This window comes from Camellia sinensis, chromosome 10, assembly GCF_055761805.1.
Source record: "Camellia sinensis isolate YWXY chromosome 10, ASM5576180v1, whole genome shotgun sequence".
NCBI classification, from domain to species: Eukaryota; Viridiplantae; Streptophyta; class Magnoliopsida; order Ericales; family Theaceae; genus Camellia; species Camellia sinensis.
The window spans coordinates 7,945,664-8,089,842 of NC_138970.1; the positions used below are offsets into that span (position 1 = coordinate 7,945,664).

The 144,179-nt window shown below is 35.0% G+C and overlaps 6 protein-coding genes and 2 long non-coding RNA genes across 28 annotated transcripts; 6 read left to right on the forward strand and 2 right to left on the reverse strand.

The window, feature by feature from the left end:
- Nucleotides 1–20,481: 20,481 nt before the first annotated feature.
- On the forward strand, nt 20,482–26,061 carry LOC114320500 (polygalacturonase-like). The gene is made up of 9 exons (XM_028267565.2): nt 20,482–20,820; nt 21,893–22,018; nt 22,119–22,286; nt 22,428–22,448; nt 23,530–23,737; nt 24,369–24,450; nt 24,541–24,649; nt 25,440–25,556; nt 25,713–26,061. The coding sequence occupies exons 1-9, from the start codon at nt 20,521–20,523 to the stop codon at nt 25,914–25,916; spliced, it is 1,335 nt and encodes a 444-aa protein (XP_028123366.2). The 5' UTR covers nt 20,482–20,520; the 3' UTR covers nt 25,917–26,061.
- Nucleotides 26,062–28,492: 2,431 nt separating this feature from the next.
- On the forward strand, nt 28,493–48,672 carry LOC114320499 (uncharacterized). 20 transcript variants are annotated; one of them, XR_014341596.1, is made up of 6 exons: nt 28,493–28,983; nt 29,088–29,120; nt 37,826–37,882; nt 38,266–38,687; nt 39,220–39,316; nt 47,918–48,672. It is a non-coding gene; the product is annotated as an uncharacterized LOC114320499 (long non-coding RNA). The 20 variants fall into 20 exon arrangements; XR_014341603.1 differs by having other exon boundaries at nt 28,693–28,983; nt 38,545–38,687; XR_014341604.1 differs by having other exon boundaries at nt 28,693–28,983; nt 38,550–38,687.
- Nucleotides 48,673–52,939: 4,267 nt separating this feature from the next.
- Nucleotides 52,940–55,362, forward strand: LOC114320497 (uncharacterized). The gene is made up of 2 exons (XM_028267563.2): nt 52,940–53,726; nt 55,024–55,362. Exons 1-2 carry the CDS (start codon nt 53,064–53,066, stop codon nt 55,186–55,188), a joined length of 828 nt encoding a protein of 275 aa, XP_028123364.1. The 5' UTR covers nt 52,940–53,063; the 3' UTR covers nt 55,189–55,362.
- A 39-nt stretch (nt 55,363–55,401) lies between these two features.
- LOC114320496 (zinc finger AN1 and C2H2 domain-containing stress-associated protein 13) lies at nt 55,402–62,179 on the forward strand. The gene is made up of 3 exons (XM_028267562.2): nt 55,402–55,536; nt 55,626–57,037; nt 61,111–62,179. The coding sequence occupies exons 2-3, from the start codon at nt 56,579–56,581 to the stop codon at nt 61,879–61,881; spliced, it is 1,230 nt and encodes a 409-aa protein (XP_028123363.2). The 5' UTR covers nt 55,402–55,536; nt 55,626–56,578; the 3' UTR covers nt 61,882–62,179.
- A 1,050-nt stretch (nt 62,180–63,229) lies between these two features.
- On the forward strand, nt 63,230–77,620 carry LOC114320495 (protein SEMI-ROLLED LEAF 2). 2 transcript variants are annotated; one of them, XM_028267558.2, is made up of 20 exons: nt 63,230–63,464; nt 63,659–64,004; nt 64,339–64,413; nt 65,490–65,605; nt 65,915–66,029; nt 66,146–66,274; nt 67,230–67,277; nt 68,450–68,643; nt 68,735–68,931; nt 69,350–69,642; nt 69,861–70,010; nt 70,108–70,536; nt 70,769–70,918; nt 73,186–73,261; nt 73,532–73,659; nt 73,840–74,043; nt 74,519–74,650; nt 74,722–74,847; nt 75,872–76,105; nt 77,039–77,620. In XM_028267558.2, exons 2-20 carry the CDS (start codon nt 63,858–63,860, stop codon nt 77,201–77,203), a joined length of 3,108 nt encoding a protein of 1,035 aa, XP_028123359.1. In that variant the 5' UTR covers nt 63,230–63,464; nt 63,659–63,857; the 3' UTR covers nt 77,204–77,620. The 2 variants fall into 2 exon arrangements, with proteins under 2 accessions (XP_028123359.1, XP_028123361.1); XM_028267560.2 differs by lacking the exon at nt 63,659–64,004 and having other exon boundaries at nt 63,244–63,464.
- Nucleotides 77,621–79,611: 1,991 nt separating this feature from the next.
- On the forward strand, nt 79,612–79,908 carry LOC114320494 (uncharacterized). The gene is made up of 2 exons (XR_003649914.2): nt 79,612–79,779; nt 79,865–79,908. It is a non-coding gene; the product is annotated as an uncharacterized LOC114320494 (long non-coding RNA).
- Nucleotides 79,909–88,543: 8,635 nt separating this feature from the next.
- LOC114320493 (leucine-rich repeat receptor-like tyrosine-protein kinase PXC3) lies at nt 88,544–92,453 on the reverse strand. Its single transcript, XM_028267557.2, has 2 exons — nt 89,378–92,453; nt 88,544–89,250 (listed from the first exon to the last, which is right to left on the reverse strand). The coding sequence occupies exons 1-2, from the start codon at nt 91,716–91,718 to the stop codon at nt 88,925–88,927; spliced, it is 2,667 nt and encodes an 888-aa protein (XP_028123358.2). The 5' UTR covers nt 91,719–92,453; the 3' UTR covers nt 88,544–88,924.
- Nucleotides 92,454–131,480: 39,027 nt separating this feature from the next.
- On the reverse strand, nt 131,481–132,326 carry LOC145800115 (L10-interacting MYB domain-containing protein-like). The gene is made up of 3 exons (XM_082889758.1): nt 132,159–132,326; nt 131,772–132,054; nt 131,481–131,671 (listed from the first exon to the last, which is right to left on the reverse strand). The coding sequence occupies exons 1-3, from the start codon at nt 132,324–132,326 to the stop codon at nt 131,481–131,483; spliced, it is 642 nt and encodes a 213-aa protein (XP_082745884.1).
- Between the last annotated feature and the right edge of the window lie 11,853 nt (nt 132,327–144,179).

The window sequence follows — 144,179 nt, forward strand, 5'->3', positions numbered from 1 at the left end:
AAATGCAAGGAATAAAAAAAAGAAGAAAAAGAAATGAAATGAAAAAATGAAGAAAAGATAAAGAATAGAAACGAAAAGAAACAAAAAGAATCGAAAAGAAAAGAAAAGGAAAACATAGCTTGCAAGGTTGAAAACTCGAAAGGGCGGCCTTGGCAAAAGTTAGAGCGCAAAAGGAGAGGTTAAATACACGAGTGTACCTTATACCCCGAACTACGTAAGGCTTGATTCCCATCTTTGGGATACGTAGGCAACTTCACTCTGAAGTCCAGCCGTAAAACACTTCAAATCTGACTGTGTCCATGTGATGGTTCTGGTCATCTTTGTCTTCTCTGTATCTGAGAATTTGATTGTAATTGTCACTGCGAGGACTGGTTGCCATGTGCTGCGGCGCTATTCAGACTAGGGGCAACTTTCCGTTGCCATACAATGTGCCGCGGTGCTATTCAAACAAGGGGCAACTTTCCGTTGCCATGCAGTGTCCTTCAAGCAAGGGGCAATTTTCCTTCGGATCTGAGGTTGTGCATCTCAAGGGTAGGTTCCGTGCTCATTGAGCAGTGGTCGTTTGCAAAAACAGTTTTTGAGAATTTTTACTGAGGTTGACTATTCTCTTGAAAATTATTCCACTTTTCCAAAACTGGACCATTTCTTGGGCCCAAAAAGGAAAATTTTCAGTGCTCATAACCTAACTTGCATGATTTTAAATCAGAAAATCGAACAAACATGTTAATCTAACTCTCATGTTGGTCAAAATTGTTTTAGCAGAACGTAAAAAACAAAAAATGGTCAAAATAATGAACTAGGGGCACAGTTGAGTCAGGCTTCCTGCCTTTCCCCCGTTGTCAGTGCATTTGCCAAAAAGGGCACCATACTTGCCAAGAAGGGCACTCTCCCTACCAGAAAAGGGCACAACTGAAACTGTCAACAAAAGGGCAGAAAGCTCTCACATCCTCCAAGCAACGAGGTATCAAGCCAAGTGCGAAGCATGAACCGGAATGGGACAAGATATTTCACTCCCTTATCTGGACAGATCTGATCACGTCCAAACTCCCCCGCGGAGCATCGTCAACCGATGTCAACTGCAGATGTGCTACACACCCAGTTGTGGCGCGACCCCTCTGTGGGAAAGTTCACTGTTATAAGTAGAAGGAAAAATCTAGCAGAATGCTAGGGGCATGAGCCCGCAATTTCTCGTTTATCCATCAAACACCCAGGGGAGGGATAAAAAAATGAGAGATTAAAGAATAGAGAGATGTGCGCTGAGAGAAAAAGTGAAGAAAAGGGTTTTGTGAGAAAAATAGAGCCTGAGGGCCGAGTGATGTGAGAATCACAAATGAGAAAGGGTGGGAAACAATACCCGAAGAAACTGGCTCCTCGCGAATTGAGAGGTCTCTCGTCTTTGTAACACGTCTGTGTGTCGTGTCTCGATTCTTGCTTTGAGTCGTTCCGAGTGTGTCTCAATGTGTTTAGGTTGTTTACCTTTTGTTTCCCGTTGTTCAGTGTTTTTCGCTGTGTTCAGTCGTAGGCTCAATACCCGGTTAAGAATTCGTTTATTAATTTCAAAATGATTCGTTTTGTGCTCAGGAGTGCCGTGCCATTCTCTACATTTGTGCAAAATAAGATTTGTTCTTTCACAAAACCGCAGGGTTCAACCCAGATCGTATGAAAATAGTAAAACCAGGACCTATTTGAAGCTATGAAAGTTCCGGGCTGCAAAGCAAAAGAAAAGAGGGAAAATGTCAGGCATCTGAGTTTGTTTCAGCTTCTGCAAGTTCTGTCATTGCACCCCGTGTATTCAGAATAAGCAGTGTCTTGTATAAGCCGTGTGTTCAGAATAAACAGAATATTGTGTTATGAGCTGCGTGTTCAGAATGAGCAGTATGCTGATACGAGCTGTGTGTTCAAAGTGAACAGAGTACTATGTTGACTGTTTCAATGTTGCAAGCCAGAATGGCGATCAGAAGTGCTCTCCCTGAGTACCATTTCCCGTCAGAGTAAAGCAGTTTACTGCCACTCACTCCATGAGGTGCTTTCTGCCACTTTGTTTGTTTATCGCATTCCCTAAACGTCATGCTCTACATCGCTTGTAACATATACTGTATCATCGTACTTATTGCATTCATTTGCATCTTGTATTATCTCTTATTATTTATCCTTTTACGCCGGGCAGCGCTTAGGATCGTGGTCCCCCGGGACTTAACTTAGGATGCGTGGAACGTGCTCCTCAGTTACCTGACCTCTTTTCACGATTTTAGCGTGGTTAGAGTGTTCCTTTTCTTACGCGATTTCAGCGTGTTTAGAATTTATCTCAGGTTGCGTTGTGTACACACCTGGGCGGTTGTTTACCTGACCTCTTCTCATGATTTCAGCATGGTTAGAGTTTGTTCCTTCCTTACACGATTTCAGCGTGTTTGGAATTTGTTTGCCTCTTTTCACGATTTCAGCGTGGTTAAAGTGTCCCGTTCCTTACGCGATTCCAGCGTGTTTGAAATTTATCTCAGGTTGCGTTGTAGACGCGCTGGGCGGGTTGTTTTTGGACCTCTTCTCATGATTTCAGCGTGGTTAGAGTTTGTTCCTTCCTCACACGATTTTAGCGTGTTTGGAATTTTTTTACCTCTTCTCACGATTTCAGCATGGTTTGAGTGTCCCGTTCCTTACGCGATTCAAGCGTGTTTGGAATTTATCTCGGGACGCGTGAAGCACGAGCCCGAGCGGTTGTTTTCGCACCTCTTCTCACGATTTCAGCGTGGTTTAAGTGTCCCGTTTCCTCACACGATTTCAGGGTGTTTGGAATTTATCTCAGGTTGCGTTGTGTACGCACCTGGGCGGTTGTTTTCGGACCTCCTCTCACAATTTCAGCGTGGTTTGAGTGTCCTGTTTCCTCACACGATTTCAGCGTGTTTGGAATTTATCTCAGGTTGCGTTGTGTACGCATCTGGGCTGTTGTTTTCGGACCTCCTCTCACGATTTCAGCGTGGTTTGAGTGTCCCGTTTCCTCACACGATTTCAGCGTGTTTGGAATTTATTGCAGGTTGCATTTTGTACGCACCTGGGCGGTTGTTTTCGGACCTCCTCTCACGATTTCAATGTGGTTTGAGTGTCCCGTTTCCTTACACGATTTCAGCGTGTTTGGAATTTATCTCAAGTTGCGTTGTGTATGCACCTGGGCGATTGTTTTCGGACCTCTTCTCACGATTTCAGTGTGATTTGAATGTCCCGTTTCCTCACACGATTTCAGCGTGTTTGGAATTTATCTCAGGTTGCGTTGTGTACGCACCTGGGCGGTTGTTTTCAGGCCTCCTCTCACGATTTCAGCGTGGTTTGAGTGTCCCGTTCCTCACACAATTTCAGCGTGTTTGGATTTTATCTCAGGTTGCATTGTGCGCGCACTTGAGCGGTTGTTTTCGAACCTCTTCTCACGATTTCAACGTGGTTAGAGTGTTCTTTTCCTCACACGATTTCAACGTGTTTGGAATTTATCCCAGGTTGCGTTGTAGACGCGCTGAGCGGGTTGTTTTTGGACCTCCTCTCTCAATTTCATTGTGATTGGAGCCTCCCATTCCTCACACAATTTCAACGTGTTTGGAATTTATCTTAGGTTGCGTGGAACGCGCTCCTGATTTGTTTTCTTTCTTCTTCCTCCACTCACGAGTCCAGCGTGGTTGGCGTATGTCATCATTTTGCATCTATTGTACTCTCTGTTGCATCGCATCTATTATCTATTACATCACATTTGTTACATCCATTGCATCGTATCTGTTTTATTGTCTGGTCTAGGAGACCTTAAATCCTCTGGTCTAAGGAGACCTTAAATCCTGCATCATCATTCGCGCTATTTTGCGCATCATACTTGCGTTTTACTTGCATTTCATCGCACTATCTTGTGCACTCTCCGGTCTAGGAGACCTTAAATCCTCTAAAGGTGCAATTCCTTTGGTGTTTGTCGTGCCCAAACGACTTCTGATGGTCTGGTATAGCCACCTGCCTGTGTTTGCGGTGAGTTCTTAGGAGACCAACTGAGATGGTGGAAACTAGAGTTCAAATGGCTCATGCCTAGAACACAAAGGTTCGGGATTTCCGAGACTAAAGTCTGGTTTAAATACCCAGGGGTCTATCCTCGGCTTGAAATCCGTATGGCAGCCCCATAGATTGAGATAGCATGTGTATGCGCCTCAATTCTAGATACTGAATCAACCTAGTCTGTCACCCTGTTGGAGAATAGGGAAAGCTGCAACCATAGTCAGGCAGAAAAGTAGTACCTGCGGTTCAACTGAGAAGAAGGAGGAGATTCCCACATCAGCATGAGGTAGGACATTGCTGAGGTAGGTCATTGCCACATGCCCCTGTAAGGTACCTTCGCTTTCTAACTACTACATCGTCTAGTATGTCCATTATATTGCATATAGAATACATTGTATTATAGTTTGCATGCATTTACTACATTATCCATCTATGGCTTGCGCCTTTCCATGTTGAGCTTGGTCTGGTATGTGCCCATACTTTTCACGTCGAAGCATGGTTATGAGATTTTGTGTACGCACCTATCCTACTAATGGGATTGTCGTTTGAGGGTGACGGCACCATTTCTGTGTTAGATATGGTTTGTTTGTGTCCATGCCTTTCCTAGGCAAGATACGATTTGGCCGCGCGCCTTATCCATTGCATTGTAGTGTAGTGTGTTGCATTCAGCATTTAAGATCATGATCTTTCCTCAGCAGATCATTCCTCACTTATATCATGCCACCCAATTACTTGTATCTTGTGTTCCGTCTACACACACATGGTTTTGCATATGTACGAGCCTATTCCACTGATGGGATTGTGGTTTGAGGGTGTCGGCACCTTTTCTATGGTAGACGGATTTTGCATCTCCATCATCTTTATGATATTTGTGTGGCTTTATACTGCTTGTGGTTTGATCATCTCAAATGCATTGCATATCATTGGCATTGTTTCATTACATTGCATTGCATAAATTCTGAATTTTCAAACCGGCTTCGCGTAGTGTATAAGTCCAATTTTCAAATCGGCTTCGCATAGCGTATAAGTCCAATTGTCGAAATCTTCTTGCATATCATTTTGCATTTTGCCCCCGCCTGCGGGCATGCCTGCAGGCACATCTTTGTTTATCTCACTTGTTTGTCTGAGTCTTCGGCCTTGTCGAAAATGGGTCGTCTCTGGGCTTTGACATTCACTCCCGTCAATTACGACTTTTGAGTTCTGTCAAAGAGGGACAACTGTAGACACCCCACTTTTGACCGACCTTAAGACTCAGACGTCACCAGTTGAGTGCTCAGTGATGTTGCATATTGTGCTCGTTCTGAGGTTGCGGAGTCTCGGCTGTGAGCTTTGCCTCTAGACTTCGGAGCTCTTTTGTGCTTTGTCTCAGTTTGCGAACCAGGTCCTGTTTTCTCTGTTTTCTCTTCCCGAAGGGAGGAAAAGGTCTCGTAGACCATCTCTCAGTGGCCGTAGGCTACGTTTCGTAGTCGTAAGCCATTTTTCCTGTTTGGAGCCCAGTTTCCAGTTTTCAGGGCCGTCGGCCGTCTGCCTCGGTTCGGGACCGCGTGCCTTGGTTTGGGACCACTTAACTACCTCCGTTTGCTCTGATTTTTGGCACACACCTTATTTCCTCCCTTTAGAGGGACACTGTGGCCTGGGAGACCACCTTCGTGGTCATACGCCACTTCCGGTGCCTAACAGCCTATTTTCGGGGCCTCGGACTGCGCGTTTTGGCCCTCGAACCTTCGTTTTGCATCCGTTTTGGTCCATTTTTGGTAGGGACCCTATTTTCATTGCTAAGGAGATGGGAGGATGGTGGGAGGCCACCTTTTCTCCTGAAAAACCAGTTTTCTCATTTTCTCTCTCCAAAAGCCGATTTTTCTAACAGAAAGCTGGTTTTTCTCACTTTTGAGCCACAATTTTTGGCTTTTCATACCACCATTGTGTTGTGCTCATCTAGGAGGCCACCAATATGGATAGGCCGACCAGTATTTCCTCTTGACCCTTTTGAACCCCTCTAAAAAGCTGGTTTTTCTCTCTCTTGGGTCACATTTTCTAGTTTTTAACCATACAGCTGTATTCTACTCATCTGGGAGGCCACCTTTCTGGGGAGGCCGACCAGCTTTTTTGCTTGACCCTTGTGACCCCTGGTCGGCCAACCAAGGGGAGTGGCCGGCCGGCCACCTTAGCTGGTCGGCCAGCTTTCTGCTTTTTACTCTTCTCAAGTGCAACACAGCTGTGTCAACTGTGAAGCATTTGACCCACTGTCCGAGGGTTTTGTCCTTGTTTTGGTCCTTAAAAGGGGGTTTTGACCCCTTTGCTTGGTTGGTAGGAGGAGTTTGATCCTTTTGGTCAAGTTTCTTGAGGAAACTTGACCCTTTTGGTCTAGCTTCCTCAAGAAACTTGACCCCTTTGGTCAAGCTTCTTTTAGAAGCTTTGAACCTCTCTCTTGGCTTTTCCAAGAAGCCTTACTTCTCTCCCTCTATATAACCAACCCTCCATCTCATTTTGCAAGGGTTAGACATTTGGTTAAGGCATACACACTCCATCCTCCATAACCTTCTTCTCCAAGCTTCAAACCCTAATATTCTTGGCCATTTTACACTACACCTCTAAGCCTAACACCTTCACCATCCATTCCAGCACCTTGGAACTCATTTTCAGAGGTTCAAAGCTCACTTTCTTGGTCCAGGGTTGGTTGTATTGCTGTGCTACAAGGGTAAGTCCTCATTTTCCCCATTTTTGCATTATTTTGCTCTATACCTTAGCTCCATTTGCAAGCATTTTCGAGCCTTGGTGTAAACTGAAAATAGTCTTATTTCGAGCTCTTCTTCATGTTTGTTTAAGAATACTTTTCTGTTTGAGGTCTCCTACCCACTTGTATGCTTTTATCTATCTTTTAGGGCTTATTTTGCATGATATATTAGCCTTATTTGTGAGCATTTTTGGACCTCGACCTAAACTGGAGAAAGCCTTGTTTTGACCTCCTCTTTAAGTTTGATTGAGGTCTCTTTTCTTTTTGGAGTCATCTTCTTCCTTGGAATTCGTGCATGTGTGCATGCATTTCGATTCTCTCATTTTCATCACATGGCCACTGATGTGAGTGTGGCTAAGGTCCACTCATGTTGGTGTAAGTCCATCATGCATTGTGTATGCCATTTCGGTCCATAGCATTGTGTATGCTGGGTTGTATGTTAGAGCATTGTGTATGCCATGTTACGTCGCGCATTATGTATGCCATTTCATAGCATTGCGTATGCTAGGTTGTATGTTAGAGCATTGTGTATGCCATGTTACGTCGCGCATTGTGTATGTCATTTCATAGCATTGTGTATGCTGAGTTGCATGTTAGAGCATTGTGTATGCCATGTTACATCGAGCATTGTGTATGCCATTTCATAGCATTGCGTATGCTAGGTTGTATGTTAGTCGCATTGTGTATGCCATCTCATTTGCATCGTGTTTGGGATAGGAGTTAGCCCAAGCATGGGAAACGAGGGACGTTTCGTACTCCGAGTGACGGAACGTGTCTCAATTCCCGGTCGCCAACACTCCGGATTACCCATGATGGAGTTTAGGTCTTGTTGTGTTTTCATGTGCATTCATTTCACATCAAGTCGTGTAATTCGACTACTCGGCCATCATGCATCGAGATACATGATTGGTGGCACGAAGATCGAGGACTACACTCCCTGAAGAGTAGTCATGTATACATATGTGAAAATACTTTGCCATGCCTCTTTGTTGCTCTCTGTTATAGTAAATCAGAAATTAGCGGCCTTCTGGAGCGTTGCACAATATTCCAAGAATAATTGCAAACAGAGACAAACTGGGGCATCGTAATGGATTTTTGCGCAAGGCAACTCAAGCATGCATCATTCATCATTTGGAACAGAACTGAGGCGGTTCATGGATTTGCGTGCTAATTTACCTGTTTTCCTAGATTAATTTGTTAATTAATTAGGATTTTGTATTTATTCGGACTGTACTATTTATTCGGATTGTATATTATTTATTTGGACCCTCTGAGCGAGAGCGTAATTGTAATAAGTGTGCGTGCGTGTGATGTATGTCTTCCAACCCCACGTCTTTCTCCCTTTTATTTACCAGCTTATGATGGTTAGATTAGGGCATGTTTCAATTAGCATACAGTGTGATAGCATGTTTGCATTCATTCATCTGTTAGCATGCACCGGGCTCGGCGCATCATACTAATTGCATTTGTATTTCAATTCCGAGTTGAATACTTGTTAGTTGTAGCATTTCACATGTCATCTTTAGAATAGCCGAGCTTATCTTAGTTGTATTTTGCATATGTTGCATTAGGCATTTCTGTATAGTTAGGATCATGCATGGATTTCTAACATAGCTTTTGTTTTGGCTTAGAGTACTCAGTAAGTGTTTATGCTTTAGCATCCTTGCATGTGTGTGAGTGACTGGCATGATAGCATGCTTACCAAGAGGCTATGTCCTTATATGATATAACTACCTGAATGCCTGTGGGTGAAGGTTGAGTTATTTGAATTGGAACAATTCATCAATTGTGAATTTTAAGCCCACTCGAGAGTGGCAAATCATCATGTTTTCTAAGCCCACCTGAGGGTGGCAAATCCACATTTTAGCCTACTTGCGAGTAGCAAACCGTTTTCAAAACAAACATGAGATGTTTTGTTCCAATTCAGGCGATCCAGTCTATACTTGTATGCTGTGCGTATCACATAGTAAATCTAGGCTAATAACCGGAATAAGAACGCATAATGTTTTCAAAACTAGATATCATGGTTAGTAGAGGCCGATCTTTGATCGGGCGAGCGGGGGTGCTCACGAAGTGACCTTCCCCAATCGTACCCAAGTTCCCGAGCCGAGGCAACTTTGGTGATGATGGACACGTGGCCTTAGGCAACGAGTCAGGGTTTCCTAAATTTTTCCAAAATAAAATATTTAAGTGGCGACTCTGTATCTGGCAAAGCAGTCCACGTTTGGCACTTCTTTCAAAAAAATCTGTTTTCAAAAACGATTTGCCGGATTTGGACTCTTTGATGATTCATCAGTCTTGCATTGCACTCCGCAAGATTAGATACAGGACCGTGACACAAATTGAGTCTGAACTGTAGTGAGGCCCAAGGGCGCGTCTACAGCCTGGAAGAATAAAATCAAGTCAGTAGAATTTATGCGCAGGATTGGTATTTTAGAACCTTCTATCTCCATTATTTGCACCTTCTGTAGCTTTGAATCTGAATCTACTTCCCATCTTTTGCTCCATTGTCCTTTTTCATGGCAGATTTGGTCCTCTATAATTCATGATTGGGGGCTCTCTTGGTGCATTCAAGATTTAATAGATGGCCTTCTCCAATGGTGGATGAGTGTCAAATTTAAGCATTTTGATAGGTTAATTTGGAGAGCTATCCCACACATTGTTCTTTGGTTGCTTTGGAAACATAGGAACGAATGTATTTTTGCAGAGACTCTACCCAACTTTTCTGAAACAAGTGATTCTATCAAAATCAGTTCAGCTCTCTGGCTAAAAACATCTTTTAAGGACCTTCCCTACTTAGTTGTTGACTTAATCTACAATTAGAGACAAATCAGAGATGGGTTTCCAAATCAATAATTGGGCTGCTATCTCTGATTTTGCTGATTTACTCTGTTATGTTCTGGTTCTGGGTCTGATTGTGATCAGTGGAAGTGTATGTTGTGCTAAAGTGAGTTGTGCTGATTTACTCTTGTTTTGCTGTGCCTATGGCTCTGCCCTGGCTATTGCTGCTATGCATCTTTGGATTGTCATCAGTGGAAGTGTATGTTTTTGCTGGTCTGCTTCTGAGCTCTAGTATAGGTTGGGTGGTAGTCTCAGTGACTGCTGTTTTGGATTGGCTTTGTTTATCTCAGTGAAGATCTGTGGTGCTAAGGGTTGGTGATGTAGGGTTGATGCTCTCAGTATTGATGTTCATAGTTTGAGTTTTGTCTGAGTTCATAGTCTGAGTTCTTGTTCTGTGGTGCTGAGTTTTGGCTGAGTTCATAGTCTAAGTTTTGGCTGATTCATAGTCTGTTTTGTGGTGCTAAGTTGCTGAAGTGAATTTCTGCAGTTTTGCTATCAACTTTGGTGCTATTTGGTTTGGTTTTGTTCAATTTTGCTCAGTTTTGGTGCTGAATGGTGTGCATCCTGCAGGAAATGTGTGCTAACCAAGGTGAAGTCTGGGTTTCCAGTCATAGTCTGAATTCTCACCAACTGGGTTTCCAGCCATGGTCTGAATTCTGCGGCTGCCCATGGTCTGAATTCTCACCAACTTGTTCGCATGGTTGCTGATCTGTTACGCTTTTCTTGTTCTTATTTTTGTTTGTTGGTTTCTCACCAACTGGAGCTTGGAGCTTCAATTAGCTCCAAGATCCTCTTTATTGATGTTCTGTATCTTATTTGCATGTTTTCATCAATAGAGATTCTTTTTTGCCGATCAAAAAAAAAAAAAAAAAGATACAGAACATAAATAAAGAGGAGCTTGGAGCTAAATGAAGCTCCAAGCTCCAGTTGGTGAGAAACCAACAAACAAAAAAAGAAGAAGAGAGCAACTCAGACTACACCCTAGTTCCAGCACAACTCAGCACCAAAACTGAACAAAACCAATCCAAACCATCACAAACTTGAGAGCAACACACACAGAAGCATCCAAATAAAGCATTCAGAGCCATGAATCAGCCAATGAAGCAGCCAAAAATTGAAAATGAGCTTAACCAGAAAGAACCCCAGAAACAGATAAGAAGCAGCATCACCGTACTGAGAGCATCAACCCTTCATCACCAACCTTAGCACCACTGAACTTCACTGAGAAGCACCCAAACAGCAGAGGTATAGTTCTACAGATCTATATGTAACAATTGGTTACTATAGCTGAAATCAACCTTTAAAGTGCCTTTAGACTATTTGGATCTCAGAGCAACAAACTTCCACCCAATCTATACCAGAGTTGAGAACTAAACTACAGAATAGATAACAAAACGTAGTAACAGCAGAACAGATGACTATCTTCAGCACTAGTAGCAGAGCAATTCAGTTGCAGACCAGTAAGAACATACACTTCCACTGATGGCAATCCAATGTTACATAGCAGCAAAAGCCAGGGCAAAACCAAAGGCATAGCAGAACCAGTGCCAACCACAAGCAGACCCATAACATAATAGCGTAAACCAAAACTAGTCCAATTACTGATTAGGAAACCCATCTTTGATTTGTCTCCAATTGAATATTAAGTCAGCAACTAAGTAGGGAAGGTCCTTAATAGATGCTTTTAGCTAGAGAGCTGATCTAATTTTGATAGAATCACTTGTTTCAGAAAAGTTAGGTAGAGCCTGCAAAAATACATTCGTTCCTATGTTTCCAAAGCGACCAAAGGACAATGTGTGGGATAGCTCTCCAAATTAACCTATCAAAATGCTTAAATTTGACACTCATCCACCATTGGAGAAGGCCATCTACTGAATCCTGAATGCACCAAGAGAGCCCCCAATCATGAATTATAGAAGACCAAATTTGCCAAGAAAAAGGGCAATGGAGCAATAGATGGGTAGCAGATTCAGATTCAAAGCTACAGAAGGTGCAACTGATGGAGATAGAAGGTTCTAAAATACCAATCCTGCGCATAAATTCTACTGACTTGATTTTATTCTTCTAGACAATCTTACTGGTGAATTTCAACAAGCCTCTCCTCCAAAGTGAATTAATTTGAGTTCCAAATTTCCACCACCATTTGAACAATAGACAAGCATTTATATCTTTGATTCTTCTAATGCCTAGACCCCCTTGTTCAATGCTTTTTGTCGCCTCCCCCCATTTTACTAAATGAACTTTCCTTTTTAGGCCATTCCCACCCCATAAAAAGGCTGCTTCAATTCTCTCAAATTCTCTAGCCACACCTTCTGGCATCTTAAATAAAGAGAGAAAATATACTGGTAGACTAGATAAGGTAGACTTGATTAGAGTTAGTCTAACAGCAAAGGACATCAATTTTCTTTTCCACCCTGAAAGTCTGAATCTGATCTTGTCAAGCACAGGTTTCCATATAGATTTTTTCCCAGGGTTGGCTCAAGAGGCAGACCCAGAAATCTTAGAGGTAAGCTATGAACTTGACAGTTGAGAATAGCAAAAGAGAGCAAAAGAGCATCTTCCACACCAACACCACACACCATACTTTTATGGTAATTTATTCTAAGACCAGATAATACTTCGAAGCATCTTAGAATTCTTTTAATAAGCACCAACTGATCCCAATCTGCTTCAGAGAAGAGAATTGAATCATCTGCAAATTGCAGATGAGACAAAAGAACATCCTTAGACCCAACATGCACTCCTTTAAGTAAGCCAAGATTAATTGTTTTGCCCAAAAGTATGTTTAAACCTTCAGAAACTATATTGAATAGAAAAGGTGAGAGCGGGTCACCCTGCCTAAGACCTCTTTGTGGAGAGAATTCGCTAGTTGGTGAACCATTCACAAGAATGGAGATTCTGACTGTAGAAACACAAGTTTTCATCCAAGAAATCCATTTAATCCCAAACCCAAAGTTGGACATCAGAGAGAATAGGAATTCCCAGTTAACTGAATCAAAGGCTTTCTCGAAGTCTAGCTTTAAAATCAGACCATGCTTCTTGAATTTCTTCCATCCATCCACCACTTCATTGGCAATGAACACCCCATCTAAGATGTTCCTCCCTCCTATGAAAGTAGTTTGAGTTTCACCAATGATTGAGGGTAAAGCTGGCTTCAGCCTATGTGTTAATACCTTGGCCAGAATTTTGTAGAGAGAACTTACAAGGCTGATAGGCCTGAATTCAGATAGGCCAGTGGGATTTTCCACTTTGGGAATTAAACTAATAAAAGTGCTATTGATGCCATAGGTCAGTTTGCTGTTCTTGTGGAAGTCTGCAAAAAATTGCATGATCTCAGGTTTCATGACCTTCCAAAATTTCTGATAGCACAACAAGTTAAACCCATCAGGGCCAGGAGCTTTGTTGCTATTACAATCTTTAATTGTAGCCAATATCTCAGCTTCACTGAATTCTGAGACCAAGTGGTAAGAAACATAATCTGCCTCTATGGTCTTGAATACCCCTCCTAAGACAGGTCTGTTTCTTGAAGTGTTCATTGACCTCAAATTTAACCCTGCTAGGATCCTCATAAGACACCCCATTAACTTCAATAGAGTTTATCATATTCTTGCTCTGTCTGGCATTGGCAAAAACATAAAAAAATCTAATATTTATATCCCCATTTATAGTCCAATTCAGTCTGGATTTTTATAGTCCATTTATAAAAATCAAAGGCTACATAGATCTTTTTTTGAGTAAACTACCAATAGGTCCTAATAGTTGGACTTAATTCCCATTAAGTTCTATTGAAAATAAATTTTAGTAAAATCGTCGTCAAAAATAATATTTTGTGACGATTTTTTTGCATATGTCGTTAAAAATTAACAATTAATGATTTTTTTTTACAATTTTTATAAATTGTAGCTAAAACTTACAATTAGTAGCATTTTTCATGACAAATTTTTCAAACTGTTGTTGAAAGTTGAAAACTAGTGACTTTTTTATGATATCTTTTTTAAAATTATCACTAAAACTTATAATTAGTGACATTTTTTGGACAAAATTTTCAAACTGTCGCTGAAAATTAACAATTAGTGATATTTTTTAATAGTATTTGGTGAAAAATGTTATTAATTATCATATGACCTATTGGATAATAAGTTCACCAATTAAGACTTGCATGTAAGTCTCCCTTTTTTTTTTTTTTTTTTTATGAATCAGGGTGTCTGGGTCAGCTTGTGCACACCTCAACTAATCCCTAGGAGACTAATCCCACCATCCACTAGCGTGAGGCTCAATTAAAACCAGAGTAGAACTCTGTATGGATTAGCCTAACACAAGGATTGATAACACTAAGGCCCCATTTGATTGTCTCTATTGGATATAAGAGTTTGAAGAGGATATATAATACCCAAGGATAAGGATAAAATATAATATGTTATAGGATATGAGATGGATTATATATATTGTGAGGTCACTTATACTCTATTTGATTAAGATAGGATATAGGATGGAATACGAGAAGTAATTATTTTTGACTTTTGGATGAAAGATGAGCTATACCTGACGATGAGGGATATACAATACCATGGGGGTGGTATTGTATATCGCTCATTTTTGTGTCATATACTATCCGGAGTTCTCATATTCGGAGCAACCAAACACGAGATATATGGAGACAAAAAAAATGTCAGACCCACCTCATATTATGTCCCGTCACACACCTATATCCAACCTTTATATCCGGTAAACAAACAGGGCTTAAGAGATTTCAAACTTTAGACTTACATAGGAGCAAACTCTTAAGTCCCAAACCTAGATCATTGAACCATTTCGAATTAGATGCCAACCTCGCAATGAATCAATTGGTCAAAATTAACACAAAGTAAAAAATTCAAAGATACAAATGATGTAATTAGAACTATAAGGATTAAATAGCATCTGTGGGCTTCGGTCTCAAGATAATCGGATGCCAGTCAGATTTAATCCAACTCATAGGAAAGGATCCACCCCCAATCTACTAATTTTTGTTTTTCAATGTTCTGATTAAGAAAAGTTAAGGACGAGAATTCAAGTCTAGAATTTTACCTAGAAAGTTGCTATATGGTCCAGATTAAACTCGTAACCGGTATACATCTAAAATAAATTTGAATTGCACATTAAATTTTCTGGACAAACTTCAAATTTTTAGGCTTGTAGTATTGTTGGTTCTAAAACATACTAACATATTTTTTGCTTTTGTTTTTGCTTTAAAAAAAAAGTACAAGAAAAACATGTTTTTTTCTTTTAAAAAAATGTTAATTTTTTTTTTTTATAAAAATAAGAAATTGACAACAAATGTGCATGCCATCTTTGATTTTCCAGATAAGAATCAAGACAAAATCAACAAATGTGTTTATATAGTTCTATACCCATGCTTGTATGTTCATCTATTCTATTTACACTTAAGTTGACGTAATGTCACTTCTTCTCTATTTTATTTTATTTTTTTCTTTTCAATATTGCCTATTGAAAAGAAATTGAATGATTTGTTTTATTATCCCAAAATATCTTGATTACAAGTATTTATGCAAGTGGTTAAGAGTTTGTTATAACAAACTCTTAACTAACTATATCTGACTAACTGAATCTAACCAGCTCCTACATTTCTCTTACTACATGAACCTCTTCTCTCTAATGTATTCCTTATGCCATACACTAGCATACACCTGTGTTGAGAGAGCTGCATCTGTTGCTGCAGCTATGACCTTGGCAGCTGTTCTTCATATTGAGACTGCATGTTGTCATTTGAACTTATACTCTTATCATTTCCCCATAAACAGATGAGGCGTGGAAGGACCAGAAGTTTGTCTTTGAGATAATGAAAGCGAGATGAAGTTAAAGGCTTAGTAACGATATCTGTGAGTTAATCAGTAGTGAGAATGTAAGCAAGTTGAATTTGTTTGGAAACGCTCGTGAATATAATGACAGTTCACTTCAATATACTTCGAGCGAGAGTGAAAAATTGGATTTGAAGCTAAGGCCATGGTAGAGATGTTGTCACACCATAAGACAAGAGGAGAAGGAGAGTGAACATAAAGATCCTTAAGCAATTGCTGCAACCACACAAGTTCAGTAGTGGTGGAAGCCATGGACTTGTACTCTACCTCTGTAGAGGAGCGAGAGACTGTAGATTGCTTTTTAGCAAACCATGAGATTAAATTTGGTCCCAAAAACACACAAAACCCGGAAGTGGACCAGCGATCGAAAGAATCACCAACCCAATTGGCATCAGTAAAGGCATGAAGATGGAAGAGACCTGGACTAAATTGAAGACCATGAGAGAGTATGCCTTTTACATAACAGAGCAGTCTTTTAACTAGAGCAAAATGAGCAACTATAGGTGCTTGCATATGCTGGCAGGTATAGTTAACAGCCAAAACAAGATCTGGTCTAGTGATAGTCAAATATTGAAGGCCACCAACTAAATTTCTGTAGAAAGCAGGCTGAGAACAAGGTAAATCATCCGAAGTTGAAAGGGAAGACTTAATAGTCATAGGTGTAGAGCAAGGTTTACAATCCACCATACCAGCCTTATGAAGTAATTCACTAGCATACTTTTGTTGGGAAAGAAAATAACCCTAAGAGGTGGAGTGAATTCAAATGCCAAGAAAATAGAAAATAGGGCCTAATTCTTTCATAGAAAAAGCAATATGCATGTGAGTGATCAAAGACTCAATGGCAGAAGAGTCACTACCAATAACCAAAATATCATGCACATAGATAAGTAATATGGTGAGATGGGTAGAGGTTTGTCTGCTGAACAAAGAGGAGTCAGAATGACTATGATGAAAACCTTGAATAAGTAAGAATGTAGAAAATGTGGAATACCAAGCTCGAGGACCTTGTTTAAGGCCATACAAGGCTTTGTGGAGTTTGCAAACATGAGTAGGAGAAACAGCATTGATAAACCCTTGAGGCTGAACCATGTAGACTTCTTTTTCTAATTTCCCATGGAAAAGGGCATTAGAGATATCCAATTGCTTAATAACCTAATTCTGTTGCAGCATAAGGCATAACAAGATTCGGATAGTTGGCTTCTTAGCAACTGGACTAAAGGTTTCTTGATAGTCCACTCATTTTTGCTGAAGAAAACCTTTGGTCACCAATTTAGCCTTGTATCGAGCAATAGTACCATCAGAATTCTTCCTAATTCAAAAAACCCACTTGCAGCCTATAGCAGTTTTATGAGGAGGTAAGGAAACTAATGTCCAGGTACCTTGCTGTTGAGGGGCCTAAAATTCTGCATTCATGGAGGAGAAAAGAAAGCCTAAACAGAAGATGTAAGCTCAGTAGTAGAGGGATCAAGATGAGAGGAAGTAGTAAGATGACAGGCTTTGGATCAAGTGATCATAGGATGTGTGTTAAGGGTAGGCACATAAAGGAGCTTAGGAAGATGAATAGCAATTGATTGAATAGGAATAGGAGAACTAGGGATAAGAGAGGCAGGAGGAGGACTGATAGGAGCTGCAGGGACAGAAGGTGGAGATAGACAAATAGATGTAGATGGTGGTGAGGAAACATGAATAACAGTAGGTAAGTCAATAGAAGGCACAAATATAGAGGGAACTGACACTGATGGAATGGGAATAGGAGAAGGAAAAGAAGGAATAAGAGAAGAGCTAGGAAGAATATGAGAAATAGGGTCAGCAGAAGTAGAAGGGATTTGAAAGAAAGATTGAATGGTAGACAAGCTAGAAGAGTAGGACAAATTAGCAGCATAGGGAAAACAAGTTTCATTGAAAGTAACATGTCTAGAGAGGAAAATCTTTCCTGAGATAGGATCCAAACACCTGTAGCCTTTGACAGTAGAGTGGTAGCCTATGAACACACAAGGGACAGACCTTAGAGCCAATTTGTGAACTGCATAAGGCCTAAGCCATGGAAAACATTGACAACCAAAGACTTTAAGAAAGGTATAATCAGGTAAGGTTTTAAAAAGCAACTCAAAAAGAGACTTATGACCAAGAGACAAACTAGGCAATCTATTGATGAGAAAGACTGTAGTAGCCATAGCCTCAAACCAAAACTGAAGAGGAACCGATGATTAATACAACAAAGCAATAGCAGTCTCAGTGATGTGTTGATGTTTTCTCTCAGCCACTCCATTTTGCTCAAGAGTATATGGACAAGTAGGATGATGAAGAATACCATTAGCAACAAGATAATCATGTGTTTGATTGTTAACAAATTTAGTCTCATTATCTGTTCTTAAAACTTGTAATGAAATAGAAAACTGAGTTTCAACATAAGATTTGAAGTGTAAGAAAGTAGAAAACACTGCACTCTTACACATTAAGAGGATAGATCCATGTAAATTTGGTAAAAATCATCAACAAACAACAAGTAGTATTTATAACAAGAAATAGAAGGATTAAAAGGTCCCCACACATCATTGTGAATAAGGGAAAAATGTTGTTTAACAGTAATACTTGACAATTTGAAAGGCAATCAGTGGACCTTAGCAACACTACATGGAGTACAAACAAAGTTCTAGTATTCCTTATTCCTAAAAACAGTAGAGAGATGCTTAGCAACATGATGAAATTTTAAAGGAGATTTATGACCAAGTCGTTGATGCCAAACAGGTAATGAAACTTGTGATTGAGTGAGATGAGCCTGAGGTGAAGATGCAGGTGTGGAGACATCAAAGTGATACAGATCATTCACATTAGATCCTTTATGCAGTATTTGGCTTGTATGTTTGTCCTAAATAAAAAATGAATCAGCATCAAAAGTAACTGAACAATTATTATCTTTGGCTAATTGATGAACAGAAAGTAGATTTGAAGCAATATGTGGAATATGAAGAAGATGATTAAGTTTCAAAGAGTAGTGAGGAGTTGGTAACAAACCCTTACCAATGTGCTGTATAGGAACAATTTGTCTATTACCTACAGTGACCTGATCTTGACCTTGATATGATTGATAGAGTTGAAGATTGGTGAGATCATTGGTAATGTGATTTGTGGTTGTGGAATCAATGTACCAAGGAGTGAGAGAAGCAGATGAAGAAGAGGATTGAGCACTTGTGACTGAATAAGCTCTTGGTTGAGACACAGCATTAGGAGAGGATTGTAAGAAAGGATTTGAATGTAGAGGTTGAAAATTAGGATCCATTCACCACCAACAATCAAAGGCACTATGATTATAACCTCCACAGATCTGACAACCATTACTGTTTGAATGATAGTTATTTCTTCCGTATCTGCCTCTATTAGGCCTATTATTAAACCTTTCACCTCTATTTCGACCTCCTCTATAACCACAAAATTAACTACGACCTCTGTAACCTTGAGGATTTGTGAAATGTGATAATTTTAGCTTTATTCTCAATATGAATTTCTTCAGAACTTAAGAGTGAACACAGATCATCCATTGTAATGGATTCCACTCGAGCACGTACGGTTGTTTTGAGAGCATCATACTCCTTTGGTATGCTATTCAAAGTTAAGAGCACAAGATCTTTATCATCAATCATTGATGAAGCAAGTCGAAGCTGATTTGAGATCTCTTTGATTTGAGTCAGATATTCACTCATGGTGAAACCTTTTTTCGTAACAGACTGCAACTTATTCTTCAATTGATGAATATGCGAACGAGATAGAGAAGTGTATCGCTTTTCCAAAGCAAGCCAAACTTCAAAGCAACATTGATATTGAAGCACTGAAGCATATACAGTAGATGATAGTGTAGCAGTGAGGAAACTGAGTAGATATGCATCCATCATCTTCCATTGAAGAAATTCTAGATTGACTGTAGCTTTTCCAGATGAATCAAGGATTTCAGAGATTGGACAAGAAACCAATCTAAGAACAAACTCAAGAAGATCAGTTGCTCGTAAGATATTTTGAACTTGATTCTTCCAAATCAAAAAAAAATTGTAGAATCTAATTTTACAGTTACCAAGGAATTGAAGTTTGAAAGTAGAAGATTTAGGTGCTGTGCAATGCATGGAGAAACAGAGATAGAAGAACAAGGATTTGCCATTGAAGCACTTTGGTGCCCGTGAGAGTTCAGGGCTCTAATACCATGAAAAGAAACTGAATGATTTATTTTATTATCCCAAAATATCTTGATTACAAGTATTTATACCAGTGGTTAAGAGTTTGTTATAACAAACTCTTAACTAACTATATCTAACTAACTGAATCTAACCAACTCCTACATTTCTCTCACTACATGAACCTCTTCTCTCTAACATATTCCTTATGCCATACACTGGCATACACCTGTCTTGAAGAGCTGCATTTGTTGCTGCAGCTGTGGCCTTAGCAACTGTTCTTCATCTTAAGAATGCATGTTGTCATTTGAACTTATACTCTTATCACCTATCATATTTAGGCCTTGTTTAAGATGATAGGTTTTTAATCAAAAAGTTATCATATATTATATCATCATTCTCTTTATTTTTTCTTATATGTTTTTTTTTTTTTTTTGTAAAAAATTAAAAAATTAAATAAAGTAGTCAATTATCAAGCCAGACCTTAATAATTATCACAACCAATAAATTCGTTATCAATTGTCCATCATTCATCAAATCACATCTCAATCATCAAATTATTTTAAAATATAGTTATGAAATTACAAACGTATCGCATTTATACTCACCGTTATATACATATATACACACATCTATAAGGCAAAAGTCAGCAGCCAACGCATAGAGTTCCTTTCGTCTAAATCTCTCACATCCTATATAGCCGTATATAGCCCCTTAGCCCATACCTCACAGGAGTCATGTAAAACACTACTAAACTGGACCCCTACCAAAGTACAACCCCGTTCACCACCTTTTTTTTTCTTCTTTCTTTCGTCTATAAATATGCAACACACCATGCATGACAAACTCATACCCTTACAACAATTCATCTTCCAAAACAAGCATATATCTTATTCTATACCATACAATGGCACTACAAAGCATATCTCTATCTATTTCTGTATCTATCATCTTTCTCTATTTGGTTTCAGGTCATTTTACCTCTCTTCATGGGGACCCACATCATAATAATCATGTTCAAGCTTATGGTTATGGGTTTCAAGCAGACCCTTCATATATCAGCACCACCATTGAAGACAAAAATGAATTTGAGAGCTCTATCAACCATGAAAATGGTATTGGTAAAGAGGGTAGGGTTTTAGCTTCAGCTAAAACAGTTAGTGTGGATGCTTTTGGAGCTAAAGGTGACGGAAGTGATACCACTGAGGTACCCTCTTAACACCCAATATTAGTTTTAGGGTTTTAGATTTGTTCTTTGCATAATTATTTTCATTTTAAAGGGTTATGCATGCATGGTTGATGGTTTTCTATATGTGGTCATTAAGGTACCAAAATTTTATGTATTCAAAAAAATACTTATTAAAGTGTCAAAAAATTTATATATAATCTTTATGTATTTATGTTCATTATATATAATCTTCTTTTGTTTGCTGATTAAAAAAAAAAAGTGTCAAAAATTTAATGTATATAGTGAAAATTTAAACTTGATATAATATTGGTGATATTGAATAAATTTGATCTAAAAATTTCAATTTTTGATCAATTTTATCAATTTTGTAAATATGAAATAGTGGTCAAATTTTTTTTTATCAATTTTGTAAATATGAAATGGTGGTCAAAATTTTTATCAATTTTGTAAATATAAAGTAGTAGTCAAATGAATTTGAATTGTAGTTGTTTGGCAATAATTTTTTTAATTTTCGATTGTCTAGATACAAGATAACTCATGCCTAATTAGATTGGGTTGGGCACGAGATACTATAGATTATCCACACACAAAAAAAAAAAAAAAAAAAATTAGCCACATTTTCTAACAATTTTTTTTTTCAATTAAATTTTTTAAAAATTGCCTCCTTTTTATTTTTTTTTATATATTTTATACTTATTAGGTTTTTCTATACTTGAAAAGTACAAAAAAGTCAAGAAAATTTACTTTTTTGGTGTTTTTTTGGAATTTTTTTTTTTAACAATGTGGTCCTTTTTTTTTTATTTTTAATCTTTATGGTCTTCTACTCTGTAAGACCTAAAAGGAGGGGGGGGGAAAACTGACAATATTTTAGAAAAAGTTCACTAAAAATATAAAATAAAAACAACAAAAAGTTTCTCAAATTTTAAAATGCATGTTATTGCGTAATGTGAGTTTAACATTTGACTTTGTTTGCTAACATGAAAAATTAGTCAAAATCTCATTTCATTTTTTTTTTTTTTTCATGTATTTTCGTAAAAAATCAATTTCCTAACGAGTCTGTAATTTGGTTATCTCTTTGTGTATTCTTCAGGCATTCAAGAAGGCTTGGAGTGAAGCTTGTTCATCTGCAGGTGCTGTTCTTTTGGTTGCCCAGAAAAGTTATCTTCTTAAGCCAATCACCTTCACAGGCCCTTGTAAATCTGTGCTTACAATGCAGGTAAGTTTTATGAGAGAGAGAGAGAGAGATTTGATTACAAATTTATTGCATATCTAAAAATAATAATAACTGTACAATTTTGTATATATGATTATATCAGATTTCTGGAACAATTGAAGCATCTGGTTCTCGAAGCGACTACAACAGCGATAGGAGACACTGGCTTTTGTTTGATAATGTTCAAAACTTAGTAGTTGAAGGTGGTGGAACCATCAATGGCAATGGCATGATATGGTGGCAAAATTCTTGCAAGATCAATAAAGCTCTTGTAAGCCCTTTTTATTAATTAATTACCATTTTCAATTTCTCTCCTCATATTTATGTTTTCCTTCTAAAATTTTTTATACGGGTTTTTATTGCTACGATCAATGATTCACTAATTATTTTTGTATTTTTCATTGATTTGCAGGCTTGCACCAACGCCCCAACGGTATGTTGAATTCAAATCCTCATTAATTAACATATATGGAATAATGTTTTTAAGTTATATTCTTTCATTGGAAATAAATAAACAAACCATTGTTTTGATTTATATTATAAAAATGTAATCATTTTTGTGTATATAATTCTTTATGAATATTGCATTTTTTGATTTAGAGTGAAACTAAGCATTTGACTTAGACTCAAATAAGATTGAAGTACTTTTTGCTATTCCAGCTGCTACTATCTTATATGTGTTGTTTATATTATTTTTATCAATGAATCTTTGTTTTGCCGATAAAAAAAAAAAAAAAGAGATTAAAGTACTTGTGTCTAAATAGAGTAATTTTCATCATTAAAATTGTGAACCTTTGACTCTGTTTAGTTTGGTTTTTATAATCTATTTTTATAAAAAAAAAAATTCTAAAATTTTAGAAGTTAATTTGGTGAAAAAAGTGAAAAAAAATACTCATCATTTTCATATAGTTTTATCTTTTAGGAGAGTAGAAATAATAGTTATTTTTGTCTAACTAATTTGTGTTTTCCTTCACTATGCCATCAATTTATTTATTTTTTGTTACTTGAAAATTTTGTATATAAACTTCTTTGTCACTGATGAAAAAAAAGTAATGCAAAAAAAAAAAAAGAACAGAAAAAAAGACCAAATAAAATTTACATACAGAATGATGCAATTGCACTGAGATTTATCCTTTTAGAACAATACTTTCTACCTCGTTTGGGAACATGCTAATTTAGTAACTTTTTGGCTATTTGGTTAAAAAAGTAAGTAAAAAAACTTATATGTTTGGGATGACTTTTTGGCTAATTACGAAAAGACGTGTAAAAAGTAGAGAGAAAAGAGAATTTTTGACTTTTTGGTATGAGTTGTTGGCTTTTTTACTAGAAAGGTAACTTTTTAGCTTTTTGGCTAAAAAGATAAGTCCCCAAACGAGGCCTAAATTACAAAAATGCCACCATCACATCATTTTTTATATTTTTTAGCAGCTACAAATTTATCTAGTTTTGAGAAATGTAGGTGAAAACATCTTCAATGAATCTTGAAATATTGTGAAAATTTTTGTTTTTGGCAGGCATTAACTTTCTACAACTCAAAAAATATCAAAGTGAACAACCTGAAGATAAAAAATGCACAGCAAATTCATGTTTCATTCGAGGGGTGCGTGAATGTTCAAGCATCCAATCTTGTGGTGTCTTCACCAGAGAAGAGCCCTAACACTGACGGAATTCATGTCACCAACACCCAAAACATCCAGATTTCAAGTTGCATTATAGGCACGGGTATGCATATTTATATCATAATAAAAAAAAATATAATAGCACAAATTATCAACTAACTGTGTTGAGAATATAAATAAAAAGTTATATTCTCTCTAATAGTTTAAGAGTTTTTTTTTTAATTTATAAATTTGCTTATTTTTATGATTTGTTTTTGTCTTTAGTGAATTTTATTTGTCAACCTATTGTCAAATTTTGAAAAAAAATATAAAAGAAATCAAAAAAGACAAAAACAAAGCTAACTCTTTAAGGGTTTATTATTATTATTATAAAATTCAGCTTATTTTCGTCTTTACTAGACTTTTTCTAAAAATAATTCAATTTTTATTTTTTTAATCTTTTTTAAAGTTTAGGGTCATCTAGTCTAAAAAGTAAGAATTTTGACACAGAATTGGAAAAAGTTTATAAATAAATCAAAAGGATAAGTCTCTTAAAAGTCGAGTAAAATAAAGTCTAAGATTTTATATGAGTTGATTATCACTTATTTAATCTACTTATGAGAGAAAGTTTGTTCTCAAGTAGAGATCGTATAGAGATTATAAATAATAAAATTATTGATCTCTTCAATAATAAATGAATTGATGGTTGGCAATTCAACTTTAACTTATACATTTTTCATTTTACAAAATTGAAGGTGATGATTGTATATCAATAGTAAGTGGGTCACAGAAGGTGCAGGCCACAGACATAACCTGTGGACCAGGGCATGGAATCAGGTCTCCATTTCAACTGTTGCTCTTGTTTGTGTTTTTTGTTTTTTTTTTGTTCTATATAATTGAATGCTTTCGTTTTGGAAATAATATCAGTATTGGAAGCTTAGGATCAGGGAAATCAGAAGAGCATGTATCAGATGTGGTGGTGAATGGAGCTAAGCTTTCTGGTACTACCAATGGAGTCCGGATCAAGACCTGGCAGGTAGGATTCATTTGGAAAATGATTTTTTGCTTTTAGCTAAAATATGGAGTATTTGAAAATAACTTTTTAAATTTTTATAAAAAAAAATAGTGTGAAAAGTAGAGAGAATGAGAAAAAATCTTTCACTTTTCTTTTATACTTTTTTAGCTTTTTTAATTTTTTAATGATTTTTTAAAATTTTTTACTACAATGTTCAATTTCCAAACGGAACAATAATATGCATGGACTCAATCTTTCAATATTTACACGTAAGCATGCATGCATGCATGTACGTAATGTCAAACTCTCATTTTCATTGTCTCATTTATTTCTAGTTCTAATATATGGAATAAATTAATGTACATTTGAGCACTGATTATTTTGATAGAATTATGGCAGGCTCGACTTGGATTTTTGTTTTCATCTTTTTATATCATATTCATTGCCTCCTTCATGCTCAAGATAGGTTCCGTTTTTTTGGAAATATATTTTTAAATTTTTTTTGCCATGTAGCCAGTAATAGAAAATGATTTTAAAAAATAAAAAATACGATCACTTATCCTCAAATCTAGCAAATTGCCTCTATTATGAAAGTCCTCTATTCACAAACTGTTAGATCATGCATACAATTGAATATATATATAAATATATATATATACTGGTGTGACAAAGTTGTGAACCAATTATTTCAAACAAAAAATCATCAAAATATTTCTTAATTTAAAATGTTGCCATTGTCACATTGTTTTTGTGAATAATTCTTAGTAAAAATTTTAGAAAAATAAAATATTTTACATATTTTAATACACAGGGGGGATCTGGAAGTGCAAGCAACATTAAATTTCAAAATGTGGAAATGAATAATGTGGCCAACCCCATTATCATAGACCAAAAGTACTGTGACCAAGATAAACCATGTGCTGGACAGGTAAAAAGATCATACCATATTGGAATTTTAAAATTTCGATATTGTTATATTAGTTGATACTATTATATCAATTGATGATCTACAATAGTATCGTTGATAATACTATTCTATATATACACAAAATCAATTCTTATTTGCTTTCATTTTTTATCACAGAGTTCGGCTGTTCAAGTGAAAAATGTGGTATACCAGAACATCAAAGGAACGAGTGCCTCCAGCATTGCCATAACATTCAATTGCAGTAAGAACTATCCATGTCAGGGGATTGTGTTGCAAGATGTGAACATCACACCAGGAAAAGCTTCATGCAACAATGTCAAACTCAGTAAAAGCGGGGTTGTTTCGCCACAATGCCCTTGATTAGAAGAAGATATATATATATATATATATATATATTATACAACAATGCCATATTCATCAGTCATCTAGCAGCATATAATACAATAAAGATGACAATATTAATTTGTTTATTCTTTATTATTAGTTCAAGTTCTTCAAATTCAAAGTGGAATTTGCAGCAATGGATAATGCAAGAAGTCTCATGAGGTAAGAATGGGTCAGTAATTTGTTCTATATCCTTTGTTATGCCATAGATAGTGCAATGGTGCAACTTTACATCATTATATGATTATGAAAATTTTTATTCTTAGTTTATTATATAAATTTTATTATCAGAATGATGTGATCACATTTATTATCATGATAGTGACATTTAAAAAAAAAATAAAAATTTGCAACATCATTTTGTGTTGATTTTTAATATAATTTTTCTATCATAATATTATTGACCAAAACTAATTGTGCACCTTTGCCATTTAATTGATTTGATTCATATCACAGATATCACAAATAGCAGTTGTTATATTTCACCAGAATATTTTACTTAAACTCTTCACCTTCTACGTGGCTTTTTGTGTGGCATGATTGGTCCTATATTATTTTTTAGAGAAATGCTACATATCATTGATTTTTAATGACCTTGTTGTATCACCTCCTGCATGGATTCATAATTTAGAGATAATAATTAAGCAATTAATAAAAGCAAAAAATATGTTGACATATAATTCAAAGATGTAAAAAAAAAAACAAAAAAATAAAAAAACAAATGATATTGATATAGAAGAAATATGATGGATCGTACACATAAATGAGGTATTTATTGTTTGGAAAAAAGTATAGAAAGTAAAATAAAATGCTGAAAATCAAAATAAATATTCATCCGGTGACAGATATCATTTTCCAAATAAAATATAAACTTGGAGCAATTGTGTATGAAGTTACTACAACTGTATTTTGTTTAACAAAATTATATTTGTTGGTTATTATTATTTCAGGTTTCTATGCAATAATTGCATGGAGGAGCAGCTGGCTTTATTAATTGTTCATCATGGTGGCTAGGAATTGGTGTGCATACTATTGGAATGTAAAAAAAATTGTTATATATATTTGTTTACTAAAAAACAAGATTGATTGTAATTTCAAATATTAAATAAGCATTGTTGTATGATGAATCCACTTCTCACTCTTTCTAATGAATAATTGTTTCATTGATGCAAGTATTTTATGGGACTTCTTTCTTTTAACCCCCAATAAATTTTCAATTATTTTTGGATAAATTATACTCACCTCCATTGAGATTTTGGAAGAATACAATTAGTCTCACAATTCTAAGAGAATTGCATTGACCTCTCTTGTGATATAGTTGAACCGACTGAAACTAATACATATGGTAGGCAGACAAAGAAATAAATAAAAATAAACATACATTTTAATTGAAAATAGATGACAATATTATTTTTTTATTCATACGACTAATAAATTATTGAAGAAAAACTAACTGCTATGTGAATTAAATTTCAATGGAAGCCAGTGTAATTATGTCAAAAATAAAGATAAGTTACCAATAAAAAAAATAATGAAATCACAAGTCTACTAACATGATTCAAAATATGCATATTAAGGCCTCGTTTGGGAACATGCTAATTTAGTAACTTTTTGGCTATTTGGCTAAAAAATTAGGTAAAAAAAACTTATATGTTTGGGATGACTTTTTGGCTAATTACGAAAAGATGTGCAAAAAGTAGAGAGAAAAGAGAATTTTTGACTTTTTGGTATGAGTTATTGGCTTTTTGGCTAAAAAAGTAACTTTTTGACTTTTTGGCTAAAAAGATAAGTCCCCAAACGGGGCCTAAGTACCAAATATTTATTATATTTCCATAATCAAATAAGCTTTGATAAATGTCGACTAGGAAACACCTATTGCCTTGAATAGTTATGAGTGGTGTGTTTTTGGGTCATATAGAGTGATTCACGACAAGATCTAAGAGAGAGAGATTGACGGTTGAAATTAAAGACAGAGATAAAAGTCATTGTTATAAAGGGAGTTGTTGCAACTATATATAAGAGAGACATACATCTAAAATGGAGAAATGATGATTAAAGATTGGTATTCAGGAATATGTGAGTAATGAAGAAAGTTGGAGTAGAGAAGGACAAAGAGTAAATGAGGTTATAGTGGTAAATGGATGTTATTTGTAAGAGATGAGAGGTAGGTATATCTCACGAAAATTTGATAATAAAACAAGGGCATTATAGTAATTGTATCATTGAATTAAACAATATTATGTAAAAGAGGGTGTTAATGTAATTTCAAAGAACAAATGGTTGACAATGTAATTTCAAAATCATTCGAATAGTTTAGTATGATTTATCCAATAAAAAAAGTAATCAACGACAACGACTTAAACTCAAAAAAAAATTATTTTTGAAGGAGATACCACTACTTAAAATTAAAATAAAAAAACTAAAAACAAAGCTAAAGTTAGTAAAAATTTAAAAAATAAATAAATAAGTCGGTCCAAACAAAGACATACTCATATTCAATTTTATAAACAAAATAATTTAAATAAATATCACACAAAGCATATTTACTTTTTGCAATCGAATGAAACAAAACAAAATTTTAAAGCGATCTCTTCCATTTCCTTCTCATACATAGATATGGTGGGCAATTCGTCTTACCAATTGATATTGTTTTTACCTATCATCGGAGGAGAATTACAATTCTGACAAACGCGTTTCAGCGATGGCCCCTCACCTACCAACAAAACCTAAGAACCAAGCACAATCCCTTTTTATGTCTGGGTGATAGACATAAAAGGAAACCCAAAACTATACATTTTTATTTTTTTCTATGCAAATATACAAATCTATATATATAAACCCATGTTTAATTGTTTTCAATTATTTTCTCTCAAACTTTCCATTTCTTCTTCGAAGGGCTGTTTGGATCTCTCGTTTGTCAGGGTTGTGATTCTCCCTCGGTGGCGTGGAAACGATACCAGCCGGTGATTCGATCTTTGTTTGTCTGAAAAACCCTAAATCGATTGAGGTTTTGCTTACGATCAGTCGGTGGATTCTCGAATCGGTGAGTCGAAGCTCTTTTGAAAAACGCTGAATCGATTAGGGTTTTGTTTTTCGTTTCTTTCAATCTATATAAACCCTTACCCTATTTTCTGCTAACGTATCTAGATGCAGGAATCGCTGTTCTTCTACGATCTCAATGTTAGTCTTCATTGTCTTACTTTGATCTATGCAATTTTCGAAAACCTGTGAATTTGTTATTAAGTGTTGGGTTTGTTTCGATTGGTTGTGGTTGGAGTATTATGGTGTTTGTTCTGTCTGGATCTATGAAGAATTTAGGTTTCTTCCTTGTCATCTATGTCTTTCAAACACTCTATGGTGTTGGATTCATTCAATCCAACCACCTATTTTGTATAAGGGCATGATTACATTTGGTGGTTTTGAACTTTTTGCATTATTGTATTGCTTATATGCAAGTTTTTATCTAGTTTTTGTGCATTTTTGTATTGCCTTATTTTGATCTGTGCAATTTATGAAAACCTGTGATCAGATAATATTATCTTACTTTGTTCCTTAGACTATCTGATTATGTTATGAACTTGTGTTAGTTTTGTTTCGCTTGCTTTGTTCTGGCTGGATCTGGATGCACAAATTGTTAACCATCAAGGATTTTAGGTTTCTTCGTTGTTATCTATCGCTTTCAAGCACTATATGGTGTTGGATTGATTCTATTCGAATCACCCAGTGCATAAGGGCACAGTTAAATTTGTTGGTTTTGAGCTTTTTGCATTGTATTGCTTATATGGAAGTTTTTACCTAATTTTTGTTCCTTATATATATATTTTTTTTGTCTTGTATGATACCTACTCTGGAAAAATTGTGAAGTTGGTAATAATATTGTTCAAGCATTATCCAGCCATTTTGGGTTTGACTATAGAAAGCAATAATCTCTGTTCACTAATCCTAAAACCAAATACAAATATATATATATATATATATATAGAATATTTATGCAATTTTTTTATTTTATTTTATTTTTGTGAGTATGGTTGATAGTCTTTTGGCACACACTTAAACACTCTGGCAAATTGTCAATCAAGCAGTTCTACTGAGGGGGTGCACACGAGGGATTGGTTCGGTTTTGTTTTTCGTTTCTTTCAATTTGAAAAACCTAACCCTATTTTCTGCTAATGTATTTAGATGCAGGAATTGTTGTTCCTACAATTTATATGTCAATATGTCGATGTGAGTATTCATTGTCTTATTATCTATTTTGATCTATGCAATTTATGAGAACCCGTGATGAGATAATTTTATGATACTTTGTTCTTTAGTACTATCTGATTATGTTATGAACTTGTGTTAGTTTTGTTTCGCTTGCTTTGTTCTGTCTGGATCTAGATGCACAAATTGTTAGCCATCAATAATATAGGTTTCTTTATTGTTATCTATATCTTTCAAACACTATCTTGTTATTCCATTCGAATCACTCACTATGTACGAGGGCACGATTAAATTTGTTGGTTTTGAGCTTTTTGCATGTTATTGCTTATGTGGAAGTTTTTACCTATTTTTTGTCCCTTCTCTTTTTATTTTTTGTCTTGAATGATACCTAGTGGGGGAAAATTGTGAAGTTGATAATAAAATTGCTCAAGCATAATCCAACCATTTTGGGGTTGACTGTAGAAAGCCATAAGCCCTATTCACTAATCCTAAAACCAAAATACAATTATATATGTAGAATATTTATGCTGTTTTTTATTTTTTTTTATTTTTTATTTTACTATGTGGTTGATAGTCTTCTGGCACACACCTGTGGCATATTGCCAATCAAGTAGGTCTATGTAGGGATGCGCACAATTCAGATAGGTTCAGTCTTGAGGAAATCCAATGAACTATATCTATCGGTTTTAGGATTTTGCCAGAACGAACTGTTGACACTAGCAGACCTAGATGAGAATCAAACTGAAAAACCTGTTCGGTTCACAGCTCCACAGCTTTCCTATTTAAAAGCAATTATTATATTGTTATTCCAATTATAACCAATACAATACTAGAATCATTAATATAATTAGAGACACAAAAGCCCCATAATCAGAAACAAATTATTTCTAATCAATAGAGAACTGGAGTTATGAAGAGGCGCTGACTCTAGGTATTGAGTACCATATATGCTTTTTGTCAGGTTATTTATTTTATACTTTCGTAATGACTTTATTTTAGTGGGTATGAGTATTCTTTAGGTCAAAACACAGTTTCTATAAAAGGAAATAGAAGTGGGAAACCATAGGAAAATGGAAGCGAGAAACGTAGCCAGAAAATAGAGGGGAAAAGCTATGAAGCACGGATATTCCGAAATGGCTCCCGTATACGTGTCGGATACGTATCGGATACGGATACGCATCTGATACGGCGGGATACATATCAGATACAGCAAATAAGTATCCTATTTTTTTTTTTAATTTTTTGAATTTCAGATACGTTTGGGATACGCGAGGATGCTTCAGGGATACGCTCGGGATACGGCGGGGTGAAAAAATAATTTTAAAAACTTATAATGGGGGTCAAACTACAAAATAACAAAAGTTATGTAAAATAAAACAAAAAAAACAATGAACCAAGCCCTAGGTTCATCACGAACAGTAGCAGCAAAGGAGGAGGAGGAGGAGGAGGAGGAGTTTCTATCAACCAACCAAGCCCTAGGTTCGCGAACAGCAGCGTCGTCGATCAGGTTCGTCCCTCTCTCTCTCCCTTTCGCTCCCTCTCCCTCTCCCTCTCCCTCTCCCTCTCGCTCAATCTCTCTGGACAAACTCGATCTCATTCACTCTCTTTCTCTCTTGCTCTCGCTCGATCTCTCCCTCTCCCTCTATCGTCTCGTCTTGCTCTCCCTTTCTTTCGATCTCCTATTTTTATGACACACATTTTTTCTTTTTTCTTTTTAAAATGTACTCTTTATTCTTTAAGATCTATAAAATGAAATCAATATTAAATTTGAGATTGTAGGGGAAATTTTTTCTCAATTTCTCAAGTAAAATTTACAGATTCTGAAAACTATGAAATTTCATGGTTTTCACATTGGCCCCATTTGATATAATTTATATGTTAGCTTTTATACTTATAAAATTTTAGATTATAAGTTTAAAAGAATTAAAATAAGTTGTAAATGTGTTTGGTTATGAAAAAAGTTGAACCTATTTGGCTAAATAAATTGTCACATTTTTTTTTTGTGCAAAAAATTTCAAAAATGTCCTCAAAAGTATGCTACATTACTAAAAATTGTTTAAGTTTTATTTTTATGTACATTATTAAAAATTGTAAAAATAATATTTTTTATGAACATATCCCCGCCGTACCCGTATCTAGAGATGGCAATTTAAAACCGGCCCGACGGGGACCCGATCCCGATTAGAACGGGTTTTCTCCGAAAATTATCCCCATAGGGTCGGGGATGGTATTAAAAATTGAATCCCCGATAATTTTCGGGCCGGGGACGGGGGTAAATTTCCCAGCCCCGGCCCCGCCCCGACCCCGGCCCGATTTATCCCCGACAATTGCCCCGAATATTCCCTGAATATACCTAAGAGATATATATGTTTTGATTTTGACTCTGCTCTCTAGTCATTCACATTTTAATATTATTTCAGCCCCCTCTCTCTCTCTCTCTCTCTCTCTCTCCTTCCCTCCTTCTGCGCGCAGTGCTGCTACTCACGGCGTCGTTTGATCTCCCTCCTCCTCCATTATCTTCGGCCGATCTCCCTCCTCCACTGCTGCTACTCATCACAGCATCCTCCTTCGTCGCCTCTCACGGGCCGGCCTCCTCCTCCGTCGCCTCTCGCCTCCCCCTTTCTCTGCCATGGCAGATCTGAGAAGATCCCTCTGCCACCGTCGATTGCGTCCTTCTCCGCCAGATCTGTTTCTATCTTTTATTTATTTATTTTTAATTTTTTTTTGGTTGATGATGTTGCTGCCAAAACCCCCTTTGACCCAAACATACCGATACTAGACTCGGCTTTCAAATAATTTGTGTTTGATGCAAAATTGTTTGTACATGCCTTGATAAGTTGTTGTTGATGAATTTTTTTTTTTTTTTTATGATGTTGCTGCTGTTAATGTCTTTGTTGATGAAATTTTTTTTTTGGATGATGTTGATGATGAGTACGGGGATTTTCCGGGGTCGAGGAAACCCGATCCCCGTTGGGGGCGGGGGTGGGGGGAGTGGTGTGTTCCCCCTCGGGGATCGGGGTCGGGGATCGGGGCCGGGGACGGGGATTTTGTAGTCTCGGGGATCGGGGACGGGAAGGGTGATCCCCAGCCCCGCCCCGTCCCGTTGCCATTCCTACCCGTATCCTAGTTTTTCAAATTTTGTTGTATCACCGTATCCGTATCGTATCGTATCTGTATCCCGTATCCGTATCCGTATCCGTGCTTCCTAGGGGAAAAGGATGCAGCGAAACGATCAAGAATCGAATGAGAAACCTAATATGAATCTTAGAAGATACTTTTGTGAAACAAGAAAGGAAATCTCTAAAAAATTTAAGGTTAATTAGTGTTAAGTCCTATCGGATGTCCCTTTTTAAGAAGATGTCCCATAAAAGTCTATTAACCTATTTAGTACCACATTAAAGGATGTTGTGAGATGAAGTATTTTTAAATTTTTTTTTTTTATATTTGCATGACTATTTTACCATTGTTCTAAAAGGTAAGAATATCAAATTGTTTATTACATCATATTTGTTTCTTTTTCAATTGGAGATCATGTTCGACTACACTGGATTTTTTTAAAATTCTAAAATTTTATAGTTTTTATTTTGAAATTTTACAAATTTGCAATTTTTTATTTTTTATTTTTTATTTTTTATTTTTTTATCATTTTGATAGTGAAATTTTAAAATTTTGATATAATGTGAAATTTGACAATTTTGCAAAATCTCACTGTTTTGAAAGAGCAAGATTTCACTTTTTGTTATCTTACCATTTGCGAAATTTATCTATTGTTACATTGAGAAAATTGACATGAAAACACGACAATTGGAGAAAATTACAAAATTTCACCATTTTGAAGGTGTGAAGTTTTACGATTTTGATATAATGTGAAATAAGACTAGTTTGCACGTTTTTCTCTCCATTTTATGTATTTGGGGGTTTTTTTGTGTGTTTGTTTTAGTAACGTATTTTTTTTGAGTTTTTAGAAATGGCATAGTTTTTTGTGTTTATTTTTGTCTTTTGAGATTTTATAGTGCAATTTTGATATAATGTCAAATATGACTACTTTGCACGATTTTCTCTCCGTTTTATGTATTTGGAGTTTTTTTTGTTTGTTCGTTTGTTTGTTTTTAGAAATGTCTGTTTTGTTTGAGCTTTTAGAAATGGCATAGTTTTTTGGGTTGATTTATGCTTTATTTTTGTCTTTTGAGATTTTAGAGTTTTTGATATGATGTGAAATTTTAACTATTTTGAGATTTTGAAATGACTGTTTTGCAAGTTTTTCTCTCCATTTTATGCATTTGAAAAAATATTGTTTTAGCAATGAAATGCCTATTTTGTTTGAGTTTTTAGAAATTGCATAGCTTTTTGAATTTTGTAGTTTTGATATGATGTGAAATTTCACTATTTTGATATTTTAAAATATGACTATTTTGCAAGTTTTGTTTTTGTTTTTATGTATTTGGAAAATATATTTTGTTTTAGAAATGCCTATGTTGTTTATGACTATTTTGCAAGTTTTTTCTCCCTTTTTTTTGTATTTGGAAATATTTTGTTTTGGAAGTGAAATGCCTTTTTTGTTTTGAGTTTTTAGAAATTGCATGGATTCTGCCGTTGATTTATGCTTTTTATTTGTCTTTTGAAAATTTATAGTTTCGATAATTCACTATTTTGAGGTTTTGAAATATGAATGTTTTGCAAGTTTTTCTCTCCATTTTATGTGTTTGAAAAAATGTTGTTTTAGAAATGAAATGCCTATTTTGTTTGAGTTTTTAGAAATTGCCTAGTTTTTTGAATTTTATAGTTTTGATATGATGTGAAATTTCACTATTTTGATATTTTGAAATATGACTCTTTTGCCAGTTTTCTCATTGTTTTTATGTATTTGGAAAATATATATTGTTTTAGAAATGCCTATGTTGTTTATGACTGTTTGCAAGGTTTTTCTCCATTTTTTGTATTTGGAAATATTTTGTTTTGGAAGTGAAATGCCTTTTTTGTTTTGAGTTTTTAGAAATTGCATGGTTTCTGGTGTTGATTTATGCTTTTATTTGTCTTTTGAAAATTTATAATTTCGATAATTCACTATTTGAGATTTTAAAATATGACTGTTTTGCAAGTTTTCTCTCCATTTTATATATTTGAAAAAATATTGTTTTAGAAATGAAATGCCTATTTTGTTTTGAGTTTTTAGAAATTGCCTAGTTTTTTGAATTTTATAGTTTTGATATGATGTGAAATTTCACTATTTTGATATTTTGAAACATGACTGTTTTGCAAGTTTTTATGTGTTTGGAAAATATATTTTGTTCTAAAAATACTTATGTTGTTTATGATTATTTTGAAAGCGTATTTTGTATTTGGAAATATTTTGTTTTGGAAGTGAAAGGCTTTTTTTGTTTTGAGTTATTAGAAGTTGCATGGTTTCTAGCATTGATTTATGCTTTTATTTGTCTTTTGAAATTTTATAGTTTCGATAATTCACTATTTTGAGATTTTGAAATATGACTATTTTGCAAGTTTTCTCTCCATTTTATGTATTTGTAAATATATTTTGTTTGAGTTTTTAGAAATAATCAGTGTGTTTGGTTTCAGTTTTTTGAAAATTTAGTTTTTTATTTTTCGTATTTTTTTTATTTTTAGTGAATATTTTTAAAATTTTAAGTAATTTTTTTTTTTACTTTTTTAGATGCATCTTACTTTTAAAGATTAATAAATATACAAAAATACAAAAAATGTATTGAATTTTCATATTTTTTTTGTATTTTTTGCTATTTAGTGTATTTTAAAGATTTTTTTCACAAATATTATACTTTTTAAGTGTATTTATGTTAGATGTGTCTAAAAATTAAAAAAAGAGTTGCTTAAAATATTAAAAGAATTCATTGAAAACATTAAAATACGGAAAATAAATAAAAAAGTAGAATTTTTTGAAAACTAGAACCAAATATGATTGTTTTGCAAGTTTTTCTCTCTGTTTTATGTATTTGGAAATATATTTTCTTACAGAATTGCCTATTTTGTTTGAGTTTTTAGAAATTGCATAGTTTATGGTGTTGATTTATGCGTTTATCTGTCCTTTGAAATCTTATTTTGAGGCTTTGAAATATGATCGTTTTGCAAGTTTTTTTTCTCCGTTTTATGTATTTGGGAAAATATTTTGTTGTATTTTTGGTGTTGGTTTATGATTTTATTTCTTTATTTTGAGATTTTATAGCTTTTGATATGTTGTGAAATTTCACTATTTTGAGATTTTGAAATATGACTATTTTGATTTTAAACCTATAATTAGCACAATCTTTGTTTGCCGTTTTTTGGTCATTTGTTATGGCATAGAATTTTTTGGATTAATAAAAAATGAATGGGACCTACTATTATGTAAGTTATTGGACTTCTGGTTAAAAGCCCCAAAAAATTATTGCGAACATAATTCAATACTTCATGGTTTTTAAATCTTTGAGTTTTTACCATTTATTAAAAAGTTATGATTCAGTTTAAATTATATGTTTTCACAAAGGTTTCTAAATCTGCAAATAGTTTCCAAGAAATTCCTTGGGCTCCCTTTGGATTTATGGATTTGACATCAATAATTTGAGGATTATAGTCTGTAAGTCAACGTACTATTTTGGATTTAGATCTGAAGAATGATTTGAGAAGATTTATAATGATGGATTTCAAATTTGAAATCCTTCAATAAACGATTCTATTTATACAGGATTTCAACACATACATGAAACATGCATCTATTAAATCCTCCACTTTGGAGTTATCATCTTCCCTCAATAACCAATCTTCTTATAATTTTATAAAATTCAACCTCAAAAGCACATATCACATACCCCACCCAAATGTCGAATGTTCAACACAAGTATACATTTAAAAGATTCCATGTAACATAGGTTTGCTGGGGTATACTAAGTTGAAGAAGTTCTTGCAGCAAGGCACATTCTCGAGCACAGTGTTCTATAGTAAACACTAGAGTTGTTTGTCAGGGACTCATAGGTTACACACTACCTTGATGAAGTTAAGAATGGTAATCACCAACAAGGGGTTGGTTCAGTGGATAAGACCTTCGAATCCAACGCTCAAGGCTTGGGTTTGAGTCTCCATAGCCCCTTATTGGGGTTAACCATACTCCTTAGCACCTGGAGCACGCGGGGGGCCTAAGCTTTGGCCCCGACGTAGGTTCGGTGGGGTTCCATGCAGATATGTTGTAGGTGTTAAGGGGCAATACTCCCTGGCGGATATGTTGGAGTATCCTATCTGCATATCCATTTTATGAATCAAAAAAGAAGAAGTTAAGATTGTTAATCAAATACCAATTTTTGGTTTGGATACTAGTGGTTAATTTGATTAGATTCTAATTTATTTAATTAAATGTAGAACCAGGTAGGGTTATAGTTTCCGTGTTGGGGTATTACTTATGCGTTTCATGTCAGTATTATTTAGTTCCTAATCTTTGTAATGGAATTTGTTTGGTGGGTATGGGTATTCTCTAGGTCACAGACTCACAGTAGTTTCCATGTTAGTATTATTTAGTATGGTAGAATATCAGACCAAATCAAACTAAACCTTATATTCCAATCAAGCCAAGTATGGTAGGATATTATAAAATTTTCTGTAATAGAGGATTTAGCAAGTTTTTGGAGAGAAAAAAATTCAAATTAGATGTCTACCCTAATTTCTTCTTCTTTTTTTTTTAGGGTTTCTTTGGAGGCCAAAGCTTGTGGATTTGAGCCATTTCATGCTGTAAATTGCAGGTTTTTTGAAAAAATCGGATTTATCTTTTCAGCTAGAGAATACCAAATGCAAGATCCGCAAAATTCATGAAGTGCTATAGTATACATTTTATACCGTTGTATGATATTCATCCCGTGATAAAATGCATTCAACTTCTAGTGATGCTTGTCATGTACATTCTTCAGCAATTGAATTAGATTTTCTAAACCTGTGAGATTTTTCAAAAATAATTTTGGCATCATCTTTGCATGCTCACAATGTAGTTCCAACACTGATTTCTCATGTAAACCAATAGAATTAGCTTGGAGTTGATATCAATAATTTGTGTGATGTGACAACCTCATGGCTATTGGATCAGTTTCCTTAATGGCTTCCCATGAACCCTGAGAACATATCTGTACAGGCTGGCCTCACCGTACACACAAATCAAGCAAAATGGAACCCTCATAAGCAGGAATCTGACAAGCATGACGACCCTCCTGTGCCAATTTTTGATCTAGAAAATATTGAGGAAGGGATTGAAAGGAATGGTTTTATTGTTGTGGTTTTTGGTTGCACTCAGTCTGATATATTGGTTGCATGTTGCAGTTGAACAGTGTAGTACTGTTTGTTCAGGCAAGATGTATTTCTGGTTCTGTTACAGAAGATATTGTTATGGGATTCAATATTTATTTTATGCAAGGTCAGTAGAAGAATTTTAATATGTGAAGGCAATTCATGGAAGCAGATTATTGAGGCTAGCGGATTCATGTAAAGGAGAGAACATCTTGAAGTAATCTGAAAGTGTCTGGAGTTCTAACTTCGTTGGAATGAGATCAAGAGAAGGTACAGTAGCTAGATTTTTCAATCAAGAATAGTAACTACCTGATATAGAAGGTTCATGCACAAATCATGTTGAGTATGCTAGCTAAATGCATCAAGGACTAGGGTTAAAACACACAACTTGCTTAAAACAATACTGGTCTGAATTTGTATTTTGGGTGATTGACATTTGATTTGGGATTTGAAAGATCTGCTCACAAACAAATGGGGATGGATAGACCGCTGAATATAGTGGGTTTTTTAAATTAAAATAAATAAATAAATAAATAAATTATTATTATAATAGTTGTCAATTGAACGGGGATGAATTACAAATATCTTGATAACTTGGACATTCAACTATGGGAGAAAGTTTATCACATAGTTACAAACCAATGACCACAAGGGAACAACACGTAGATTGTCGAGTTGAATTTCACGTGTATTGGTTTTTGTACTCACCTGTTTCTATAAGATGTTAAAATATTTGGGTGCTGTTTTTCCCATTGTGGCACATCACATATGTAGCATTTCTTACCTTGAATGTTTTGTTCAGTTTTGAGCTTCGACTAGCTGAATGGTGCAGGGATCCAGTTGACAAGAAGAATTGGTGATGTATTATAGCAATGCAGTTCTGGTTGAAAATTCTGAAGGTATCTAATTCGCTTGCTCTAACGTGCCAAATTTACTTGCAATTGTTTTCTTTGTTATAATCGAAAGCAATTTTTTGCCAGTCTCTCCACCAGATGCTCTGGTTGGGTGCATTGGTTTCATTTCTTGTTTTTTGTTCTTGAAAATAGAAATTTGGGAAACTGATTCAAAAAACTTACTTGGCAAATTCTTTTTGAAGACATCCTTTAATAGGAAACATTCTTAGATTTTTGTCTGAATTTTCTAGAACTATTTCTCTCAAAAATGAAAACATTGGTTGTTTGTACTATTCATTGTTTTGTTTTCTGAAAACATGAAAAATAAAATGAAAACGGTACCAAATGGGTTTACTTTAGGCTTTGTTGGTATATAATTTTTTATAGTGCAAAATATTTTTCATGTAAAAACCTTTTACTGTGTAAAACTAAGGGATTGTTTGGGATGTCCTAAATAAGTGCACTTTTTGTCTTTTTGGACTAAAAAGTTAAGGGAAAAAATATAGATGTTTGGGTTAATTTTTTGACTTTTTATGAAAAAATGTGTAATAAAAAATTGTAAAAATTGGTTTGTAGGGGAAAATTAGGATTGGGAGTTGTGCAGCTGTAATTGTTGGCTTTTTTGTGAATAGTGTTTACTTTTTAACTTTTTGAGTAACTTTTTGACTTTTTAACGTTTTTTACACTTCTCAAACTTGGCGTAAATAACATTTTCTGATGTTTGGTTGCACGTAGGAGAACATTATTGGGGGAAAAAAATATTGCTGCACGAAAGCAAATGAATTTATTCAATTCCTTGATAATAAGAAATTACCCAATAACAATAAATAAAGATTGAACCATAGTTTTGTTATCCCAGAGACATTGACCCTAACTAATGCTTGGAACATGTCCCCCCAAAAAATGATGGATGGTTGGCACTTTTTGGACTCAATATAATTAAAGTTACCTTGTTAAATTGTATTATTATTATTATTATTTTATTTATTTATTTTTTCAATAGGCTAGAGCACAAACAGCAGGGGGCAGATGCTAATGCTCTTAGCAGGGTAGTATTTGGTATAATGGATACAGTATGGCCGTGTATTCCTCCCTCAAAAGTAGGGGTGAGAATTTTAGACATGATATGATAACAAAACTAGAATTGTACAGGAAATTAGTAGATTCGGGTTAGTCAAATTTCTGATACGAACACGAATATGACACAACTAGATAGCATGAATAGTAGTGTTGAACTTATATAACAAATGCAGCTTCGTAGTTCGAAAAAAATGGGGCTCGAATGGCCCGACCTCCCTCTCTCTCTCTCTTTCTCTCTCTCTCTTTCTTCTCTATCTCTCCTCCTCTACCTTGGTCTTCTTCTTCTTTCTTCTGAATTGCGACGGTGATGGCAGCGCCAAAGGGGTTTGCGGCGGTGGGCTCTCTCTCTCTCTCTCTCTTTTATATATATATATATATATATATGTGTGTGTGTGTGTGTAGATCTGTGTATATACAGATCTAACCAGCATAGATCTATGTGTCTATACACAGAGATATGTTCTTCTTCCTCCTCTCCTTGTCTCCTTCTCTCTTCTTCTTTGTCTCCTTCTTCCTTAGTTCTCTCTTCTTCTTTATGTTTCTTTCTTCCACCTCTATTATTTTTTCTTGTTTGATTTTTTTTTATTTTTTCTCCTCTCTCTCTATTTCTTTTTTTGATTCCGAGTTATGGAAGAAGCACAGAAAAAAAAAATAGAGGAATAACATATCTGAACACAAAGGAAGAAGAAAAGGAAAAAAACAGAGGAAGAACATATCTGAACACAGAGGAAGAAGAAAAGAAAAGAATAGGAAAAAAAACAAAAAAAAGTGTCAAAACAATGTCGTTTTGGCACCTAAAGCTATTCAAGTCTTAAGGAATTCAAGCTACTTAGAAAGATTGCTTATATAACACAAAGTTGACACTAATAACTCATTGTGTAGAATCTATTTTTATGGGATTATGGTAGGGATTACCAGTGGCGGACCCATGGGGGTCACATGCCCCTCCCGGATTTTGTGATTTTTTTTTTTTTACAAATATAATGAAAATATTTTAAATAAAAAGAATTACAAAAATATTATTAGAGTGAAATGTCAATGACATTTTAAAAATTATGAAAATAATAATAGTTGTTTTGATTGAAAATGAAGAGACTATTATAAATCATATTATCTATGAAAATTTTAAATGTAACGGTGATGTCATTTTTATTGATATGCAAATATAAATAATCTCACTATAAAGATATGAAATTTATTGGATTGTTAGTTACATTTGACATATGAGGTTCACTTTCTATGTATTTATTTACTATTAATTGGTGATATTGCATACTAATGATGACGTGATATTACCATTATATTGAATTTTTAAACAAATTTTGTATAAAAAAATAATTTATCATTATTTAATTTATTTTAAGGCTTATATTCATATTTTTTTATATTGTTCATGATATACTAATTATAAATAAAATTATTTTTTGAATAATCCTTGGTAGTCCGAAATTCGGTGGCTCGAATTGGCTCGAAATCCAAAACGACGTTTTGGGTTTCCATTTTTTTTTTCCCCCTTCTTTTTCTTGCTTTTCGAATACAAAGAGGCAGAAAAGAGAGAGGAAGAGAAAAGAGGAAGAGAGGAGGAGAAGAAAAGAAGAGGAAGAGAGGAGGCAAGAGAGAGGAGAGGAGAGAAGAGGAAGAGAGAAGGGGAAAAGATAGAGACGGTGATGGCGGAGGAGGAAGTTTGGCGGTGACCGCTGGTCGCCGATCAAAACTCTGATCAAAACTCTTTTTTTTTTTTTTTTTTTCCTAGTGAATCTGGATCTGAAAATGATGTTGATGTTGATGTTGATGAAGATGATGGTGTTGATGATGATGATGATGATGATGGTGATGTGTTGATGAAGATGTTGATTTATTTTATTTTATTTTATTTTTTTCTAGTAGATCTAGATTTGAGATGATGGGGGGAATTTGTAGAAAGTAGGGATGGCGATGGATAACCTATCTTATGGGTATTCATGGAGACCCAACCAAAAAACATGGGTTTTTCCCTTTTTTTCTTATCCATTGGGTAGGATAAGTGATATTCTTTAAATATCCACAGGTGATGGGTTGGGGATGGATATCTACTAATTTCCCCATATGTTTTTTTTTTTTTTTTTTTTTTTGAAAGGATTCACAACCAAAACTAAATATACAGTCAATCTTTTTTCTTTTATTTATTTATTTATTTTTTCAAGTTCACAACCAACTTTTTTTTTTTTTAGATCCACAACCAAAGCTAAATATACATTCAATCTTTTTTTTTTTATTATTATATTTTTATTTTTAAGGTTCACAACTATTTTTTTTTTAATTTTTAAGATTCACAACCAAAGCTAAATATACATTCAATATTTTTTCTTTTAGTTTTTTTTTTTTTTTAATTTTTAAGGTTCACAACAAAAGCAAAATATCAGTCAATCTTTTTTCTTTTGTTTTTTTTTTTTAATTTTTAAGATTCAAAACAAAAGCTAAATATACATTCAATCTTTTTTCTTTTTAGAGGTTTTGCCTATTTGACTATTTTAGTAAACTATTTTAGTTTTTACATTTAAGAAGATGGGTTGGATTTTTTGTTAGATTGATGTATTGAAAAATGTGTTTGAAATAATGTAGAGATAATAAATGACCAAAATGTCCCTATGTGTATTATCGTTGTTGTTGTGAGTTTCTCAAAAATTAAAAAGGCAAAAGCGTCATTTTACCCTTTGTCCATTACAACTGTGTATCATGTGGGAAGTCAGCAACAATACATTTTGAATTTTTTTTCTTGAAGAGGCTAAAGTGATCTAAAAATTTCATTTCCAAACACTGCCATAATTAAATGCATAAATCACTTTTATTTTCATCATTTTGTAATTATTTTTTACTTTTGATTTTTTTGATATTCTCCCAAAAAAAAAAAAAAAAAGAAAGAAAAAAGTGAGGTCTTAAAATTGTTTCAGCCAATTTTTTTTCTTTTATCAATAATTTAATTTTTAAATAAAAAATAAAAAATTAGAAAGAGAGAACATGAGTGGAACGAGGCCGGCAGAGGTGGAAGAATAGGAGAGAGAGAGAGAGAGACTACATTAGAAGGCGTCATGCGTATTTTGACCTTTTTTGATATTTGAATTTAAAAAAAATAAACATATTAATAAATTATTTAGCTTTTGTTGTCAACCTTAAAACAAAATAAAAAAAATAAAAAAAATAAGTTGTTAACATTAAATATATTAAAAAAGAAAGGAAAAAGATTGAAGGTATATTTAGCTAAAACCTTAAAAAAAAGAAAAAAAAAAAAAAAGTTGTTAACATTAAATATATTAAAAAAGAAAGAAAAAAGATTGAAGGTATATTTAGTTTTTGTTGTGAATCTTAAAAAAAAAAAAAAAAAAAAAAAAAAAAAAAAAAAAAAAAATTGTTAACATTAAATATATTTAAAAAGAAAGAAAAAAGATTGAAGGTATATTTAGCTTTTGTTGTGAACCTAAAAAAAAATAAATAAATAAATAAAAATAAAATAAAAAAGTGGTTGTTAACATTAAATATAAAAAATAAAAATGGGGATTAAAGTGGGTTGGGAAAAATTCAAACCCATTAAAAAATGGAAAGAGTGGTACCCATAGGGGAATGAGGAATGGGGAAAATTTATTATAGGGGAATGAGGATAGAGAATTAATATCCACCCCATTAACCCCCATTGCCATCCCTAGTAGAAAGAGCATGTTTTGATGAAAATGGTTAGCAATAGATCAATTGGGTCTAGATGTGGGTGATAAATGTGTTGTTGATGGATGATAAAAAATTTATTGTTGATGACACCATTTGCATGAGTGGTTTTGATGAAGAGCATTCCCACTAAAATTTGATGTTGCTGTACTAATGAAGATGATGATGATGTGTTGATCTATCTCTCCCTCTCTGTTCTGCTTCTTCTTGCTGTTGTTGTTGATGATGATGATGATATGCTCTCAGCTCTTCTTCTCTCCTCCTTCCTCCTCCTTCTCTTCTTTTTCTTCTTCTTCTTCTTTATCTGCAAGAGAGTTGAAAAAAAAAAAAAAAAATTGTCCAAAATGACTCGTTTTAGGCAGTTGGGGCACTTGAGCTAAATGAAATTCGAGCTACAAAATGGGCCTGTTATTTTTTTGATATTTCTTGAAATCAATTATAAAAACTTAAGTGAAATATTTTTATAAAAAATTTTAATATTATAATTAATAAATACTTTTCTTAATTTAATTTTCTGAGTCTGTGAGTAGGAATGGCAACAGGGCGGGGCGGGGCCGGGGATCCCACTCCCCGTCCCCGATCCCCGATGGTGGAAATCCCCCCGTCCCCGGCCCCGATCCCCGACGGGGAACCTATATCCACTTCCGCCCCCGCCCCCTAACGGGGATCGGGTTTCCCCGACCCCGAACAACCCCCGAGCTTTTTTTTTTGAAAAACTGCTTTGAAGCTGGAGGATCAAAAAAAATAAGATCAACATACAAACAGAGAGATGAACACCAATAGATCATCATCATCATCATGTATCATCATCAACAACATAAAAAAAAAAAAAAAAGAACAGAACAGAGAAAAAAAAACCAACAGATCTATAATATGTATACATATATATGTGTGTATAACACAGAAAGAGAGGGCGATATAGATCAGCATCTAAGCTTCAATCTATAATATGTATACATATATAATGTGTGTATAACACGGAAAGAGAGGAGGATAGAGATCGGCGACACTGTGAAGAAGAGATCGGCGGAGGAGGGCGGCGGATGAGATCATCGAAGGAGGGCGGAGGAAGAGATCGGCGAAGGAGTAGGTAGATCGGAGATCGGCGCTGTCAAGAGGACGGCTTTCTTCTCTCGTCGGAGGAGATCGGCTCTCTCTCTCTCCCTCCTTCCCTCCCTCTCACTCCATTTTTCTCTCTCAGCTCCCTCTCACTCTATTTTTCTCACTCAGCAACCAAGTGGTTGTGGCTCTCCCAAGATAAAGACACGCATACATATATATACACGGGGTAAAGTAGTAATTTTATTTCGGGGAGAAGCGGGGCGGGGGGTCGGGCCGGGGGTCGGGCCGGGGGACGGGGCTGAAAAACATATTACCGTCCCCGGCCCGAAAGTGATCGGGGATTCATTTTTAAATACCATCCCCGACCCGTCGGAGATATTTTTCGGGAAAAATCGCTCGAATCAAGATCGGGGAGGCGGGTCCCCGTCAGACCGGGTTTAAATTGCCATCCCTATCTGTGAGTGGATGTTTCCCCTCATATACAAGTTTTGGAGGGCCTACTGAGTCTTAAAGTGAGTGTCATTTGTCAACGAGGGACTAAAACTTTTGGAAGAGTGTGCAAAGCATAGAGAGAGAAGGTCGAGAGAGACTGAGTATGGTTTGGATTGATTTTGGTGGTGGTGGTTGTATACACTTTTTTTAAACATTTGTTGGGTAGAATAAACTTTTGTTTGGGGGATCAAAGTCACAAAGTAGTTAGTAGTACTAGTAGTAGTGTGTGTAGCAGCAGATCATAATGCCCTTTCAATTCGATGTTCTTTTTTTTCTTTTTTTTTCAGTACTTCAAAAAGCATTAGCAACGGCTAGTAGTGTTTTGCTTTAATAATAGTGAATCAGCAACATATAAAGAGAATAACACAACAAAGCAAAGGACATGACAAAAAAAAATAAAGGAAAAGCCCTCTCAAAATCTGTTGCAATCATGTCAACATTTAATTTGCTCTGGAGGGAGGGAGGGCCTTCTGTAACCCACTAAAATGCTCCTTTTGATTCTCAGAAAAAACAAAAGAAAAAAAAAATTATTATACACATAATTTTTACCCGGAATTAAAAAAAGATGTCATTTATATTCATTCTAGACATATAGGTCTCTCCGTACAAAAGTTGAATTTGGACCACATATCTTGCCAAAATTTACGGTACAAATTCTGGGCGCTTGTTTTAATTGTTTTCCAAATTTTAGTTGAAAAAATGAGTTCCCTTTTTTGATTAATCAAGATAAAAATTTCTTAATTATTAACCCTTATTATAATCATAACAATTTTTGATTGAGACTCCAAAAAAACTTACCCTAGTTAACCTATAATCACATCACAAGTTACAGGTTAATTTTTTATTTGTTACAAAACTAACTTGATACAGACTAATTTAGTAATTTTTTGACTATTTGACTAAAATATGAGCTAAAAAAAACTAGTGGGTATATTTGGTTTGCATTTGGGAGATGAGTTTTAGAAAAAAATTTCTAAAAAATTATTTGGTTTGAGTTTTTTCTCAAAAAAATTTCAAAATCACTTTCTCTCACTTACACATCAATCAATCACTTTTTCTCTCTCCTCTCTTTTTATCAATCACTTTTCCCTCACACACATCTACTCAAATTCTCCCAAAATATCAAATCATCCAAAACTCCCAAAAAAACAACTCTTCCAAAATATACAACCAAACAAACCAAAAAAATTTCTAAACTCTCTCCGCAAATTTTTTTTCAAAAACAAATCTCCCAAAAACAAACCAAACAAACCCAGTATGTTTGGGATGACTTTTTGGCTTTTTACGAAAAGATGTGCAAAAAATAGAGAGAAAAGAAAATCTTTGACTTTTTTGTATGGGTTGTTGGCTTTTTGACTAATTTAATAACTTTTTAACTTTTTGGCTAAAAGAGAGGGTTCACAAACGAGGCCTTAATCATGTAATGTCTGAATTCTCTTGTGTTGTTATTGTTAATGAATTGTTGTTTTTAATAAATTGTAGGTCTTTTATGTTATATTTAGATAGGGATTTGGAAAGAAAAAAAAAATAGAAAAAAAAAAAATTTTGACTTTAGATTTCAGTCACATTTCATTCACCTTTTGTTTTGTCTTTTTCAAATTTTTACCTAAATTTATGACCCAAACATGCCCTTAATTTTTCTCTTCTTTGAGATAACTATTATTCTTGTAGTATGCAGCCTAACATTTTGTAGAAAAATGAATCTATTATTTGATGAGCCACATCACAAACTCTAAAAACAATTAAAATATATGTAATAAACTTAGGATAATATTTTCTCTTGCATTCTGAAGGAACAAAAAAATGATAAAAAGAGCTTATTAAAACAGGAAACTCAGAGAATGTCGTAAGTTCGAATCTTAAGAGTAAATCAATGGTTAAATATATCATTTATCACTTTACCTAAGTATATATAGAACGGAAAGACTACATATACCCAGAAATTAGTTTGGATGAAACCCTAGATGCCTCATAAAAAATAAAATAAAATAAATAGTAAATGAAGGGCACAAAAAATGATCTCATCTGATTTGGAAAGCATGCAAGCTACAGATTCTACTTAATTAAGTCACTACTAGACTACTCTTCCCCCACTCCACCCCCTTCATTACAATCAAATGGTGGAAATGATGCTTCAAATCTCTTTTAATCTCTCTCTCTCTCTCTCTCTCTCTCAAATGTTCCCCTAACTTACCTGTAATGATCAACTCATGTTAATTATAGTCTCTGTCTCTATCTCTATCTCTTCTCACTTCTTTGCTTCTTCTGTGGCTGCAGCCTTTGTTTCAGCTGGTGCTGGTGGTGGCGGCGGCGGCGGTGGTGGTGGAGCAGCCGGTACTCCGGCATCAATGCAGCTCCGGCACTTTCTCTCCACCCATCCTTCAATGTCATGCTCTCCTGTGCCGCCCAAATGTCTTCCGCCGCATAGCCTGGCAATGATCCCAGCAATAACACCAAGTATGGTTATCACTGCCAGCACAACTACCAGTGTCTCGATTGACCGGTGAGTCGAGTGGCTCTGCTCCACCACCACCACCAGTGGTGGCGCCTCCACTAGTGGTGGTAGCTGGTTGTCCAACTTCTCCACCACACACACAGTACTACTTGTGAACATAACCATGACCAAGAAAAATGAACTTGAGTGAGAGAGAGAGAGAGAGAGAGAGAGGCGTTTTTGGGAAAGTAGAGAGACTATATGGAGAAAAGATTTGCAGGTCAGTGGAGGAGAGAGAGAAGAGGGACTATAGGGTGGGAGAAGGAAAAGAAAGTGGATGAGAAAGTGAAAGAAAATGATGTTGTGGAGAGAAACATGGGGGTATTAGGCAGAAAATGAGATGAAAATGGGAATGAAAGAAAATGAGAGACCCTAATGTGTGTCTGTGAGAGAGAGAGAGAGAGAGAGTGAGAAATGTTTAGTTGATCAACATTTACAAATATTATAATTTTACAGTCTTGTTTTAATAATGTAAATGCTATTTTTTATTTTTATTTTTCAAATTGTCAAATAAAAATGTTCTTTGTTGGCCTTACTACGAGCAAGATAGAGAGAGAGTATTACCAAATCATAACAATTGCCAATTTGATACGAAGTTTAATAATGCTATAATTTGACATGAACTTTATCATATTGTTGGTGTGGAATTCTTGAGAAGTTTTGCTATAATTTAGTTTTATGGTCCCATTTGTTTTTTCACCAGCAGTCCACTTTAGTGATGAATAGTAAAATTAGTGAGTGTTTGTTTTGATTTTTGGACTTCGAATTCGTAGTCCCCTCAGCTTAGGGTAGGCCTCGGCGAGGGTATTAGCAATTCGGAGTGAGAGATGGTATTAACAAGGTAGTCCGTTCAGATTGGGAGTTACCGGACGTCCAGCCAATCAACCGGTCAACTAATTTTTTTATTTTTTTTACTTGATGGGCATTTTTTTTTAAATGTTTTTTGTATTTTCTATTAAGTAAAAATCATAATTTTATTTGTTTTATTATTTTATATAAAAATAATTTAACAATTTTTACATTAACAACTATTATTAAAACAAATACAATTTTACTAATTCTCTCATTATCAATCTTTTCATTAACCTAATAGTTGTTATAATATGTTAGATGAGAAGTAGTAGATACTCAAATTCATTATTACCATATGATCCAAAGGTAGTGTGAAGATTAGAATAATCATTTTGGGATATATGGTGAATTTGTGCCTTACAGAATGTTGAGAATTTTGCAATTAAGTTAAATACAAATGTCTTTTACTTTTATTTAAACTGTGTTTTAGTACGTTATTAGAGTTACCATAAAAATAATTAAAAAAAAGAGCTGAAAAGAAGAAAAAGAATATTTAAAACATTTTTGCCCTGTTACCCTTTGACATTGGATCTTCTTTGCGTTATTATTTCTCTTGTTATCTTTTTCTTTTTACTTTGAATTTTCCATTCGCTATGATGTTATTTTTTTAAACAGTGTTTTATATAAATATAAAATTTATACAGAATCATATGATAAATTTTGATTTTATTACTTTAAAATAAAAATTATAAAAATAACATATAATTTCAATAATATTACTATTATATTATTCTTCTTATAAATTACGTAAAGTATATATATTATTTATCTATCTTTTTGTGTGCAAAAAAAAAAAAGTTTGATTGAAGGTCAAAAAAGTCTTTGAAACCCTTAGTCTTGGTTTGGCAATCATTTTAGGATTAAAAAAGTACGAAATAATAAAATAGATTAAATAAGTTAATAAAATAAAATATCACATCTAATTTATAATCATTATATTGTTTGTTTATAAAAGTAAAAAAAATATCACATTTAATTTATAATTATTATATTTTCTTTTTATAAAAATCAAAAAATTAAAAAATCTAAACTAAACAAAATTAAAAAAATTTCTACACAAAAAATTAATTATATTAACCAATGTGAAACTTTTAATAATGCGATAAACAAAGTTGGAAAGGTACTTCTAGCCATGTCAGTGGTGAGTTTTTTAAAATTGAGACTCCCAAAGTGAAATCTGCTGATTTCTCTCCCCCTCTCTCTCTCTCTCTCTCTCTCTTTTCCCAAATGTGTCCTTAGTGATATCACATTCACATGTTTTTGTTCTACATGTGAACCCCCCCTGTTTGTCACTATTGATTTGCTATTTTACTTGTCTCTTGGGGATGAGTGAGCACCTTTCAGGTCACTGTGTGTGTGTGGGGTGAGGCCAGTTGGCTATTTTGTCAAGATCTAAAGTAACTCTGATGGATTAAGAGAACAAGTGATTGGAGTGAATTTAACATGAGGATTCTCTATAGTGACACTTCCGAGTCCTGAGCAACAGCCTGCCCAAACAACATGCGTGGTATACACATAGGGATGGCACATATATACATTCAAAATTTAATACTTACTTTTAACACTTTGTTTGTTTTAATAAAAAAAAATTTAATAATTTTTTTAAAAAAAATATATATATATATATTTTTATATTTAGCTACGAATCTAGTGGGTGGTTGTATTAGTGGCGGTGGCAATGAAAAAAATGATGCTAATCGCAACAATAGTAGTGGTGATAGTGTTTGATTTAATGAAATATAAACTATTTTTTTTTTTATGTACCTTTCTCTTCCTTTTCCTTCCCGTCCATAATGTTCATTGTGAGAAAACCTAACGCTCACAAATTTTTTTTTTTTGTGACACTACATTTAGATAATAAATTTAAAAAGGAAAAATATAAATAAAATATAAGTTAAATTTTTATTTTATTTTTTAAGTCTATCTAAATTCATGATCTAAATATGCGTAGTAGAGATCACTTCCTAGGGAATTAATTACTTTTCAAACAGAGGAACAAGTAATTGCTTTCACTGATTTAACTTTGAAGTTTAAAATCCTAATCCTGATAATAAGAATCTGTGTAGATCTCAACAATCATTGCTACTAGTGAAACTTAGAGCATCCCCACCCCCTAAATCATTCATTTTCCTATTTTAGAAAGTTAGAGCACCCTTATACCATTCCCATCACTCCTTCAGTTATTCTAAATTAATATTTTCTACAGTGATACATATATATATATATATATATATATATTTCTTTATTTGGTTTAGAGATTGCAATACACATTTATGACTTTTATTTTTAAAAATTTATAATTAAAAATAATATTTTAATAGAATAGAGGAAAAATAGGAAGTTTGTTAAAAAAATAGAGAAATAATATGGAGTTTGTTGGGGGAAATAGATGACAAAGTGATTCCTAAAATAAAGAATAAATTTTTAATAATATTTTAAGATAAAATTTAAGTAAGCTGGTAAAGATGCTCTTACATCTTTACCATTGGCTTGTAATTCAGATTTTTTTTTTGAATTTTGTCTTATTATAGATATATTTTTAATTATTTAAATTTTTAGGGACTGTTAGTTTAAAAACCCAAAAAGTAAATATTTTTTTTTAAGTTCCATTGGTTGACATACTCAGCTTTAATGTTCTTTCAAAGCACTAGTTTTCAAAATTTGTCTATAAAAAAAGCTTAAATTAATTTCGTATAAAAAATACAATATTTTTTCGAACAGAAATAATTTTTAAAAATTAAAAAATATTTTTCACTGTTAAATGTCATTTTGATACAAGCATCTAGTTTTTTGGGCCTACAAACTGAGTCCAAGCAAATGAATTGTAAAAGGCCTGACCATACAACAGAGTCAACCACCTTTTTACTGGGCTTTTTGGATGAGTCCACTGACTGGCTCAAATCTTGATCCACTAATTGATTTGACAATGTGGTTGGAAAAAGTCAAAGAAAAGAGGGCCTCTTTACCTACATTGGGAGATTAGTCCAAATCCATCATCACATAAATTTGAGTTATGTTTGGGTCGAGTTCTTTGGGCTGGGCTCCAACAAAGCAGTTCCTGTTCAATTAGTTATGGACTTGTCTTGATTCGGCCTATAATGAGCTATAGGTCCATATTACGATGGATTAGGCTTGGTCCAATTGGGCCCATTAGCCATGTTTCTCACCCATAACTACTACGTGCAAAAGGCCATGTGGTGGTGCATCATTGGTAAATCATCTGGTCCAAGTAGTCATATTTTTTAGATTTTTTTTTTTAAATTAAAAATTAAATTGATAAAAATAAACACTAAAAAATATGTTTGTTTTAAAAAAAAAAACAAAAAAAATCATATGAAAATAATAAATATATTTTTAAAAAATTTCCCAAAATAATTTTTTATTCTTTAGAAAATACATTCTAAAAATTCATCCAAATAGATTTTATGATTTTGAGGATAAAGAAGGTTAATTTAAAGTGATACTTCGATGGTTATTGACCAATGTTCTAAGAATTTATCCCAAAACATCTTATAAACAATCTCATCTGCTAAACAATATGTTTTATTAATCTTAACAATTCTTATTAATAATTGCATCTAATATATGATATGTATTATTAATCTCATCCATGTATTTTAAGTATTACTTATTTTCACATTTCATAAAAAATCACATTTGAGAATCAAATATGACAATGTATTGTGAATTAGTTATTTTAGTTTTTTTTTTTTTTTTGCCTTTTCAAAAGATATGTAAAAAAACCTAAAAAAAATAATATAACAATTTATAATAACTTCTTAACTTTTGAATAAAAACGGTACATGTGGCCATAGTTCTATTTTGTGCTATATAACGGTTAAAACTCTAACGCGGATAAACTCAATCCCGAACAGAACTAAATCAAAACCAAAACCAAACATAGCCTCTTCACACCCTCGAAGCCAAACACCCCCAAAACTCACTCAGAAACCCTACTTTCTCCACATATAAACTCATCGCCTCCAAAGCTAGGGTTCACTCTCTATATCTCCCTATCTCTCTCATTTCTCTCTCCACATATTTGTATCTATATCCTCCAAACCCTAGCTACCAACCATGGCTGAGAGAGGCGGAGAACGCGGCGGTTTCGGGCGAGGCTTCGGCGGCCGCGGCGATCGCGGCAGAGGCGGCGACCGCGGAAGAGGTCGCCGCCGCGGGCCCCGCCGTGAGGAGGAGGAGAAATGGGTTCCGGTGACCAAGCTCGGCCGATTGGTGAAAGACGGCAAGATTCGAAGCCTCGAGCAGATCTACCTTCACTCTCTCCCAATCAAAGAGCACCAGATCATCGATACCTTGGTTGGTCCTTCATTGAAAGACGAGGTCATGAAGATTATGCCGGTTCAGAAGCAGACTCGGGCCGGTCAGCGAACCCGGTTCAAGGCCTTTGTTGTTGTTGGTGACTCGAACGGTCACGTAGGGCTTGGTGTGAAGTGTAGCAAGGAAGTTGCGACTGCGATTCGTGGTGCGATTATACTCGCGAAGTTGTCTGTGATTCCGGTGAGGAGAGGGTATTGGGGGAACAAGATTGGGAAGCCTCATACGGTGCCGTGTAAGGTCACCGGAAAGTGTGGGTCTGTGACGGTGAGGATGGTTCCGGCGCCTCGTGGTGCGGGGATCGTGGCGGCTAGGGTTCCAAAGAAAGTGCTGCAGTTTGCTGGGATTGATGATGTGTTCACTTCTTCTCGTGGGTCGACGAAAACACTTGGAAATTTCGTCAAGGTTTGATCTTTAACATGAACTGATTTTGTTTATGGTTGTTGAGCACTATATCTGATTTGAACTGGGTCTGATTTATTTTTTTGATTTTGACATAATTGTAGTCACAGATTTGTATGATTGTGTATTTTATGTATTTATCTGTGTGCATTTTGTGCTTCTCAGTATACGATTCTATGTATATTGAATTAGTGTATGTAGGGGGAATGAAATGGTTTTATGCGAAAAATATTTTTGGAAAGAAGTGGAATTGGAAATGATATGGAAAAGTATTCATAAATTGACATTGGTTTGTGATGAGGGGTATTAGATTGATTGGATTGTAATATTGTAAATGCTTCATTGTATTATAAGCGGTCTAACTTATGTACTATAAGCTAATTGTTTATTGAGTTTGTCCATGAAAATGTAGTTAGAACTAATGGTAGATGATTTTGTTGTATTCTTAGAACTTTTAACATGTTATAGAATATTTTTTAATGGTTTGTTATTATTAATGGATAGTGATGATTGTGATAATGCAACTTATACATAGTGATGATTATCCCTAATAATATGTTGACATAATGGTAATTATGAATTTGTGACTCTTTTTACTGCTCATGACAAGAAGTGTGTCTGGGCCTGTGTCCAAAGACGGCTCAAGTGTGTTTGACTTGTGAAATGTCGAAGTTGTTTCTTGCAGTTTCTGTTTTTAGATGTGATGATGTGAATTTTGTGGCTGTTGTTTTTGTCTTTAATATTTTTTTAGATTTAGATTTTCTAGTTTGTAACTTGCGTGATTTCTATGAGCCAATTATGTTGATATTTCTTTAAATCTTTGTTTGGGAAGTCGGTTGACTTTTTGATTTTTTGGCTATTTTTGTCTGGAGCTAAAAAGCTTGGCTTTTGGTTTTTTTCTTTTTTGACTTTTTTGTGAGAGAGAATGTAATAATTATAGGTTGGATGTGATGTTTTGTTTTATTGGGTTAAAAAGTTTATTTTGTTTATTTTGTGGCTATTTTAGTCAAAAAAAGCTCCAAACCCTTCTTGCCAAACGTTATATGTGAGGTTTGATATGCTTTGTGAATTTTTATGTTAGCTACCTTGTTCTTTATCAATTCAATAGTTTCAGGGAAGTATAGCTCCCCTTTTTGTTGTGCTGATCTGATCTGACAATTGTGCTGTGGAGACTGATTATAGTCAGGAATTTATCTATTATGAGGAAATTGCGCTGTTAATTTCATATTAGTGGCAGCTCGGTTATAATTTTGTTCTTGGAAATTTGCTTGGGGGCTTACAATGCATTTGCTATTTGCAGGCAACTTTTGATTGTCTGCTGAAGACTTATGGGTTCCTGACCCCAGACTTCTGGAAGGAGACCCGCTTCTCAAAATCTCCATACCAAGAGTACACAGACCTGTTGGCAAAGCCCACCTCGAAGTTGACTTATGTGGAAGATGTTCCAGAGAGGGTAGATGCTTGATCAGGTCGTTGGGTCTAAGAATGATTCCTTAGGACTTTTTATATATGTTATTACTTGTTGAAATGTTATCCTTTTTTTTTCTTTTGAGGGATGTTTAATTTCAATTTTGGATGTGTTTGGACGGCTACTTAAATTTTGAATTAAATTGCATTATGCTTGCTAGACTTTTCTTTATTGAACGGGAATAGTTGTGAAGAAGCTCTAGTATTTGGTGGTTCAGTGGTGGAAAGTTTGTTACCTACGAGTTTGGTGGTACAATGTTTAGATTGGTTGCAGCTAGTTATAAATTTTTCAATATCGCCTGCGTCCTTTCACCCCATGACAATGGCAATGCACCAGCATCACATGGTGTGGCCCTGCTCTAGCCTCCCACCTCTCTTCCAATACATAATAATCTGGTGGGTTATAATATGTACATATTTTATCTTGTATTTCAGGTGTCCAGGCCTTGGTGAGGCCATCTCTGCCTCCACTTTTGCAGGCAGGGAGTGGTGCCATGTTATTCGAAATGGGTTTTGAATTGGGTTTCGAATCTGGATATCTCGGTTGCATGGTTCCACATCTCTCCAGACACCGGCCTTACCTGCTAAGGCACGTTTATCCGAATGTTGTAATGAATTGAACTAGAGAGTAGCTAGTAGTGCACACGAGCAAGGTGCAGTATTGAAGTAGAGTAGCGACCAACTGGAGTATCGAAGCAGTGTATTAGAGCATAAAATTATAGTACGTGTCCTTGTTAAGTGTATTCAAGCAGAAAATTGTAGTGTGTCCTTGCTAGTTTCTATATAATTTTATTCCAAGTCTAGCTCTCATATCTATATTGATTTGATATGGGTGTTAGATCTTATTAGGTGGTAAATTCTTAAACCTAAACCAATCTATAACAGAGAAGCAGCAATTCATATCATCATATGATAAATTTTAGGGGTAAAATTTTAGAGATCTGAAGTACTTTCTTTTCAGAATAGTAACAAATTTGAAGTCCATAAAATCTAAAAATCACTTAAATTGTATTTAGGTTTTGGATTTATGAATAGATTTGTAGAGGGAAGAAGAAAAGAAAAAATGAATACCATGTAAACACATACACACAACAAAAAAAAGAAATTTTTTTCCTTCCTTCTTCTATCGTCTTGCAAATTTTTTTTAAAATTTAAGATTCAAACTTGACTCTTAGAATAACTTAAACAATTTGAACTATAATGATGTTGTATCATAAGTGTTAAATCCTGATTTGGTGCAATCTCAATCATAAATTTTCTTATTGTATTACTGTGAGCGAATTTAATGATCTTAATTATAAATTCTTAACACTTTCAAGTGGCACTAGCTCAGTTCGAATGTGAGTTCGGACTAAACTGTGTCACCAAATTCAACCGTGGCCCAAACAATGTGTCAGCTTCGGGCTTATCAGGCTCCATTGACAGGGCAAATCCTTAGAATATATTTCACATTGGGCTTAAGTGTCCAGCCCAAAAGCCCAAGAGAGAAACAAATACAGAGCTCCACATTTTTGTTGTACCATTCAATACATAAATATATTTTCCCAGAAGAATCGAGAGCGACTTGGCACGACTCTCTCTTCCTTGTCGATTTCGATTCCGCGGAAATTTCAACGCGGAATTCGAAAGATTCAATTGTTCAGACACATCACCGAATTCCAAATTTCAAGGCACAAATCCAGAGAAATCCAAATCCAAATTTCACATTTTTTTGCTTCTTTGAATCGTTTCTGATTTGTTGTTTTCCGATGGGAACTCCGGCATTTCCAAATCTGGGAAAGCATTGCACCGTCGAAGATTGCAAGCAGATTGATTTCTTGCCCTTCACCTGCGATTGCTGCCACCAGGTCCCCCTTCCTTTTCTCTCTCTAAAACTTTTTTTTTCCCCCTCTCTCTCTCAAATTCTAATAGTTGATTGCATTTGACATGGTTTTAATTGAAAATATGATTGAAATCTTGAATTTTTTGTTGATCTGGTTATTGGGTTTTGTTTAATCCTGTCTGTAATGAAAAGAAAAGAAAAGAAAAGATTTTCATGTTTGTGTGTAAAGGCAAACAATGGAACAAAACAATAGGAGAAATTATGAGAGGCTTGCAATTTGATCAAACCACTGAATTTTTCATGAGGAAATTTGGGGTGAGAGGAAGAAGCTTGGTATATCATGTGTTTACGAGTCCTTGTTCTTGAACTTTCTTGATGGCTTTGAATAATAAACTGACTATTTTAGTAAGCTTTTGATTTTTTATTTTTTTTTTGGCTAAAATACTATGAGAAAAAAAAATTAGTACTTTTGGAATAACTTTTGATTTGTTTTGAAAAGATGTGCAAAAAGTTAAGAGAAAAGAGAATTTTTGATTTTTTGGTATAATTTAGGACAAATTACACATACCTCTCTCGAGGTTTAGCTAAATTGTAGATACCCCTTGAGGTTTGAAAAATTATAAATTTTCCTGAAGGTTATATTTGCATAACAAATTAAGGGGCAATTTGTATAAAAATAAAGTTCATGCAGCAATTTGTTATGAAAATATAAACCTTCAGGGATGAGATGTAATTTCTAAAACCTCAGGAGATTTGTAATTCAGCTAAATCTTGAAGGTGTATATGTAATTTGCCCTATAATTTATAGGTTTTTTTTTATTTTTTTAAGTAACTATTTAACTTTTAGGCCATGTTTGTTTGGGTAGACATGAGCTTGGGATTGGACTAATAGTCCAATAAAATTATTAATCCGATGTTTGGTTAAACAATTGAAGTACGGACTAATTATTTTAAACTTAACTATTAATTAAGATAGGATACATAATCCAACGAATTCGTAATCCTAGGACTATTAGTCATGGGAATGCTAATCCAGTCCGCCCAAACAAACATGGCCTTAGAGTACAAGTGTTGCAGACCAAACGAGGCCACTTGTGAAGGGGAAAAACCAACAGTTATTTTGTTACAAGCAGTCATTTTCAATAACTTGTAGGCTAAATATCTTACCAGAGAATGTCTTAGGAAGGGGAAAGAAAAACAAACAGTTAACAAAAACTGGTTACAAATGAAGTGTTTAGAGCATGAAGAACAACAAACCTTTTTTTTTCCAGGTCTTTAAAGCCTGTTTGGATTTGGTGATTTGATGAGAAATGATAAGAAATGAAGAGTAAGATGACTCTATCTCATGTTTGGTTTATAAATTGGGTGAGAAATAGTGAGAAAGATAAGTCTATTATTTTGTTAATTTCATTTATTACCAAAAGTGATGAAAATGGGTGGGGAGCAAACTGATTGGCTATATTTTTTTTATAATACCGAGATTGCCCATTAAAATACAAGAGAAAGAAAAAGAAATCTCACTTATAAGTTATATCCTTCTTTCACTTGGTTTGTTTTCTACTCATCCAAACATGATCGTGAGAAAACACAATTATTTATTTTCTTTTCTCACCCAAATGAGAAACCATAGTCATTTATTTTCGCAACTGTTAATATTATACCAAATGGATGGTTAGTGCCTTCTTTAGTTTCGGCGTTTTCATTTGACATGGCACATCTATGGATTCATATTTATTTTTTTTTGTGGGTAAAAATGGTTAATATTTTTATAGTGCAAATGCTTCACATTGACAGACTATTATCAATGTGTGCCATTTGATGATGTTTTGCCAACGTTAGGATGATGTTTTGACAAGCTATTGTCAATGTGTGCTATTATCAATTTTTCTTTGCATTATCTGCGTTCAATAGTTATTGATGTTTTACCAACTTTAGGATGTTAGTCTTGTTATGTGTGCCATTTGAGGATATAACTTTTCACTTTTTGCATGGTATAGCCTATGAAGCACAAACACCTCTCCGGAGGTCACATATTGGTGTCGGACACATGTGTCGGACACAGTAGAGGAAATGTCATATTTTTCTTCTTTTTTTTTCACTCGGACACACTTGGGACATGTTAGGGATATCCGTTTTATTTTTCACTGAAGCATTATATTCAGGGTTGATGAATTTGATGAGAATAAACATTTGACATAAAATAAATATGTGAAAGGGCAAACTTCACTTTAACCCCCGTGGTTTGGGCCGGGTGCGGTTTATCGCCTGATATTCGAAAATCCCCACATAATCCCCACGTGGTTTATGGACCAAAATGCACACTAGCTTCTGTTAACAAAAATTGTAAATTGACAATTATACCCTTCTTCTCTCTCCCTCTCTCCCCCTCTTCCTTCTCTTCTTCTTCCTCCATACCCACGTTTTATACATATATACATATCAAACCCACATTTTACTATCCAAACTTTTTCTTCATCATACCCAAAAGTTGACCCACACGCCATGTATCACACCTCGACATGAAGCTACCATCTCCCATATTCTGGTGACAATGCCGGCTAACTCGAAGACATGGATCCGCCAGCGATGCCCAACACTTTTGCAGCACTCTGATACAAAAGTTGCACACAGAAACACACAACCCAAACGACGGCGATAGAAAGTAAAAAACACTGCCGATTCCACACTCAGAACACATAAACCAAAAATCGAAGCCGGACCTGAACCAGCAAAGATTCAGGCTAGTGCCGGAGTAGCTAACAAACTCAAAATCTGAATGACGGTGTGATAAACATCATCAGACCTCTGCAACAACAACAAAGATAGTTGTGAAACCTTTCTTGTTTGAATTCATCTTGTTCCTTTGAAAGTAAAAAGCATATACAATACAAGGACTCCAAGAGGGATGGAGCATATGGCAGCAAATAAATCACCCCATTATGAGCTTGGTCATTTATATAAAAACGGAAAAAAACCAAGCCATCTAACCTTCTCACAAAAGAGAAACAAAAAAAAAAGGTGAGGGGAAAAGAAAAAGGAAAAGAAGCAGGGTGGTGAATGTGTTCCCCCACCCATGAATGCAAGAATAGTTGTAACAAAATATGGTATGGTGGTGATGATGTGGTGGTGGGCGATGCGATGCGATGCGAAGGTACTGATTTGGTTGGAATGGAGGGTTATTCTTCCCAGACAAAACAATCACAATTTGCTAAAATTATTCAAACCCAATTTTGAATCAGAAATTTAAAATTATATTCTTTGATTCACTGTACATATATATATATATATATATTCTTCATTGTGTATATGCATACATACATATATATATATATATATATATCTTTGATTGGGAAACATTAAAAAAAAAAGAAGAGAGAGAGAGAGAGAGAGAGAGAGAGAGAGAGAGAGAGAGAGAGAGAAGAAGAAGAAGAAGATGAAGATGAGGGTAAAGGAAGAGAGAGTTCACTGTATACATACATACATACATATATATATATATATCTTTGATTGGGAAATATTATAAAAAATAAATAAATAAATAAAAAGAGAGAGATAGAAGAAGATGAAGATGAGGGTGAAGGAAGAGAGAGTTCAACAATGGCATTCTTTGGTAAATTTGAAGATGTATAAAGGGCATTTTCGTCCTAAAAGTAGACATACTCTCTATATAGGTGTGTGACTCCCACAGCCCGTTATCTTAGATAGAAAAACTAATGGTGCATTTTGGTTCATAAATCACGTGGGGGTTATATGGTGATTTTCGAATGTCGGGGGTAATCTGCACCTGGCCCAAATCACAGGGGGTAAAGTGAAGTTTGCCCTATGTAAAATTATATGTTTTTCACGTGTTTTTCACGTGTCATGTCTTGTATTGTTTGAAAATTTTTATGCATGTCTGCATCGTGTATGTGTTTGTGCTTGTTGAGAGCTTTTATACTACATTGATTTCATGGATTTCAATGTTTTCTACTTTTGAACTCCTCCATCACGGATTTGTCATCTTTCTTTCACCTGCTCACCGCAAATTATTCTGTTGATTTTCTATTGGAACTTTCTTATTCTCCATTTTGCTGACGACGATTTCCAAATCTCTCACAGGTATTCTGTTTAGAGCACCGGAGCTACGTTAAACACCAATGTCCAAATGGCAACAAAAATGATGTTACCGTTGTTATCTGCCCACTCTGTGCAAAAGGAGTTCGCTTGATGCCCGATCAAGACCCAAACATTTCTTGGGAATTGCATGTTAACACTGATTGTGACCCATCAAACTACGAGAAAGCCACCAAGAAAAGAAAATGTCCTGTCCGTGGCTGCAGAGAGATCCTAACATTCTCAAACACAATTAAGTGTCGGGACTGTACTATCGAACATTGCTTGAAGCATCGGTTTGGACCTGACCACAGCTGTCCCGGACCCAAGAAACCCGAAGCAACAGCCTTTCAGTTTTTGAGTTTTTTGAGTAGAAAAGAAGAGCCAAAGCCGAGCCGGGCTCCACCAACATCCTCATCCAGATGGTCTTCAAGCTTGCTCAGCGCAGCCTCAAGCTTTCGAGCCACGGCTGAAGCTGGGATGGCGAAATTGAGTAGTGAGTTCAGCCAAAAGTTGCAGACTGTAAGGGATGGAACAGGGCAGAACAGTGGTGGTAGTAGCGGGAATGCAAGCAGGCAGGATGAGCGGTGTCCGCAGTGCAACGCAACATTTTCTTCGGTTACGACTCTGGTGGAGCATGTGGAGAGAGTTCATGAAAGGACTGGTGTTATGAAGCTCAGCATCGATGTCTGCCCCAAGTGTAGCAGAGGTTTTCGTGATCCAGTGGCGCTTGTGGAACATGTTGAGAGAGAGCATGGAGGAACTTCTAAAGCTTAGAAACCATATTTGACAACAGATTTTTTGAAGATGATAGTTCAAATACGAACTAAATTGATTGTACATTGTGGGAAAATGTTCAAATTTACTTTGAGGATATCAAATTGAGTTTACTATTTCTTGGTGGTTGTTGATTCTATGTTGTTTTCAATTTGTATTAATTGTGGCCAAGACTTGGAGACCAGAGGAAGCATCAGATGTTTTAAATTTTCTTAAAGGTTTGGAATGGAATGATTCAAAGATGTTTGTTTCATGTATCAACTATTCATGAATATCAATAGTGGAATTTGTCATAAAATATATAATTTTATTCAAATTACTTCATTTATTTTTATGTGATTGTAATCGATTCTGTGTTTCATGAATTTGTTTTTCACATATTTGGTAAGTACATGACATGAGGTGGATGAGGATTGCATGCATACCACTAACCATATGAATCTAACCACTTTCTCAATATATATGTCTGTTATAAACACAATAGTGAGTTGTCTATAATATTTTCGTAGTATACCTTTTTTTATTTCTCCTGCATGTTTGTTTGGGTCCGTTTGGTCAAAATAAAAATCATAATAAAAATTGGAGGTGATAACGCATTTAATTAAGATGAATTTTTTTGGTAAAAAAATTACAAAAAATGGAGTAGTGAGATAACAACTAACTACATTCATGAGAAAAAATTTTGAAGGCCAAGTTTTGATGTTGGTTGGTACGAGTAAGTAGTGCAGAAAATTTGATTTGTTTTGTTTTGTTTTGTTATTTTTTTTCTTTTTTGCACTTTTCACCACTTTTGTATTTAATATATATATATATATATTATTTTGCACAATTTTGACATATTTCATCTTAAATAAATTTACCTTTGATTTTCTTTAATGGTGATTTTACTATAAAGAAAGGGGTAACAATTGAAAAGAGGCAACAACAATGACAAAAAAAAGAAAAATGTGGAGGAGGTGGGGCAAGGGAGGGGCGGGAAGTGTGGCATTAATTAGAATGGAGTTAGGATGGCGGTGCCAATTAAAAGAGAAGACACGATGGCACATAAAGAGAAATGAATTTTTTAATTTGATTCTTTATGATAGAATTAAAAAATATTATAAAAAATGAGATGTCGAATAATATTTTAAGATATATTTAGATACCGTTAACTTCTATACCACTATGTTACCTAATTATATTCACATTCTAATTACACTTTTAATTGGCTGTCGGAATGAGTAGGTGAAAAATTTTAAATCTATGTCATCAAATAAATTTCTATAAATATAAAAATATAATAAATAAAAAAAAACACAGGTGTAATTTCATCTTTTATCATAATTCCAAATAAAGCATCCCCATTCCCATCATTTTTTTGACAAGGAAACTGATTTTTTTCCAAGTACAGGGACAGTTGTATTTGTATATGTAGAAACAGAGAAAGGAATAGAGTTTTTAGAGAGAGAAGGTAGGAAGGTAGTTATTAAATGTGAGAGAGAGAGATCAGAAAAGTTTCGCGGTGCTGGAGTTTCGGTCGATGGTTGAAACCCTTTGACGGGATTACCAGCCTCCGGTCTTCTGTTTCAGAATTTGATCCGAAGGTACATTCATTCTTCATAACCCACAACTCAATTTCATCACATTTATATGATATATGTGATATGCATATCACCAAATTCAATCAATTGTTGATCAGAATTCTTGCCATTTCTGAACCTGCATTGTGCATTTACAATGTATTGAAATGAGTTTTTGAAATTTCAAGCTTTGATGGCCTCAAAATTGATGATTGTAGGCTGGTTCCGGGATCTGAAGGTACCCATTTGTTCTCCAGAGCTTTTCTTTCCCTTCTCATTTTGGGTTTCGAAAATTGTGAGTTTTGGATTGAAATAGAAGGGAAAGGAAGCCAATAATAATAACAAAAAAAACATATTTATTTGAAGGAAATAGAGAATAGAGAATTGTCTGTGATTTGAACATAATCGGGATTCAAAATGAGCCTTGTTTCCGGAGTAATTTCGAGGCAGGTTTTGCCGGTATGTGGTAATCTTTGTTTTTTCTGCCCTGCAATGCGGGCGAGGTCAAGGCAGCCCGTGAAGAGGTATAAAAAGATGATAGCAGACATTTTTCCCAAATCGCAGGTTAGGTCTTTGTGCTTTATGTACTTCCTAATCTTTGTTGAAAGATCAATTTATGTTATTTTGTTCACTTGATCCAGGATAGAAGGCAGATGTTTTCGAGACTTGTAACATTCACCCATTTGATATTATTATAAGCAAAGTTTTGCTTTGTGTTTGAACTGACTATAGACTTTCTTCATCATGCAAGCATGTTCCATCTGAAACAGTTAGTCATTTGTTAAATGAGCTAGGTCAACTTGCAGCTTCAGTATGCTCAACATTATTATGTTTTTTTTTTTTTTGCATGAAGTGTTTGAAATGGAAAATCCTATTTGTTATGGTGTTATTTTTATAGGAAGAAGAACCAAATGACCGGAAGATTGGAAAATTGTGTGAATATGCTGCCAAAAATCCTTTGCGTATACCAAAGGTACTATATGTTTCATGTGGAGTCCCAAATTTATGGGATTTGTCTCATTCGTTCAATGTTGAATTTTAATGGGAAACCCATCACATCATTTAAGTATGTGCAATTATTTGTTTATATGACATTATTGATACAACTTGGCATTTTGATTGGTGAAGACACACTTTGAATTGTTGTTCTATGAGTAACTGTCCTTGTAACATCTTGAACGTAAACCAAAGTTATTGAACTTTTTACTCTGTGTTTATATTTCAATTGACTCTTGAGTTTAATTTCAACCACTTTGATGCAGTTAGTCTCACCTTGTTAAGGGTATTTTTTCATGAAGTAGGTTCCTTATTAATTTAGCTCCGAGGTGCTTCATATTTGAGTAACCACCTTAAGATTGTAATTTGTCTTCAATGTATTAATGAAAAAATGGGTTGAGTTTTGTATATTTCATGGTTGTAGTTATCAATGATGTTAACTCCTTGGAGTGTAACTAGGAATTTTATTGGGTAAAATTCATCTTATTTCCCTATGATTTGGCCTTGTAGCACTTTACTCCCCTATCATTTAAAAATACCCAAAGACCCCTCATGTGGTTTTGGCAATTTTACACTTTACCTCCATACTGTTAAACAATCAATTCAAATTGACTGGAAGCATGATTTATGTGCCTATTTCAAGAATTTAACATGAAATTTTTTTTTATCAAATTTTGAAGTAAATGGACTAATGTGTCCTTAACCTCATCTTCTTCCTCCTATCCTAACCAACTAAAAACCCTAACCCTAGACAACCAGTCACCTCTCTGGCCACCTCCGCTTCTCTCTCCTCCTCACCCTCTCTCTCTTTTGCCCTTGTCCCCTTTAAATGAAGTGCAACAACACCTACAAGAGAGATGTTCATAGGACTTTGATTGGCAGATATATTCAGCTGAGACTTATCCTTGCATTTTGTGTTTATCAACTAGAGTCCATTTATTTAATATTTTTATTCATGTCAGGACCAGACAGCATAAATCAGTATATTTACCAAATTTTCATGAATTTTGTTTATGTTGCTTCATTGACGTAAGTTTTGATTCTGATTAACAGATCACAAGTTCACTTGAACAAAGGTGTTACAAGGAACTGAGAACTGAGAATTTTCAATCTGCAAAAGTTGTCATGTGTATTTACAAGAAGTTGTTAATTACTTGCAAGGAGCAAATGTGAGTTCATTCCTGTTGATCCTATTCTTATGCTTTCATTACATATTTTGTGTAAGGTGCTGTTGTAAAAATTTTTGAAGGCATTATTTATCTTAACCTGTTAATGCTAAATTTCTTACTCAATATTTTTCTGGAGTTTGATGTTGTATGGTAATATCCAAAATGCTTGATGTAATGGAGTTCAATAGGCAGTAGTGGGGAGCAAGCAGAGATATCATTGATGGATAACATGATTTGATGTATATCTTATGCTCCTATTCTGTTGGATATACTTACGTATCTGCATTATAATCCATGACTATATGACAGGCCTCTCTTTGCGAGTAGTTTATTAAGCATCATTCACATTCTGATGGATCAAACACGACAGGATGATATGCGAATGGTAGGATGCCAGACACTTTTTGACTTTGTAAATAATCAGGTTAGTGAGGTGGAATGTCTTTACTTTGGGTTATTTCTTGTTTATCCATCAATTACGGAAATTGAGTTAATAGTGAAATGTTGAACTTTGGACTTATGTATCTGTTTATTTTGCAGACAGATGGGACTTACATGTTTAACTTAGAAGGATTTATTCCAAAACTCTGTCAACTAGCACAAGAAGTAGGAGAACATGAGAGAGAAAGGCGTCTTCGTTCAGCTGCCCTGCAAGCCCTTTCTTCACTGGTATCGTTTTTCCCCTAAGATTATGGAATTTGGCATCAATAATAATGCATGAATCTAAGCAATATTGGTGAGAAAAATTTTACATAAGTGATGCATAAAGATAAGAAATATTGGTGTGCAAAATTCTATACAAGTGATGCACGAAGATGCCATCGATTTGTCATTAACATTTCACTATTCCCCCTTTCCTCTTCTGGTATCCTAAAATTTCTATAGAAGTGGATTTGAAGTATGTTTTACACCTGTCCTGCCTAGCGGAAAAAAGAAAAACCTAAATAATAGAGATAATTTTAAGAAAAACATATATTAAATACCAATTTATTGTCTCTTCTGAAGCTATTGGTGACACTTATTTGTTACCTTTATCTCTTCTATATTTAGATAAAATTGTTTGTTATTACCTCTAGTTAGTTGTTATTACCACACATACACTCCTCTAGTTAGTTGTTTGTTTAGAGTGAAGCCCCTATTTCAATTGTACATAGCTTTCCATGGGACATCAAAAGTGAGGTAGGCTCAGAAAGGTTTTTGAAGAGGCTAGCAGACTGTAAAGGAATAGAATATAGTCTAGTTTCTCTCCTTCCTTTTCTTTCTCCCTTTTTAGAAGAAAGTAATATGCTGATTTTAATCAACCTCAAACAAGAGTTTGCATAGAAGAAGCATTCCCTTTAAAGGGAAGAATTACTCTTGGTACTCTTGTGGCGGACTAGATACTGATAGAATATCTTTATTTATTTATGTTTCTATTTCAAATTGCTTATCCAACTGTCTCAGGATGTTTTTTCTACAGCACAAGGACCTTAATGCCGAATGGACTTTAACACCTCATGGTTCTTGGTTCTGTTTATGAAATTTCATTCCTTCACAGTTTATTATTTCTCAAACCTTGGTACATATGTATATCTTAACCAGTTGATCGTTAATTTCCTGTTACTCTATGTTTTTATTGCTGTAGGTTTGGCTCATGGGTCAAAATTCCCATATTTCCGTTGAGTTTGACAATGTAAGCACATGAAACTCGTTTAATTTTCCTTTTAGAGTTCTCCCCTTATGTGGTATTGTAATAAAAGCTTCACTTTTAGTTTGCTAGTTTATCTATCACTTTTTATCTTGTTGCCAGACTGCCTGTTGATAGCTCTTTCTCTCCCTCTCCCTCTCCCTCCCGCCCTCTGTCTGAGTTCGTGTGTCGGATCTCTTGTTTGGTACTTGGAAAATTAAACGTTGCTTATTATTTTTCAATTGGGCCTATAGCCATATAAGTATATTAGTGTTAGAATTTCCCATCTTTACCTTCACCTACTCCACTACACACTCCACTTCACCTACCTCCACTTCACCACACACTCCACTTCACCTAACCCACTATCACCTCCACTACATCTACTACCACATTTTCTTCTATATATAGATTGTATAGAAATTTTTTTTTTTTTTTTTTTTTTTGTAACAATATTGAAGTATATTATTAATTGGAGGTGATAGTGGGTTAGGTGAAGTGGAGTGTGTGGTGAAGTGGAGGTAGGTGAAGTGGAGTGTGTAGTGGAGTAGGTGAAGGTAAAGATGGGAAATTCTAACAATTAGCATTAAAATTGCTATGCAATTGTTATTGTGCTGGTTTTGATATGGCAATCTAACTGTTAATGGGTTAAATATTTGTTTTGTTCCTTTCATCCTGGGAAAATATTTTGGTTTTTAATAATCTTTTACACTGCAGAAGCATCTGAGCTAGTTTCATCAGTTCCATAATCTTGCATGTGTACTTATATTTGTTGCTTTCCTGCTCAAGGAGAAAAAAATAAAATTTGTTTTTGTGTTTTTTGTTTTCTTCCAGAAAAAGGAGGATAGACATCCCAATACTCTCTTCAAAGCTATCAACTTTTAAAATTCTCAACAAGTTAGGATATGTTGTTAATTCTGCATCAGGCCTACAGACCTTCATTCGAATATTTGATCTCTCAAATAGATTTTTTTTTGGCATCATATGCATTATAAAAATAAAGCTAATTTGGAAATTTTATATTAGTTTTCTTGGTCATTCTTTTCATATCCCTTATATTTTCTCATACTTGTGTTGACATTATTTGTATAGTGGAAATTACGGAAATGGCTATATGGTATTACCATGTGAATTAACAACTTCCACTAAAATGCTTTTGACATATTTTCATTAAATAGATTGTTTCAGTAGTTTTGGAAAATTATGGAGGTCCTAATAAAGACTCTATAGACTCTGGAAACGCTAACCAGAACCGGTGGGTGCAAGAAGTGCTTAAAGTTGAGGGTCATGTCTCACCTTCACCAGAGGTCATTATGAAGGTTCCTTCTTGGAGAACGATTGTGAACGAGAAAGGCGAAGTAAATGTGACAGTGTAATTGCTTCGCACAAAATCCTCTGAATGCATTTATGTTTTGTTGTTTTTATCATAAAGTGTATCTTTTTTCTTTTTTCTTTCCCCACAGGGAAGATGCAGAGAACCCATGCTTTTGGTCTAGAGTATGCCTGCATAATATGGCCAAGCTGGCCAAGGAGGCTACAACCACACGACGTGTTCTGGAATCCGTGTTCCGATATTTTGATAGTGGAAATTTATGGCGGGCTGAAACTGGGCTCGCTTTTCCTGTCCTCAAGGAGATGCAGTTTTTAATGGATGATTCTGGTATTATTGTTACCTTTGTTATTTAGAAACTCCTCACTTTGGTTTCATTTTTAGAATTTGTTTTCTGATTTTTTTTTTAAAAAATTAAAATTAATTTGAAAAAAATAAACATCAAAAAGTCATTTTAAAATGTTTAAAAACTATTTCCACCCCCAAAAAAGATATAACCATATGAAAATCATGAGTGTTTTTATTTAAAAAAATTTTATTCATCAAATTAATTTTTAGGTTTTTAATTTTTTTATTTTTTGTGTGCAGAAAAACAGATTTTGAAAACGAAATCAAACAGATTTTTCCTTCATTTCTGTGATGCTATCTTGCCCTTCTCTCCATTAATGCTATTCTTTTCTATTCCTCTAATTGCAGTTGTACTTTGATAAAAGGATGACCATGGTTCTCTCTTCGTTTGATATTGCAGGGGAAAATGCACACGTTTGGATTTCAATTTTAGTCAAACATCTTGACCACAAAAATGTCCTTAAACAACCTGATATGCAGCTTGACATTGTTGAGGTTACCACGTCCCTTGCTCGACTTGCAAAGGTCCGGCCTTCTGTAGCTATAATTGGTGCATTAACAGATGTAATGAGGCACCTACGGAAAAGCATTCATTACTCACTTGATGATGCAAATTTAGGAGCTGAGATAATCAATTGGAACAGAAAATTTCGGGAAGCAGTTGATGAGTGCCTTGTGGAGTTATCACTCAAGGTATCATTTATCTCTTAATTTTCCTTAATACACCTGCAATGTTGTGGACTTGTAGTTCTTTGGATCTCGAGCTGGAAATACTTGTGATGCTACATTTTGGTTTATAATTTGTATTTGAATTTTTAAGTATTTCACTTGTTCTAAGTGTCCTAAACTTTTAAAAGAATTTTGTAACTGTATTTTGAGAGATTTGATATTGAATTGCCATTGACAAACAGGTTGGAGAAGCAGGCCCAATTCTTGACACCATGGCTGTGATGTTGGAGAACATCTCAAATATTACAGTTATAGCCAGAACTACTATTGCTGCCGTTTTTCGTACTGCTCAAATCGTAGCCTCTATACCAAATTTGTCATATAAAAACAAGGCAAGGAAGTTAAATTTTTTTAATGATTATATTGCTTTCTCTTGTTATTTCAACCCTTTATCCAACCTTGCATCTGAGTTTATCTTTTTCCCCTCAGGCATTTCCCGAGGCTTTATTTCATCAATTACTCCCAGCTATGGTCCATCCAGATCATGAAACTCGAATTGGAGCTCACCGCATCTTTGCTGTTGTTCTTGTGCCATCTTCGGTTTGCCCTCAAACAAGTTCAGCTATAACTGAGTCAAAGAGTGCTGCAGATCTTGCAAGAACTCTCTCAAGAACTGTTTCTGTCTTTTCTTCTTCAGCTGCCCTGTTTGGGAAGATGGGAAATGAAAGGTCTTCCGCAAAGGGCAATGTTAGTCTTGATAACAAAGAAAAACTAGTTACAGAAGGACAGCAAACAAACAACAATAGCGGGATGCTGAACAGAATCAAGTCAACTTATAGTCGGGTCTATAGCATCAAAAGTGTACCAATACTTCCAACAGTAGATGAAAATTCTTTCAACAATTTAAATAAGGATTTGGTAGGTTTGGCATTTTCATTTCTGTTTAGAAACTCTTATTTGTTAAATAGCTTAATATACATTGTTAGGCTCATTTCTTAACAACATAAGCTTTTGGCATAATTGATAACTTAACATGGTATTAGTTTAAGATCTGACTTTAGCCCTTAATTGAGACTCCTTATCGGTATCAAGTTACCTATATTTTGGATTGTCGGCTCATATGACCATTGTTTTATTCTTTTAATACCAGGAAGTAACTTCTCTTAGGCTGAGTAGCCGCCAGATTAGCCTCCTTCTTTCTTCAATTTGGGCACAATCCATCTCTCCTGCAAATATACCTGGAAACTATGAAGCAATTGCTCATACATATAGCCTAGTGTTGCTGTTCTCTCGAGGCAAGGTAATTGTTGATTTGTATTTGGTTTTATAGTTTATTCTGATGTTTTTTTTTTTTTTCTCTTTCTAGAATATTATTTGGGTTATGAAAGTTACGTCTATGTTCATAACACATCTGCATCACAATTTCTATTAAAATCCTAAACAAGGAAATTTAGTTTTCTGAATTTGTTTGGCCTTCCCTCGACCTTGTAGAGACTTCGTTCCTTCAACTAGAGCATAAAACTTGCACCATATAGCTCATCTTTGTAGATTTGTCTTCGATCAATTTTGTTATCAGCATGTATCCATATTTACATGTTGTCTTGGTTCCCCTGCTTTTCCCTCTTTCTGCCCTTTTTTTCCCTCTTTTAATCTTTCCCTCGTCTTTTTCCCTCTTTAGTCTTCCCCTTATTCACTCAGCAACTGTCATGACCCGAACCCTGCCCCATAAAGGTCGGTGAAGTGACCGGCCAGTAATCCGCGATTACCAAAGGCCTTCCTATACAAATCAACATAATTGGGGCTAGCGGAAGTTTATAATATAAAGACAACAAATAGTCCATTGAGCTATGTATCTATATACACAAATTCAGATGTATATAAACGCTAATTTACCCATTGTATGATACATACATACAAAAACATCATTCATGGACATATATATATAAACAAAAGCTCGACAATATGATCACAGACTATACAACGGTCTTCTCGACCTAGCCTCAACTCAGAGGCACCAAAACTCGTAAGGCTTTAAAGGGTGGCTCGACTCTCTCCCTAAGCTGGTTCTCCATGACGCTCACCTACACATATATATAAAACAGTGAGCTAAACCCCAGTGAATAACATTAATGTAAAGAGGTTAGTGAACGAATTCTAAGTCATATCATATACAGAAAACAGATCATACATGTCGGTCATATCAGTCTCATATCAGAACATAATAATAGTACATCCCACAGAACATATCCTATCGTATTCCAATTAGAGTAATCGGTTCCGGATACCGATTAAACACATATCACTACAATGAAGTGGCTAAAGAGATCTCGTAATCACAGATATGTCATGGACCCGCATTTACATGCCATCCCCCATGACTTGGGACTATCTGTGGATGCCATAGTAGATTCACAAATAGGACATTTGTTCACATAGCAAAATAACAGTTCAACAAATCATATCTTATCATATAACGGTTTGAACATAATTTATATAAACATATCTTTACAAGAATGTTACTCACAGTGGGCTTCCAAAGACGGTCGGTCGGTCCTCGACTTGTGACCTACAATCAAAAATAGAGAGAGAGAGAGAGAGAAGAAGGAGAGAGCTTTGAAGAAATGGAATTAAGGGATATGAAAGGCACAATTTATAGGGCAAGGATACTTGGGGCAAAAGAAAGAAAAAAGAAAATAATAAAATAAAGTTTATTTGGTGGGCAAGAAAGGGGTGTACTTGGGGAAAAAGAAAATGAACTTTCCTTGGAGAGAAAGGAAAGTAAAAATGATTTGCTTACTAAGGAAGAGAAGTAAATTTATTTCACAAGAAGATGAATACTAATGAGGTGGAGATAAAAAGAGATAAAATAAAGATAAGGAAATAAGTTAGGTTCTCATCTAAAAATCTCACCACCAAACTGTAACCAATATCTCTCACTAAAATATTAATACCTCAAAAATTCGGGATCTCACAGCAACACGTCTTGATATTGCTATGATTTACATTCACATTGTGGTTCCATTCATCAGCGATAGACATTCATTACGTCTTTAAGTTTCATATCATTCAACTTTGCAATAATTTGCCTTTGTTATAAGAGAAACCGTACAGCAGCTTCTTCTTCTTCCTCTTTTGTAGTATTTTAACAATTATTTATATTTATTTGATAAAAAGTTATTACAAACTATCCCGACCAACCATTGTCTGCCAGGTGGGAGTTGTTCCATTGCCATCTTTCTGCCCCCCTGGTTGCTAGAAAACAAGTGCCATGGCAGCTTTCTAGGCTATTGTGGAACTTCATCAGATATAGCTCCCCATGAGATCAGTGATTTTGGAAATTCATTCACTGGATGAGTCATGTTAAATCAGATTTTCCATGACATGTCTGGTAGTCTATGGTAGATTTTGTTAATTCTGTTAAATTTGGTGAATTCACCATATGTAATAAGCATAATTATCCTTTATCTGCCTCAATATCTTCTTCTTTTTCTTTTTTTTTTTTTTTGTTGTTGTTGTTGTTGTATATGTTTGTAGGCCTTTTCTTATTACAACTCATCATGTTTGCAGAACTCCAGTCAAGAGGCTCTAGTCCGAAGTTTTCAGCTGGCTTTTTCCTTGAAAAGAATTTCTCTCATTGAAGGAGGTTAGCATCCAAACCTACTATTATGCTTATATTTTTGTAGGTTGGATGGAATTGCATTTAATTTGCCTATATATGGTGCTTCTTCTTCTTCTTATTATTATTATTATTTTTTTTTAAATTATCACTTTTATATTTATATATATGCTTTGTTCTTTATTTTCATTTTTGTTGTTTAATGAAATGTTATAATAGTGATGTAATGAATGAGTAAGATTGACTTAGTGGGACATCAACTGTGCCAACCCAAGACATGTCTTGTTGTTTCCACAGGGCCATTGCCAGCGTCACGATGCAGATCCCTCTTTAGTTTGGCAACTTCTATGATTATCCTTTCATCGAAAGCCTACAGTATACTTCCCCTTCTTCCATGTGTCAAGGCTGCTCTTACAGAAAAAACGGTACGTGGTTCATTGCGGATAAGGGTTTTATTTCCATATCCTTGTCAAGTATTTCCTAAAGCAATCAATGCTGCTAAATGCCAATTCTTTCTGTTTTTTATTTTTTTGGGTGCATCCTCATTTTCATTTACATCATGAAGACTACCTCGTGTATGCTTTACTATGTTTATATTTTCTCAGGTGGATCCATTCTTGCATTTGGTGGAAGATTGCAAGTTACAGGCAGTTCACACTGGTTCTCACCTTTCCAAAACTATTTACGGATCTAAGGAGGATGATAGTTCTGCTTCAAAATCTCTCTCAGAAATAAAAATCACAGAGGACCAGTCTAGGGAATCCTTGGCATCTGTGATTGTGAAGAATTTGGATAAGTCATCATCAGATGTAAAATTTTGGCTTCTTTTGGGAGTTGCCTTTTTTGACTTTTTAGTTCGACTTATTTTTGTGTTTAGTATTTTTTTTATTTAAAATTATGTCAAATTTCTTTACTTTTTAAATTCGTTTGGACTAGACGATCCTAAATTTATTTTATTTTTTTTTCTAAAAAAAAAAAAACAGAAAATACAAAGATAAGCCAATTTTCGTAATTATATATAATTTGGCTTATTTTTGTCTTTAGTTAACTTTTTTTCTTTCAAAATTGACTCAAATTTTGTAAATTTTAGAATGGTCTAGTCACGACGGACTTAAAAAATAAAAATAAAAAATTGATTCAAAATTGAAAATAAATCAGAAAATACAAACATGAGTAGAAAAAATAAGCTAGCTTTTTAGTTTTCTAGGACTTATTTTAATTATTAAAGCATATACTTGTACAGTATGTTGTTAGTGACTTTAAACTTCTTTTTGGCGTTCTCAGTTGTCCACTATAAGGGATCAGTTGCTCAATGAATTTTTACCTGATGATGGGTGTCCTCTCGGAGCGCAGTTCATAGACACTCCACAAATGGTATATCAGTTTGAATCAAATGACCACAATTCTACGGATGAGGTAATCACCTTTGATCTTTACTATTTGAAATTGACTATCGAGATTTGATTATTCTCATTTTTAATGTGCAGGCTGGTCCAATTTTTACAATAGACGATGAAGTTCTTCCAGAGTCATTTGAAACTCAAGCCAAACATAATTCAGAGCAGGCCATCAAAACCTCTGATCTCTTGAGCGTCAATCAACTTCTAGAATCTGTACGTCATTGTTGCATCTTCTATTACTTGGTTGCTTTTGCTTCAGTAAGTAGGAAGGGAATAATAAAAGATGATCTCACGAGGATATTGCTAGACTGAAATTGGTTCACATCTAATTCAAGTTCAATTTGATTAAAAAAATTTACCCAATGCCTTTTTCTTTACAATGGTACATGAAGCAATCTTTAATGAAGAGCCCCCTAAAAGACGAATATGCTTGAAATTCTTCCCTTATCGCCTGCAACCTAAGAAGCATGGACACGGACACATGACACGACATGGATACGACATGGACACGCCGCCACGCTAATTTTCAAAACATGCAGGACACGACACGTGGGGGACACACATAAAATATATAATTTTATATATTTATTATATATTATATATATGAATATATCATTCAAAAATAATAAAAAATGTAATATGATACTAATTTCTATAAATTTATATGGTTTTTGTTTTATTATTGTATCTTAAGTTATTTTGTTCAAACTTATAATTAGTTTCATATGTGTTTAATCGATAGACACGTGTGTTTAAGAGATACACACTTAAGAGTGTCAGTGTTCGACACGGATACGACACGAATACGTCACTTTCTTAGAAGTGTCCGTACTTCTTAGCCTGCAACTTATCATAGCACTAAAAATTATCCATTTATGGACCAATATGACAGTTAAATTAAGGTCTTGAATTCTTTTTTCCTCTGTTTTTAAGACTCGTTAGAAAATTCATTCAAGTTCATATTGAATGCTTCACTTTAAATGTAAATGATATGGGGTATTTACCTATCCAATGTGTCTATGATGCCAATGAATTTTTTTTTTTTTTACAATTTTTTTATTTATTTATCATTAATCATTTTGACATTTGGTGTGTAGTGAATCATATTTACAATCACATACAACAAAGCCCAGAACTAGCTGTAAAACAATTTAGCCATGTTGGTTTGGTTCTCAATTGCTTATGATAAAACAGTTTATTATAGAATTACTTAAAAGAGTTTTCTGAATGTACACAGGTCTTGGAGACAGCACACCACGTCGGGCGAATCTCTGTGTGCACTGCGTCTGATGTGTCTTACAAGGAAATGGCCGGTCACTGTGAAGCACTTCTAATGGGAAAGCAGCAGAAGATGTCCTATTTGATGAACGCCCAGCACAGGCAGGAAAATATGCTGAGCATGACTTCACAGAATAATGATGGAGTGCAGCAGGCTCATCATGCCCTTCATGTTGGTCAGGATTTCATAGGGGTACTTTCTTTATTCAGTACATTCCAACCGTCACACACATGAAAAATATTTTACTTCTTATATACTTTTTTTTTTACTGCTTAAATCACATATTAATATAAAAGGCAATGCTTTTGAAATGGTATGCAAGGCTCAGGCATTTAAATTAAGAATATCTTACAGACCTTCCCAAAATAATGAAATACGAATACCGAAGGTTCAAAATCACAATGAACATACATAATTATGGATACTTATGTATATGTGTGTATAAGGTAGAACTGTATATACTATAAACTAGTGTAGGTACTTGGGCTCACCGTCTTCATACCATATTAGGCTTGTATGATACTATCTGATTGCTTTGTCTCTTTGCGTATTCTATCTTGGCAATAATATTGTAGAGAATGTTATCTAGACTATCATGTTGGCACTAGTATTTAGTATTCCATGTAGTGATTTTAGCACTGATGATCGGGAAAAAATACGGAATTTAATATCAGAAAGTGACAAATGCCTCTTATTAAACATCAAACAAACACAAGGATATTCCTACATCACAAGATTAAAGCAAGTTTAAATGGAAATAAAAGGGCACCTATATGGGAACTTTGTGCATGCTGTTCCCTTCTACCACAGCACTTCACTGTATACACAAATACATAAATAAACAAATATTTACTGACCCAATATCAATTTACTCTCATAATGTATAAAAAATCAAATTTAAAGTAATGGCGTAAACAGAAAAGGGAAAATTACATTTCTAACCTCACTCACTAGGAGGGATTAATGGTTGGTGCACAGATGGGAGAGTAGTGGGGTGCTCCCTTTAAGTGTAATTTGGACTTATAGTAATGAAGTTCTAGTTCCTTGATGCTTCTACCTTTAAAACTACTGTTATGTATGTTCTGTGGATCAACCTGATATCCTGAAATAAAATTGCAAATGCAGGTTAATAATCCTTTCTTGGACCAGAACTTCACTGCCAATACAAACAAACCATTAGCGGGTATAGTTTCTATGATGTGTGCAGCCGAGTACCAGCAACATCCTCATTCCTTCAGGTTACCCGCATTAAGTCCATACGACAACTTTTTGAAAGCGGCTGGATGTTGATATGATAGAAGTATGAAAATTCACGCTCCTTCGTGACCCATAGAAGAATATATATTAAGTTGAGATTTTGCGGTTCACAGATCTGTTATTTAGCATTCAGGTGAACAACTTCGGCGTTTTGATCAGGATTCAACTGAGTTGGTTATTTCTTCTGCAAACTGTATTATTTTATTTTTTTTATTTTTTATCCCCTTCATAATATTTATTTGCGTAAGATTGCATTAAGGAGGTATCTTCCAGATTTTCCCCTCCTCTTGTAAGGTATGATGTCCGGGAAATGCATGGGTCTTTTTTTCATTTTTTTTCCCCCTTTTTCTTTCTTGGTGTGACCCATTTGTTTGATGTATAAAAAGGACAATTATGATTTATTTATGGTTTTAATTTATTCTTCCCATCATTGAGATGGAGTTGTAAGTATATATTTCAGTGGTGTCATAAGACAATATTTTGGGATTCATTTCTGAAAATATACCTTAGCCTTCTTTAAATTAGGTTTACATGTTAGCAGTTTGCTTGCTAGATGTAATTACTATTGTTAATCAGTGCATTGCCCTTCTCCTCCCTCCCCATGTGTTGTGAATTTCTTGCCGAAAATATCGAGGCTGTGTTTTGATCTTTTATTTGGATAGAAATTTTTGAATAAAAAAGAAAAAGAAAATATTTTTTTATAAGTCATCCAAGATCGAAACACAAACACAACTTAAATAATTGAGAAATTAATTGCAACTTTGTGAAAACTTTGCAATTAGTTTGTGTCAATTTTTTATCGAACTAGGGGTATAATGATTCGGTTTGATTGTGGTTGAGAAAAAAAATTAGTATCGAATTGAATCATTCAATTCTTTTAGTTTAGGAACTAAAATTGACCACAAACTATAGTTCATATTTGTCATTTTTTTGTATGTAAATAAGGGATTCACAAATGAAAAAAAGATAGCTCAGTGCAGTTCAATCTAGTCCATATATGATTTTAAAGTTTTCATCCAAATAGTGAAATTTGATTTTAAATAAATTAAAAAAAATTTATCATCTAAAAGTTCGAGAAGGGATGTTTTTGACTTTTATTTTTTTATTATTAATTTTTAATTTATAATAAATTACAGGCTTGTTTAGAAAACATATATTGTAGCTTTAAAAAGTTATTAAAAAAAGTTAAGAAGTTAACAAATTTTATAAAATGGTCAAAGATTTTTCTTTTTTTTTTTTTTTGGTAAAAAATTAAAAAATCATATTAAACATGTCAAATTTTTTGTAACTCATATTTAAAAAAAAAAAATCAAAAAATTACTGAAATAGTTTGTCAAAAGGAAGTCAAAAAGCTGTAGATCTAATCTGGCCTACATATATCGGGACAACCAAACACGACCTGTAGGGTTATAGAAAGGCTTCTGCAATCGCTTTGAACGACGTTCAACCGCTCTGCTTCGCGAGTCCATCGCTATTGGCTCTCTCTCTCTTAGGGTTTTGAATTTCTAGTTTTTGGCCATCGATATCGGCGAGTTGGGGCTCAAAATTTCATTATAGGGTTTTATGCGTTCAGTTAATTTTTGTCGATTTTTTGGGTTCGATATGTCGTTCTTATCACATAATCATTGTAATCAATATAGTTATATCTTCATTTGAATATTATGTTTCAATTGATGTTTTAGATTTAGGGTTTTGAGAGCTCATTTGAGAAGTTGGCTTTTTGGCTTTTGGCTAAAAAAGTTATCTTTGGGAAGTTCGTTAGATTTTTTGGTAGTTGATTTGAAGGTTGTGAAAAAAAAAATGAAATACTTATAATTTGGATATGACATTTTATCTTATTAGTTAGTTTAGCTTATTTTGTCTTCATTAGCTATTTTAGCTAAAAAAAAAGAAAAACCAAAAATGCAACTTACCAAACACCATTACATTTAACCTATGAAGCAAATGTATTCTAAAAATGTTGCCGTACAAATACCAGATACTGAGTATGAATACGGCTATCGGATACAGTAAAAAAACACATCCAGTACGTTTTATACGATTTGTAGATGCTCGGTACGCCATGGGTATTCCATGGCTACGTTTTTGGGTATACAGGGTAAAAAATAAGATTTTTAACAATTACAAGGATACCGGAGTGTTAAGTTAAAAAAATTAAGGGCAAATTACATATACACCCCTCGAGGTTTGGCTAAATTACAAATGCCCCCCTGAGGTTTGAGAAATTACGAATTCCCCCCTGAATGCTATATTTGCATAAGAAATTAGGGGGTAATTTGTTATGAAATATAAACCTCAGGGGGCAAATTGTTATAAAAATACAAACCTCAGGGGGCGGGATGTAATTTCCGAAACCTCAGGGGTGTATCTGTAATTTAGCCAAACCTCGAGGGGTGTATATGTAATTTGCCCAAAAATTAAATAACTTTGGGTTCTTTTGTAATAATAAAAACATAACACAAATGGAAATTGGAAATTAGGTTTGTTGCTTTGACTCAATTCTCTCTGACGAAGAGCACAGTCGACGAGTTCTAAGAGAGAACACAGTCGTCGATTGAACTCTTCTTCGAAGACGACGGTGCTGGTCGACGGAAAAACTTGATATTCCGGTGAGTTTCTCTTAGTTTCTCTGCTTCGATTCTTCTTCCTCTTTCTTTGAATTTTTTTTCAGATTTTTTCTCTCTTTTTTCGCAGCAAACAACCAGATCTGTCCAACATCTGATTTTTCTTGCTTCTGGTGAGTTTTCTTACCTTCTCTTGTAGCCAATCTACTCTTCTTTGATTATCTTCTTCTTTGATTATCGTTTTTTCTGATCTTCCCAACATCTGATTTTTTTTTTCCTGATATAATTTTGTAGTGGACACAATCAGATATGAAATAAAAGATAGAAAAATTTAAAATCTAAGAAGGCAAAAGAAAGGAACATTTAAATTTAGAGTTCATAAACTGATTCTGATGTATTTATTTCATTGTAATTACTTTCATAATATTGATGGTTTTAAATTATTATTTGAATATTTGATAGTTTATATACTCGAATGAAGTGAAAGAATTCACAAATTATTTTGGTTTTGTAATTTCTCTTTTTAATTATGATATTAAATTTTGATTTGTATATTTGATGTTTAACTATAAATTATAATAAATAAAAAATAAAAAAATAATTAGTGTACCCCAGCCGTACCTATACCATACTTTTTAAAGAATTTGTTGTATCCGTATCCGCACCCGCACCCTTGCTTCCTAGCATTTCACTTTACTCGTGTGTTTGATTGCTCATATTCATGCCTTTGTAGGTACATGAGGCTGTATATATTTCACATGGATTATAGAGTATTCCAATAGATTGAATTGTTAGCTTTTGGTTTGGTATGAGCTAGTCTCTTTTGGGAACATGTTATTTTAGTAACTTTTTGATTTTTTGGTTAAAATAGGAGGTAAAAAAAACTACTATGTTTGGAATAACTTTTTGATTTTTTACGAAAAGATATGTAAAAAGTAAAGAAAAAAATAAATTTTTGACTTTTTGGTATAGGTTGTTGGTTTTTTTAGTAACTTTTTGACTTTTAGGCTAAAATATTGTGTTGCCTTGAATTGTTAGCTTTTGGTTTGGTATGAGCTAGTCTCTTTTGGGAACATGTTATTTTAGTAACTTTTTGATTTTTTGGTTAAAATAGGAGGTAAAAAAAACTACTATGTTTGGAATAACTTTTTGATTTTTTACGAAAAAATGTGTAAAAAGTAAAGAAAAAAAGAAAATTTTGACTTTTTGGTATAGGGTGTTGGTTTTTTTAGTTTTTTTAGTAACTTTTTGACTTTTAGGCTAAAATATTGTGTTGCCAAACAAGGAGTTAAAATTAAAAGTGTATGAAGAGAATCATTTACTCCCACTGTTCCTTTGTTATCTCTCATCATGAAGGATTTTAGTTGAATCAAGAGAAGTTGGTTCATTTTGTTGCACAGACTAAATGAAGAGGAATTAACCGATGGAAACAAATAGAGTGCCTTGACTATTTTAATTGGATAGCATTAAATGGCCATGTTCAAAAGGATTTGGAACATTGAGGCCTCGTTTAGAAACAAGCTATTTTAGTGATTTTTTTGATTTTTTACGAAAAGATATGCAAAAAAGTAGAGAGAGTGATGTGACAACTTATTGTGACTTTTTGACTGAAACATGTAATTACCAAACGAGGCCTCATAATGAAAATTTGGTTTGGGTGATCTGTAGCATAGAGCCAATGGGACCTGTATAAACTTGCCTCTTGGGTTTTGAATGTTTTTGGATTGAACAAATTTTGTGCCTACTCTGATGGACCATGAAGGAGATGACAATTGGTTGTTTGACTTTCTATAGAAGCAAATCTAAATCGGACAAATAGGAACTCAAACCAGTATCACTAACTAGCTTGGACCTTATAGATCAGTTAGGAGATGAGGTAGTATGCCTAGTATTATAAGTTAATTAAACCTCCAGTCAAATGAGGTTTAAAGCTAAGACCTCTTTTTAGGTTGTTATTTTTGCTATTGGCTAATGTGGTCTCTTGATTGCTGAAGACTATCTTCCGTTCTATAAAGTCAGCAGGTGGTATCAATGTTTTGTGGCACCTTGGAGTGGATCTTGTAATTCCTGGGTTTCGTTTCCCTCAAAATATTTTGATTACTTTATTTAGTGTCTACTTATTTATGCCCCATACTGGGCTTAGACATTATGTGTTAAATTCACTGGATGTGCTTTAAGTTTGAGGGTTACTTTAGTTGGTAACCTTATTGAAGATCCTCTTGGAAAGTACAACGGCACTTGTCATGATGCATCATTTTTGATTCTGCTGTATGCTTCATGAATTTCTCTAAAATGTGGAACACCATTTTTGAATGTGTTTTATTCTGTTTGTGGTGTTCATTGATATTAATTAGGCTCCCATTCTTCGATGTTCAGTTTTGTCATTTATGAAGCTATTTTTTCACACACACATATATATATATAAAATCAAAACAATAGCCATCTCCTTTCCAGCGGATGTGGAGGAACTACAACTGTTGAAGCTACAGCTTATAGAACCTGTAAATGATTTTTAATCTTAAATTTTTTTAAAATTACTTGAAAAAATGTGAAATTTGCATTCAATTTTTGGTTAATAAATGTGTTGTATGGTTTGCTATATAATATGAAAGAGCTGTATGACATGATATTTATGTGTACATTACTTCTCCAGAAAAAATTGTAATAAGTTCTTATGTATTGTTTTTTGGGATTAATGGTCTCAAACAGTGCTGCACCTTAGCTGGATGAAAACTTTGGGGATATGGAGATCAATCTATTTTTTGAGTGATGGGGAGCCATTACTGTTTTACCTTTGGTCTTCGTTATGGACTTTAGATATGATGGTGGGCTGTGTTATGTAGAGGGCTATAGTCGTCTGTGTGGGAGTAATTAGGAATTTTGGCTGTCACATTTCGAGGTATTGGTCTGCACGGTAATGGGAAAGATGCTATCCCGGTTTAGAACACTTGGTCCAGATGGTTGCCAACAGTGTTTTTTAAGGCGAAAAGCGAACCGAGGCGACAAGGTCTCCTAACGCCTAAGCACGAGGCGACGAGGCAAGGTGAGGGCTTCATCGAATTGAGGCAACCACAAAGGATATTTTTTAAAAATAAATAGTATAGACAAAAATATAAATATTTTCAAAAACCATCATGCATTTATCATTCCAAATACTAAATATCCATAAACAGCAGAAAATATCCAACAGAGACAAATACAATCCACCAATCCAAAGGTTCTAAAAATCATCTGCAACATCAAGCAAATGAACTTCTTCTTCATTATCATTGGCTTCATTATATCCGCCTGCATCTTCTTTTTCTTCCCCATCTGAAATTGACACTTCTTCATCAATAAGTTGTAATCTAGGTCTAGCTGCTGATTTTGAAGTTGAATGACCCCTTTCTATTGCCCTTGTTGATCTAGTTCTTTGGCTACTTTCCTCAACTCTAGCAGCTCTAGCAACATCATCCCATGTCAAAGTATCATCCTCAAAGACAAGTTCCTCCTCCGTCCTCCCAACCAACCACTCGTTACTTTCATCAATATCTATCAAAGTGATGGGATCAACAGTGTCACGGGAATTGTATTAACGTCTCAATGCTCTATTATACTTGACAAATACCAAGTCATTCATATGTTTTTGAGCTAAACTATTTTTCTTTTTGGTGTGAATCTGCAAAAATTCAAATCAAATAAAAATATTCAAATTTTCATCTAGGTATAATAAATTTGTAGGTATTCATATTCACTACATTTAAAAATAGGGACTCACGTGTTCAAACACACTCCAATTCCGCTCACATCTAGATGAACTATAAGTTAGACTAAGAATTTTGATGGCAAATGTGGCGTTTCAGAACTATATGCACTCCACCAATCAGTTGTTGATTATAACTAATTAATTAGAAAGAATATTTAAAATATAAAAAGCTAATTAAAATTACTTAAGTATAAAATATAGATCATCTGGTGCTCTTGTAGTTCTTTGTCTAATGGCCAAAGCCATTCCAAAGAGACCTTTACCTTTCTTATAGGTAGTTAACTCAGCGCAAACTTTTATCTTGTGTCTCACTGTTTGGGACCAACCTTTGTATGCATTTATACAGGCCTGACATGACTTTCTTATCTTTGTCAATATTTGGATTTGCGTAAAAATACTTTGGGTTTAAATAATACCCAGTTACATGCAAAGGCCTATGCAATTGAACATTCCATCTATTGTCAATTATTTCAAAAAACTCATTGTACTTCTCTTCATTTCCATTAAATGATTTTGCAATGGCTTCTTTAGCCTTATCCATTGCCTCATAAATATATCCAATGGGAGGCTTTCTCTCACCATCAACCAATCATAGCACACGAACAAGAGGACCTGATATTTTGAGAGCATAAAGAATAGTGTTCCAAAAAGAAGGCATTAATATGACTTGTGCTGTCTTTTTACCCTGTGGTTCCTTCGCCCATTTGCTTGTGGTCCATTCCTTTGAAGTGAACATCTTCTTCAAGTTAGTTTGTTGTTGATGAATCCTTGATAAAGTTAGAAAAGCAGTAGCAAATTGAGTTTTTGCTGGCTTGATCAAATCCTTGCACTGGGTAAATTGCCTCATCATATTCAACAAACTAGAGCGGTTCACAATATAACCATGCATCGCAATTGCCTTTTCAAATGTCTTGTTGAAGTTGGGAATTTTAAAAATGTCCTCCAACATCAAGTCCAAGCAATGAGCTGCACATGATGTCCAATACAAATGTGGCCGCTTTGCCTCCAAAAACTTCCCTATTACAAGTTAAAAAAAAAAAGAACGAGTTTTTAATATGAGAATTGCATATTCATATTGTAAGTACCAAGTAAATGTATACTACTAAGTTACTAACTGGCCAACACATTTGCTGAGGCACTATCCGTAACAACTTGAACCACGTTGGCTTCACCAATACACTCCACAAAGTTGTCAAGCAATTCAAACATCTTATTTGCATCCTTGGATAAGCTAGAAGCATCAACGGATTCAATAAACATTGATCCTCTTGGGCAATTAACCAAAAAATTAATTAATGCCCTGTTTTTTTTGTCCTTCCACCCGTCGGCCATTAAAGAGCATCCATATGCTTCCCAATCTTTTTTATGATCCTCCATGGTCTTATTAGTGTGGTCTACCTCTTTCTGCAAATAAGGAACTCACACCTCATGGTAGCTTGGTGTTTTTATGTCAAGGCCATATTGCCCAAAAGCTTCAACCATTGGCCCAAAACTATTGTAGTTCACAACATTGAAAGGTATACCCGTATCATACATCCACCTTGAAAACTAAACAAGAGCCCGATCTCTCAACACCTTCTTGCTAGGATTATTATCATCAATTCATATTTGCTTCCCCTAGGCTTTACGATTTTGCACTGCAACTTTCGGATCAGGGGGTGAAGTACACATCCATGGGTCCCTTTTTCTTTGGTTGTTTGGAAGCAACATATTTGGAGAAGCTACTTCCTTGTTCTCGATGGGTAAAACATTGAGTAGGAACATGCCTTTTATCATGTTGATTTATCTCAAGAATTTCATCATCATCATCTTTATTGTTATCCATCTTATCAAAATCAAGAACCATCTTCAATTGCGCCTTTGATCAACTTTTTTCAGACATATAGTCTTTAATCTCATTTTTGACATGGGATGGACATTTTTTACAAGCAACAACATTTTTATAACCACCAGCAAGATGTTGCTTGACTCGGTAAACACCGCCATTCATTTCTTTGTCACAAAAGTTGCAAATGAACTTTGAAAGGTTTTGGGGATTTACCATCCGTGCATATTGCCATGCCGGATCTTTTTTACTTTCACACGACTTCGACATTTAATTTTAACCAACCAAGCAATTCAATGTTAAGAAATGAAGAAATAATTAAAGTGCAAAGAAAAAAACAGTTTAAACATAAAGAAATTAAAGAACAACATATTTTTAGCAGAGGTAATCATGGAAAAATAGTGTTTCAGCAAAATTAATTGAAATTTTTTTAGCAAAATAATTAAGCAATTGTAAAATAAAATTGATTGAAAAAAATTTCAGCAAAATAAGTAAGAAGAGAAACAAAACAAGAACCGGGGAAGGAAAAAAAAAGGGGGGGGAAAAGATCTGGCGAAAAAGAAGAAGAGGGAAAAAAAAAAAAAAAAAAAGAGTTCGAAGAAGAAGAAAAGAAAGATGAAAGGAAGAAGAAGCAGCAAGAGAAGACGAAGAGAAGAAAGGAAGAAGAAAAGAAAGGAAGAAGAAGAAGCAAGTACTCACCTCCTCTTTCGACTAGAACGATGTCGGAAGCAAGTAATTAGCGAGGTTCTTGAAAGCAATTGTCGACTGGAACGATGTCGACTAGGGTTTCGACTTCTTATTTAGTAGAAAGCAATTATAAAGTGCAACGCATGTCCACAAACAGCACAAAAGTCATTCAAATCAAGAGCCTAGATCTTTCGAACTGAAAGCAGACAAAAAATGGTGAAGCGATGTTTCGCATCGCCTCTCGTTTCGACGCCTAAGCCTCGCTTCATGCGCTTCAACTTCGCTTCACCATTTCGCCTCGCCTCAGTGGGTATGAAGCGCTAAAGGGTCGCCTCGCCTCGCCTCACTTCGCGCTTAGGCGAGCGCTTAGTCGCACCTCTAATAACACTGGTTGCCAATTATGTTTTTAATAGAGTAGGATTTAGATCTAGCAAAAGATCCCATAGGAAGGCCTCCATAAGCTCTTAGTTCATTAGTTAGAACTGAACTTTCCTTTCTGTTTGTACGTCCATTTTTCTTCCTATTTTGCCCCTAAGGAGTAGGATAATATCTTAATTATTCATGTTTTATTTTTCAACAGTTTACTGAAATCAACTCTCTTTGTATATTAAGGCTAAGTTTGGCATCTATTAAATAATATAAAAAGTCAAAAAATTACTATCCTATTTAAGTCACATCATCTTATTTAAATCACATCATCTCTCTAACACATCACATCAAACCTAACTCAAACCCAACCCATATAAGCCAATAAGTCAAAAAGTGCACTTTTTTAGAACATCCCAAGCCAACCCTAAGCAAGCTTTACACTAGTAACTACTAGTATGATTTTCCGTCTCTCTAAAATTGGGTGTTACCACCCTGTTTATTCATTTCAATGAGAAAGAAATATGACGGCCTTCCCTTCCTGGCCTATAACATGGGTTCCCTTCCCCCACTACAGCTGGCTATATTGAGAAACAACAATACTACATACCCATAAAAATTTCCCATAATAATACATCTATGACCCACAATCATTCTGGGTGTGGCCTGCATCCCACCAATTTTAAATCTACCCCATCCACCTCATTTTTGGGATAACTTTCGGGGGCAAACTTTCATGGTTCATAGTAATTTTCATTGAAAAAAGTGAAGCCTGCATCCCTAAAACCCTCTACAAAGGGGAAGATGAATGCAACCAAACCAGCAGGTTTTCTGATTCAAGTTTAGACTTCTTTTGTACCTGACCTATATGAATTGATCAGTAGAATGCACTTCCTTTGAACTTTAAGTGTCCGGGCTTTGATGGGAGGTGACTTTTACTACAGTTACCACTTACATTTTGTGACATGGTTATCTTCTTAGCTGTTGCAGGCTAAACATGACAGCCAAGTACATAGTATCTGCTGTTTTGGGATCTTTTGCTATCTCATACTCATTTGACTATTTGATGGCTGACAAGAAGATATTTGGAGGTAAATTTCTGTTTATTCTTGTTATTTTCATCCCTTGTGTTGCAGCAATTTAATATAATGCTGGCCTTTGACCAGGCACTACCCCAAAAACTGTTTCGAACAAAGAATGGTGGGAAGAGACTGACAAGAAGTTCCAGGCATGGCCTCGGACAGCAGGTCCTCCCGTTGTTATGAACCCCATCAGTCGCCAGAATTTTATTGTCAAGTCAAATGTCGAAGCTTGAAGCTCCACAACTAGCATGTGATCTGTCACAATGCTTTTTCGTTTGATGTGCAATTTCAAACAAAGCTATACTTAAGTTTGGACTGTAATGGCTTTCATACTCTTTTATTTGCCTTAATGTTTTTGGACAGGTTTTTCTTGATATGCTGCAGACTAGAGCTTAATAAATGTTTGTGGGGCAATCATGTACTTGTTTCATATGATTATTTGGTGTGTTAAATTCTAAATTTTATCTCAAGATGCTTCTGGATCATGCAAATCATTTTTTCACGTATGCAATGAATAAGAAAAGAGTAGAAATAGACAGATGAGCTGCTATGCGGGCATTACAAATATTGTGTGAATCAACCGGTGAGTTTTACGCGTACATATTGGTCTGTTTTGTGAATTCATTTAGGATGTGAAAAATTGGTGAAATTTATCTGGTGATCGTGACATGAATCATTTTTGCTAAAATGGACATTAGTAAAACACAATAAAGTACCAAGAAAATTAGTGTAGTTAAATTCTCTCGCAGCATTTTTTTGTCCCTTCTTTGATTAAAATTCATAATTCATTCTTTTTGAACATTTAGTAATGCTAGATGACAAGAATTTAAATACTTAAAAATAATGTGATTCAATTTCATTTCAAGTGGATTTTTACTATACGCGAGATAAATTTCAATCAAACTTATTTTTGTGTCCAAGTTCTTGGCCTCTATTTTGGACCTAGGTTCATCCAAGGTCTGTGGGAACAAGAAACTCATCACAATCAAAATTGAAATGGACATGAAAACGATAGATGTTTCAAACTTTCCATTATTTTTGTTTCTAAAAATGCAAAAACAAAAAAACAAAAATGATACAAAACATGGCAAAATGAAGTTCATATAACTAAAACTAGTAGAGGTATATATTGAACTGGCAACTGGGTACAATTGTTATTTCCATGGGAACATCAAACATTTGGGAGATTCATAGTTACTCATCATCACAGAGTGCATATATTCCCAAACACATCTAGAAACCAAGAACTCAATTGTAAAATTTAAACCCTAATATCAACACCACCACAGATTAATCCCTCATTGGGGGACACTTCTTGAATGAACCCTCCACCAATTTCTTCTTCTTCCACTTCTGAAAAATATTTTGCCCATCAACCCCAATACAGAACCGGCAGTATACTCTGCATAATATGTTCTTCATATCCTGGCCATTGGATTTTTGATCACAGAGATCAAGAATAAGGAAAACCCAATTGAATTTGTTCTAGTTTTGTGTGATTTCTTGAAGCATTTCCACCACTTTTTTCATTTTGGGCCGCTTGGCTGGTGTGTTGTCGGTGCAGAGCAGTGCAACCTTTAGCGCTGCAAGCATTTCTTTTCTCCAGGTGAAGGAGACGGTGCTGAGCTTCGCGTCGAGTATCTGCTCTGGAGTTTCCCCTCTTGCTGGTGCATTGTGAACCCACTTCACCAAATCTATCCCTTCACCAAAGGCCTCATCAACTGGTAGTCGGGTTGTGAGAATCTCAAGCAAAACAACACCATAGCTGTAGACATTTCCCGGTGCTGTAACTTGCATTGTATATGCATACTCTGTAGAAATGACAAACAATCACAAAAAAATCAAAATAGAGTGGATAACATAATCTAGAAGCAAAAAAATAAAAAAAAAATAAACTGATAAAAAACTATAAATCAGTGTGTGATATGGATAGAGTACCTGGGGGAATATAACCAAATGAGCCAGCGACTGCGCTGATGCTTGCAGTGCCTCTGGACGGGTCCAAGAGCTTCGATATCTCAACTTCCCCAACCAAAGCTTTGAAATCAGCATCTAAAAGAACATTAAAAGAGGAGATATCAAGGTGTATAATGGCCACATGATGAAGGAAAGCCAACCCTTCTGCTACTCCAATGGCGATGGCGAGTCTTGTTGGCCAGTCAGGCTTGTAATCCGGGAGCTTAGTAGAATCATGAATCAACTGAGCCAATGTTCCATTGGGAAAGTAGTGATGTAACAAAAGTGCAACGTCTTCGTAGATTACGTATCCAATCGGTCTCACTAGATTATCATGATGGAGTTTACTCAGCCTTTCCACCTCTCTAATCATCTTACTCTGGTGATCAATCACTGTTCTGTCCATAGATTTCAGTCTCTTCACTGATAAAACCATACCAGAAGGCATAACTGCTTTGTACACAGAGCTGAAAGTTCCATTGCTCAGCTTATTCGATTCCTTCATTGTTGCTTTGACAACAGCATCGAAATCTATTGCTTGTCTGAGATTCTCAACAAATACATTTCCTGCTATTATTGACGGTCGGTTATTGCTTCCCTCATCAGCGATTCCTGCAGCTTTGGTAGCATTTTCTTGTCTCTCCCTCATCATAAAGAGCAGAACAACAATTGTCACCGATACAAAAACCGCCAACCCAGAACCAATAACCGCTAATATGATCTTGTAAGAGACCTTGTGATGGTAGCTCTCATGGTCCGAACCATTAAAATTTCCACATGAACTCAATGGCTCTCCACAGAGCCCTTTATTCCCCAAAAAGCTTGAACTCGGGCTCTTTTGGAATGGCCCGAAGGTGGGTATAGGGCCGTTGAACAGATTATTTGAGAAATTAACCTCTATCAAACTCAACATGCCCTTAAGCGCAGTTGGGATGTTGCCAAAGAGTTGATTATTTGACACATCCAAAGAAACCAACTTGTCGAGCCTACCTAAATCAATAGGCAATGGTCCATGGAGATGATTGAAGCTCAGATTCAACGCTATCTGCAAATTCTTGATGTGACCAATCTCAGGAGGGATAGTGCCGGTAAGATAATTACTACCCATTTGCAATTCGAGCAATTTCACACAGTTCCCAATCTCATGAGGTATTTCACCACTAAATGAATTCTGACTCAGTAGCAGGTATTGCAACCTCGTTGTGTTGCATATATCTACTGGAATGGTGCCATTGAATCTGTTATTGCTCAAATCAAGCTTGTTAAGATTCTTGCAGCTAAGAATCGATGTTAGAACTTTGCCAAACAGACTGTTACTGGAAACAATCAATTCTTGCAGATTACCAAGCTGTCCAATCTCCGGAGGAATTGTTCCAGTAAAACCATTTGAGGCCAAATTTAATAGGCTGAGATTAGAGCATTGAGAAAACTCTGCGACAATCTCTCCAGAAAGATTGTTGTTGTCTGCTTCAAAGTACGTAAGGCTGCTAACATTTCCAATCGTCCTTGGAATACTTCCTATGATTTTGTTGTTTCCAATTCTAATACTCGAAAGGCCCTTACAGTTCCCAATCGCCTCGGTTATATTGCCAGTCAATTTGTTCTGAGTCAGAACCAAAACTTCTAGCTTTCCCAAAGCGAAAATGCTATCGGGTATTGTCCCTTCGAGCTGATTCGAATGAAGATTCAACAACTGGAGTTCTGAATTCAATCCTAAATTACCAGGGATTGTACCAACTAATTCATTCTCATAGGCTGTAAACACTCTCAGATTTGTCAAATTCCCAACCCAAAATGGGATAGAACCATTCAATCTATTGGTAAAGATTTGAAAGTCTCTCAACTTTTCTAGGCCTTCAAGCTCATCAGGTACTTGTCCAATGAGCAAGTTATTGGATAGGTTCAATGATCTAAGATTTCTGAGCCTACCCAACTCAACAGGAATTGAATTTCCAAACTTATTTGAAGACAAATCAAGAAACTCAAGCTCAGACAAATTCCCCAAAGCAGGTGGGATTGATCCATGGAAGTTATTATATGAAAGGTCAAGCCATTTCAATGCTTTGAGCTCAGAAATGATAGTGACATTACCTTCTAGCCCTCGGCGTGAAAGATCGAGCTTTTCGACCATGGAATTGCTGGAGTTGCATCCAATGCCAGACCAAGAACAGTAGTCTGAGTTGTTTAGACCCCAATAAGTTAGTCCAAGCTCTTTGGCTATTGTTTGCAATGTGGTTTGGTCATGGTGGAGCTGAGCATCGACAAGTTGAGACCTTGATAGAAACCCAAATAGCAAGATAGAAAACAAGCATAGAAATTCCATTATAAGGATGTAAAAACCCCCCCAAACAGAGATCAAGAACACAACAAACCCAGAAAATGGAACATCAGTTTCTCTTAGGCATTTCCTCGAAAACAAACAGCTTCTGATTTCAAAAACCCACTTGCCTCTCCAAAGATTACTTAATCAATATTCAGAGATTTTGGTAAAAACACAATCGAGAGCTCACACAAAAAAGACCTGAGCTTCAAAACTCAAAAAAAAAAAAAAAAAAAAAAAAAAAAAAAAAAAAAAATCACTTTTTAAAGATGACCCATTTTAGAATTCTTGATTTTCAGGAGAGAGGTGTTGTACAATCAAGGCTTTATGATCGAAAACTCAAGGAACCCAAAAGGGAAAAAGAAGCTTTGAGAGGCAAACAGGGGTTAAAACAAAGAAAAGAACTGGAAAGAGAAAATATATAATAAGAAAAATGGGGTGTGAAAAAAATAGCAATCTTTACATGAGAACGAGAGAGGGCATGGTTGTTGCAGAAGCAAAAACAGGAATAACTTCTCCAAAACGAAATGGGAGTTGATGAAAGAACAGTACAACGTTTAGTACTGCTGGTTTCAGGGACCAGGTGTTTTTCTGTGTCCCAGAGATGTAGAGAGAGAGAGAGAGAGAGAGAGAGAGTGTGTGTGTGATGAGGTTCAGAAGAGAGTTGGGGAGTGGAAGAGAAATCCTTCTAACAAAGCGTCACGAGAAATGAGCAGTCATGAGTGAATGAAACTGTATGAATTTCTGAAGAAATTATTTAGTGCTATTAGGTTGTATTTGATTCACTTAAAAAAAATGGTAATTTAATGATTGAGACTCCCTCCAATCATCACTCTCACTACTCTCTACACACATGTGGCGGGTGATGATTGAAGGAGAAGGAAAAAATAAAATAAAAGTGACCAATCAAATGAAGAGAGGGTTCAAGGGGATGGGAAAAAAGGGAGGTACAAGTCATTATTGAATAAAAAATATCATTTTTATATTTAGAGTTGTTTTTCGAAAGAATATTTTTAATATTTTATAACAAAAATTAATTTTTTTATAGTAATATTTTAACTTATAAACTATTTATCATGTTGTCCAAATAGGCTTTAGTTTACTAAAGATAAAAAGTTAAAAAAAATACAAAAATCAATGACAAGAATTAAAGTACTATTTTACATAAGATAAATCTATCTTTTTTGTGGGTCCTCCACCCATATACAAATGAGTGTCTATTATTTTATTTTATTTTTTTGATAGAGAGTAGTGTCTAGTTATATATGCTTATTTTAAGAAGTAAGAAAAAGTTAATTTTTTTTTTATTTATTTTTTTTATAAAAAAAGTATAAAAAAATAAAGAGCTAATGTGACAAAAATAAGTCAATAAATTAATAAATTAACGTTTTTCCTAATTGTCAAAATAGGCTGTAATTAATTTTGTGAAAATAGAATAACAGACTAAAAAATAATAAAACGTATATTATATATGAAATAATTGTTTAATAGGTAATGATTATTTTATGAGTATTCATTCTATTTCACATTCATTTTAGTGATCAAATACAATATTGAAGTAATGCTTAATTTCATTTATTAATTGACATTTTTCACATTATCTCTATAATTTTAATATAAAAGTAATGAGTTGTGTAAGTTAAATCAAGAATTATTAATTTGAAATATCATATGAACTTCCTCTGAGAGAACTAAATAATTTTCCAAATTTTCATATTGCACATGTGATGTTTATCTTCGTTTTTCTTTTTGCACACTTTGAAGGGCAAATGCTAATGTGGTTTTTAAGCATTAATTGTTTAGTATTGGGGTTAGAGTGAAAAATGTTTTAAATATAGGTAAATAACTTAGAAAGTATTTTGACTTAATTAAAAAGTGTTTTCAATTTGGTAAAAGTATTTCGTGTTTTTCACTTTTTTTTTTTTTTGTATTTTTCTTTTAAATTTAAATTTTATTTTTGAGGCACTTGCAATCAAAACTTTATTTCAAATATATGCACAAATATTTTAGGGGGACTCATATTCATACTTTATATTTGACTTCTTATAATTTTGTAGAGAAAAACAAGTGCTTTGTACTCTTTTCAGCGCCCCCCCCCCCCCCCCCCAAAAAAAAATGTTGTGAAATGGCTCATAGACTTTGGACTACAGACAATAATTGCAACCTCAAGAATCAAAATCATTTTGCTAAGGAAAATGCACTGGCTCCCATAGCTTTTTGTATGCCTTTTCTGGTGGGGAAAAAAAGAAAAGAAAAGAAAAGAAAAGTAATCCTTGGATGCTCAAAAGTACATTTTTCAAAATTTATTTTCTGAAATTTAAATTTTAATACTTAAAAACATCCAATTTGTCATCAATGTATCAGTTTAATGACTTTCGTTTCTAATATTTTATATTAATGTTATATCCTATAGTTTTCAAATTTAATTATCGTTACTCATAAAATCTGGTATGTCCTTAGCAAAACTTTAAGGTTATATTTGAATCATAAATTTAAATAGATCTTTGAAAACAAAAAGGAAAAACGTGAAATGAAATATAAATTAATTTATCTCATGAAAATTATGAGGTTAGCCACAGTTTTGAGAGTTATAGTAATACAATTAATTAAGAATCAAACAAAGCTGGTAAGGAAGAATAAATATATCCAAACATAAACCTAGGATTCCCTCCTAGTGGGTTATAGTATATATATTATGGTAAACATGAGGTGTGTCATTCTCAATGGACATGTCAATCTCCTTATTTCAATTCTAGTAAAAAAATTGCCAAGATGTCACTCATTTTTTTTAGATAAAATCTTTGTGTCAGCTAAAATAACCAAATCAAGGTTGTTAAAAATTGAAATAGTTTGTGGGTACTGCTCATTTTTGTGTGTGTTCTTTCTCATACATCTTCTGGGGTTTGATCTCCCAATAGGAGCTTTCCAAATTTGCAATGCAACCCCTGTATCATGCTATATTACTATTTGTTCGATAAGTTGTACATGTTCTCTCCATGTATATCCTTTAGATAAAGTAATTAGAAATAAAAAGATCATTAACTATAAGGGGCCTTTTAGGAAGTGGAGGGCCAAGACCGTTAAGTTGATGCTCGAAGTTGGGGTTTGTATTTACTGTATTTTTTGTCTAGAGTTACTTGAGAGTATGATCGTATTATAAAGAAATATTGAATTGAAATGTATAGAGATTTGTAATCTTTATTCTACATAGCGTATTTGTTTATATTCCATGTGTTTGTTTTATTTCTCTTTATTGTTTTGTGACTAGAACTATCTGACTTACACATAATTTGTTATCACACTTTCAGATCAATGAGTGGAGTTAACTTGACGTACTTTAATTGGCTAGTAGAAAACGAAGTCAACATCTTTCATCTTATTTTGTGTGACTTTATTAATTGAGAGCGTCACATGCACATCACAGTGGTCTTTTGAAATTACTGAAATAATTTTCTGATATAACATAGCAAAGCCAAATAATAATTAAATTTGTACACATTTCCTTGTTATTGAACCTACCAAACAACCTTTTAAAATTAACATGTGATCAAATGTTGCACCTTGATGGTGATAAATAAGGTAGGTGAAAGGAATACCCAACAAACTGACATAGGCATGTTGTGTATGTCAATCATGCCACAATGATGTTTAACATGAGAGTCACTTCACTATCACAACTTCTTTGTCATAGTTCTAATTTCCAATATGAAATAAATAATTGAGCTATCTCTTATGAAATTAACTAGAAATGCTAAAGATAGGTACACTTGAACTAAATGCAAAGATATATTATTAGCAAATATTAATTAGATCCCTTTGCTTTTGAGATCTAACTATGTACTAGGTTGGGCCCAGAGAGAGAGACATTCATTCTACTTTCAAGCACACAACTACTTCAATTTTTTTCTATTGAAGTTGGGGACTGACATAGGCCGGAGAGTAACATTTCAAGCAAACAACCAGTATCAATGTCTTGTATCCTCTTGCCCTCTCATAAGGACATTTTTATTAATAAACGAGAACTGATCATATGTAGGATTTTCTTGGACCAGTTTAGGAGTTTAAACTCGGGATACATGCCATCACTTACTAACCTCACATATCGGCAAAGTCGGATACCAAGACTCGAAACCCAAGTCTCCCAGTATAAAACCTAGTACAATTAGTTCTGAGACAAATAGTTTTGAGAATATCAATTTCCTAGAATTATGCATCATATCTCATATCTCATATTTGGAATATCCTTAAATTAGGAGAACTTATCTTATGTAATGTTTGTTTGCAATAACTAGACATGGATTAAATGGTGTAGTGGCTACAGTTTGAGGATACTGTGGTCTTTTAACTCCTTAATCCAGACTTTCCTTAATCTCTTATTTTTTATTCAACCCTTTCTCATTAGGCCAGTATGGGGTGATATAGAGTCCAGAGACCCACTTTTATAATTAAATAGGATATTTGAAATTAAAGAGGATATATATATAGTCCAATCCCACGACTTAATTCTCCCAACGAACACAACTTAAGTTGAATTAATAATAGCAAAAATATAAAAAATATATATAGATGTATCAGTATAATGGGATCCACTGTTGATATTCTTATCTATATATTATATAAGGGAAATTGAATTTTTAACCCACAAATCTTGTGAGTGATCCAATATCTCAATCTTAATTTCTTAATTTTTTGATTTAAAAAAAGAAAAAAAACTCCCGCCCACCATTTAATTTGACTAATCATATTATCCTACTGCCAACCTACCATTTAATTTGACTCATCATACCTACTAGCAGCCTGCTAATCTAAACCTTACTACTAGCCTTCTTAACTTAAAACAATAATGATACAGACCATTAAAACATTCAATAATGCTTGAGACCACTAAAAGTGGTGCTCTAAAAGCACCACTAGTGATGTGGCAGTGGACGGGACCCACTGCTTGTGTCTTGTGTTTTTTTTTTTTTTTTAGTTAAAGTGCTTGCCAACTCATTAGTGGTGCTTTAGAGCACCATTTTTAGTGGGATGTATCATTACCCTAAAACATTACCACTAACATCACCACTAATGATGTGGCAAGCCAAAAAAAAAAAAAAAACTAAGACACAAACATCCCTAATACAACCACTAATTAATGGTCTGCATCATTTTTCAACTTGAAACCCTAAACCCTATTGCCAGCCTTCTTGACTCATCATACCTACTGCCAGCCTTTCACTTCCGCAGCCTTCACTTCATACTTCCTGTTCCAGCCTTCTTTTTATAAAGAGAAAGTTTGGGAGAAAGAGAGTTGGACAGAATCTGGGGAAAGAAGGTTGACACCTTCACAGTTACAATTTTCATTTCAACACAATTTTCGTTCTTATTCATTTTATTAAAAATAAATTCTAGTGTATAGACATGTATAATTTTAATTATTTTATGTAATTTAATTTTGTATAGAATGAAGTAGCCCAAGTAAGACTCAGCAGTTGAAATAACCCTCTAACTAACTCTTTGAAATGGGATAGTGGTAGACCAATTATGAAACAATTACTAGATTATCTCAAAACTAAGGACAATGTAGCTAACATTATTTTGATCAAGCATGTATTTATAGGTACTACGTGAAAATGATTGAGCCTTCAAAGTGATCAATGAGCCATTGCTCAGTAGTTGTTAGATAGCCATCATCAGAATAGGTGTTTCCCTTTCATCCAATCAAGTTTCCAATGTGATTTTCATTTTTCTTTTTCTTTTTTTTAAAAAAATTGCTTTAAAAGAATAATTTCGCTGTACAAAATTCTCGCCATTATAAAGGGACAATTTAAAATTCTCATCACTATAAGATTTGAAAAATAAATAAATAAATAATTTCAATTTATCAGACTCTTGTTATTATAAAATTTAAAAAAGATCAAATATAATTATCTTGCATATATACAGAGAGATTGTTTCCACAATTTTATCCTCATGTGATATAATTTCATGGGTTTTAACTCCCCTAGATGCACCCAGAGGGAATCATCATCCTCCAACCAAAGGACAGACGAAACATATTCTATGTGTTATTATAGGGCATAAGCACATATTGGAAAAGCCAATTTCTTGAACTGAGAGATGAAAAGAAAAAAAATACATTTGATATATTTTTCTAAGACAATTTCAAAATAACAGGGCTGTTACATAGGAGGTGGCACAGCCCATAGGTATTGCAACAAATGGCAGGGTTGATGATTTTGGCACCTAACATTTTATGTGATTGGTTGATCCACATATCTTATTGAAGCACTCATGTCACTCAATAGACTCTCATTCTTAATTTTTCTGAAAGTTCACTTTGAAAAAGCACACTTTGTCCTTCAACTGTTCCCTCTTTGTTATCATTCTTCCCATTAATTTAAATTGAAAAGAAAAATAATCTTGGCAATAAAAAATTACAGATAGTGAAGCATTTTGTACATGTCCATCTTAATGATAAACACCTGTAAGGCAAATAGGGAATGATTAATTTAAAAAAAAAAAAAAAAAGAGTTATGTTTTTACATTTTTTTTTAAAACTTTTCACTCATAGTATAATTGAAATTGATTACCCATCTTTTGTAATTAGTTGTCCCAAAGTTCATTTATCTGTTTAATAAAAAAAAAAAAAAAATTCTATTTATTTGTAATTTCCTCTTTGATAAACCCAATTACCAAACAGTACATACAAGAACAACACATACATGAATCTTACATGCTCTTTTACTGTGAGAAAATTTCTAAAGATGAAATATTTTCAATAAAAATAATAAAAGAGAAAAAAAAAAAAAAAAAAAAAAAAAAAAGAGTTCCCTAGAGCGCAATCAAATGCAGCCAGCCCAGAAAACAGGGAGTAGAATTATTTTTGAAACTGTGCTTTTGTTACTTTGTGAATTATTGATGAATTCATGTCAATTCCATTTCATTCCACCCTCCTCCCCTCCCTCCATTCCATCAATTATTTCAGGTATGGAGATTAAGGTGTGGGGGCCTATAAAAGCAATGGAGAAAAGGGTTGTGGGACCTGCAGCCATGGAAAAAGGGGGTGTGGCATCACCTTAGACAGGTGGGACCAGACAATGTTTTTATATGGCATGGGACTCACCACCACCACTCACCATCTTATTATTAACAAATTAACAATATCTTTAGTTCAAATACTCACATTCCCTCTTCAAAAATGTTTCCTCATTCTCATTTGCAAGTAAGAGCATTTTTAATAGACTAATTTAGTGGGTTGTACTTCAAAAAATGAAAAAAACTTGCATCTACATTTTGTTTCAACATTAGTTATTGTTGAAATTTGACTAAAGTTTTAACTAAAAAGATCTTGAAGCGGTTTTGTTATATTATTTGCCAAACATTGGCAATTGTTTTTTTTGGCTTTGGCATGCCTCTTTTATGATGAACTAAAAAAATATAGAACATAAAAAATTAAAAAATCCATGTAGTATGCTAAAATCTGGATTTGACATTGTCAAAATGATAAAATCATTATAAATACCATTAGAGCAACTTTAGTGAAATGCTACGCCATCTGTTAAAATTAAATTATAACAAGACCTTTAAAAAAGTATACTTTAATAATCTGTCAAAACTTATGTCAAATTATAACCTTGTCACAATTCAATTCTCTCTCTCATAGTGGGAGTCATAAATAGCATTTATATTTAATATTTTATGAGAAATAGAAAAAAAAATACTATTTTTGCACCATAGGAACAAGATGACCAAATAATAATATTTTGACATTAATTACTAGATGCTCACAGAGCATACAATGACTTTAGTTCAAAAGACCAAAGACATAATCATAGATGCTCTTTGCCCCTTTTAGCTCATGGGTTGGGTAAAAAAAAAAAAAAACATACAATAGTGAGATGTTGAATGTGAAAACAAAATTCCCAAAACCCAAGATGCAAGATTAAACTACATACCAAATCATCATTATCATTTTATTATATACTTTTATGTGGCTAGCTTTTTAAATTACAATAATTTTTAATTAAAAAGTAACTTAAATATAAACGTTGATTGAGGCGAGAATTAGGCAAGAATTGAGGACTTGACAAGAAACGTACGTGGAACATATAATACAACCATGCACATTATGTGCAATGCTATGATGGCACCACATTGATTACCATGATTAAGTGATTTGTATGATTTCATTTCACTTGATTATTTCTCATTTATAGTGACATGAAACTCAAAAGCCCAATTACGAGAATGAGTTGTATGATTGTATCAAGGCCACCAAAAATAAAAGCTAGCTCATTGTCCTTTTCTCTTTAAATTTTTAGATTTCTTTTTAGTAATAAGGGAAGTGAAAGCTGTATAGTGTAATGATAAGGCTTGAATTCAGTATCTAGCCTAATAAAAGAGCACTTCGTCTATTAAAGTAATCGTTTGATCTTAGCTTATTGTCCTTAAAAGGCTATAATTTAGCTTGCTCAAATCAAGAAATTTGAGTCCAACATCTAAAATTTTAGGAATTGGACAAAATAAGTTCAAATTTGGTATGGACAAGGGATAAAATTTATAAACTCAAATAAATTTGGTCAATGACCACTAGTACAATCCGAGTAATATAAAATTCATTATTAATATATATAAATTATTTCCCCACTATTGGCTATAATGTAATAAATTCTTCTATGTGATACATATAAATCAATTTTTAGTTTAAAGAGTACAATACATGGATGAGGACAAATAATTGCATAATCTAAAATAATTTTTTTACGTTAAATTTAGATAATCCGGGATTTGTTGAAATTTTTTAAGATAAACTCAGGCATCAGCCTAAACAAGCCAATTCAAACTTACTTCAACAAATTTCTCTAAACTTTAGACTGAGCTTGAACTGATTTTCAGTTTGGACAGATTATGTTCTTATGATTGCAAATATACTATTGAAAGATTATGAGGGAGAGATTCCATGTTTCTCAAATTTTAATCTAAAATATGACTCAAACTCAATTTTAGTTGTGAATTTTGACATTTTTTTGTCTGATTCAAAACATATTAATGGAGTTAGTTTGAGTTAATGATAGCTGTTTTTGACTATTGAGGCAATATATTATTGACTTGGACAAGATAAATTTCTCAGTTTGTGAACTTGAAATGCCAGTGCAAGTTGTTCCCTTAGGATCTCACTAAAACTAGGCATATGTTTTTTTTATGGTTACTGTAACCATTTGTCCACTTTGATTAGGCAAAAGTGGTGCCTAGGATACACTACTAGGCTATGGAATATCAATTGCAGTCATGGGGTGGTATTATTAGAAGCATCTTATTAAAATACTTCTTTTATTTTCATTTTATTTTATTGTAAATATGCCCATTTTATGAGGCTAGGGAGGATAATAGGGTGACTATATATCATTTTTTTTATTATATCATCGGAATATATGATTAATTATTTAATAATTATTCTTTTAACATGAATGAATCATAAGTAATAAACCAAATGAAAACACTAAAATAAAGCAAGTCAAGACCCTCACATTAAGTAGTGGGCCCTATACCCGCTGTATCTATTCTTTAATTTTTAATTTTTATTTAATTAATTTTTTTAAAAAATTTTAAATTATTATTATTATTATTATTATTATTATTATTATTATTATTATTTTTATTTTTATTTTTATTTTTATTTTTATGTTTTAGTAAAATTAGATGTGAATAATGGTGTCACCATATTTTTTAGAACTAGAGAAAGACGAAAGGACCAACACTTAAATTCAACTTGAATTGCTAATTTTTCATATCTCAAGAGGAAGGTTATAAAAAAGCAACTTTTTTTTTTTCTTCTTGCTTTTTTATTTTTATTTTAATTAACATGATGATACATTTATTTACTTAGCTACTAATGATGAAGGGACAGTGGGCTTGAACCATTAGCATAATTTTTCAACATAGTGACTTTTTTTGGGAGTAGTGTGTAGAAAAATTTGGATACAAACATGGAAGTCCTTACTTTTTTTAATCTTTTATTTATTCTCTTTTTTCCTTCTTCTTCTTTTATTATTATTTGTTCAACTAAGTTGGAATTCCAGATGAATATCAAGAAAATAAATAACTAAAGTCACACTTTCTCCATCAATTTAGTGTGTTTTTGTTTTCAATCAATTATATAAAAATAAAAATAAAACAGCTAAAAAATAAGCAAATTATGTTATGTATTTACCTCGCTTTCTACTTAACAATTATAGGACACGTGAGAGAGATTAAGTTAGTTATTTGTGCTACCAATACATTTCAAATTTATTTGCATAATTTGAAGATAAGATAGCGTGTTTGGATAAGACATATATTTCACAAATGAAAATAATTCATTCCCATGTGAAATGAGATGTCTCAATTTGGTCCCCAAACATGGGATATGATAGTATATATTATCTCACACAATTTTTCTTTATCTCAAGGATAGTCATATTCTCCTTCCTCCTATTGGTAACCAAACAGAATATTTACAAATTTATCAAAGGGGGTCAAGTAATTTTAAAATTATAAAACCATGTGATTTTAAAGTAATAAATAAATGGTGAGATATTTTGCACTATATATTTGCTAATGTTCAGGTGATTAGTGGATCCTTAATTGTCAAATTCTTACAAAAATGTTGTGATCACATCAATACAATCCTCCCTTGTACTATGAGAACAACAAAGATATATCAAATCCCATCTTTGCCCCCTTTCACTTTCTATTTTTTTTTTAAACTTTTTTTCAAAAAAAGACATGACACCACTCCACACCATCCACCAACAAGCATGTGCATGGCTTGTGATATTGTCATCTCCAAATGAGGACTTAGAAAAAAGCATGTGGGGATTTCACTGTTGAATCTCTATTGATTGAGATTGGGCTCTCTCTTTATCAGACATGCATCATGACCTTTGTATCATGCATTGTCTCACCTATCTCATATTCTCATGCATCCAAGGGTCCCCTCCCTCCTCTCTCTATCTCTCTCTCTCTCTCTAGGTGCTATTTACCTTTCTGTTGAATGTATCTCATCAGTTTTGATTCTTTCAAACTGTTCTTTTGATCTTATCTACATTCAGCAAGAAGGAAAAAAAATAGTCTCGTCCATAAAAGGAGCGGGAATCCTAACGCTGTGTTTGGTTGGAGGATTTGGGAAGGGAAATGGAAAGGGAAATGGAAATGAAAGGAAAAGGAGAAAGAATTAATAGAATTCCAAATCCCAACTATGTTTGGTTGTGTTGGTTATAAAATAGAATTGATGTCCTAAAAGGTCTCCTATTTCTTTATTTATTTCTCACCCCCTTTCTTTTCCCATATATTTTTTATTATAACCAAACATAAATAGGATTACATTTCTCATTCCTTTTCCAAATCCCACCCCAAAAATCCCAACCAAACACAGCATAAAGGGGCTTAGTGGGCTACTACATGACCCACTTTTTTATACCGTTCATTTGTAGAGTCTTTCAGTAAGATTATCTATGTAAAAAATAAAATAAGATGGAATAGTTTGTAATCACATAATTGGATCATATTTGTTTTCAAAAAAATTAAAAACAAATACGATTTCGAGAATAAATCAATCATTTATTGAAAAAAAAATGTGATTTTATCATGTGGCTACTATTGCCCGATCAATTTAATATTTCTTATGGATGATCTAATCGAAAGGCTCTGTAAGATAAACGGTTTGAATTATCAAAGTTGATGGGTCCTTGGATGGACCATTGTATTCCTCAATTAGGAGAGAGCCCCACTCCATAAATTGAAATGTGTAAACTATATTCATTATGATTGTGCCTGCATTACTCCAAATTTAAATTTGCATCATATAGTTTATGTTTATTTGGATTCTTGTCTAATACTCACATATATATAAATATTCGTAGTTTTTCTGAATCTACTTTAGGATTGAATGTGTAACTAAATGCCTAAAATACCACAAAATAGTGAAGAAGTTGGTATAGAACAGTTAATAGAGGTACAATGGCCCATGGGCCTGGTTGGGCCTGTAATTTATGAAGGGTTGGATTTGATCCAGGAAATCAAATAGAAGGCCTTGGCTGTGCGGTTGGACTTGCCTTTCATGAATGATGTACTAATCAAAAGCCTCTATAAGATAAACAATTCGAATTATCAGAGTAGATCCCTTGATAGATCATAGTATTCCTCAGTTAGGAGTGAGTCTCACTCCTCTATAAATTGAAATGCAGACTATATTTATTATGATTGTGACCCGTATTACACCAAATTTGAATTTGCATCATATACTTAATTTTTATCTGGATTCTTGTCATATATATATATATATATATATTTGTAGTTCTTCCAAATCTACTTTAGGATTGAATGTGTAACTAAATGCCTAAAATACCACAAAATAAGTTGGTATAGAACAGTTAATAGAGTGTAATGGCCCGTGGGCCTGTAGTATATGAAGGGTTGCATTAGATCCAGGAAATCAAATAGAAGGCCTTGGCTGTGTGGTTGGAGTTGGGCTTTTAGTTTGTCACTAGTGGTTGAGTTTAGCCCATTAGATGGCTCAGTTACAATTGTTGGTTGCAATAGTTAAAGCTTGGACTATCTGAATAAGGAATTCAAGGAGTTTTGTGGAGTTATTGCCTTTTGTTTTTTTATTTAAAATTTTCTAAAAATACATAAAAAATTATTGGGCAAATCGTTTTCAAAAATTGCTTTCAGAAAATATTAATATGTAGAAAAAAAAAAAGATACATAAAATGAAAAATGACAAAAATAATATAAAATCTATTACATTCACTTTTATCTTCTTTTCACAAATCCAAAGTTCAAACAGAGCTAAAGAGTAATCCTCATGCTTATTTTGTCTTAAAGTAAAAGTTCGCATCATTCCGTATGAAAATTTATTTTATTTTATTTTATTGTATTGCATTACTCAACTATGTATTGAATAGATATTTTGTTTTAAAAATATATATATATATATATATATATGTATATGATTTGGTTGCATCATTCTGTAAAAAAATAAAATAAAATAAAAAAATACCCAAAGTTGGGGAATGATAGAAAAATAGAAACAAGGCCGAGAAGGGTGAAAAAACAACTTGTCCTCAACCCTAGAAGGGTGAAAAAACTTTGAATTGTCAAGATATACCAAACTGTCACTCAAGGTTTTAAAAAGCGGTCGCAACCGTTACGTAACGGTTTTGGAGTTAACCGCCACCCGTTACGGCCGCTTTTGCAGTGTGATTGAGATTCACAGGTGTGTTGGCTGTAGCGGCTGCCGTAGCGGTCGTAACGGTGCCGTAACAGCCTGTTACGCAGCGCTACGTAACGGTTCCAAACTGTTTCTTCCGAAAAAACACACAAAAAAAGGCTGAAAATGGGGAAAGAGGGATAGAGAGAAGATAAAGAGAGAAAATGGAAGAGCAAGAGATAGAGAGAGAAGAGGGAAGATGAAGAACATGTTATTGATTTGTTGAAACTGTAAGATCTATGCAATTCTATTCAGCTGCTATCAGTAAACCATTTTGTTTGTGTGTCTATCTACATATTGTTTGAAAATAATAATAATAATAATAATAATAATAATAATAATAATAATAATAAGTGTGGTCATTATCTATTTGGTTTGGTTAAAATATGTATATATATATATATATATATATATATAGGCTCTTATTTATTCTCTTACTTTTGTCATTATTTATCTTATATATAATAGTTAGTGATTGATTTTTTATATAATATAAAGTCATTAATTATTAAAATAAAATGTAAAAAACTCAGTTTATAGTGATTTAAAAAAATGAAATATATTGCATCATACTTAAAAATTTACAAAAATTGATTAATATTTATTTTTAACCCAATAAATATGATCATGGAAAAAAAAATATGCGTATCGGTAAGTTTTTTTCAAATTGTGCAAAAAATAAAAAAATTCACGGTTCCGGTTACCGCAACCGTTACACTACGGCCTTTACACCCCGCAACCGCAACCGCGTCACCGCCACCGTTACGGCGACCGCAACCGCTTTTCAAAACCTTGCTGTCACTACAAAACAAAAAAAAAACAAAAAAAAATAAAAATAAAACAAACAAACAAAACTCCTGAAAAAAGAAGAGAGGAGGAACCATGAAGTCACAACACTTTTTTTTTTGCTTTTGGGAACAAGGATTAATTTTTTCTGTACAATTTGCCTAGAAATTCAAAGGAACATCACCGCAAAAGAGATCAAGATCAAGGTTTGTCCAACCAGTCAGGATTAAGAATGGAATCCAACGATGGCAATTCATCAAGATAGTCAAAATAATTGTCATGATGAGCACCATCAAAACCAAATGCACAGTCAGAAGAACTTGGCATGCCATGTTAATCATAAATGTTGTTGTTGTACATTATTCCACAAGATCGAAGTGGCGGCCATTGTTGATGATCTTGTTCAGCATTTGCCAACCCTTCGCTACGAATCACTTCACCACCTTGCTGTTGATGATTATGATTGTTGTCGTCATACATTTTTCCAGAAAATGGAAAAGGCGGCCCCTGTTGATGATCTTGTTTAGCATTTGCCAACCCTTCGTTGCGAATTACTTCACCACCTTGCTGTTGATGATGATGATCACCATCTTGATGTTGTTGTTCGTAGCGAATTACTTCACCACCTTGCTGTTCTTGATGATGATCACCATCTTGATGTGGTTTATGTCTATGATTGTAGTAAATTTTACAAAGAACCCAATCACCCAACTGTAGGAATATTATAAACAAGAGTTAATATAGAAAATTTGAGAATATTTTTATAAGCATGAATGCAATGGAGCAAAACAAATTATCCAAGGATTACTGAGGTGGTGGTGTGTGGATGTCAGGTATGTGTCGAATACTTCTAACCTTCGGTGTTTATTGAACAGAGTGTATACCCTCGTATTCAAATACATAATCTCCATTTTGTTTGGTTTTGGAGTTTTCGAAAATAATTTTTGAGTTTTGAGTTTGTATTTCTTTTAATTTTTAAGTAAAATTGTTAAATAATTTAACTAATATTTTTATTTTTTAGACCCACTTAATCTAAATACAATTAAACAGGATAAAATTATTATAAAAAATCTTTAAAAAAATTCACTAAATGCTAAAAAATACAAAAATTCATTACATTTTTTTTTGTATTTATTGATTTTTTAAAAAATTTCTTCACAAATATTTTTTTTAAGTACATTTAAATTAGATACATCTAAAAAATTAACCAAAAATAAAAAAATATAAATTAAAAACTAAAAATCAAACAATAATTCATATTTTAATCACTCAATCAGTGAGCCCCTCCACCACCATATTATTCAAACGAAAAACAATGTACAAAGATTCTGAAAAAATAAATATTTTCTTTCGAAAACACAATTTTAATTAATTTATTGTAAAAAATAATTGAAATCAAACTTTGAAACACTAACTTTGTGAAATAACTTGAGTTTGAAAAACAGTATAAATCTACTTATATTTGGTAAATAAGTTTCTTAAAAAAAATGAATCTGATAAATTATTAGGATATAGGGATGGCAATTTGAAACCGGCCCGACGGGGCTCCCCGATCCCGACCCCGATTTAAGCAGTTTTTTTCCGAAAAATACCCCCGACGGGGAGGTGACGGTATTTGAAAATCAATCCCCGATCTGTCACGGGCCAGGGACGGTGATCAGTGTTTGATCCCCGGCCCGGCCCGATCCCCGGCCCCGTCCCCGGCCCCATCCCCGAAGTGAAATTACTTTTATACCCCTTATATTTATATATATATATATATATAATAATAATAATAAACCAAACCGTATATATTATATTTATTGTAAACCAAACCAATGCATTAGATTTATTATTTATATATCAATTCCTGTTATGTTGCTCTCACACTCGCTCTGTAACTAAGATATATCTCTCTCTCTCTCACTCTCATTTCAACTCTCTCCCACTCTCTCGTTCATCTCGCTGTCAACTCTCTCTCTCGCGGTCACCGACAGCAACGTCAGCACCACCGCTGGTCCCGACTCCCCCTCTCTCTCACCGACGGCAACATCACCACCACCGCCGCACAACGTCTGTCTCTCTGCCACCACCACCGAACCCACAGCCACCGCCAGCCAATCTCGATCTCAATCTCTGTCACCACCACTGAACCCACCGACGACGTCGCACAGATCTGTCTATGTTAGATCTGTCTCTGTGTGTGTGTGTGTGTGATCTGATCTGTGTGTGGGGATGACAATATATATGTGTGTGATCTGATCTGTGTGTGAGTGATCTGATATGTGATTAATTTTTTTTTTTAAGTTTAAATCTGTATTTGTTGATGATGATAAAACATAGTATTTTTTTTTTAAGTTCAAATATGTTTCAGACCATTAATAATTTTGTTTCAGATCTGTTTTTAGATGATGTTGTTGTTGAGTTGTGTGTGAGGCATCTGAAATTTTTGTTACCTCTGAAATTTTTAGATGATAATTTTGTTCAGATCTGTGTGTGTGAGGCATCTGAATTTTTTTTTTTTTTTTAGCCGGGGAATGCTCGGGGTCGGGAAAACCCGATCCCCGTTGGGGGCGGGGGTGGGGGCAGTGATAGGATCCCCGTCGGGGATCGGGGCCGGGGCCGGGAAAAATTCGACCATCGGGGATCGGGGACGGGGAGTGTGATCCCCGGCCCCGCCCCACCCCACCCCGTTGCCATTCCTACTAGGATACATCAACATGCATGCAATGAAGCAAAAAGAAAGGAGTTTACCAAACCACAATTCACCACCTAAGATGTGTTCAGTATATTACTTAATTTTGTCCAATATATGATTCATATTACTATGCAAGTTTTATTTTTTATTTTTTTTATATAAATTTAAAAATATCGGAATGTATCCTTTATCATCAATATCAATTTGTATTTTGATATTGTTATTTAACGTGATGATGTGTAATAAATTTATAAAGAGAATTGGTGAGTTACCTTCATGTTAATCTCCTTGTGAAGTCTACATTCATGCATTTGTTAGAAATGGTTTTGGAAAAAAATAGAATTTTTTCTCAACTTTGGTCTAGTTTTTAGATGGGACCCATACGCCAAAGTTGGCAGGTCTACGTGGTAACACATTCAATGTCACGTTGTGATTCACATAGTATATTTAGTTGCTCAAAACCATTAACGAGTGAATGGGAAATTGAAACCAAAGTGAGTTATAAGGAAATGGTATTTTTGTAGAATTTCTATTAAGGTTTGAGTTAAAACTTGTCTCATATTGGTTTGGTGGGCAAATTTATGTGGGCTTATAAGGTATGGGTTTGTAACTTAGGGAGGGCCCCAAGGGGCACCCTATGATTGTAGAAGGGAGCGGGTATGGGCTGGACCCATTGGATCATAAAATAAATGCACGAGCGTCGCCGCTACCATTCGGGTGGACGGGTTGGGCTTGTCTAGCCCAATACCTATCTTTTTGGGCAAAAAATATTAAAATTTAATTTTATTTTTTGGTACGATAAAATCTGTCCAGAATTCGAAATTAATTCCAAAAATCTGTCCAGTTTTTCCTCTACCCAAACAGGTCTATATTTGTCCAATATAAACCGGACATATTCAAATCTGTTCAATTTTCAAACAGTTCCGTACATATTGAAACAGTGCCTTACTTGTTCAAATTCAAACCATACAGGTTTTTATCTGTCCGAACAGGTACCATACCTGTTGGATTCAAATTTGTACAACCACCTATACATCTATAAATAAATAGTCCCTCAATTGGTTTTTTCACTTAATTTTCGTCCTAAATTCTGCCTGCTCCTTCTGCATTTTGCTGCATTATTTTCCTGTGAGAAAAAGTGTAAACACAAAGTGTGTTCGTTGTGCGAATATAAACCGGACATATTCAAATCTGTTTAAATTTCAAACAGTTCCGTATCTATTGAAACAGTGCCTTACCTGTTCAAATTCAAACCATACAGGCTTTTATCTGTCCGAACAGGTACCATACCTGTTGGATTCAAATTTGTACAACCACCTTTACATCTATAAATAGGCAATCCCTCATTTGGTTTTTTCATTTAATTTTCATCCCAAATTCTGCCTTCTCTTTCTGCATTTTGCTGCATTATTTTCCTGTGAGAAATAGTGTAAACACAAAGTGTGTTCGTTGTACGAATAATTTGTAGTGCTGCTATTATTCGTAGTTGATCATTTTATCCTGGAAGATAGGCATCCATAATCTGAAAGTACCGTGGAGAGGACGAATCTGTGTTAAAGACACAGTGTTAAATACTAGACTTGATCAGAATTTTGTTCAATAAATATATAAAGTTAGTAATTAATTTACTTTCTGTTTTGTTTATTTATTTTTATCAAATTCTGATTTTGTTTTTGTAACAAAATAAGAATCTATTAATTTATTTTATTTTCTTTACTAGTTTGATTTTTGTAATCAAACAGTTTCTCTCATTTCTTTGTTTCTTTTGTTTGTTGTTAAGTACACAAACATTATTTATTCGTAATACAGTGAAAATTGTCCAACAATCTTAAGACAAATTATTTTTGGTGTCTTCATTGTATTTATTTTTCTGTGCTTTCACAAAGTGATATTCTGGTTGAAAAATACAAATAATAGTAATATACTGTTTGACAAATAGTAGTAACATACTATTTATTTTTTTTGACAACTAGTAGTAATATATTGGTATCATTAACAATTTCAGAATATTAGTTTGTGATACAGAAAGTTATTGTGGTATTTTATTTTTCTAATCTTAGTAACTAGAAAAATAAAATTATTTTGTGTTATAATTTATTTTCTGGTTTGAGTAACTAGAAAATTAATATGTGTTTTAATTTTTTTGATTTTTGTAATAAGATATTATGACTCCTGAAAGTAGTACTTCAAATCTAATTGTTACAATGACTCCGGTCTCTATCCAGAACTATGTTCAAGTTCCAATAAATCATGGAGAAAAATCAGAAAAATTTAATGGCACTGAGTTTAAGAGATGGCAGCAAAAAATGCTGTTCTATCTTACAACTTTAAATCTGGCCCGGTTTCTCCATGAAGAGGCTCCAGTACTGAAAGAAGGTGAAAGTGATCAGCAAGTTGTTGCAGCCGTAGAAGTTTGGAAACATTCTGATTTTCTGTGTAGAAACTGCATCCTCAATGGCCTTGATAACATGCTATATAATATTTACAGCCCTCTGAAAACAGTAAAAGAATTGTGAGATTCTTTGAAGAAAAAAATACAAGACAGAGGATGCCGGTACAAAAAAATTTGTTGTCGGTAAATTTCTGGATTTCGTTATAGTAGGCTCCTAAACGGTAAATTCTCAAGTTCAAAAATTTTAATTAAATTTGCATGATATTCATGCAGAGGGTATGTCTCGGAGGGAGTCTTTCCAAGTCGCTGCGTTAGTGGAAAATTACTATCGACTTGGAAAGATTTCAAAAATTATTTAAAACATAAACGCAAGGAGATGACCATGGATGAATTGATTGTAAGATTAAGAATTGAGGAAGATAACCGTAAGGTTGAAAAGAGGAATGGTAAAAATTCCATTGAGTCCAAGGCTAATGTGGTTGAACAAGTGCACAAATCACATAACAAAAGGATGAAGTTTGCAGGAGATGGTCGTAAATAAGGCGACAACAATGGTAATAAAAATTTCAAAGGTAAATGCTATAACTGTGGCAAGACCGGACATCAAGTTTTTGATTGCCGCCGCCCTAAGAAGGATAGCAAAAGTACAAGCAAGAAGACCACCAATCAAGCCAATGTAACAGAATTAGATTACATCTTTGACGGGGTAAATGACATCAATCTCTCTGCTGTGGTGCCTGAGGCTAATTTGGTTGGAAGTTCCAAGAAATGGTGGGTTGACACTGGGGCAATTCGTCACATTTGTGAGAACAAGAAGATGTTCACTACCTACAATGAGGCTACAAATGGTGAACAACTTTTCATGGAAAATTCTTCTACTTCTGTTGTGGCTGGACAAGGAAAAGTGATCTTGAAGATGACATCAAAGAAGGAACTTACCCTCAACAATGTACTGCATGTACCAGACATCCAGAAGAATTTAGTTTCTGGTTCTTTGCTAAGTAAAAATGATTTTAGGCTTGTATTTGAGTCTGATAAATTTGTATTGAGAAAGAGTGGTATGTATGTTCGTAAGGGATATATGGGTGATGGTCTCTTCAAGTTGAATGTAATGACAGTTGTACCAAAACTTGTTATCAATAAGAATAACACATCTTTTGCTTATATTCTTAAGTCAAATTTATGGTATGGTAGATTAGGACATGTAAATTCTGATGCTTTGTGTAGATTAATTGGTTTGGATTATATACCAAAATTTGAAATTGATCCTAATCACAAATGTGAGATTTGTGTAGAAGCGAAACTAACTAAGGCTCCATTTAAATCGGTTGAAAGAAAAACCGAACCTCTAGAATTAATTCATACTGATGTATGTGATCTTAAATTTGTTCAAACTAGAGAAGGCAAAAAGTATTTCATAACATTTATCGATGATTGCACAAGATATTATTATGTATATTTACTTAAAAGTAAAGATGAAGTCTTGAAAATGTTTAAACTCTACAAAACTGAAGTTGAAAATCAACTTGGTAAAACTATTAAAATGGTTAGAAGTGATAGGAGTGATGAATATGATGTACCTTTAAATGAATTTTGTGTACAACATGGTATTATTCACCAAATTACAGCACCCTATGCTTCACAATAAAATGGAATTGTTGAAAGGAAGAATACAACTCTTAAAGAAATGACGAATGCCGTGTTACTAAGTTCAGGCTTATCGCAGAACTTGCGGGGGGAAGCAATATTGTCTGCTAATTATGTTCTTAACAGAATACCCCACAAGAAAACCAACAGCACTCCTTATGAATTGTAGAAAGGTCGACCACCTTCCTACAAATACTTAAAAGTGTGGGGGTGTTTGGCAAAAGTTGAAGCTCCTGTTCCGAAATAGACTAAGATAGGACCAAAAACAGTGGATTGTGTGTTTATTGGTTATGCTCAGAATAGTAGTGCATATCGGTTTCTAACTTATAAATTAAAAATACCTGATACAAATGTGAACACTATTATAGAGTCAAGGAATGTTGTGTTTTTTGAAAGTGTCTTTCCTTATAAGAAAGGACAAGAATTAAGCTCACAGAAAAGAATTTATGATTGTACACAAAGTCAAGAGACTAATGACAATCAAACACAAGAGATTGTAATGATCTCAACCAACAGGATTTTATTGATGATAAACCAAGACGAAGTAAGAGAGTGAGAACATCAAAATCCTTTGGTCTAAATTTTCTGACACACCTGTTAGAAAATGAACCTTAAAGCTTTAAGGAAGCAATGACAGGTCCTGAAGCACCTTTGTGGAAAGAGGCTGTTAATAATGAAATTGAATCCATTATGCAAAATCATACTTGGGAATTGGTGGATCTTCCAGCCGGTTTTAAACCTCTTGGATATAAATGGATATTCAAGAGAAAAATGAAAGCAGATGGTTCAATAGACAAGTATAAAGCAAAACTTGTAGTAAAAGGTTACAGACAAAAGGAAGGTCTGGACTATTTTGACACATATTCCCCTGTGACAAGAATAATATCCATCCGCATGCTTATTGCTATAGTAGCGTTGTACAAATTTAGATAACTTTCTTAAAAGGTGATCTAAATGAAGAGATCTATATGGAGCAACTCGAAGGGATTGTAGTGCCAAGGTAAGAAAAGAAAGTTTGTCGGCTTGTAAAATTTCTTTATGGATTAAAACAAGTTTCTAAGCAATGACATGAAAAATTTGATCATGCTATGCTTACTAATGGGTTTAAGATAACGAATGTGACAAGTATGTCTATGTTAAAAACACTGATAAAGGTTATGTCATCGTTTGTCTTTATGTAGATGACATGCTTATTATTGGAAGCAGTCAAAACATGATCAAATCAACGAAACAAATGCTAAATAAAAGATTTGATATGAAAGATATGGGGGTCGCAGATGTAATATTAGGAATGAAAATTACTAAAACATCTGATAGATATGCATTATCTCAATCATATTATATTGAGAAAATTCTTGGTAAATATATCAAGGATGATATGAATTTAGCAAGAACACCTGTAGACATCAGTCTTTATTTATCAAAAAATAAAGATGATGCGGTGTCTCAGCTAAAATACTCCCAAATCATTAGAAGCCTAATATATCTAATGAATTGCACTCGTCTTGATATAGCTTATGCTGCCAGTAAATTGAGTAGGTACACTAGTAACCCCGGAGAAGACCATTGAAAAAGCAATCATTCGGGTTCTTAGATATCTAAGATTTACCCGTGATCATGGTTTGAACTTTACTCGATATCCAGCAGTACTCGAAGGCTATTGTAATGCAAATTGGATATCGGATACTAAAGATTCAAAATCCATTAGTGGATATGTTTTTACTTTGGGAGGCGTTGCTGTTTTTTGGAAATCCACGAAACAAACATGCATCGCACGATCCACAATGGAATCTGAGTTCGTTGCTTTAGATAAAGCAGGAGAAGAAGCAGAATGGTTTCGCCACTTCTTAGAAGACATTTCAGTATAGCCAAAACATGTATTAGATATTTGCATTCATTGTGTTAGTCAATCTGCAATAGGTAGGGCACATAATCATAAGTACAATGGTAAATCACGACATATTTGTCGTCGACATAATACTATAAGGCAATTTCTCTCAAATGGAATAATCTTAATAGATTATATAAAATCTATAGAGAATATTGCAGATCCGTTAACAAAAGGTTTGACAAAAGAGCAAGTGTACAGTTCATCAAAGGGGATAGGATTAAAGCCTATTACTTAAGAGTCATCATAATGGTAACCCTGCTTATATGACTGGAGATCCCAAGAACTAAGTTCAAAGGGATAACTAAGTTATGTGTGGTTCGCTAGAAATCACCAAGTGATTAAAATTCCCTACCCATTCCTATGGTGAGAGTGGTATCTGCAACATGTATGTAGGGGTTTAAAGATAAGCTTTGCTTTTAATGATTACTTATATCTTGATTTAGGCATAAAAATTAAGACGAGTATAAGAGACACTCACAATCAGAATCACCTATATGAGTGTCGAATTGAGGCCGGTTCTATGAGAATGAAGATGCTAAATTCTCTAAAAACACTCATGAACAACCAGGAGCATTCAAGGCCAAAATGAACACAACCGTGAGAACCATGATGTGTCAGAAGATATTTTGTGTGAAATTTATTGTCTTGGCTTACACAAATGGCTGAACAATTCAAGACATCGCGTCTATTGGTTAGCTAATAAGTCCGATAGGTTATCACTAGGGAAGGTTCAAGGCTGGAAGCTATCTATCCTGATGCAAGATATTTTTGATTTATACTCTTTCGAAAAATTCTGCATATTGTTGTATTTTCGTTGTCATCAAATTCCATTCATGTGGGGGATTGTTAGAAATGGTTTTAGGAAAAAATAGAATTTTTCCTCAACTTTGGTCTAATTTTTGGATGGGACCCATACGCTAAATTTGGCGGGTCTAAGTGGTAACGCATTCTATGCCGTGTTGTGATTCACATAGTATATTTGGTTGCTTAAAACCATTATCTGGTGAATGGAAAATTGAAACCAAAGTGAGCTCTATAAAAATGGTGTTTTGGTGGAATTTCTATTAAGGTCTGAGTTAAAGCTTGTCCCACATTGGTTTGGTGGGCAAACTTACGTGGGTTTATAAGGCATGGGTTTATAACTTGGGGAGGGCACCAAGGGGCACCCTAAGTTTGTAGAAGGGAGAGGTTGTAAGAACCCACATTTTTCATCTTAATCATGTTCATGAGCATTTGTATGATTATGACTTGTTAAGCTTGCATGTGTATGTTGTGACTTGATTTGCTTTAGCAAGTGAAATCTGTGCCTTGACTTGAAGCCTTGTGATTTGTCTAAGTATAGTGTACCTGTCTTGTTCCTTCCTTGATGTAAAAACTTAGGTCACGCCTTGCCTCTAGCCGATGTTATTCCAAGCCGAGGTCACCCTTAGTCTAGTAGTAGTATCTTGGAACCCCTTGTTGATCTCCGTCCTTGCCTCGACCACGTTAGCCGAGATGTTACCTTGCACCCCAGTGATCTCGTCCTGGAGCGGTATGACCTAGGCCGAGGTGTGGCGCATCTAGGCCGAGATGTGGCACAGCTTAGTCAAGTGTTGTCCTTCCTAGCCGAGGTCATTGTCACCTTAGTTGCCGAAGTCCTTGTTAGCCGATGTCACCCCTTGCCGAAGTGTCATTCCGTGCAGACTTGTTAGATATGCCTTGTTGTTAGCCGATGTCATAGCCTGTCAGAGAGCCCATGCCGCTTTGCTTGTTGAACACCCTTCCACCATGCCTTGTCTGGTCTGCCAGTCACCTTTTCAGGTAGAACCCAACCAGTCGCCGCCACGTGTCTCAGCAGAGGATTAACCCCAGAACCGGGTATATAAAACTATCATTTGGTGTCATAACCTTGTCTTGTAGAGAGAGAAGCTCTAGGAGGAAGAAAGAGTTTTAGAGTGAGGAAGTAGATCTTCAAGCTTGATTTCTAGAAATCCAACCGTTAGATCCGCATTCTAAGGTTAGATTCTTGATCTACTCGTAATGTTCTTTATGTTTATATTATTGCATTGCATGATTGAAAATGATCTGTAAGCCATGCATCGTTTTGAAGCTCGATTTTAGAAAGAGAAAATGACATTCATGTGTTCTTCAAGAAAGTCTTGATTTGATCCGAAAGCTTTATGCCTAGATTCACGTTTTGTGTTTGTTCTTGCATGATTTCCAAGTATGGGTACCCAGGTCCATGTTTTCAAACTCATAGCACGAAAACCTCAGATTTGTGATGACAGATTATGATCAAACATTCGTATTTTTCATGTTTTCACACCATGTTCTTCACGTTCATCAGCAGAGGGGAACCCAGAGTTTCCCGACCTCTTTTCCTTGTATGTGGCCCTCGGAAACACACCTCGGCTTAGACCTGGTTGGTGCCCAGTAGGTTTTCCAAAAATCATTTGCATGCATGTTAGACTTGTTTTGAGGAAATATGTTCAAGTACGCTTTGCAATGTGATTGTAGGACTGGACCTTGCTTGACCCCGACGTTTGAAGAATTAAGTGAGTGGTATTTCTAATAAAGCTATGTTACACTTGTTTTGATAAATCTGGTTTTGCCTTGTCTTGAAAAGTATTTGATTTAGCATGGATGACTATCCCTATTTTGTATATTAAAGGCTATCTTGTTTTGATGACATTTCTTGAAAGTCCTTAGTTGCAGGGGACTATAATGCAACTGCACTCTTGTCTTGACAGTCCTTAGTGCTAGAGGACTCTAAACTTTCGCAGCACAGCTTGTCTTGAAAGTCCTTAGTGCTAGAGGACTATAAACTTTCGCAGCACAGCTTGTCTTGAAAGTCCTTAGTTGCAGGGGACTATAATACAACTGCACTCTTGTCTTGGGAATGTCATCACCTTCTTGTATTAAGTAGATGTAATAACATCTAAAGAACTTGAAAGGCCGGCAATGAACTTGATTTCCCTCATGATTGTAGAGTATGTTATGTATTGTTTTGAAAGAAATCTTGGATATCAATCATGCAAACCTTTATTTCTAATATCATTCACTGAGTATCCAAGCTCACCCTCTCTATATATATGTAGGTGATGAACAAGAAGGCATTGAGGCCTAGACGTGATTGCCGATGTGTTTTGGGTGCTTTGCCGACATGTTTTGGATTTGCGTTTTGCATCGTCTTGAAGATTATGCTTCTCGGCTTATGTTTTCCTTGTTTGTTTTTGGCATATGTCGGCTTGAGAAGCCTTTTGGTCAGGACGTGTTTTGTATCTCATCCTTGCTGTATTTAAATTGTAAGACTTGTAAAGATGTTTGATGTATGACATTCCATTGGACTTATGCACGGCTTTCATGGACTATTTAGATTTTGTATATGTATACATATTGCTTCCGCACTTGTAAGCCCCATATTTTATACTCTGATTGTGTGACAATTTTGGAAGTCGGCCTTCGGTAATCACGGATTACTGGCCATCACGGCACCAAATTACTAGGGGCGGTTTGGGGGCGTGACAGAATGGTATCAGAGCACAAGATCCTTATAGTACGTTATTCACACTTTGAGTCCTAAAGAGCCTAGGATTTCCCTTAGAAGAATGTTAAGATTGCATCATATTGCTTGCTACTTGACTATGTGTGCATCGTTTTAGCCTAGACGCTCGTTACTTGCATATGTGTTATCTGTTTAGTTGTTTTAAAGTCTCATCTTGCATTCCCCCTAGCATCATGAGGAGAGGTAGACCCCCGGTTGGCCGAGATCGATCAGAAGACAGGTTGGAGAGATTGGAAAGGTTAGTCGAAGGCTTGGTTCGGGAGCAGAGGCAACCTAGGCCGCAGGATACTGGTACCACTTCCATGCATGCCGAACAGACGAATGGCCGATATGCAGCTCCACCCCCCCCCAGTGCCACAAGTGCCTCCATAGCAAGCTTTGTATGGGAACGACACGATAACTCTAATCAGAGAGTTCAAGAAGATGAAACTGCCGAGATTTCAGGGAGGTATAGAACCGATGAAAGCCGAGGCATGGGTTTTAGAAATGGAGAAGTTGTTTGAAGTTTTTCCCAGTACAGACGCCCAGAAGGTATCTCTAGCAGCATTCACATTAGACGACGATGCTCGTAGGTGGTGGATGATGGTTCGAGAAAGCAATCCGGGTTTGACGTGGGCAAAATTTTTGGAGTTATTCTACAACAAGCATTTCCCCCTCAGCGTCCGGGACCGAAAGACCACGGAGTTTCAGAATCTGATCCAAGGGAACAAGACGGTCGCGGAATACGATCGAGCCTTTACTGAACTAGCGAGATATGTGCTTCATATGGTTGACGACGAGTACCGAAAGGCGAGGAAGTTCGAAAGTGGGTTGCGTGGACCGATACAAGATCGGGTCAATATGCTCAATATGCCGACGTACGCCGGAGTACTGGACAAGGCCATCCTGGCTGAAGCTAACTTGAACCGATACCAGAGTTCAGGTGAGGGTCAGAGGAAGAGACAGAGTTATGACAATCGCCGAGTTCCGTTCAATGCCAAGAAGAAGATAAGCACAGACAGTTCCAGCAACTCAAATCAGGAAGGTAACGTTAAGCCGATGTGCGCGAGTTGTGGAAAGCTACATTTCGGGGTTTGTCGTTGGGCAACAGGAGCTTGCTACGAGTGTGGCGAGATAGGCCATCGCGTGAAGGACTGCCCGAAAGCAAGGACCGATGATGGAAGGAGGACTGGGAGCACCTCGGGCTCTGCACAGAAGAATAACATCGGGGGAGTACAGGCGAGGCAGGGCAGAGTTTTCGCATTAGTGCCGGGAGACGCCCAGAATGCTGAAACAGTGGTGTCAGGTACCATTTCAATTTGTTCTCAAGATGCATACGTATTGATTGATTCGGGTTCTACGCATTCATTTGTGTCCACTATATTCGCCGAGAAGTTGGATAGAGAATTAGAACCCCTTGATTATGTATTATCTGTGTCTACTCCATCTGGGAGAAATATGATTGTTACATCCATTTATAGGGCGTGTATTGCTATGATTGAGAGTGTAGAATTGTTAGTTGATTTGATGCCATTAAACATGACTCACTTCGATGTTATATTGGGAATGGATTGGTTAGTGGCGAATCATGCATCCATTAATTGTATTACTAAGAACGTCACATTGAAGACCCCAAGTCAAGCTGAGGTCATTTTCCAAGGTAAAGGAATAGTACCCCCACCTTACTTAATCTCATCCATGAAGGCCTACAAGTTGATCCAAAAAGGATGTAAGGGTTATTTATGCAGTATACTAAGTGATCTGAATGGAAATGTTGAGTTAGCCGACATACCCGTTGTTGAGGAATTCCCCGACGTCTTTCCGAATGAGTTGCCTGGCCACCTTGTCGATAGAGAAATAGAGTTCACTGTGGACGTCTTGCCAGGAACACAACCTATCTCCAAAACACCCTACAGAATGGCTCCAGCCGAACTTAGAGAACTGAAGTCGCAGTTACAGGAATTGTTGGATAAGGGATTCGTCAAGCCGAGTACTTCACCGTGGGGAGCACCCGTTCTGTTTGTTAAGAAAAAGGATGGCACACTTCGTCTTTGCATCGACTACAGGGAACTTAATAAGGTGACCATTAAGAACAAGTATCCATTGCCAAGGATTGATGACTTACTCGATCAACTACGAGGAGCACGAGTCTTTTCCAAGATTGACCTCAGGTCGGGTTACCATCAGTTGAAGGTTAAAGCCGAGGACATTGAGAAAACTGCTTTTCGGACAAGATATGGTCACTACGAATTTTTGGTAATGCCCTTCGGAGTAACCAATGCCCCAGCAGCATTCATGGACCTGATGAACAGAGTCTTTAAGCCGTACCTAGATGAATTTGTCATTATTTTTATCGACGACATATTGATCTATTCTGGGAGTGCGAGCGAGCACGAGAATCATCTGAGACTTGCCCTGCAGACCTTGAGAGATAAGAAGTTGTACGCCAAGTTAAGTAAATGCGAGTTCTGGCTTTCCAGCATTTCATTTCTAGGGCATGTGATTAATGAAGACGGTATATCAGTTGACCCCAGTAAGATTGAAGCCATTGTGAATTGGCCGACGCCGACCAACGTGTCCGAGGTTCGTAGTTTCCTGGGTTTGGCAGGTTATTACAGAAAGTTTGTGAAGGATTTCTCGAGGATTGCAGTGCCTTTGACACAACTAACCAAGAAGGGAGCAGCTTATGAATGGACCAATGAAAGAGAATCAGCTTTCCAGGAACTGAAGACGAGGTTAGTTACAGCACCGGTCCTGGTACTACCATCAGCTAATGAAGAATTTCAGATCTACAGCGATGCTTCACACAAAGGTTTGGGTTGCGTTTTAATGCAAAAAGGTAAAGTCATAGCGTACGCGTCTCGTCAGTTGAAGCCTAATGAAAAGAATTATCCCACCCATGACCTGGAGTTAGCTGCCGTGGTTTTTGCTTTGAAGATCTGGCGTCATTACCTGTACGGAACATCTTGCCAAGTTTTCACCGACCACAAGAGTCTGAAATACTTGTTCACCCAGAAAGAGTTAAATATGAGGCAGAGAAGATGGCTCGAGCTGTTGAAGGACTACGACATGCAGATTCAGTATCACCCAGGTAAGGCAAACTCCGTAGCCGACGCATTAAGCAGGAAGCTGGTCGGAAGTTTGGCGTGTCTGGCAACAGTCTCAGCGGAACCGACCATCGTTGAGGAAGTAAAGACCAGGCAGGTGGAAGATAAGTTCCTAAAAAGGGTAATCGATGAATTTGTCTCCAAGCCGAGGCCAGGGTACACAGTGGAAAATCAGGTGCTTAGGTTCGAAGGAAGATTGTGTGTAGCCGACGTACCAGAGTTGAAAAGGAAGATTTTGCAAGAGGCCCATAACTCCAAGTTTGCCATTCATCCAGGGAGCACCAAGATGTATCAGGACGTAAAGCGGACCTTTTGGTGGCCAAACATGAAGAGAGAAATAGCTGAGTTTGTGTTTCAGTGTCTGAGTTGTCAGCAAGTGAAGGCAGAACACCAGAGACCGGCAGGACTTCTCCAACCCTTGTCAATTCCTGAGTGGAAATGGGAGCACATCTCCATGGATTTCGTAGTGGGTTTGCCGAGGACGCAAAGAGGTATGGATTCCATTTGGGTTATAGTTGACAGGTTTACTAAGTCAGCTCACTTTTTTCCTGTCAAGACTACATTCAATGCCGACCGACTTGCCGAATTGTACGTAAACGAGATCGTTAGGCTTCATGGTGTGCCGATGTCCATTGTATCAGACTGAGACCCGAAGTTCATTTCTAGATTTTGGCAGAGTCTACAAGGAGCCTTGGGAACAGAGTTGAGATTTGGCACAGCCTTTCACCCCCAGACCGACGGGCAGACAGAAAGAATGATTCAGACACTCGAAGACATGCTCAGGTTGTGCGTGTTGGATTTTCAGGGGAGTTGGGAATCGCATTTGCCATTGATAGAGTTCGCGTACAACAACAGTTATCAAGCCAGCATAGGCATGGCGCCGTATGAAGCTCTGTATGGAAGAGAGTGCAGATCGCCGATATGTTGGACTGAAGTAGGAGACAAAGCTCTAATTGGCCCCAAGTTGGTTCAGATGACAACTGAGAAGATCAAACTCATTCAGCAGAGGATTAAAACCGCACAGAGTCGACAGAAGAGTTATGCCGACCAAAGAAGGAGGGAGTTAGAATTTGAAATTGGGGATCACGTGTTTTTGAAAGTTTCGCCGATGACAGGAGTTTCGAGATTTGGGAAGAAGGGTAAACTTGCACCTCGATATATTGGGCCATTTGAAATTCTTGAGAGGATCAACACCGTTGCTTACAGACTTGCTTTGCCACCAGATTTGAGTCGAGTCCACAATGTGTTCCATGTTTCGATGTTGAGGAAATATATCCGAGACCCACTGCATGTAATAGATTATTCCGGAGTTGTGGTTAATGAAGACTTGGGCTACGAAGAGAAGCCGATGAGAATTATCGACAGACAAGTGAGACAGTTGAGAAACAAGTCAATATCAATGGTGAAAATCGAATGGGAGAAGCATTATGGCGGGGAGGCCACATGGGAAAAGGAAGAGGAGATGAAAATCTGTCACCCGGAGTTATTCATAGGTCAAGGTAACTTAAGTTTGGGGACCAAACTTCCTTAAGGAGGGTAGACTGTAAGAACCCACATTTTTCATCTTAATCATGTTCATGAGCATTTGTATGATTATGACTTGTTAAGCTTGCATGTGTATGTTGTGACTTGATTTGCTTTAGCAAGTGAAATCTGTGCCTTGACTTGAAGCCTTGTGATTTGTCTAAGTATAGTGTACCTGTCTTGTTCCTTCCTTGATGTAAAAACTTAGGTCACGCCTTGCCTCTAGCCGATGTTATTCCAAGCCGAGGTCACCCTTAGTCTAGTAGTAGTATCTTGGAACCCCTTGTTGATCTCCGTCCTTGCCTCGACCACGTTAGCCGAGATGTTACCTTGCACCCCAGTGATCTCGTCCTGGAGCGGTATGACCTAGGCCGAGGTGTGGCGCATCTAGGCCAAGATGTGGCACAGCTTAGTCAAGTGTTGTCCTTCCTAGCCGAGGTCATTGTCACCTTAGTTGCCGAAGTCCTTGTTAGCCGATGTCACCCCTTGCCGAAGTGTCATTCCGTGCAGACTTGTTAGATATGCCTTGTTGTTAGCCGATGTCATAGCCTGTCAGAGAGCCCATGCCGCTTTGCTTGTTGAACACCCTTCCACCATGCCTTGTCTGGTCTGCCAGTCACCTTTTCAGGTAGAACCCAACCAGTCGCTGCCACGTGTCTCAGCAGAGGATTAACCCCAGAACCGGGTATATAAAACTATCATTTGGTGTCATAACCTTGTCTTGTAGAGAGAGAAGCTCTAGGAGGAAGAAAGAGTTTTAGAGTGAGGAAGTAGATCTTCAAGCTTGATTTCTAGAAATCCAACCGTTAGATCCGCATTCTAAGGTTAGATTCTTGATCTACTCGTAATGTTCTTTATGTTTATATTATTGCATTGCATGATTGAAAATGATCTGTAAGCCATGCATCGTTTTGAAGCTCGATTTTAGAAAGAGAAAATGACATTCATGTGTTCTTCAAGAAAGTCTTGATTTGATCCGAAAGCTTTATGCCTAGATTCATGTTTTGTGTTTGTTCTTGCATGATTTCCAAGTATGGGTACCCAGGTCCATGTTTTCAAACTCATAGCACGAAAACCTCATATTTGTGATGACAGATTATGATCAAACATTCGTATTTTTCATGTTTTCACACCATGTTCTTCACGTTCATCAGCAGAGGGGAACCCAGAGTTTCCCGACCTCTTTTCCTTGTATGTGGCCCTCGGAAACACACCTCGGCTTAGACCTGGTTGGTGCCCAGTAGGTTTTCCAAAAATCATTTGCATGCATGTTAGACTTGTTTTGAGGAAATATGTTCAAGTACGCTTTGCAATGTGATTGTAGGACTGGACCTTGCTTGACCCCGACGTTTGAAGAATTAAGTGAGTGGTATTTCTAATAAAGCTATGTTACACTTGTTTTGATAAATCTGGTTTTGCCTTGTCTTGAAAAGTATTTGATTTAGCATGGATGACTATCCCTATTTTGTATATTAAAGGCTATCTTGTTTTGATGACATTTCTTGAAAGTCCTTAGTTGCAGGGGACTATAATGCAACTGCACTCTTGTCTTGACAGTCCTTAGTGCTAGAGGACTCTAAACTTTCGCAGCACAGCTTGTCTTGAAAGTCCTTAGTGCTAGAGGACTATAAACTTTCGCAGCACAGCTTGTCTTGAAAGTCCTTAGTTGCAGGGGACTATAATACAACTGCACTCTTGTCTTGGGAATGTCATCACCTTCTTGTATTAAGTAGATGTAATAACATCTAAAGAACTTGAAAGGCCGGCAATGAACTTGATTTCCCTCATGATTGTAGAGTATGTTATGTATTGTTTTGAAAGAAATCTTGGATATCAATCATGCAAACCTTTATTTCTAATATCATTCACTGAGTATCCAAGCTCACCCTCTCTATATATATGTAGGTGATGAACAAGAAGGCATTGAGGCCTAGACGTGATTGCCGATGTGTTTTGGGTGCTTTGCCGACATGTTTTGGATTTGCGTTTTGCATCGTCTTGAAGATTATGCTTCTCGGCTTATGTTTTCCTTGTTTGTTTTTGGCATATGTCGGCTTGAGAAGCCTTTTGGTCAGGACGTGTTTTGTATCTCATCCTTGCTGTATTTAAATTGTAAGACTTGTAAAGATGTTTGATGTATGACATTCCATTGGACTTATGCACGGCTTTCATGGACTATTTAGATTTTGTATATGTATACATATTGCTTCCGCACTTGTAAGCCCCATATTTTATACTCTGATTGTGTGACAATTTTGGAAGTCGGCCTTCGGTAATCACGGATTACTGGCCATCACGGCACCAAACTACTAGGGGCGGTTTGGGGGCGTGACAGAGGTTATGGGCAAATTGGGCTAGACTTATTAGACCCAAAAATAAACACACGTGCGCGCCGTCGCCGCTGCCGTCCGGACTGGGCTGGGCTGTGCGCGGTGCAGGGCCGGCCCTAAGTTTAATTTTTCGGGGCCTTTTTAGATATTTAAAAAAAATAAAAATAAAAATCACTCTATTTGGTTTAGAGTTTTTAAAAATAATTGTTTGAGTTTACAATTTGTATTTTTTTTTTATATTTTTTGTATTTGGTTACGTTTTTTTTTTAAAATATAAATATTATAGTTTTTAAGTGTATCTAAATTAGATATATGTACAAAATAAATAAATAAAAATTGTGTAAAATATTTTTTTTAAAAAATACTAAAAAACACATAATTGGGCCATAAAGAGAAAAAAAATAGGCCACACAAAATTAGGCTAACGATTAATACATATACATATATTTAATATTTTATTTTTTTAATTGGACTAACAACTAAAACTTATAAATGTTTTTTAATTGGACTTTTTATCAATTGGGCCAAATAGATTTTTTGCGGCCCCCTTTAAAATGGCCTAAATTAATTAAATAGAATTGGGCCATTTTAAGTTTTTAATATAGTGTAAGACTAAATTTGGGGCCCTTTTCTTGGACCTAATTTTTGGGGCCCTAGGCACAGGCCTCACCAGCCTTAGCCCAGGGCCGGCCTTGCGCGAGTGTGAGGTTGGGTTGGGCTTGTCTGGCTCAATACCTATCTTTTTGAGCCAAAAATATTTGAATTTAATTTTATTTTTTGGTAAAATAAAATCTGTCTAGAATTCGAAATTAATTCCGAAAATCTATCTAGTTTTCCCTCCACTCAAACAGGTCTATATCTATCCAATATAAACCAGACAGAATCAAATCTATTTAAATTTCAAACAGTTCTATACCTATTAAAATAGTGCCTTACCTGTTTAAATTCAAACCATAGAGGTTTTTATCTGTCTGAACAGGTACCATACATGTTGGATTCAAATTTGTACAGCCACCTTTACATCTATAAATAGGCAGTCCCTCATTTGGTTTTTTCACTTAATTTTCGTCCCAAATTCTACATGCTCTCTTTGCATTTTTCTGGATTATTTTCTCGTGAGAAAGAGTGTGTTTATTGTGCGAATAATTTGTAGTGCTGCTATTATTCGTAGTTGATCATTTTATCCTGGGAGATTGACGTCCATAATCTGAAAGCACCGTGGAGAAGATGAATTTGTCTTAAGGATATAGTGTTAAACATTGGACTTGATCAACATTTTGTTCAATAAATATATAAAGTTAGTAATTAATTTACTTTATGTTTTGTTTATTTATTTTTATCAGATTTTGATTTTGTTTTTGTAACAAAATAAGAATCTATTATTTTATTTTATTTTCTTTACTGGTTTGATTTTTGTAATCAAACAGTCTCTCTCCTTTCTTTTTTTCTTCTGTTTGTTGTTAAGTACACAAACATTATTTATTTGTAATCCAGTGAAGATTGTCCAACAGCATTAACCAATGAGTTTTACCTTCTCTCCCTGCATTTCTTGACCCTTCACAAAAAACCTTCTTATAACCCACTATTTCTTTATTGTTATAGATGGAAATATCGGCGGCGGTCGCCTTCTAGAATCCATTACCAGCCGACTTGTTAGGATAGTTATCGCCAACATATTTTTTAGTTCTTGGGGTGAAGAAATACCACTCTTCCTCTCTAATTAGATCATACTCCTCTGTTATTCATTCAAAAAAAAAAAAAAAATTTGTTGGTGAGAATTTTAAATAAACGGTTCAGATCATTGAAGTGGGACGTGATAGCGCCGTCCAACCGATTAGCTACCTTTTTAAGTATTTATGAGAATTAATTAATAATTTACATTACAAAACACTGCATAACTCTCCTTTAGAGGATTTGAATTAATGGTAGATGTGAAAAGAGGTAGAGGGTAACTATTTCAGTCCTAATGGACAGTGAACCAGGGGCCCTGTTTGGTAGAGCTGTGGAAAAGTGATTATAGATTATAGCTTAACAGATTATAGCTTATAGCTGTGAGTACTAACCTGTTTGGTGTAGCTGTGGGATTATAGATTTAAGCAGCAGAGTAGTGTTTGGTAAATAAGCTGTAAAATAGCTTTTTGCTGTGTAATTGTCATTTTTGCCCTTATGAACAAGAAATTTGTAATTTTGGTCATTTTCTTCTCTTTAAATTTTGAAAAAGTTATTTCATTAATGGAAGTTGATTAATTAGTACCTAATTTGGTACATTTCATTACCTCAAATATTTATTTATTTTTTAATTTAATTTTTTGTAATAATATTGAGTTGACAAGAAAACAAAAAATGTCATTGCAATAAAAATACAATAAATTACTATTAAGGCAAGAAAAATAAAACTTCATAGATATTTATAGAGCTCCTAATTTTGTCTGCAAATTGACATACAAATATTATGTCTCCTCACTTCCATCTTGTTGTCATCACATGCAACATCATTTCCATGGCGTGCTTGTTGAGACGAAGATCCTTCCTCTTCATTAGGCACATAATCCGTGAATCTATCATAAGAGTCAAATGCAATATCGCGGAGTTTATTCGGATGAAATTATGAATTGCCATTGTTGCACAAACAAGTTTGACTTGGGTCGGCCACTTGTAGTTTGGTGGGATATCCTTTATCATCGGCCATTTTGCTTTCCAAACCCCGAATGTTCTTTCTATTACACTTCTAAGTGATGAATGTGCTTGGTTGAATTTGTCTTGTGCATTTTGAGGGGGTTGACCATGTTCAAATTGAGCTAGATGGTATCTCTCTCCTTTGTAAGGTGCAAGATATCCTTTCATGTTTGGATAACCAGCATCCACTAAGTAAAACTCATCTATTTTAAAATTCCAAAATGAAATTTAAGTAAGCAATTATAAATGTAAAAATAAATATGAAGATGTGAATGTGGTGCATCTATTGTGGCAATCAAATATAAAACAGTTACCTCCTTGTGGTTTTGAAAAATTAAAACTAGGATTCCTAATTGCATCTAAGAAGATCCGAGTATCGTGTGCACTTCCTTCCCATCGTGGTAAGCAAGATGTGAAACACATATCAAAGTCACATGCGGCCATTATGTTTTGAGTCGCATATCCCTTTCTACCTATTAGACGAGCTTGCTTATCTGGAGATATATATGCTTTGATGTGTGTTCCGTCAATTGCTCCAATACAATCCTATTGCATAATAATGAAAAAAAAAATTTTAGCCACAGATTAGTAGAAATATCCTACCAACATTAATTATATGTAACACCCAAGTTGCGCTTGTAGTTAATTATTTACCTTGAAATGAGGATAATATTTGCGGTTGCGTCGGATATATGGATGCACACCATTAGACGGTTGAGGCCTTACCCAATCAATGGACATCATTGTAACAACCTTTAACACCTTCTTGAAATATTTTGAAATAGTCTCGCCGGAATGTTGAAATCTTTCTTGGACATTTCTGTTTCGAATGTCACCGCCAACAATAAACAAAAATATTGCAATTTGCTCTTGAACCGAGACTTGTCGTCCAGTTTGAAGGCCATAATTTGTTTGTAACAAATTACACAATTGATAAAATACCTCTCTTTCCATTCGAAAATTTTCAAATATTCTTGTTTGATTCCCTTCTTGTAATTTTACCATCCACATCCCTCCTGTTAAACAAGATGTCCTACATAGTTTTTTTATCAAATAATTTGTTGCATATGTCGCTGCAACTGTAGCTGCTGTAGCTAAGAGCATATTATTATTTTGTTGGGTTTGCGATGTGCTGCCTTCATCGTCAGTATCTTCATCATCATGGTCATCATTTCATTGGTCTTCATCACTGTTACTTATCTTTAAAATACCTACTCATTTAAAAGGTTCAGTTACCATTCAATTAAAAAAAAAATAGGGTGACATAAAGAGTTAATATAAATTCAGAATTGGCAATTTAAATTATTAAATCAAACCCACTATATTCACAGCAAGATTCAAAACAATGTGAACAAATAAAAGTTACTAAGGGATAAAAGTAAAGTTATTTGATAGTGTTTCTATTAAGAACAACCTTGTTTCTATTTTAAACTATCCAGATTGTAAACTATTTTAAACACTAAAGGTCCATATTGTAAACTATCCAGTAGGTTAGGAAAATGAATATATATTTTCTAAAAAAATCCAAATTTCATTGAGCAGCTCTTTGTTTCACTCATGAGTTCGGTGGGTCATATACACCAGCCATTTGCAATCCTTGAGCATGGCAAACATATTCAATAGCTATTCTCTCTCATGAGTTGGGTGGGTCATATACACCAGCCATTTTAACATGGAGATGTAATCAGTAAGAAAACATATCAGTATGCCACAGTGGTGTAACTACTTGGAGCAGTTTCAGACCCTATTTAACTGTTTCAATTCGTAACTGTCAGTCTAACTGTTTCAATTCATGAAATTCAAGCATAACACAAATGCAATTCGAGCACACAGCACTGTTATATACATACCCAATTCTAGCTCACGAATGAAGTATTGAAGATGTGTTCCTATCTACTGAAATATAAGGCAACCTGTCATCCATTTATCCCAATTAAAGAAAACCATCATTTATATAAAGAAATATGTAAATAAAAAAATGAAATAGGTGAAAGATTAAAATGTAAAGCAAGAAAATTATACCTTAAACTTCAACAAAGTTATACCTGGAGAGATTCAAATGTAAAGGAAAAAAATGAATTGAGTAAACCATTCATCTACATAGACATATATATAATCTTCACCATTCACCTACCATTCATATTCACCTACTGTAACAACCCAGATTTTTAATTATTCCGTAGAATTTATACTAATATTATTTAATCTCAGTTAGGAAAATATATAATTTATTATATATTATTATGTATAATTTTGTAAAATAATATAATTATTAAAATTTTAGGGGTCAAAATATAAATAAATAATTTATTTACTGTTGGTATATGATAAAGTGTAATTTAATTAAGAATTATATTAAAATATTGGGTCAAAGTGTAATTATCTTAAATATCTATTAAGAATAAAAATGAATCTTTATAATTATTATTGAATCTGGGGAGAGAGGGATGGCCTGGCCACGTGTTGGCCAACCAATGGCCTCACCTCCTTATAAATAGGAGGTGATTCGGCTGGGTGAAGAGAAAGAAAAAGAAAAGAAAGAAAGAAGAAAAGAAAGAAGAAAGGAAAGGAAAGATGGACAAGAAAGGAAGGAAAAAATGGTGAAAGCTAAAAGGGTCTTTGATAGTAGAAAGAAAGAGTAAGGTATTAATATTAAGGTGAGTTATATTATACCTTGAGTTACCAAAATGTATTTTACGTATGTTTTGATTTACCAAAATTTGTTTTATACAAGTTATGTTTTATTAGTATATTAATAAAAATTATATTTTATAAAGATTTCAGTTATGTGGATTATTTTCTGAACCTTATTTGCTAAAGTGAAACCCATGGGTATGTTTGTTTTACTTTTAAAGAATATTTGGTTATGACCTTATGTACAATTATGTTTTGTAAATACCACCATGGGAGTCCCACGCCTTGGGGGACTTAAATAACCATTGGCCTCTGTTTGGTTACTTTGTGGCCCTCTGATCCATTGACCTCTGTTCTGTGCGGAGCAAAGTGCTATACTATTGTAGGAGCCACCTCTAGAATCTCTACGAGCCACCTCTTGAATCCGTACCTCTGTTCTGTGCGGACCAAAGTGCTGTGCAGAGCTAAGTGCTACACTATTGTGGGAGCCACCTCTAGAATCCGTACGAGCCACCTCTTGAATCCGTACCTCTGTTCTGTGCAGAGCTAAGTGCTACACTATTGTGGGAGCCACCTCTAGAATTCGTACGAGCCACCTCTTGAATCCGTACCTCTGTTCTAACTGTCACTTCTGTGACCTCTGTTCTGTTCTGTTTTGTACCGTAGTTATGATTATATATTTACATAATATCTGTATTTCAGTTTCTGCTACTTAAATGATTTATTTACCAAACTGAGTTATGTAAATGTTTTGGCCTAATTAACTATCCATGGTTATTTCGTGTCCCTTATACTCTTGGTATAATATTTCTCACTCTGCCATGTGCTTATAGTTGTTTACCAATTTTCAGGAAATAATGCAATTCAGAAATAGCTTTGGATAGTTTTAGACACGGGGTTGCAGAACAGACACACACAATACTTTTATGATATTTTTATATGTAAATATTGGCCTTTTTGGTCAATACATTTTGTAATAAAAATAGAAGTTCCGATGATTATTTTGGTACCCTCGTTAAAATTTTACTTCCGCTTGCGTTTATTAATTTGTTTATGAATTGGCCGGAGGTAACTTCAGTTACTGGCCATCACGATACTCAACCCTTGGATACGGGGAGCAGGTTGTGACACCTACCATTCATATTCAACTAACATTCAACAAGTCAACCATTCACCTACCATTCAACTGAAAAAATGTCACCTACCCACCAACCATTCAACCATTTAACTAACAAAGTCTAACATAATATTAATAAAATTCGAAATAATAAGTCCACAATTAAAAGTCCAACATTTATTAATACAACTTTATAATAAAAGTGTTAAGAACAACCGGGCAGTCCACAATTAGCTGTGATAACCTGTGGTGGTCTTCTCCATCTCAATCTCTAACTTTATAAACCTAAGCCGAACTTCATCTGTAGGAAGAGTCATGAAGCACTCACAACGCTTGTCTCGTAAGAACAATCGGGTGGCCCATACATACAGCTCATTATCCGAGGACACACCAGGGATGTTTTCCAACTTCGCCAAACATTCTGCAATTGAAGGATATCTTGATGAGGTCTGTGTTGAAGTTGTTGAAGATGACTCAACAACATTGACTATACGATCAAGCCTTGTTAATTAGAGCTGCACCAGTAAATTTCTTCTTTGTCTTGCCCTTGGTTGATGAACCACCAGTGTTTGATGAACGCTTTTTGTTTAACTCAAAGGGATGAACCACCTCCAAATCATCATCATCATATTCAGCATCATGTGGGGTATGAAATTCCTCCACATTGTCATCAGTGTCAGGCATAACCCCTGAACTAGGAGTATATGCCCATTCTCCTGTAGCAGCTGCATCTGAGAATAGTATGTCTAAGTCTTCACTAAATTGCAACGGCATACGCCAGAATTTAGCAACATCAGGATACCTCTGCAACAATTACAAAGAAAAAATTTAACATTTACAAGTATCAAAATTTGGTGTGTTTAAACAACAAAAACAAACAGAATATGTACATTAAGCAATTTAAATACCTCCAATTTCTTGGTCCACCACTCATCAGATGCAGATATAGCTCCAGTCAATGTATCACGGCCTAAGCCTATCTCACCCCTTAACAGATTGTTCCACAACAACCAATCTTTTTTCAACACATCCCAATGGTTTTTCATTTGTATTCGTTGGTATGCTTTTCCAGCCATAGTTTTAAACGTAGTGTAGACGTCCCCGAACGTCCTGGGAGGAGATCCCGTTTTGTTCGTTGGGCTCACTACAGTTCAAGACTCAAATGTCATGGTCCTGTATCTAATCTCGCAAAGTGCAATGCAAGACCGATGAATCATCAAAGAGTCCAACTCTGGCAAATCATTTTTGAAAACAGATTTTTTTAAAAGAAGTGCCAAACATGGACTGCTTTGCCAGATACAGAGTCGCCACCTAAATATTTTATTTTGGAGAATTTAAGAAACCCTGACTCGTTTGCCTAAGGCCACGTGCCCGTCATCACCAAAGTTGCCTCGGCTCGGGAACTTGGGTACGATTGGGGAAGGTCACTTCGTGAGCACCCCCGCTCGCCCGATCAAAGATTGGCCTCTACTAACCATGATATCGAGTTTTGAAAACATTATGTGCTCTTATTCTGGTTATTAGCCTAGATTTACTATGTGATGCGCACAGCATACAAGTATAGACTGGATCGTCTGAATTGGAACAACACATCTCATATTTGTTTATTTTGAAAATGGTTTGATGGTGCTACCCGCAAGTAGGCTAAGACGTGGATTTGCCACCCTCGGGTGGGCTTAGAAAACGTAATGGTTTGCCACTCTCAAGTGGGCTTAAAACTCACAGTCAATGCATTATTCTAATTCAGATAATCCAACCTTCACCCCACAAGCATTCAAGTAGGTATATCACATAAGCACATAGCCTCATGGTAAGCATGCTATTATGGCAGTCACTCACACACATGCAAGGATGCTAAAACATAAACACTTACCGAGTACTCCAAGCCAAAACAGAAGCTGATTAGAAATCATGCATGAATCCTAACTATGCTAGAATGCCTAATGCAACACATGCAAAATGCAACTAAAATAGGCTCGGCTATTCTACAATGGCATGTGAAATGCTACAACTAACACGTATTCAACTCGGAATTGAAATACAATGCAGTTAGTATGATACGCCGAGCCCGGTGCATGCAAGACAGATGAATGAATGCAAACATGCGAGCATAAGTATGCTAATTGAAACATGCCCTAATCTAACCATCATAAGCTGATAAATAAAAGGGAGAAAGACGTGGGGTTGGAAGACATACATCACATACACGCACACTTATTACAACATTGCCACCCTTGAGGGGTCCGAATAAATAATACAGTCCGAATAAATAACAACTACAGCTAATTATTACACATCATTAACTAATTAACAAACTAGCTAAGTAAGCATGTAAACTACATGAATGTGACTGCCTCGGCTTTGTTTTGGATGATGATGGATGCATGCATGCTCGAGTCGCCTCGTCGGGAAAATCCATTGCGATGCCTCGTCTCGCCTTTGTTTGCAACTGATTTTAGAAATTTGCACAAGGCTCCAAGTGCCTGAAACTCCACCCTGGGAAGGCTGCCGACCAGGTATTGGCTTGGGAGACACCTGCCGACCACCCTTTGTGGTGGGAACCAAAAAAGGTGGTCGGCCTGCCAGAAAACCTGGTCGGCCGACCACTTTCTGCCCCTGGATTCTGGTTTTTTTGCAACAAAGGCAAGAGAGAGAGAAGGCAATATATTTTCAACATATGTGTGCAAGATCACTCTCCCCGTCCTTGCACAAGCTCAGGGGGATGTAATCCTCGATCCTCGTGCCACCAATCACACATCTCGATGCATGATGGCCGAGGAGTTGAATTGCATGACTCAATATGAAATGAATGCACATATAAGCAAGTAAAGCCAATAACTCTATCATGGATAGTCAAGAGTGTCGGCGACCGAGGATCGAGGCACGTTTCGTCACTTGGAGTACAAAATGTCCCTCGTTTCCCATGTTTGGACTAAACCCTACTCCAAACACAATGCAACAAATAAGGATGGCATGACATGCACAAATGCAACTAGCATGCAATCCTAATGCAATGCGACCTAATCATGCAAACATGCAAGGATAAGATGCAAACATGCTACTAGCATACACAATGCTATGAACCATATGGCATACACAATGCGACTAACAACCTAGCATACGCAATGCAAGGAAATGAGATGGCATACACAATGCCTAAAACAACATAACATGCATAACACATTGTAACATGGCATACACAATGCAAGGTGGACTTAAACCAATATGAGTGGACCTCAGCCACACTCAAATCAGTGGCCATATGATGAAAATGAGACAACCGAAATACATGCAAACATGCACGAATGCAAAGGACCGATCTTAAGGCACAACATGCGATTCTAACTAAGCATGGCAAAGGATCACATATGGAATATAATGACACAGATTCTATCTCTGAAATAGCATATAAGATGGTCCCGAAACATGCAAACGACTCACACAATGCATGCTAGATGGCCCGGATACCGAAACTAGTGAAGTGTGTTACACTATAGGTACACAAAGCAATGCACGAATGGCAAAACCAACCCCAAACAGACCCTAGGCATGTCTGAAACAGTGGGAAAATGGCCCAAAATGATGGTTCAAAGTGCATGGAAATGAAGCTCATTCAATACAAGGCACTCATGCACAACTCTCAAGCACACTTAGAGAGAAGAAAACATGAGGATATGGCATTCACATAGGCTCTAAAATATGATGCAAAATGACCCTAAAGCATGAAAACATCTCAGTATATGCATGCAATAGACCTCAAATCTCAAAGCTAGGCAAGTGTATTGAACTACAAGCATGCAAAACAAGCATCATTCAAACATGAGATTCAAAAACAGAGCTAGGGCAGTCCAAAATATACACAAAATCAGTTTAAGGCATGGCCAAAAAGTGCTAAAATCAAGGGTCAACAAAGCATGCAAAGAAAGCTAGTGAACCATGAGTTGTACTACAACTATATGAAGCATATGAGAGCTCACCAAACCAGCCAAAAACAGAAGTATGCCATGCCAAAATATGCCCAAAAACCCACTGAAACTCAGTCAATGCATACAAGAATGATAGGCTCCTTTAGAAGGCCATGCATGGGGTTATTCTACACATGTATGATGGACACACAAAATAGAAAAATCACCTTTAGAAAGAGGTTATGAGGGTCCTAAAACCCACCAAAAAGGTCCTGAAATTAGTCTAGGAAGCATGCAAGTCAAAGCCCCTTTGAAAGGCCTTGAATAGGATTGTTCTACACATGCATAATAGACACTTTATATGGAAAAATGGACTTTGGACAGAGCCTATGAAGACCTTAAAACTCTCCAAATAGGGTCTAAAATATGGCTTTGAAACATGCAAATAGGGGCTCCTTTGTAAGGCCAACAAAGCTAGTAAAGAGAACAAGGGGTGAGAAGGTCACCCCTCTCTGATTTTGAAGCTCAAAGACACATGTTAGCCATTAAAAATCCACTGGATTTCAGTGGCCAAAAGGCCAAACCAAGGCCAACACAAATGTTCTAATGCATAGCTCAAAACATGAGGAAATGAAGCATGCAAGGGAGTAGACGACCCCCAACAGAAAAATGACCTTAAACAAGCATGTTTATAAGCTCAAAACAAAATTTTTTTTAGTTTATGACAAAATCCAAAAATGCTTGCAAATATGGCTAAAGAATGAAGCAAAATAAAGCTACAAAGAGGGAAATGGTGACTTACCCTTGTAGAGAAGACCTCCAGCAACTTCTGGACCAAGGTAGGAGCTCTTCAGCCTCTAAAAATCAGCTCCAAGGTGCTTAGGTTGATAATGGAGGTGTTGTGCTTGGAGGTGTAGTGCAATGGGTGCAAGAACAATGGAGTTTGAAGCTTGAAGGAGAGAGATATGGAGGGAAGTGTATGTATGCTTTAGCCAAAGTGTTCAACCTTTGCAAATGGAGAGGAGAGCCTCTCTTATAGAAGAAGAGGTCCAAGGATTCTTGGAGAAGCCTCAAGCAAAGGGACCAGGCTTCTAAAAGAAGCTACACCAAAAAGGTCAAGCTTCTTGAGGAAGCTAGACCAAAGGGGTCAAGCTTCCTCAAGAAACTTGACAAAAGGCCAAGCTTCTCTTAGAAGCTAAGCAAAAAGGGCCAAAGCTTCCTTAAGAAGACAAACAAAAGGGTTAAATCTCAGAGGATGGGGCAAATGCCTCCCAGCTGGCACAGCTGTATTGCACTCAAAAGGACAAAAAAAGAGAAAGCTGGTCGACCAGTTCAAGTGGTCGGCCAACCACTTGCCCTGGTCAGTCGACCAGGGGTAAAAAGGTTCAAGAAAAAAAGGTGGTCGGCCTACCTATATTGGTGGCCTCCCAGGTGAATACAACACAGTGGTGGTATGGGAAACTAGAAAATGTGGCTCAAAAGTGAGGGAGACTAAGGGGTCAAAAGGGTCAAGCACCAAAGGTGGTCAGCCATACCAAATAGGTGGCCTCCCAGATGAATGCAACATAATAGTGGTATGGGAGGCCAGAAATTATGGCCCAAAAGTGAGGGAGACCAGTTTCCCAACAAGAAAACTGACTAGAGGAGAGAGAAAAGTGGTCTCCAAGGAGAAAGCTGGTCTCCAAGAAGAAAAGGTGGTCTCCCACCCTTGTACCACCTTCCTAACAATGAAACTAGGGTCCATGCCAAAAATGAACCCTAACTGATACAAAACGAGGGTTCGGGGGCCAAAACGCGCAGCCAGGGGCCCCAAAAACTGACTGTTAAGCGCCGGAAGTGGCGTGTGACCCCGAAGGTGGTCTCCTGGGCCACAGTGTCCCTCTAAGGAGAGGAAACAAGGTGTGTGCCAAAAACCGGAGCAAACGGAGGTAGTTAAGCGGTCCCGAACTGAGGCACACGGTCGACGGCTCCGAAAAACTAGAAACTGGTCTCTAAACGGGAAAAATGGCCTACGACCACGAAACGTAGCCTACGGCTACTAAGAGATGGTCTATGAGACCTCTCCCTCCCTTCAAGAAGAGAAAACGGAGAAAACAGGACCTGGTTCGCAAACCGAGGCAAAGCACAAAAGAGTCCCGAAGCCCGGAGGCAAGGCTCTCAGCCGAGACTTCGAAACCTTAGAACGAGCACAACATGCGACATCACCGAGCGCTCAGTTGGTGACGTCGGAGTCTTTAAGGTCGGTCAAAAATGGGGTGTCTATACGTAGTTATGACATTTTCCCACCCGACCCTATCTAAGTGTGTACCAGGTCTGTGTTTGACCTTCACTTGCTCAACACAAAGCTTAATAAAAATTTCATTTGATTTTGCATCCCAATGAGACTTAACAGATGGTACTTGAGAGGATTTTCCCTTATTCTTCCTATTTTCATATTGTGTTTCCTCTTGGGTACTCATTCTATGAAAGAAAAAAAAATTGTTTAACACATACTCATTAATCATTGGTTGCATTAAAACATAAGATTAGTACAAAATAACCATACATGGCATGATTAGTATAAAACATAAGGTTACTACAATAGACGTCTCATCATTGGGTACACAACTTAGCAAAAAAACACATGATCTAAAAGCCACCTACAATAATTTGAAGAGTAATGCAACTGACAGAACAATACAAATTGTGAGCAAACCCACAACAAGCTATTTCATAAATGTTATGGATTGCTCAAGCATTTGGTTCTTCACTTTTAGTCCTACAGTCTCGATGTTTTGATTTTGATAAAGACTTGTCTCGTTCCTCTGCCTCTTTACCATCGTCACAGATTTTGGGGTACACCACCTCCAAAATTGACAATTTCTCTTCTCACAAATTACATACAGTCTTCATTTTGATGGCTTCTCAGATTCGGTTACCCTTATGGCAGCTCTTACACCACACTCACATTTCAAAGCCTCGTACCTCAAATCCAAGGTCTCAGCACTGGAAGCATAGTTACTAGAGGATGACATGCCTCTGCAGTAATTACGAAGAATTGAATCCACATCCTCTAAAATTGATTGGGAACTTAAAGATGTTATACATGACTAACACTATTGTCCATGACCAACTATGTAAACAGAAAGAGTTTTCATGCATTGGATTGAGTAACCCTTATTGATACAATGAAAATATTTGCACACTTTGGCCTTGCAAAGACAAAAAAAAAAAAAAAAAACAATTTGAAACTATTTTTAGTTCAGCTACACTTTGGACACTTTGAATTCAGCACAATTTGAAACTGTTAATGGTTCAGCAAACACATTAAAATAAAACATTTTCCTTTCCTCCCTCATTCTCTTATGCAATGGAATTCAGCACATGGTCCCCCTTGAATAGAAAATTCATTCCTCTTTTTACATCAGGGAAATTATAATATTCATTCCTAAAGCATAAGGAGGTCTATGGTTAAGGGAAAAATAAGCAACTATGAAAAATTCAAATAGATACATAGGCATAATGTTAAAAACCAAACAGTGGTATACACCACCTAATATCTTTTCTCTTCTTCTGCCTTCATCCCTTCTGAACTTTTATCTAACCCCTTCTGAACTTGGTTCAGGTTTTAAATTTAATTAGTCTATCTATCAAGTTGAAAAGCTGAGGAAAAGAGGGGATTTTTCTGTTACTTTTTATTGTAATATGAGTTGTTGCTATTTTGATTTGTTTCAAGTTGATTTTAAATTCATAATTTATCAAACGCAGATCCAAAAGACACAAATGTTCCAAATTGAATTACATGACCAAAATAAACCAAATAGCTCTTGATATTCTATCCCATGTCTGTGCATTTTCTAAAACTTCACAAACTAATTTAACTGATGAAGATAACACAAATTTGTTATTTAAATTGGAACAACAGAGAATAATTTCATAGAAAAATAACATTAATTTACGAAAATTAACATTAATTTCAGAGTAAATAAAAGTTCAATTCACATTAAGATGTTATTTACGAAAATAATCTGAATGACAGAAAAATAAAGTCAATATATAAATAACATTCTTGAACTTCAGTTCACACTTCACATACAGACACACACAATCTTCAGAGAAAAGAAGGGAGGCAAATAAGAAGAAGTTCCACATCTATATATTCAGTCATATATCTTCAGATAAAGTAAACAGAGCATACATTTCTTCGAGAGAGAGAGATGACAGATAAGGGAGAAGGCAAAGCCAAGGGCAAGATGGAAAAGGAAAATTTAGATGGAGAGGCCGCCTTCAACTCGAAACCAAAGGGTGAATCGAAGGAAGAAGAAAGAGTGTGATCTGTTTGTAAACCCTAGCTCAAATGTGTGTGTGTGTGTATATATATATATCACAAACAAAAGGCATGAACTCTTACCTTTTGTAGTGCAGATCTTGGAGAAATCTTGGAGAAATCTTCGACTTCGATCGGCTGATCTTGGAGAGATGTGGAGGATTGTCTTTCGTCGCCAAGGAAATGAGAAGACGAGTGTGAGGAGAGGAGTGGGCTAGGGCACGACGAAAGAGGGCTTATATAGTGGCATAATCGTAATTGTTGAAGTTTTGGAGGGGCATTTAAGTCATTTCATGCCCCTCCAAACAGCTGCGCACTTAAGCGGAAATCTGAAGCACCTCTGCAGCAACTTCTCCAAATTGGCTGAAAATGACTTTTTTTAAGTTATAATTTGGTGCTTTAAGCTGTGCCAAACAGATCAAAATGACTTAAATTAAGTCATAAGTTGAAATAAGCTGAAATTAAGTTTCACCAAACAGGCACTTAGACACAAAATAATAATAATAATAATAATAATAATAATAATAAGTACATCACACAATCATGCGTATATTGTTAATTTATATATATATATATATGGTTAAAATAAAAGTATCAATATATTAAAATGATTTAAGAAGTATAAATAACAAAATATTCAATTTATCACATTTGTATTTAAAAAATAATTCTTTTTAAAAATAGACCTTTTTCTTGTAATAAATATGATAAATTAAATGAATTGTGATTATTGAATTAATTTAACTTTTTCTATATAAATGATATGTATAAAGTATCTTACAAAATAAACAAATCAAATCATCAGATCAAGACACATAATAGATTTACTCGTCCAACCAACACCATCTAATCAACTAAAATATGAACTGGAGATATGCCAAATTCTAACTTAGATTTACGGACTACCAATGAATAAATGACACATCAATTTACTTTAATTACATCTTAAGTACCACACTCTGCTACATGAGATTCTACACATACACCATACCACATGTGATTACTGAGTCCGGATCCTCTCCTTAATATTCCTACTTGGTTCCCTACTGGGAACAGTCCAGATTGGGTCAAGAGAGATGGGCGGCTCAGATCATTTCATTAAAAAAAATAAAATAAAAAAAATTCAAACCAATTTTTTTGCTAAAAGTGTGAAAAAAGGAGAGAGAGAGTTGAGAAATCGAAAAGAAAGAGAGGGAGAGAGATACGCATCGACGAACCACCATCGCCGTTTGTCCACCGGCAACCACCGTCTACTATTTTTCACCGGTGACCACCATCCATCGGCCATTGTTGCTACTTTTATGACTTCCCATAACTTGGAGTAATTGGAAAAAAAAAAAAAAAAAAAAAAAAAAAAAAACCAGATTTTTGAAGTTTTGATCAAATGCCAAACAATAATTCAAATTTCACAAAAATAATAAATCAAAATCTAAGAAAACATAATTAACAACAGCTTATTTCTTTCCCCCTCTCTTTCTCTATATGTATTCCACCCTCTCTCTCTCTCTCAATAAATATATATACATATATATATATATATATATATGTATATGCGAATCTATATCTATCACTCTCTTGATCTCTTTGCTTTGTAAGATATGTGAAATCAAACAGTTGAAACTAGCTTTGGTGTATAATATGAGAAAAAATCTTGATGGGTTCTTGGTCTTTTTGCTTAATTTATTGTAATTATATATATATATATATATACATTGGCAACCCAGTTATGAAAAACTTTGGAAGGAATTGATAGATCTTCTTCTTTAGGCCCTTGTTTTAGGCGATAGAGTGGCCATTAGAGTCGCCGGTGAGATGGGTCGCCGATGAGATGGGTTGTGTAATACTCTCTCTCCTCTTTCACACTTTCAGCAAAAAATTGGTTTGAATTTTTTTTTTTTTTTTTTAATGAAATGATCTGAGCCGCCCATCTCCCTTAACCCAATTTGAGCCGTTCCCAGTAGGGAGCCAAGTAGGAATATTGTTGGAAATGGTTATAAAATTCTGGGTAAAACCAAAATTTTTCCTAAGTTTGGTCTATTTTTTAGGTGGGCCCCGAGCGTTGATTTTCGCGGGTCAAAGTGGTAACGTGTTCTATGCTGCGTTGTGATTCACGTGGTATATTTGGTTGCTCAAAATTATTACCGAGTGAGTGGGAAATTGAAGCCAAAGTGTGCTCCATGGAAATGGAGTTTTTGTGGAAAATCCTTAAAGGTTTGAATAAGGCTTGTTCCGCATTGATTTGGTGGGAAGTTTTGAATGGTTTTATAAGGCATGGGATTGGAACTTGGGGTGTGTCCCAAGGGGTACCCAAGTGTTTTAGAGAGGAAGGTTATGAGCAAAATGGGCTAGACCCATTGGACCCAAAAATCACCACACACGCGCACGCGCACCGCCGTTGTCCGTTTGTCCGGTTAGGTGTGGTTGGGTTGGGCTTGTTCGGCCCAATACTAATCTTTTTGGGTCAAAAACATTTGAATTAAATTTTATTTTTCGAAAAATAAAATCCAGATTTCAAATTAATTCCGGAATTAAACTGGTCCGGTTTTTTCCTAACACCTAAACAAGGCCCTTCCCGTTTTTATATGTTCAAATTCAAATCCACCCGAATTTCAAACCAAACAGTGCATTAAACAGATTTGTATCTGTTTAATTCAGATTGAACAGGTACTATACCTATTTAATTCAAAATGGAAAGCCACCAATCCATCTATAAATTGATCAGCCCTCCATTTGGATTTCTACTCCAATTTTCGTACTCCACCTTCTGCTGTAAATCTTTGCATTTTGCTGCATTTAATTTCTCAAAGAAAGAGTGTAAACACTTAGTTTGTTCATTAGGCAAACAATTTGTAGTGCTGCTATTGTTTGTAGTTGATCATTTCATCCTGGGAGATAGACGTCCACATTCTGAAAGCACCGAGGAGAGGACGAATCTGTCTTAAGGACACAGTGTCAAACACTGGACTTGATCAGATATTTATTAGAAGAAATTAATCAAGTAAGTTGTTTAATTTTTATTCTGTTTTATTTGTTTTAATTCAGATTTTAATTTTGTTTTTGTAACAAAATAAAATCTAGTTTTATTTATTTGTTTATTTATTTATTTCTAGTTTGATTTTTGTAATCAAACAAATTCTCTAATTTCCTTTATTTCTTTATATTCTTATTGTTGTTTAGTACACAACAGAATTTAATATTTTTAAATACAGTGAAGATTGTCCAACAATCTTAAGACAGATTATGTTTTGATATCTTCATTGTATTTAATTTTTTGTAATTTCATAAAGAGATATTCTGGTTGGAAATACAAATAGTGGTTTATGCTATTTGACAGATAATAGTAATATACTGTCTCTTTTCTTTGACAACTAGTAGTAATATACTGGTGTCATTAACAATTGCAGAATATTAATTTGTGTTACAGAAAATTATTGTGGTATTTTATTCTTCTAGTTTTAGTAACAAGAAAAATAAAATTATTTTGTGTTATAATTTATTTTCTGGTTTTAGTAACTAGAAAATTAATTTTGTTTGGAAGGCCACTTAATTTTGAACCCTTTGTAAAAAGGTGTTAGTTATTTTGACTTTATTATAATACATGGAAGAATTTGTTTCTGGAATAAAATATTAGTTTTACAAACTAATTTCATTTTTATTACGAAGAAACCTTTGTGGCAAGTTTATTTTCTTTATTGGTTTTTTGAATCATTTTCTGTGTATGGATCTGTAATCGTGAATAGTTTCTGCATATGAGTCGGAAAAATATATATATATATATATATATATATTCACAAGAACATTTTAATGTTTATATATATAATTAGTTTATTTGTGTACTAATCAAACTGATTAAATCGATGTATGTTTTGTCGGTTTTGGAGTTTAAAATTTAAAACGTGCTGGTTCACTTACGTTGGATTTTATTTATGGGTTGAGAATCTTTTTATCTCATGCAATCCTGCATGATTAATTTATTTTGTTAATTCATTATTTTTAGTTGATGCGTTTGATACGCAGGTATTGATATCAACTCGAGTTATTTCTTAAAAATAATTTCATGTGATTTGGAATGATAAATTGATATGTTGACCTTGTACAAAAGCGGATTAATTTAAGTTTTTCCAATCAATTTTTGATGGGTGTTTAAACACTAGAGAAATTTAAACATGAAGATGTATGTAGTTATATCGTTCCATTTAATTGGGAAGTAAATTTAGGAAATCTTTTATGTTGATTATTAGTTTATTTTGAATTATGTGACATGAGATGTCGTTAATAATTATTTTACTTGCGTAGTAGAATTTGTTAAACCATAAACCATTTTATTATTATGGGGGTGTATCTCTTGCATTAGTTGAGATAATTTAATTATCTTCTGTCACAAATATTTTTATAACAATGACACTTTTTCGTAAATGAGTTGTAAGAATGTATACAATCAAATGGGTTTTTTGAATTGTCTGATTTTTAGGCAAAATTTTTATGAGGATATGATTTTGTCAAAATATTAATTCTGATTTGTGTAGTCATAATTATTTTAGATTTTTCATTTGAAATTTATGAATCAAGCACATCATAGACAACAAGTGATGGATGTTATATTTTGTTTTTTTATTAGAAGTGATAGAGGTGGTGAATATGATGTACCATTAAATGAATTTTGTATACAACATGACGTTATTCACCAAACTACAGCACCTTATTCTCCACAGCAAAAT

Bases quoted from the DNA above. Each gene is read 5' to 3' on its own strand.
- LOC145800115 (XM_082889758.1), bottom strand. From the start codon at position 132,326: ATGGCTGGAAAAGCATACCAACGAATACAAATGAAAAACCATTGGGAT. The intron at 132,055-132,158 runs GTATTTAAATTG...TAATTGTTGCAG, and splicing joins GGTGGACCAAGAAATTGGAG to AGGTATCCTGATGTTGCTAA. The intron at 131,672-131,771 runs GTGCAGCTCTAA...CTTCAATTGCAG, and splicing joins GACAAAGAAGAAATTTACTG to AATGTTTGGCGAAGTTGGAA.
- LOC114320495 (XM_028267558.2), top strand. From the start codon at position 63,858: ATGAGCCTTGTTTCCGGAGTAATTTCGAGGCAGGTTTTGCCGGTATGT. The intron at 70,537-70,768 runs GTAGGTTTGGCA...TTTTAATACCAG, and splicing joins ACAATTTAAATAAGGATTTG to GAAGTAACTTCTCTTAGGCT. The intron at 73,660-73,839 runs GTACGTGGTTCA...ATATTTTCTCAG, and splicing joins CTGCTCTTACAGAAAAAACG to GTGGATCCATTCTTGCATTT.
- LOC114320496 (XM_028267562.2), top strand. From the start codon at position 56,579: ATGTGTCAGCTTCGGGCTTATCAGGCTCCATTGACAGGGCAAATCCTT. The intron at 57,038-61,110 runs GTCCCCCTTCCT...AATCTCTCACAG, and splicing joins CCTGCGATTGCTGCCACCAG to GTATTCTGTTTAGAGCACCG.
- LOC114320493 (XM_028267557.2), bottom strand. From the start codon at position 91,718: ATGGAATTTCTATGCTTGTTTTCTATCTTGCTATTTGGGTTTCTATCA. The intron at 89,251-89,377 runs GTACTCTATCCA...TCATTTCTACAG, and splicing joins ATTTGGTTATATTCCCCCAG to AGTATGCATATACAATGCAA.
- LOC114320497 (XM_028267563.2), top strand. From the start codon at position 53,064: ATGGCTGAGAGAGGCGGAGAACGCGGCGGTTTCGGGCGAGGCTTCGGC. The intron at 53,727-55,023 runs GTTTGATCTTTA...TGCTATTTGCAG, and splicing joins CACTTGGAAATTTCGTCAAG to GCAACTTTTGATTGTCTGCT.
- LOC114320500 (XM_028267565.2), top strand. From the start codon at position 20,521: ATGGCACTACAAAGCATATCTCTATCTATTTCTGTATCTATCATCTTT. The intron at 22,287-22,427 runs GTAAGCCCTTTT...ATTGATTTGCAG, and splicing joins GCAAGATCAATAAAGCTCTT to GCTTGCACCAACGCCCCAAC. The intron at 23,738-24,368 runs GTATGCATATTT...ACAAAATTGAAG, and splicing joins AAGTTGCATTATAGGCACGG to GTGATGATTGTATATCAATA.